The sequence below is a fragment of the Spea bombifrons genome, chromosome 2 (genome assembly GCF_027358695.1).
Source record: "Spea bombifrons isolate aSpeBom1 chromosome 2, aSpeBom1.2.pri, whole genome shotgun sequence".
Classification (NCBI taxonomy): domain Eukaryota; kingdom Metazoa; phylum Chordata; class Amphibia; order Anura; family Pelobatidae; genus Spea; species Spea bombifrons.
Genome location: NC_071088.1, coordinates 26,811,002 through 26,932,897, shown reverse-complemented (window position 1 = coordinate 26,932,897; position 121,896 = coordinate 26,811,002). Strand labels below are relative to the sequence as shown.

Genomic DNA, 121,896 nt, shown 5'->3' with positions numbered 1-121,896 from the left:
AAATATTAAAATATTAAAAATCAATTCTTTAATATTGGGGAAACCCAGTCCTTCTCCATAGGGCTGCATGTGCCATGTGCCTATCGTCTGCCTGCCTGCCCGAGCCCAGCGCCCTACTACTGCTGCTGCTTCTCTCACAGTCCTTACTTTGGGGGAACTTTTTTAAAATTTCTATAATGAAAGGTGTCAGGGACCTCCTACTCCTTTGGGAACACCCCCGAATGTCATTTCCGAATCAATAAAGGCCCCCAATTTCCATCCGAGCCGAACGGCTGGGAAAACGAACATGCCAAAAATTAAACGCCAAAGTGACTTTTACACATAATTTATATCCAAAAACAAATTTTTCTCTGGAAAATAGGTAGATAGGCATGGTGATTGGTTAAACATGTTTTATAACCATTCCAATTCTCTACTTAACGTTGGATCTTCCTCTTTCAGTGCACATTTAAATAGTTCTGAAGCCTTGTTTCCTTTTTTTATGATCATGTCGACTAGACACCTAGCTTTGTCCGATGTCACCAAATTCTGTAGGGTTACCAGTTCTTTCTCTGCATCATTGATCACCTGCTCACTCAGCAGTCTGTCCAGGAGGCAGTTTATCACCGCTACATTCAGGCGATCAATGAGCTGTTTTCTCATTCGCTTTAGATCATCTAGGATAACAGAAATTAGATTATTTAGAGGAGTTTTCTATCCAGGGCAGGGCTGGCACATTCTGGCCTGAGGGGCAAGTAAAGCTAAGTGGCGCCATCAGCCCCTTGCCCCTGGTCTCTAACATCTGCACTGGCATATCTAATAACACTCCTACCTACACACGTCAACACACACATACTTACAGATACACTAACACACACACATGCTAAAACACACTCCCTCTCACATACATGCTCACACATATTCCTTCTAACACGCACACTCTAACATGCATACGCTTCTCCCGTCCTTCCCTCCCTCACACCCTTTATCTTTCTAGCTGCTGCACACACTGTATGGAGGTCAGCCCGCTTGCCCCTGTTTATGTCTATACGCAACAAAAAGTGAAATATTTACCTGCCATTTTCTATAGCTGTTTTGTATTGCTATTGGAAAGATCTGAAAAGAAAAAAAAAAAACATTGTAAACACTGTATTCCAAGGTGTTATTAATATTGAACCGGGACCACGTATCACACTATTGAGAACATAAATCTTTTAAACCTAAAGTATTACTCTGGAGAATATATGAATATGTTTGAAAAAATATCAAAAGTCATTTTTCCCCAGATGTATATTAATGGGGGATGGTATAGAAAATGGTTGTGGCACTACAATTGAAAGTTTGTAGAAAGTAGGAACACTTTTTTACTCCATTGTGTTTTGTATTGTGGATTAGCGATGAGGTTTTTTATAGTGTTGTTTTCATTTTTCTGATTATTGGTAAGAATATTCCTGCAGTGGAAACACGTTGATTTCAGTACAATGCTCCTTTCCAATCACAAATATTGAGGGTGTAAAGTAGGTGGCAAACAGCACAGCGTAGCCTATGAATTTACAAACAAACAAAGTCACATTTGTGATCCATTGTCCCTCCATAATTCCTCCTAATAAATGGGCTCTGGCGGAGAACTGGGGAATCAGTGCTGGCTGGTGGAGTTGCGCACCCCTGATCCGTTTCTGGGGTCCTTTACCCCAGTTTCCCCAGGGATGTTGCATCAAGAACTGACATAGAAACATATAATACATATAATTCTTGATCTTATCTTAGATTCATGAAAGCGTTATGCCTGTCCCATTCTTGTTTAAATTCTGTATTGGTTTCTACCACTCCTGATGGGAAGCTGATCTACCACCCTATCAGTAAGTAAAAGTCCCTTGCATTCACCATTTTGGTAGCTCTCCTCTGAACTCTCTCCAAGAAGTCAATATACTTATGGAGACTGGGTCTCCAGAACGAAATGCTGTAGCTGAAGTCTGACCGTGTGCTCTTTGAAGTTCTATTTACTCAAACCACAGAAGATAAGTGCAATCTAACAATGTATTTATGTATCCCATTCAAGTATTATAAACCATCCCATCATTAAATACATGTTACAGTCACATCCTCACATAAGTTTGATAATTAAAACATACAGATCTATTTTACTTTCCTTCCTGTACGGTCTTACCTTCACCGTTTCCTCGAAAAAATGAACATTTCCGGGTGAGAGCATTTTATGTTCCTTGTGTTTTTCTTCACAAATGGTAATGGTCATCCATCGCCATCTACTGCAAAATATGTCTCACTGCACGTATACAGAGTATTGCAGATAAAATAAAATGTACGGAGTGGTTTGTACATCTGCCAATTCCTGAGGACCATTAGGTATTGTTATGGATTATTGGAGCATAGTAATATGGTGGCTGGAGAAAACCACTCCAGTTAGGGCAATACATCTGTCACTGTTTTTGCAGCACGGTCCAGTCTTTAGGTACTTGGTTGAGGTGACCGTTTTCTTACATTGAAGTAAGGTAAACACAACCTTCTTAGATAGTCCCTTTTGAACTAGAAGGTCACCTTCAGAAACCTTGCTGTCAGTTTTAAACTCTGAGTATCTGTATGTGATACTGGACCTTACGTTATAAGATCTGGGCAAATGAGGAAAAGGTTACACCTGAGACTCCTGATCAGTTCTGAGTACCAGATTCCCCTTGTCCAGCCTGGGGCAATCACAATAACTGAAGCCCTATCCCTTGGTATCTTCTGAACCACCCAATCAGAGGGGGAAATATAGAGTGTGATTCCAGGTCTGCAAAGAGGCCTCTAACGCAACTGGATTCTCTGGTGCTCAGGATCCCAGCATATAGACAGCTGTCAGAACTGACTTTCAGCTTTGTACAACTATTTCTGCCCACCGACGCAAAGGTTTAATTAGGCTGCAACTCCTCTAGCCTCTTTGGATGTTTAGGTATGCCATGCCTGTCCTGTTGTCCGAGCAAATTCTGATTACTTTCCCTCTGATTGTCTTCTGCCAAAACTTTAGGGCTCTACATACATCTTGAAGCACTCTGTAATTGGACAAACACGCCTGCTCTTCCTTGAACCAGTTTCCATGGGTCACTTCTCCCTCTACATGAGCTCTCAAACCTGTCGAGCTGGCATCTGTTGTAATGGTGTAGTCTACTAGGGGACTCCATGAAAGTTCTTTCCCTAGCTTCTCGATTCTGAGCCACCATCTTAAGGAAAGAATAACTCTTCTGGGGAGCGGGATGGATTTGTCCACAACATGTGGATTTCTTTGTTAGCAAAAAGTGTTGAAGAGGTCAGCATGGGCTAGAGCCCAAGTAAACACATATCTTGCGGAGATCATTTTCCCTAGGGTTCTTATGATCTGCCATAATGAAACTCTTCCCCGTTTGCAGAGCAAGAGGACACTCTCTTGACTTCTGTCTCCCTTTTCCACAGAAGATTCTAAAACATGGCCCAGAAACTCCTGTCTCTGACACAGCCGTAGGGCAGACGTCTGAGGGTTGCGTCTGAGTATGTGCCACCTTCTAAGAAGGTTGACTGAAGATATGATCAGCAACCAATCTTCTAGATGTGGTACTATTGAAATACAGAGCCTTCTTAAGTAGTTGACCACCACTATGAGTACTGTGGTGTAGACACAAGGAGCCAATGCAAGACCAAATGGTAGGGCCTGGAGTTGCTCTAAGGAGTAGGTATAGCTGCTCTGAGAAACTGTTGGTTGCATCGGATAAATAGATATATGAGGGTATGCATCTAAAAAGTCTAATGTAGCCATGTAAACCCCACAAAGCAACATAAATAGAGTTGATTTCACAGTCTTTATCTTGAAGTGGATGTAGGACATGTAGCAATTCAGAAACCTTAAATCTATGATGAGCCTCAGTTTCCCCAACATTCCCCAAAAATACAATCCCTTGCCTTGACCTTTGGGTGGTACAGGAATGATCACATTCTTGTTCAAGAATGATTGCACCATTGAAGTTAGAGCTAACTGTCGGGCTCTGGAGCTTGGATAGATAGAGATTATAAAATGAGGAGGGGGGCTTTGCCTGAATTTCCATACTGTAACCTTGAGTGATGATGTGTAAGACCCAGGTGTCTGAAGTAATCTTCTTCCAGTCCTCCAAGAAGAAAGTGAGAGGGACCCCTACTTGGAAGAACTAACATCAGAACTTACAAAAGATGTTCCCGTCACCACCTCTCCCCACTTCCATGAGCTTCAAGTCCCCTTGATGCATAGGGCTTACCTCTGGAAGATCTTGAGCAGGGCAGATCTTCTTGAACCCAGAAGCCACAAAAGGAGAGACTCTTTTTAGGAAACTTTTTTTCTGGGGCAGCCACAAGCCCCTATGAGCCAGAATGGTTAGAGCATGGGGCCTGGCTGTCATGCTTAGATTTTCAATAGCAGCATCACAGAGAAAATCGAATGCAGAGGCAACGATCAAGACATTTCTGGAAAGGTCTCTTTCTAAAGCTTTAGCTGTTAAGTCTTCTTGGGTCTTCGAGGCAGTACAAGGTTGGATGTTGGAAGAAATATCCACAAAAGCCTTCCAAAGGCCACCTTCTGCTTTCTTGTCCATGTGGTCAGAAAAATGGGCAGCATCCTCCACTGGAAGTACAGTTCTTTTGGAGACATTAGCTACCGCTGGGTCCACCTTAGGAAGGACCCACAGGGTGGAGTGATCCCTGAAAGGGGAAGAGCTTCTTCACTCTTTTTATATATGCTCAACTTCCATTTCCATAGAATTTTTCCATTCTTCCTTAATGATGTTAGCCAGGGTCTCGTGTAAAGGAAATAACTTAGATTTCCTGGAGTAACCCTGGAAAAGGTCTACACCCTTAGTTTCAAGCTTAGGTCCAGTCAAGTTTAACATTATCTTGACTGCAGACCCTAACTTGACCAAAATGGGATCCATAGGTAAGAAGTAAGATTGGTCTCTTTCTTCAGATGAGAGATTCTCTTAGGACAGCAACTCCTGCTCCGAGCTTGATGAGGGTTCCCCTTCATAGGCATAGAGGGTGAGTGCTTCTTCTCCTTAACTGGAGGTTGAAGATTGGGCAAGCTTTTCAGCTGAAGGAGCGCAGCCTGCATTTCAAAGCTCATCCAGTTCATAAAGTTTTTCATTTCATTTGCCAACTCCTTGGCCCACACACGAGGAACCGAGGATCTTGTAAGGTCTCCTTACAAACAGAACAAGCCATATGCTTAGTCTTGGCAGAGGCTTTTTAGAAATGTGCGCTGGCAAGCAAGACATTTTACAGGCTCAGAGGGGTTAAGAGGAACCTGCTACAACAATATCCCCCAAAGAAATAAAACTATTAACTCACTCATGTAGCTGCCCGCTTCTCTGCTCAGTACAGATACACCTCATCTCATGACTAACAAGCTGTCTCTACGGTTACCTGTTAATCAGCCAGCCCCTTCTATGCAGTGCTCTGGCTATTTTGCTGCTAAGGTTCAGCATCTATCTGCCCTTGCATGGTCTCTGACTGCTTTGTGCCTTCTCCATTAGACTGTGATTTCTCTGTGTATGATCCTGGCCTAGCCGACTTCCTTTCTCTTGATCCTGATCCTGATTTGTCCGACTACCCGTTCCGGATGTTTTTTTAATAAAGGGGACTTAACGACACGCATCCCCTCATTCTGGTTTGTGGTACCTGACAAGCAGCAGTGAAAAAAAAGTAGGCAAAGTATCCAACTCTAGTAAGCAGTATAAAAAGCTTACAATGGTCAAAGCAACAGCCAACAACTGCAAAGAGCCTTACCAGCATTCTGAAATTTAAATTTGGTAACAAAATCTCTGAACTACTGTGTCTTGTATTGCCCTGGATGTTGCCGAAGAGGAAGAAACACCAGTGATCTGTTGCTCCTTGTTTAGCCAGGAAAATCTGCTGCCTTACTATGCTCATCTAGTGGGCTAGTAGTACGGAGCAGGTTCTCTTTCCCCATGGGAGGAGGCTTCTCTAAGTAATTGCTGCCAGGTATGGCAAGGGAAAAGGCCTTCCCCACACTGGTTCCAAGTTCAGAGCACACAAGTGACCAAAATGTCTTTGTATGCTGTAGAATTAACATTACTCTTCACTGGAACGAAGAGGCCCTGAAATACAGCCCCAGGCCATTATACCGCCTCTACCAAACTTTACAGAAGGAACTATGCATTCCCGCCAAACCCAGATTCACCCATCAGACTCCCAGAATGTGATTCATCACTGCGGAGTACAGTGTGCTTTACACCGCTTTAGCCGACGCTTGTCATTATGCATAGTGATCTTGCATAATGCGTTTGGAACTCTGTATTGAGTGATGCTACAGAGAACAGGGAATTTTTAAATGCTACATCCTTCAGCACTCGGCTTTATGGCTCAACTGTTACTACTAGGCGCTTCCATTTCACAATCTGACAAACTGACTTGTGGCATCCCATGACAGTGTCATGTTTAAAGTCACTTTGCTCTTCAGTACGACCTTACTACTGCCAGTGTCCATCTATGGAGATGTTAGCAATTGGTGTGGCTGATATTTATCCCTATAGCTGGTGGAGGGTTGTAATCTTGTCAACATGTCATTTGTTATATTTATTTACATACAGAATGTTCATTGTCAGTTTGTCTTTGAACCATATATGTTAACAATTTCAGTTAGCATTAATAAACAGTCACCGACAATAACACAGAGGGGGTCTTGCAGTGCCCACTCTTGACCCCATAGCAGCTATGGAAGGAAGATTCACAGCCCACATGCATGTTCCGAAGGCAGGAAGCGTCTTGCAACCTACACCTCACAAGACCAGTAACACCCACAGTAGCCACATAGAACCATAGCGTGTATTTGTATTAGAACGGGACTACAGAGTTTCACAATACGGATTATGGCTGGATCCAGTCAAGCAACCGACGTCCTTCAATATTTAATGAAAAAGACTCATTATAGCAAAACATTAACACGGGAACAATATAGTGATCAGCGCCCAGGAGTTCACCACCTCATTTCCCATGATGACATCATGTTAAAGTGACTACGCTGTTCACTTCTCTTCCTTCCAAGTCATATACATGAATAACCATACAATACCAAGTGTAAACAATAAATTGAGACACTCTTAGTTTAAGTATTTATTTGAAGTGTTACACCTTTACAGCACATTTCATGTTGTACACAATATAATTTCACAGAGATGTATCCTGTTTTGATTTTGCATTTGATTGATCAAACCGTATTTTATCCAAGGTACAAACCAGGTGTAGTCCTGCCTTTCCCAAACGCCCTGCTCCAGGGGACAGCGATAAACATACACATAATGCATTTTTCCACAGGACAGATTATTCTGGAATATTTTTCCATGAACATTTCCACAACACAATAAGATGTCCATCTGGGAAGGGATCTTGAACGGTGCTATGGTAGAGGCAGCTGTAACATGAATTTAGGAGTTTTCTGGTGGTGCTACAATAACCCTCTTCAAATTAGACATACGAATGCTTTGAACAAAGCCCTCTGAATGCCAGCAGATGGTCATGGCATTCACGGTCACTCAAATCTAGAATTCATTCCAGACCTAGCCCTCGGTAAATGAGAATGAATTCCTTAAAGTGAAAATATATCCTATAAATCAATTTGGTCAAAAGGCTATTTTTGGCACATACAATATTAATGGTAATCCTTAATTAAAGGGAATAATCAGAGTTCTTTTTTGAATATACGGAGGTCTCAAGTCAGAATAGGCTAGATTATCACTGGAACTGGAGGCATAGCACCTCGCTATAAACATGCGTTTCCCATGATAATGCAAGTAGCCACTCCTTGTTTACTTATTCAAACCTGTTACAGAACTGGATGACATCCAAACGTTAGACCATCTTGGAATAAAGTATTACAGCGTCTCTTATCAGTTAACCTCAAATCCTGCTACCTCCATTAATGATTATGCATGGACACCCGACAGTCTGTCACAAGCTGGTTTAAACAAAAATTACAGACCTCCCCACCAGCACTTTGAGGCCTTTTTACTATAGCGGTGTTACAACTTCTTGACTTCATTATACATTATGAAGGGCCAACCTGGGAGCTTCTGCTGCAGGACGAGTTTGGCTGGGCCCGGATAATGTAGTTTATTATACATGTATTTGCTCCCCAACATCTGAAGATTTAATGGTTTTATCACCTGCTGTGTGGAGTTATTGTAATGTAATAAACACATTAAATTATACAGGGCCAGGTCAGCACTTCTTCCTGGAGAACCTGCCAGTGCTGGCCCTTCATGATGAATAGTGAATTGATGGAGCTGAAACTACAACTCTACTTGTGCCGAAATTGAACATGTAATGATTAATCTTATAATGTGTTATTACAAGGTATATATTTTCCCTTTACTCATGCTTTAATAAAGAAATCTCAATTCATTGATGTTCTGGAATCCAATCTCATGGGTCTCAAGGTTAGCATACCTCTAAATGGATAGCATCAACAAGATTAAAACTACTCCCAGGAAGCAGCCATGCAATTCATTTGAGGACATACTGCCTAATAAATGTTCTACTACACTGAAGAGTAATGTACCAAGAATAGAAAGCAGACTGGTAGATTAGGGACTGCATAGAAATAATTATGAGTAGCTTCTGGAAGGACTTGCAACAAGTGATCATGACGAACAATCCATTGCTCGTACAAAAGGCAGCACAGAGCAGTCGGACCGATGACAAACGAAGATGATCGCCTGTTAAGCGGATGGAGATGCCGCCCGTCTTGCCGCCACATTTATAATTTGGCTTATTCCAAGTAGAAGAAAACAAATACTACCCTTATGTGAGAGTGCCAATCACCTACAATCGGCTTAGCTTCTTAAGACAGGTGATACTACAGAGCTAGCAGTAACCAGCTATTTACATACATGTGCCACAAGGACTTAGGACATGACATGGCTGATCAATGCAAAAAGTGGCACTACACAGAGAGAGTAAAAACAAAAGCAATTTAACCAGCACCACAAAACCCTTTTGGTATCAATGTTCTGTCCCTTGTCTGGGTTACATAGCTTAAGTGCACAAAAATTCAAATAGCAGCATTTAAATGATGCCCACCCAAAGAAAAGGGAAAATACAAAAAAAACAAAAACTATGACTTCAAGTTCCACTTGATACTTTGTCAGTTGGGAATCAAGTTTTATAGATCAGGAGCGAATATGGCCAATGAGATACAAACACAGGTAACAAACAAAAAGAAGGAATATTTACAGACACGCACATGAAAAGTTCTAGGTAGAGGGGAGTGGTATTCTTGAGTGCCAGGGGACAGAATTCAATTTCTCCTGCACCCCCTGGTGTACTAAAAGGAAACATTAAAGCTCCTCCAGACAAATAAATGGGAACGCAAGCAAATGAGAAAGCTCCCATATTCAACACTTTTGCTGCCAAAAGAAGAGTTCAACACATTGCATCAGTTTTTCTGGCAACAAAGGGGTTAATATTCACAGTTTTGGTGCACTCAAATTGGCCTAGTATTTACATGTAAACCCAGCATGTGTGCTTGAATGATCGTTCTAAAATACACATTGTCACATTTGAAGCAAAGCCATATGACAGCGCCATAGCTTGGGACACAGCGGAAACCTTTAAACCACTCTTTCTGCGTACAGGAGACCCAAGACAGCAGGAGATGATCAGCGGAACTGGGCCTTCTCCTCCGATCCAATTCCATTCAACAAATAAACATTAGCCAGCGTCTTAGCTTGCTTTTAGAAGTCTTTTGCTGGACCATCAAACAGTGCAAATTAACCCCACAGGGGCCGCAAGCCCTGCCACCCTAAAGGGTTAAAATACAACTCTGTCTGACCTCGGCCATTAGAACCCACATTAAATTAGTTCTATATTAGTGGTGAGCGATCACTTCCTATTGGTAGGATATAGCAGGGATTAGGGGAATAAGGGTACGCCATGTATCCTACAAATTAGATGACAGGAACAGGTCTGTCCGTGTGCAGCATTACAAAGGAGACACAGGCCACTGTGCTGCTCATTACTGAATTCTCCCAGGCATGTAACGTTACAGCCGTAGGCTCGCCATCCCATCAGAGCCTCGTTTCAGCTGCGAGGAACACAAGGAGGAGCAAAGCCGGGTTCTCATCCGGCGTTCAGCTAGATGCCGCAGCTAAAGGTTTCTTCAGTTGCTGAGACATCAGCTCCCTCGCACGTGTGACTTGGATGTGATCGTAGCAGGTGTTACACACCAAAACTGGGTCATACAGCTGCTGGTCAGGAATAGGGAGCTTCAAATGGCAGCAACCGGCGCAGAACACGTTGCCACAATTTCTGCAAGAAGAAAATTCCAGTCAGACCAGCACTTACTCACAATTATAAAGTTACAGCAACGCAACCAGTTTGAAACTGTGCATCGACATGACCAAAGCAGAGATGGAACCTGCAGCTTCTTTTAGTTGTAATAACATCCATACAGTTACCTGTCCTGCTATTTAATTCCCTTAACATGTCTGCTAAGCTGTGTGTATTTCAGAGGTTTGAGGTCATGAAGCAGGAGAGGCCTATGTAAACACATTCTCATCCAGAAAGCCTAAAATTGTGTTTAGATTTTTTTTTTTGTTCTCCAAATTATTGGCCAAGTTATAATAAAAATACAAGACAGCACAGAAAGAAATATATGAAGGAGATGATTTACCTGCAGTGATGCCTGCGTTTTGCTAACCAGAATTCACAGTCACAGTTAAAGCAATGTGAAGCCATGTGGTCCGGAACCCATCTTGTGACCTAAAAAAGCAAAAAAAAAAACAGTGTTCTCAAGATCGATTTCTAAAATAAAGTATAGGTTAAGAGTGGGGCTTTTCACTTACACTTTGCTACACTTGCCATTTACTAAAAATAAAAAAATAGAAACTACAGGGGGACGTAGGATACAGTTGGTTTTTTGCCTGCTCATCAATCATGGATGAAAAAGCTATCCAGACAACCTTGGTTTTGCAGAATGAGTTTCTTGAAACAAGTCTACATGGTGTCACGGACTATTGGTGATCTCTGTGTAGCTGAAAAGGACCACGGCAAGCCAACCATTAGGAAAATTCTACAAGAGGGCAAATACATGCAAGCAATAGAACTGCATCTTCTGCCTTCTTTGGAGCTTGAGAAGCGGCAGGGAGTTACTGTTCTCAACAATGAGCGGTTACCATTTTTAGTATTATTTCATATTATTACAAATGACCGCATTGCCATAATTACCTCCGTCTCCTTTTTATCGACAGGCTCCCAGCTAGCTTCAGAAAGTCTGTCTTCACTTTTATCAGAGTAGAGATCATCCATATCGCTGCCATCGGACTCTTTCACACATGTCTACCATTGACAGAATAGTTGGATAATTAAGAAAAGTTTTGCATGCAATAATGAACACACACAGTACACTTAGCATATACATTGTTATAGTATTCCTTGTTAGAATGGTATGTGATTTTATTAAACAGCTACGCAGAAACCATTCTGTACAATGAAATCATTTCACAAAAATATATGGCCACGAGTATCTTCACCTGCTAAGGCACCTTATAAACGGCTGAATGTAAATACTACGTTTATACTAACGGAACATACTAATCAAAAGCCTCTCTCATAACATAACATTATATATATCTGAACTACACCACTCCTAATGTGCATCTTTCACACACATTTCTGACTTTGCATTTGATGATGGATGAACAAGTGAGACTTGCCATGAAAAAAGGGCTAAGAAAGAGACATTTTAGCAATTAAGGATATTTGTATTATGTTTGATCATATTTCACGTGTTGGTTTTGCTAGAATAAATGCATATCTTACCCTAACAGCCTAGATCAATACCAGAACTGCTCTTTTTAACCCTGGAAATTATTTTCACGTGAAATCAAAGATCTTAAGGGTATTAAAGTATTGTATTATAGTACATAACAACAGTAACAAGTAGAAAGTTTGCTCATAGAACTTACAAAGTCATCTTCATAGTCGGCCTCTGGTTCAGAGGGTGGAGCACAATATTGCCGAATCTCCAGCTGTAGCTGCAATTCCCACACCTGCCTCCGCAGCCGATCCACCTCTTGTTTGTAGCTCGCCTCCATCTGGCGCAATCGCTGTTGCACAACATCGCTGGGAAGCGGCAGACCATCATCATCCTGATACGTTAGAGGAGCAGGAGATGGGCAGGCCAAAGGAAAGAGCCTTCCAGTGTGAAGCGGTTTTGTGTGACAAGCCATTAGACATTTGCAGCTTCTAATAGATGGTCCTGAACAGTGCATTGAGGCAGGGAAATTGCAAGAAATCTTTGCAGCCTCTCTAGAAATATAAGAACCAGAGGTATGCCTTCCATGCTTGCTGTGGAGGCTTCTGGATGAGCAATCATAAGAGATTTGCCGGCGGAATCCCAGGTCTCCAACCGGAACAGACTTCATCATTCCATGCAAACTGTCCCAATTTGAAGTCAGAAGAGAAAACCCACTTTTTGGGACCTGAGACACCATTTTCTTGTCAGTCCTACAAACCTCAATTGGTAGTTTTACTGGTTTGCCGACATCCACGCAGGATACATGACTGGTGGAGACATCAGTCTCTAAGACTGACTTAGGAGCATGTACCAAAACTGGAATTTGTGGCTCATCAACATTTGTGATGGCTACAACATTACTCTGTACATCGAGATTAGTACTATTTTCCATTACAGAGTTAAAATTGTCACATTTCCAGTCTACGTGTTCTGGTTTGGTAATTGATGTCAGTTCCTGTGGATTTAGTTCATTGTCATTTTGAAGTGCATTTCCAGCATTATCTCCCTCACTGGGTTCCACAATTTGATGGCTTTGATCTTCCTCTTCTTCCTGACCCCCGGTTACCATAGGTGGCTGTGGAAGGTCCAAGCTCTCCGTGTCAGCTCCATCTGCATCACAGCTACGAGAGTCCAAGTTACCTTGATGGTTATTTATGTTCGGATCACTAGACGTGCGCGTTAGGGGTCCTCCACTGTCGCATGCAGTCACTAGGTTGTCCATAGAACGTGTTTTAGGTAATCTGTACAGATAAATTAACACATGAGGAAGAGTAGCCCACTTGCACTTTTTATATTCAGATATTAGCATCTAACAAGGATTAAAACCAATCAAGTGTTTAGAAAGATGACAAGCAAGAGAAATCCTTTATGAGGCAGAAAAAAATGGAGTACCTAATATTCTTTATATAGAAACATAGATCTTGACAGCAGATGAACTATTTGGTCCATCTAGTCATTACTCAATTGCCATGACTCTTCTTATTGTTATAGGTTGCTTTGAGGTATTTAAAAGCACTTGTGATGACACCAAGTAAAATAGTCAGAGCTCCGAGTCCCTGCGATCTTTAAAGCAGATTACGTCAAAAAAAGTAGAATAGGCAAGTAGCAACCTTTAAAATATATATGTGAGCATCGCTTACAGGTAGGTTAGTATAAAAGCGGATATATAACCTTCTCTATACTGTGTTGTGACAAAACGTTAAGAGTACAGATGCTTCTCTGGATTGCTCCCCACTCATTTGTACAGATGAAAGAAAATACAAAAAAAACAGCATTAAATACAGCAGAAAGGGTACAAATTATAACACTGAAGTTACGTGTTTTATTAATAAGTAATGTTGATTTTATCTACAGACCGCAAAGATAGATATTGTGGGTAATCATATTTAGGTGCCACCTCTTTTCCCCAATCATTGGGTCGATTGCTTTATGGCAGATGTTTCTAAAGCCATTAGTCACAAGAACCTGCAATTATGTGAGATCTAATGTATCCTACCATATAAGTCCAACAAAATAAGGTGCTGGAGTTAAAATACAGCAATAAAGCACATTGCATTTAATTCCAACTAGCATAAACAGGAAACTAAACAAAAACATGGAGTTTAAGAAAATATATATATATATTTTTTTTATTGGTTACCTGTCCAGAATTCTAGCATTAAAATCTGGTCCTTGAGATGCAGGGATAAGATAGAGTTTCATGCTATCATCCATTGGTGTGCATGGCGAAGATGCAGGTAGGTATACAGCTGTCCAGAGCTGAAGGGCACGGACGTGGCACACTGGGTGAAGAACCTACAGAATGATAATAATGGGGAATGAAGAATCTGGACCAAATTGCTAACTTTATATATATATTTATATCTTGTGCTGTTCGCCAATAATACGCAAAAAAGATGCATTCGAGTAGATAACATATCCCAAACTAAGTTTATGGAAACAGGAACCAGATAAATGCACGAGCAAAGCTGAAGGTTGAAGGATTCGGAGAGATTCTGTATGGAGGAATGGTCTCAGATCACTTGCTGTTGATTCTCCAACCTCATCAGACATTATAGGAGAAGACAGAGCTGTTATCTTGGCAAATGAAGTAGCACAAGGCATTGACTAAAAGGGGGCAATAATTGTGCCACAATTATACTTAACAATTTTATATTTTTTTGGATAAACCTGTGTCATGTTTGATCTTTTCTAAAACAAAATACACAAGAATACTCTTAAACAATTGCAAAGGGTTAAACAAAGACAATTGTTTACAATATTCTTTGTATATTTACCAAGGCTGTCGATATTAGTGGAGGGCACTGTATTCATACTTTTTGTCTCAAACTCCTTTTTAAATTTTGTAAGCATTTAACTTCATCAAAAATTGGAAAATCGCCTTCTGAGTGATTGCTATATTCTCTGTTTGACCTGACGGACCAAAAATAAGCCATATAACGTAGGTAATGATGGAAGAATCTGCTCACCAGTTCGCTGCTAGGCATGTAAAGCAGGTTGTGGAAGTTCTTGTTGCCTGTGCGCAGCAGAGACCACACCGAACAGGTCTGTTTGTAGATGTTGCGCATTTCCCTTTCACAGGGGTTGTTGGCAAGGAACGTGCCGTACAAACAAGAGTATGTGTGTTGGACTAACTTCACCTGCAATATGAAAACAGATGCCATAGACTCTTCACATTTCTTCTGGTTCATTCAAAAGCATGATCAAAATACAGATTCATTTACACCGTATTATAAAAAGCAATAATGATCTACTAGTTTGAGTAGCCTGTAGTTCTCCAGCTCAATTTATACCCTGCCATGTTAGCTATAGCAGTTAGTAGAAAGATATCCCTCTATATGTAAAGAATATGTTTTGCTTTACCAGGAAGGCGTGATTAAATTCAAAGAGACATGGAAACTGGAGGAGAAGTTGATGGATGCAGTCGAGCCACTGTAAGAAGACTGGGCATTGCTCACTCTGATCCTCCACATTTTCCTGATGACCACAGCGATCGCCAAACTTGTGTCCGTAATCCAGCCAGTCTGTTTCAACCAACACCTGGAACCCCTATGGAAGAAGCAGCGTAAACTAGTCTTGCAAAAGGTTGTGGAGACCAGTCACCGGCAAATCAGCTCATACAGCTTCTCACCTCCAAGGTGCGGTAGTACGGGTCCAACAGAATCTTGGCCAGAGATACAATCTGCGGTGTTCTGTCCCAGCCATCTGAGCAGTGAACCAGCACAGGCCGTCCGTCACGATCCACTGCATTAGCCACGACCGTGGCCGCTTTCAACATTACAGAAAGGTGCTGCAGCCATTTAGTACTTTCCAGTGCTGAAAGCCAGCTACAAAACATATAAAGGATTTCACCGCCTGATTGGTAAGTGGCATCTTGAGAAAGAAAGACCATGATGATGGTATTAGTTGATGGGAATGATGTGTTCAGGCCAAGGATTACAGTGATTTTTTTTTTTTAATGGGGAAATCATGAACGTATTTAAGCTTTGCCTAAGAACTAAACTGCAATTTACGTGTGTTGGTTTGTAGATCTCTTTTCTTTACATGCCACTCTAAAACTATTTCTTAAATCTATACACCATAAGAATGTGTATATGTTGGTTAGTTCTTAGGAAAATGATTCAAGTTAGACTTTTTTTGAGTAAAAGGTAAACTTGATATGTACAGTATTGGCCAAAAAACTGAAGATTCGTTCATTGTTTCCCATTAGGGACTGAATGTTTTAAAAATGAGGTGTTGTGTTTAAAATGTCTGCATGACTATAAATTCCCATCATTGGGTCCATAGTAGTTGCATTAAACTATTCCAATGGTCTCAACAGAGCCTTTCAATCCACAATTCAGCCATATGAGAGAAAAAAACAAACAATGAAACCGGACATTTGTACAAACGAGAAGGGACTTACTTTCCGGGATCAGGCACTTGGTTGCAAACAGCTCGGAGGTACTGAAAACTATTGCGGATGGAGTGAATATTCGCCATTCCCATAAACGCCACTTCACAATTTGGATAATATTCTGCAATAAAAAAAATATCAAAACCTCAATGCATGGTGTAAACTTTTAAATAGCTAAGGTGGAGCTTCACACATTCATTAAAAACAATGAATCCCTGTTATGATTCCCTGTACTTTACATTAATTGCTGAATCCAAACACATACTGGCATCAGCAACCAAGAGCAAGTTCCGAGGCTAAATTCACTTGCAGAACAACTAGCATTAGGTATAATAACAGCAAAGAAATTACAAAAAAATAACTAGCAATTCTAGGAGTCTGAGAGGGTAGTAGATAAGTGGAGCAGCCTTCCAGCAAAAGGAGGTTATTACAATGAATACAATTTTAACATCCGTGGGGATGTATTGAAGTCTATTCTCAATAAGGACCAGAGCAAAAACAGTTCTGCCAAATGGTTATCCATCATGTCTTACACTTGTTTTTAGTATTATCATAGCATAAAAATAAATGTTCAGTTCCACATAGAAACATTTTGCCTCATTTTATTTTCTTTATTTTGCTGGGAAAATAAAATTGTCATGTGATGCGTGTATATATATGCTGGCAGGTTGTAGTTATGGAAACTAAACTGTTAAGCTGTTTCTGTATTGTTTATATTAAGAGGACAGAATACAAACATGGATTCACTGCAGGTTATTTGTTTATCATACTGGAGCGTGCAAGTAATCTTTTCTCTAAGAAATGCCGGTTTCCCTCACCTTCACATTCACAGCCGCCTCCTTTCGCTCGGTTTGCCACGGCAGCCGTGTAAGATCGGGCATCCAGTATTAATAGCTTTTGGGGGGCGCCTCCACTGTCTATCCCCGGACAGGCGGTTAGCGAAGAATCTGCGGCATAACCATGAAACAGATCGTTCAGCGGAAACATCAGGTGCCAAATCACAGTTCTAGCCTATAGGGAATGGTATCCCTGCACAACACATCAACAGAACAGTTCTCTGCTTCCATCTATGCAGGTCTGCAGAATACATAGCCTTACTCCAGGGAATAAAACAGCAGAGCTTTGAATATAATTGCACCGAACACTTAATATAGAACCACATCATAGTTTGTTTCTTAAACAAAGGATGATTCTAGCAAGCAATCCAGTTAGAAAAAGTTACCAAAGTCTGTGTCTCCGTTTTCATTTCCCTCACTGATGCCTTTGTTGGTGAAGTTTCCATTAGCCGCACGTCCTCCGGGGTTAAGCGCACAGGCCTTCGCGATCGAAGTTACCAAATACTCATCATCTGCATTGCGCCAACCCCACCAGCTGATCTCCGGCTGGCTGCAGCGGGTAATCACTGCCCCTGTTCGCGAGTGTCTAACAATGAGATGGAAAAATGTAAAAGAACCACTTCCACAAAAAGTTTTTTGTAAAAAGATACACAGTAACAAACAAAAAAAAAAAAAAAAAAAAAACACACATGAAAGGAAAGCGGTCATCACACTTTATTTTGCGCTGAGACCACTTTCCCTTTCATGCTGTAAAATGTATCATTTTAGTATACCCTAATCATTCAGGGATTTGTGGGAACTTTACATTTGTCTCTATAAAGAGTTAATAAAAAATATATATACACACACACACACATATATATTATATTTATATATACAAGGTCTGTAATAAAAAAAATGCACTGCAATTCTTTTAAATCCATGCTACTTCTACTGTGGGCAAAAGCTGTAGTCTGGAAGTAACAGGCTCTCTACATAACACGGGGAAATAGCAACAGTATCTATATATCTACATTATTGTCCATCACTAAATTATAAGCAAAAACAAACAAACAACAAAAAAATATTACTACCTGTAAACCACAACTGGAATCCTTTTCCATGATCTGAACGAAGCAACATTCTCGAGTTCTTTGTCAGTGATCCATACAGGAACCAGAAGCTTCTGAGGGTAACTTGGACAGAGCCTGTGTAAGACAAGAAGGATAAAGTACTATGCCGCGCAAAACAGCAATATAAATTCAGTATGGAAATATAAAACACATTCTTAACTTAACAACATCAAGAAAAAAACTCCAGATTGTACAACCCAATGAATAATAAATCATACGTAGATGAAATAGATGCTAGATTTCATAAAACGATCAGCCAAACTTGCATGGTATTCTGCGGTTTGCATCTCAACCAACCAGGTAACACAAGCATGGCTCTCATACAGATAAGTCACCGCAACTCCCAGCACTCTCAGCCAGAGGCGTATCTAGGGTATGGCAGCTATGGCTCGTGCCATAGGCGCCATTTGAAAGGGGAGCCAGTGAGCGGCTTGTAAACGCCGTCTTTTTTTTTTTTTTGGATGCGGAGGAGAGAGAGGGGCGCCTAGCAACGGCTCGGCGCCCATTCTCCTCCATGAGCCCTCTACCTCCGTCCCGGTGCCGGCATTTCATGCTGAGCGCTGTAATATGACGTTATATTTCGGCGCTCAGCAGCGGGCACCAGCGAGCGGCTTTTAAAACAGTCTTTTTTTTTTTGATGCGGAGGAGAGAGAGGGACGCCTAGCAATGGCTCGGCACCCCTCGTTCTCCCCCGCATCCAAAAAAAAAAAAAAAAAAGGAAAGCGTTTAAACGCCGCTCGCTGGTGCCCGCTGCTTCACTGCTGAGCGCCAAAATATGACGTCATATTACGGCGCTCAGCAGTGGGCGCCGCAGCAGTGCAGGAAGACAGAAGACTCCCGTCGCTGGACCTCAAGGTGAGAGACCTACAAAGGGGGAGAGGAAGAGGGTAGTAGGGAAAGGGGAGGGAAAGGGGTTAAGAAAGTGACAAGGGAGGGAGAGGGGGTAGTAAAGAGTGTGAATTAATGTGTGGAAGTTAGGACAGGGGCGCAATTTCAGTGCTTGCCATAGGCGCTATTTTCACTAGATAGGCATCTGCTCTCAGCAAAGACAGGCCAGTTAGCAATGATAGGATCCCGGCTGTAAACTCCAGACCTAAATGTTCTTCTTTATTGCGTAAAATATAGGATTGTGACAGGGCTTGCCCGTATCTGGCACCGAAGCTGCATGACAATTCAGGAGACGTATTACGCAACAGAAAGTTTGTTCTCACTTGTAGTTGTTGTTGATCTCAGACACCCTCCAGGCATTCTGCAAGTCAAAACCCATTCGAACCAATTCCATTTGAAAGCGGAATTTCACATGGTCACCTGAAACAAAGGCATTTCCGATGCAGCATATTAGCGGTTTATATCATAACATAGAAAAGACACTCCCCAAAAAACAAACCGCTAAAAACATGTGATGTAGGGAACAACTGTTCATAAATGGAACAGCTATGTGAGCGATCCTTGACATGGCTTTTTAATTTCTAGATGTAGGCCCAACAATTAAGTATTCATTTAAGACTCAAAACCAGAAGTGCTAAAGGAGGCTAAATAGAGACTGGATCTTGATTACTTTGGGTCAAAGCCTACCTGGACGGCAAAGGTGGACATGGTGCTCCTCCTCATCGGTGCAGACTCCCTGGCACCACGCGTGATAGGCAAACGCAAACAGATCTTCTTGTTTGGTCGGACGTACAATGGCCCTACTTAATCTTGTCAACCATTCCTGGCATTGCTTAAATGTGGAGAAGTGGCACCTGCAAAAGAATCGCAGTAAACATCCAACACTGAAATATTACGAGAACTTACAGTCTTGTGGCCCATGTCAGAAAACACTTAAGAATGACTTAAACGGTACGGACTCCTCATTAAATAAACTCAACAGCGCAAGCTGACATAAACCTTTGGTTTGGTGCGATCGTGACTTGATACATCTAGCGCTTAACCAAGGATACAATTTCTTCTATTATATGTAACATTTTCACAGTATGAACTAAACATTGCGAAATGCAGCGCTGGGTGTGTTCATTATTCTCTTACACAAAAAATCCTGTATTTTCTCTGTAGTGGGGCGTCTGGGCCTGCCCTAGTCAATATCAGCTTACATTTTCTTATTTAAAAAAAAAAAGGTAAAAGCATAATAAACGCTCCACATGTGCTGCCTTTCACCCGGTACAGATCTATTACTGCACCGGTTTCCCTGATGGCACAACAGGCGGACATGTCATTCTCGCCAGACTGAAATTGTCTGAACAAAAGAACGCGCAGCTTTCATGGACAAGGCCTCTGAAAACAAATGAGAGGCGCCGGATACTACAGAGAGGGGAAGACATTCTAGCGAACCGTTTTCACTTTGGAAGGGTTGCTTTAACCACTTATATATCAGCAATATAAATGTAGAAAACAGGACACCGTAATAGAGTTTAACTCATTGCAAAGCAGCAGCCATTACCTTACTACTTTGGAGTCTTTGCAGATTATCTGCAACTGGAACATGTCTCGACTCTCCGCGGTCTCGATCATCCTTAAAGGCACCTGCAACAAGTCAACAAGTTTAATCATATTCACACTACGGAGTCTTCATCGTCGAATCACTGCCGGCGGCACAGGTAATCCGACTGATCAAGAAGGTGCAGCGGCTTCATCAGCCTTGTTAACCCCCCCCAAGCATACGGTTCTTGCACTCACATTGATGACAGAATCCTTAAACTTGATGTGCAGTCTGTAGTTGGAAATCGCTATGAGCGCATCATTCGCACTCCCTAAATACTCCACGCTTTCACCCGGCAGCACCTGGAACGGTACCTAAGGATGGACGAAGACAATCATACGGACAATTACCACATCATACAGAGAGTTCATTCATATTTATGAATTCATTTACATCACACTTATTTATCACTACCTGACCTTTACAAACACATCTTTCCCCAATGATCCAAAGCCTTTTCACGCCGTTACAGTAGATTTCTGGTTCCACCCCACAGAAGGACACATTCAGTATAAGAGACTGATAACCTGTCTACAGATGGCCTGATAAACGCCGTTATAAATACAGGAACCCCGAACACTGCAAACGCATGTTTCTAACTTCTCTATACTATGCTTTGAAGGATCGGACAAGTCAAATGTTGCACTTATTTCTACACCCGTCAACAATAAGCAACTTATGAACGGGGGGGGGCGACTTAATGGCATGGAATAATCATGGGGTTCCTGGGAACATGAAGTCAGCATGGCGGCTTCCATGGAATACACATAACGAGTTTCAAACAAAGATACTGCATTTTTTTTTTAATCCGTAGATTGGTTTCTTAGTGTATTTAACCAATTGAAGTTTTTGGAAAAAGTAATGGATCTGCTTTAACAAAACGCTCATACAGAAATAGGACTCCAAGTAAGAGAGTTTTCCTGTTAAACATCTTGGGTGTTCCAGTAAGCCGAGGATCCGTAAGACTTCTGTAGAGGATAGTCCCATCCACCGGTCCCTTCGTGTATCTGAAACTTGCATGAAGATATGCTTGGCAAACGTATTGAAGAAGCGCCATATTAAATAAAAGATTATGATAATAAAGTGCTGACTTCGGATCAGATAATTAAATATGTTGTCCAAAACAGAATGAAAACGGTGCCGCTAATATTTCCACGGCACCGACGTTGCCATCGGGAGGGTAATGAACTAAATTCACTCAGCAGATTTTTCCCACTGATATTTGGAAATATTAATAGATTTGTATTTTGCATGCTTGGTGTCTATATTTATTATATTTATTCAGCCGCTGAACAGTTTTAATGCCCAACAAGGAATTTTTAACATGTTAGTGCATCGTAATAATTAGGGGCTGCAGATACACCAGGTTTCAGGAACTAGCACAGTATAGTCGATGCTTATCAAGAGATCTTAAATCTCTGGCAGGTAAACAGGCCATGGCATCTGGACTATAAGAAGAGTGCTAGTACGCGCACGCATGTTCCGATACTCAACAGTGCAAATTAAATTAGTCACATGAATGAGTTTGGTACCCAAGGAGTCAGGGAATAATAGAAGTCTATCTTCACTAAATGGAGAATTGTGAAGAGTGTGCTAGATGATTTCGTTTATTATGAATATCCAACTGAGCTTCTGATGCAGCAAGCGCTTGGCTGGCCCTGTATAATGTATAGCTAAATCAGCAAGATTTTCTTACATGCTTAATTATGATCCTGAGATTAAATGGATTCAGGAATACCCAGAAGAAGCCCAAGCAAGCAAAATTACAACCACCATCTTGACATAAAATTTAGGACATGTCCTCCATGTGCACCCAGACTCTCTCTCCTGGAACCTCATGTAGTTCATGCCGAGCCTCGTGTCGAGTCTAGCGCTTTCCAAAGACTGAAAGCTCTTCCTACAAAAACGAATGCAACATAATGACCGGTATTCAACACCTCAGCGTCTTAAAGAGGTTCCTCCAAAAAACTACTGGAAACCTCCTACTACATTCTTTGTCCAGAAGCCGGCCCTTTGAGCTGTACTCAATATAATGCACTTTGCAGGGACACCTCAGTCCTTCTTGCCGGGGGAAACTTGCCAGCGTCGGTCCTTCTTTATGAATATCGAACCGAGGGAACTCACCTGCAAACTCCTCCATTGGTGAGCGAGCCAAAAGAGTGCAGTTTGCATTTGAAAAAGGAACAGCGAAGCAAATAGTAGATGTTTGTTTTCCTTCGCTGATCCCAGGGAAATACTGCACATCCCCCTTTACGCAATCCGAAAAACCTGAAACTATGTAGATTCCAGAAAAATGTGCTTGTACTGTCTAACACATAGGAAGTCCTTCAAGCAGAGATCCCGTTAGCATTATTAGCGATATAATATCAGATTCTGCATGTTAAACGACCGACTTCTCCATGGTGGCCATGTCACCGCAGCTGGAGGCTGGAGCACGGAGGGCCCATTTGTATCCCTGTTTAGCCTATTTCTTGATGTAGTTGCCATTTGACATCACATGCGAATGATCCATTCAGCCCAAACGTCCTGAACGCACGGCTGTCGTTTCCACATATGCTTTGGTACATGTTCATGTGTATGTTATCCATTATACTCGGCCAAATGTTATATTACAGATGCGTAATGCTGACTAAGACAGATAAACAACCGAGAGCATCCCGTGTCCTCCCGGCTGTCCGCCGACTGGAATATTAATGTATTTTGCAGGGAGAGTCAGTAATCGGAGCAGCTCTTATGATCTTACAGTTAAAAACTGTGTTTGTGTGTCCGGCTCTCACCATTCACACTAATCAGGGGTGGGGAGGGAGGAACAAATTAGAAACAGATATGGGTGATGTTCCTTTATATTCAATTTACCAAGGCCGCAGGGAATGGATAAGTCAAATGTTTTATCACATCTGAAACTCTTACAATGAGGATAAACTTTTCTTTAAAGTTCTGAATTAGGCGGTTTTCATTTTATTCACGTTTAGTCCATGCTTGTCCAAGTGATTTAAAAAAAATTAAGAAGAAATGTTTTCCTCCAATAAAACAAAAAGTGAGCTTTAAAGATCAGAAAATACATTTCAGACAGTCTCAGCTCCGTATAGAAATTGGTTTAAATAATATAAAGCAATTGGCGGCGGTGAAAATAACAAGCTTGATAAAATTCCGTGGCGGTTAGTCAGAGGACCCGAAACACAAAAGAATCGTATATTCCTTTGAGCAAAAGATCAGGCCGCACGGCAGGGAGGCCGCCCCGCGAGACGGTCTGCATGAAGCTGTACGCGGAGATTCTGTATACAGAAGCCTTCCGCAGATCATTAGGCGGCAGGTACGCCGTAACACCATGTAACCCGTTACTAGAGAAACATCACCATCAAAGCAGCCCAGCTGAATGAGAAAACTATAACGGAGGGCCGAGTGGCTGCTACATGAAATGGCATTTAAAACATACATGTAGCGGCTCCAGTCACAGATACCATGTGCACAAAGGATCATGGGGGTGCATGACGGCTCATGTGTTTGCCTAGGAAATTAACAGTTATCTTATACAGTTAAATACTCGTATTCCCAACTTGTGTCTAGTGAATTCATTCGGAATCAGGACTTGTTATGTCCAGGTAGGCTGTGAAGGGCAAACATAGACATTCATGTTAAAGGGACAGATCACAGCCTCAGAAAAGAAGAATATTAAGCGTATTCTCAGATTCAGAGAAAAAAAAAAAGGGAAGTATTCTTTAGGTAGAGGCTCTGGAGCTGCCGCCTCCTCCGTGGTCCAACGATTCTTGCTACAGATTTGCGACGGTTTGTTAAAAGCACTCTCATTGAAATGATTTCGGCATGCGCATAGGCGACCCCAGCAATGTCTGCGGAGCGAGCACTGGAATCGGACAGGTGTTCAGCATCTCATATAAAATAGATAATGGCATATAGGAGGATTCTGCATACGGTGGCTGGAACATACATTTCATAGAGGTAGACGAGAAGCCGTTTTGGGGCAAAGCATCTATTTGTTTCCGTAATGACCCCAAATATACCCCAAGACCCTACGGTCTTCTAACTAGTTTAATATAGTCACTTCATGCGCTGCTGTTCCCGCTTACACGTCCCGACCTTTCCAATCGGCAGCAGCTAATTATAGCTGAAAATCAGATGCTGTTAAATACTTCTTATGAGGCAACTGTAGACCCCTGTCAGCATCATGTAGGTTGTGCAAAAACATATTGTGACACACACACACACACACACACATACATATATATATATATATATATATATATATATATATATATATATATATATATATATATATATATATATATATATATATATATATATATATATATAAGAAATGACCCAATATTTCATAAATACTGCTGGAAAGAGGGGGGAAAAAAACACAAATCGTCTATTATTTTGATAAGTTACTGCACGGGGATTTTTCCCACGCTACCTCTTGTAGTATCTGTGCCACAGGGCGGGGGCACAATGAAAGGTCAAAGCCGTGTCACAAGGTCTTCTCATGCTCAAAGTCCATCACACAGCTCTATCTACACCACACACACACACACACGAACCAGTTGACATGCAAAAAGCTCCCGTGTTCAGGAACATGTGTATAAAATACTTTTATTTTATTTTTTATTTTTTTTCTTCTCCGGATGCCTCCGTTCATCTACCTCTTTTGCCTTTTGTATTTTCCCAGCACTGATTGGCAGCTTTAGAGATGCAAAAACTCAACCTAGGCAGCTTAATTTTTTCCTTCAGCACAGGTTGAAGACTGCAGATCCAAACACTAGCAAAGTTCTTTAACACGCATTCTGTACTTTGACACTTTTTCCGGAATGATTTTACGTTGTACACATTGCACTGATGGATTTGAACACTTGGCATATGACATATATTATAATCTCTGAACCTTACCTGCAGCTTCTCCTCCTCCTTCACCAGCTCCCTGGGTGGAAAGAGATCCTTGGCTTGGATGTATTCCAGACTGGGAGGCTCTTCACCCTATTGCACAACACGATAAATAAATCAACACGGAAACACTGTGGATCTAATGTACTAAACTCGTGACTCACGACGGTTTGTTAAAAGCACATTTACATGAAAAATAAACTCATAATAAAAGTCCAGCAGTCATCATTACCTTTATATAGCAGGGCAGTGTCACCTATATCACTACTACTACTAAAGGGTTTTTATATCAATATAAAGCGGGGTTAAATACCGTAACAGCAGTAGGTGGCAGGCAGTACGCCGATTCTAGTTTAGTCAAATACTTTGAGTGTATAGACTGTAGGAACTGCTGCGTACATTGTTGCCGGATAATAAGACAATAAAATAATAATAATAAAATATATTCACTGTGCTGGGGGCAGTTTTCCTGCTGAACAGATTGTAAACAAAAAACAAACAGTAGTGACCCCCCCCAAAAAAAAAATAAATACACTAAAGGATCCAATTTTAAAAGAAAAGTTCAGAGCCTGTGCATCATTAGTTGCAGTTTCTGGTAGTGCCCAATTATTATTATAATTTTTTTTTTTAAATATAAAATGACCAGTTGTAGCGGTCTTTTGGCTGTAATGCAACTTTGGGTGCGACTGCAGAGCCAAGCAAAATATTAGAACGGCCAGATACGCGAACGCTGATATTTCCATATCCTGGAACGTCAGGTACCGGAGCAGATGCCAGAACGTGAACGAGGCTGTCCGCTTCCAGTACAGCAACTTCTGTCCTGAGAATAATCGAACAGAACATCGCGCAAGCCAAGAGCAACGCTGCACTTGGAAGAATTACAGGAACGTCCGGTCACCGGGTCTGGGTGGGTAAGGAGGCTGCGTCGCCTAAATCACACTCCATCCCGCAGCTCATCCGCGCACGGAAATAGCAGAAAACATTCATTAATGTGTTCAGCCAGTGCGACGGTATATCACGTGAGACTGCTGGGGCTTCTGTACATAAAGAGTTAAACAGGCTACTTGTCATGGAATCCGGCCTCAGTGCTAGATTGTAAGCTCACAGGAGCAGGGCCCCGTCTCCTTTTGTACCACTTTGTTCATTGTGATCCTCATTTATTTTACCGACTCTGCTACAGAATCTGCCGGCGCTATATAAATGTAACGCAAGTAATAAAGAGGATGATAAAGGACTTCTGTGCTAATCTTGCAGTAAGAGACAAGTGACCCCTCAAGGACTGATGGACCGTCCATATGCGGATATAAACAAACAGCTAAAAGGGGGGTGGATTTTAATCTGTGTGCGATTAGCGGGGCGTCCTCGCAGCCCACCGCACTTCATCATAACCCAGCCCAGGCCATGGGGGAACCCCACAAATGGGATCATCCGGAGTGCCTGCAACATGCGCAGCAGCCAAAACAGCACATCTCCAGGCAGGATTCCTGAAGTGGGCTACAAGGATTGGCCAGCACTTTCTGAACAAAGCCCGAATGTGCTCATGGTGTATAACTAGAAATCTATTATATTACACAGTCATTTCATATCACACACTACACATATATACAGTCATTTTATAATTATATACACATATAATATATACAGTCATGCACACGCCCCCCCCCATCCAATGCACCCCTTCACAGAGCGATACAGTTACCCGAACCCACCCCACCCACATATAGTACCCGTATTATGGAGCAGAGATGCCCGCCAGCCCCGGTGCATTTGGCATAGCTCTCCATCACCCTGGCAATGCCCCGGCATACACCCTGCCCGGTACCATTGCCCCCCCCCCGTACTCACGAAGCAGCTGAGCACCGAGCAGTGGGGGCGCGGCGGGGGCACGGTCATGCTGACAAGGGCCGCCGGGACCGGCCGCAGCTCTCGCACAAGGGCCGGGCCGGTGTCACCATCACGGCTCCCGCAGCCAGAACCAGCTCACTGCAGCCGCTCCATCCCTCGGCAAAGGAGGGAGGAGGCGGAGGAGGAGCAGCTGGCCCAGCGGCCTGTGTGATGCCTCCTCCCCTGGCTGGGATTCGCACGCCCCCCGCCCATCTGCCGGATGAGCAGCCCGCTCGATGCCAGCAGCACCGGGCACCTTACCTGCCCCCAGTGCTCCGGGCCACCCGTATGATGCAGGCCTGACAGACACGCACTGAGCAGCCGACACACCGATACCCAGGGCAGGGGTTACAAACCATTTCTCTGCGGCATGTAGCGTGGCTTCATACTGTATCTACTGTATCGGGCGCAAACACCCTGCGAGTCCAATACACAAGAAGAGGGGGCTGAAGGTCACGGAAATGACCGACTCCCAGAACATAACACTATAAATTAACATACACACTCGTGCTAATGCCACACTGTAACAAACAGCACACGCTTATAAACATGCACACACAGGCCAACGCTATACATATATAAAAATACACACTAACACTATGCACACACTGACTCCGGTACTACACACACACACACACTGACTCCGGCACTACACACACACACACACACACACACACACACTGACTCCGGCACTACACATACACACACCGACTCCGGCACTACACATACACACACACACTGACTCCGGCACTACACATACACATACACACACACTGACTCCGGCACTACACATACACACAGACTCCGGCACTATACACACACACTGACTCCGGCACTATACATACACACACACACTGACTCTGGTACTACGCAAACACACACACTGACTCCGGCACTATACATACACACACACACACACACTGACTCTGGTACTACGCAAACACACACACTGACTCCGGCACTATACATACACACACACTGACTCTGGTACTACGCAAACACACACACTGACTCCGGTACTACACACACTGCTCTATACACACACACTACAGTATAAAGACGTTCTCAATGCTATATATTTGCCACTGGACTAGCCTACAAAGTACAGAAAACCTCCTGTCTCTATAAGATTCTGTAGCATCTCAAACAAACAGTAAGCGGTACTGATCCAGATGGCCACCTCCAGCAATCTGGAAGTTTCTGAGACCGTTTCAAGGGAATCCTTGAAGAACAAAGCGTCTGAAAAAGTATTTTTGAACAGATGTCACAGTCGAGTCCGACATCATGCAGCAGTTACAAGAATGTGAATTATTAATAAATCCGGAAGATGGGAAACATCATTCAGTCTTAAGTTAATCAGGAAATTCTCCAGGCAGAAAAAAGGACTGTTTTTCCTTTTATCTTTTTTTGGTAGAACATTATCTCTTTTAGAAAATCTCTAGTCATGTTGAATGGATACATACACATATATGTATATACACACACTCCTGACTGGTCTGTGCAGTCCCATCCGCAACAAACTGCGATGCACTGTGTGATCCAACATCTTTCTATCAGAACCAGCATTAACGCCTTAACAGTTTTGGAGATGCTCTGACCCAGTCGTCTCGCCATCACAATATGGCCCTTGTCAAAGTTGCTAAGATCCTTACCCTTGCCCATTTTTCCTGCTTCTAACACATCAACTTTGAGGAGGAAGTGTTCGCTTGCTGCATAATATATCCCACCTACTGACAGGTGCCATGATAACAAGAATAGCAGTGTTATTTACTTCACCTGTCAGGGGTCATAATGTTACGGCTGATCGGTGTATATTCTCACACACACTAGAGGACTGCATTGGGAGGTGGGTCGCTGGGGTTGCGGGTGGTCAGGCACTGTACTTGCGGGTCTCGGTAATCCCGCAAGGCTGCCTTCTCGCTGCTCCCTTACAGCGTCTCCTCTCTTGCTCCGCCCAGGAACAAAACAGAGTCACGTGATGCAACATCACTTCCCGTGACTCCGCCTGGTTCCTGGGCGAAGCAAGAGAAGAGATGCTGTGAGGAAGCAACTCGAGGGCAGCCTTGCCCGCCCGCTCCTGCCACATTTGTGGCCAATAAAGCTCACCTCCTTACCTAAACTACAGATTTCCCGCAAGGCTGCCCTCGAGTTGCTCCCTCACAGCATATCTTCTCCTGCTCCGCCCAGGAACAAGGCGGAGTCACGGGAAGTGACATCACATCACGTGACTCAGTTTTGTTCCTGGGCGGAGCAAGAGAGGAGACACTGTAAGGGAGCAGCGGTACGTCTTGACTTTAATGCAGTGGCAGGGACACCTCCCTAAACAGTCCCCGCAATGCATTTCAGGGCCTTGAGAGGTCATTGTGATGACAATGGCATACACAACGCTATCCGTATTGACTAATAGTGCAAGAAATAGGTAAAACTTACTTCCCACTGACCTAGTGCTACATGTAAAAAGAGCAACACCCATGCTCACTCCCCCTATCCATACTACACTATAGGGTACTATATAAGGGATGGTTGATATACTAATATATTATGTCATACCCCTTGAATATATGTTTTTAAGAAGCACTGCTCAACTTCCTGGCACTATAGAAATAAAAGCTAAAAATTAAAATAATGAGGATGATGATGATGGCTGGAGGGTCCCTTAAACAAATTAGTGCACCGCATCATGGAAAGGAGGGAGGGTTTACAGAGTGTTTCACATAGAAACGGGGAGGAAAAAAACAAAAAAACACACACACACAACACAACATGAAACTGCTGCTGTCCCAAAAACTACAAAAAAAGACTTAGCTATGTTCCACTTGGCAATGCAGCAATATTTTTAGACAGGTGAACATTAAAAGTAATAATCGTCACATTTTGTCTTCAGTGAAAGGGCATTTCTCTGGGTATAAATAGCTATAACTTTTCACTCTGAAAATACACTTGGCTTTCACACCGACTCTCCCGAGATTCTCAGCTACCATTAGAAACACAGCTTCGTGGCGAGCAAGTGTCACCGCGTGTTAATTAAATGTAAAGAAAACCCAATCATATCAAAATAGCATGTCGCGACATACAGTGAATGTAACTCTATGTTCACGGTTGGCAGCGGAAAAATGCCAAAGCTTCTGTTTATACGCACCAGATACATAAAACCTAGTAAGGAATACCATGTGTGTATAGAATACCTATGCTGTTCAAACCATTTTCCCCACCACTTTTGTTGAGTTCAAGGGTTAAGGCAGGTGAATTCTAGAGCCAATCTGTAAGTATGCCCTAAAAGCACAGAATCAGATGCACACAGACGCCGACAGTAAGCAGACATGCCAGTGTTCTTCTGTAAAGAGAAAAATCTTATATTTCAGAAGACATTAACGTCTATCATTCTGTTATTTAAACAATTTTATGACTACTATGAGGGATCCAAGAAATGTCCAGCATTATTCATGAGCCGGCTCTTCCTTCTTAGAGGACAGGCGCTTTTAGGTTCCTGTTGAGCATCTGCTTGCGCTACATGCCCAGCATCAAGCTTTGCTGAGCCAACACAAGAGAACACAATACGGAGAACACATTAAAGGAACAGCTTAGTGCACCTTCACCAACAAATAATGCATACTGCACTATTTAATGTGGAAAACAGAAATAAAGTACTTGCCTTAGGAAGAAGCTGCAGCTCTAGAGCTGCAGCACACATGCCCCCTTCTGATTTCTTGTTCAAGCTGCAGTAAATCTCTCCCATTGAAATGGAGCCCTAGCCTATGCCCACAGGAGGTCCCAATAAACTCTTGTATGAGCTTCTGCTGGTGGGACGTATACTGCTGGGGTGCAGCAGGAAAGGTATCTCCTGCTCACCAAGGAGTTGGGGGGGTAGAAAGAGGCAAATATGTGTGTGCGCGTGGGGTGGGGGATTCCACAGTATCCCTGTATGCATTTGCAATCTATATTTACTCAGCCAATAAAAGGCATCATTCAAACTCCACTTGTCTTTTGTAAATGGGGAAATGCTTACCTATGGGGACTACCCAGCCATCATATACAATAGAGCGCATGTTAGCAAATTCTTCTGTTTGGGAATACAGTAAAGTAAATAAAGAAAGAGTTATTCTGGCCAAAGGTAAGAATTGCAAAATCAAGACAGACCAGGTTACAGTTAAACATGAATGCATTATTACATTACAAAAACGGATCGCAAGATAAACCCAGCATCACATTTCTGTATAAGTACATTGCCATTTATCCTTGACATGCATTTTGCAGTGTAATAAAATGATTAGTATGATATTACTACAAGATCTCCATACAAGAAGTAACGGAAAGGCACAAGACTGTAAGCTCGTTTGAGCAGGGCCCTCCTCACCTGTTGTCTCTGTTAGTCAATTTGTTATGTTACATACTACTTGTTATGTCCTGTCTACCCATTGTACAGCGCTACCGAATTTGATGGCGCTATATAAAACAATAAATAATAATTTAAAAAAACACCCAGCGTGTTCCCAGATAATTGTGTTGCACATGTTGCGATTGTGGTGCACATTAGAAAACAATCAATGGAAAATCAGTAAAGGTCACCTTAATTCCTTTTTCTGTGTGCTAAAAATGCCAATAATTGGCCTGAATGGAAATCACCTTTGCTGTTTAGTTGGTAACTTCTTCTTTTCTTTTTTAAACTGCGGTGCTTTCCAAAACCTAGAAGATTACTAAAGTTCGATGTTAAAGCTACCATTATAAACATAGGTTTTGAATGTTGACCGTTGAGTGCCTGAAGTTATATCACTTAACCTGACATCATGCCACCAGACGCGATGAAGCCACTCTGCAGGACAAAGTTAGTTACATGTGTCTAGTCTAATGCAGTTACCGCAGAAATAAATGTAATCTAACCTCTGTGTATAGGGGTCAGTTCCAGATAATTATCCAACTTGCACAGTAACACTTTAAAGTATTTTTTATACAATCTATGTAAATACAGCGATCACTTAACGTATCTGTCAGATAAAGAGAATATTGAAGCGGAACGGAGGGCGGCGGGTAATGATTGACATATGAAGGCTTCCGCACGATTAATATTTTACAGTAGTCGTCTCCTGTAGACGATTAGCCTTTTTAATTCCAAGTCTCGTGTGTTTTCTATTATCTCCTGTCCTTGACAATCTGTGGGCTTTGACTGGGTATTCGTTACAAAGTGTCTGCCAAAACATTCCACCAAATCGGCAGAACAGCCCAAACCACCTCCGACACAGTTCCTGATTAATACAACCCAGCGATTCTACTGCTGCTGACCTAGAATAACCTGTTACAATATTCCATTGTGTTGCAGAATATGATGGGACTGTATAAAATCAATAAATATACGACTCTCGCCAGTCCTATGATTGCGCCGATTTAATAGGTACATGCCGGAAATTGGAAAGTACCAGCCATTCAGTGAAAGGGGAACTGGCCCGTCGGAGATAAACCTGTAAGTGAAACAGGTACTGAAAGCCAACTACAATGTGGGATTGTTATTATATTTTTCCATGCTTACATTTCTTGGCTTTTTACTTTACTGATCGGAAACAGAATCCGACTCCCTCTGCTCATGGATCATCTGTGAAGTTATTCTCTTGACTACATGACGGGCGAAAGGATTCTAAAACATGAGATATAGCAGCTCTTAAAGATATTTAAGTGAAAAATTGTTAAATATGAGAATTAGGACTATGGACATCTGAAAACTGGAATAGTAATATTATTATTAATAATATTAAGTACTCAACAGCAAAACAGACTCTTGGCTACCAGAATGGGATTTAGCCCGTCTAGCTTCCATGAAAAGTAAAGAGGCCTCTTGCATTAAAACACGCGTGGAAGCTGCAGCACTGGGGTTTTGTACTTTCTGAAGCTTATGATTAAGTTCAATGATAATCATGAAATGCATCAGGAGGAATCCCAATACCTTCTTTACATACGGCTATCTTTTTTTGGAACGTGCAGGGATCAATCTCTGTAGAACATTCACTGTTAAAACCAGTGTCCAATGTTGTTTAACCAAAAGAAAAATCTGAAAGCAAGTTTGCATGTACACAAAAACCAGTGAGGCTAAATTATACATGATTAAAGAACCATTTCTAAGAAGGGCACTGGTGCAGTTCAATCTTTTTTGATTTACCCGGAGCTGAATACATATACTGCTTGCGATAGACAAGCTCCCTGCACCTGAGCGGATGCGGCACTTTCAGAGTTGCCCAAACTCATTTCGACGTACTACTGCAAGAAAGTGTTCAAGGCCCCACACTAAATACTCAGAGATTAGAATTATTGGTCTTTGCAATCGGGTTAATTTCTCGCCACCTTGGCCCAAACCTCAAACATTGTACTTTGCCAGCTCTGTTGGAACTTGCTGTTATGTTTAAGGTAAGCGTGTGTGTGTGCGTGTTTGGGGGGGGTAGAGCATTAGGTCTCCTTTTTATTCAGAAATATCCTACATAATCTACTAGGGACAGCAGAGTTTCAAGGTCTTGAACAATAAATGGGCGAATTCCTTCATATGTTGAAACCTGATAAGGTAAAATTGAGACTGTTGGGCTCCGAAGAGTTGGTCCAAGCAAGGTTTGTTTCTCATGGTAGCCATTAAACTCTCTGGAGTGTGTCATAAAAGGTTTGCTATCTCTTTAATGAGTGGTGCTTTGTGCAAGCCCTGTAATTATCCACTCACTTGACCTTGATAAATCAAGAGTAATAATCATGCAAATCGTGTAAGATGGATGTTGTCCACAAGGGGAGGATTTAAACTAATAAAAGACCCATAGCATGCATTCTTTTAATGAGCCATTAAGGGTGATGTTACACTTAGATAAACATGAATTGTGATCTCTAGCATCTTAGTAAATAAACCCTAGCGATCGGTCCTTTTTAGTTTCCTCTGAAGGTTTACTATTTATCAGGGCCGGTTTCTTTGTCACGCGGCAAAATATATTAATGAGACAAAAGTTCACTTGATTAAAAGGGACAGTTGATGGCCCCCAACAGTCCCAGTGAAGAATGCATATTAAAAGTACCTTAATATGCATTCTTCCAAAAAAAGGAGAAGGGGGGGCAAAACCCCCCAAACTTACCCAATGTAGAAGCTGCAGCACTGCAGCTATCTTCCTCTGTGGTCCATCACTTCTTGCCACTGCATGGAAGATAGATGGGGCAGGCAATGGTCACTGCATATGGGAGGATTCTGCAGAATCCCCCCCCCCCGTGCATTTGCAAAGGGGCACCATGAGAATTTAAATGGACCATGCAGCTGCCATGTGTTTTTACGTGCATACGAATGCAGAATGGCAGAAAGCTGGAGTACCAAGAATACTTTAATAGTATAAACATAAAGGCATGCTTAACAATAACCCCAAACATATGTTCATACGACAAAAAAAAACAAAAAACAACAAACAAACTACAATTTCAGACCCCAAGAGCGCAAATAGAACTCCCTCGCCCTGTCCTGCATCAATGCTTTTCCAAACAGTCCTTTAAGAATACCCCCGGTACAAACAACAGCTTAATTACCCTAAATAATCATTTTGCTTTTTGGAGGAAACTGGACCCATCTTCTGTGATAACGTGGGGGTGCTGCCCATCTGCGCTACCCCCACAACCCGACAGCCACACATTTACACAGGGGGATTATCGCTGAATTACAATTACATTAAGACAAAACAGACACAACGATTATTGCATTTCAGATCCAGATAAATATAAGCTTTACCATAAGCGGCTGAATAACCCAAAGGGCAGGAACACTCAACCGCTTTCTTACTTTTGACAAACAAACCTTAAAGGGGACAAAATCCGTTCTGTAGAGTTCAGCCACCGAAGAATCACAAAGCACAGACTCTCCCGAAGGCTCGCTTTACAAACGTCACAAGCAATAGACGCACAAATATTACAGGCTTCGTAAATACTCACCATACTTGGCTCCTTTTTCATCGAAGTCGAATCTAGCGTTGAAAAGAAGAAAAAAAGAAATTACAAAAACAATACACAGATCTGTATACGTACAGAGCATGTGACTAAACAAACATTTACTCTCCGGGCACCAATAGAAGAGAGTCACAGCCCATCCCGCACTAAAGTTTTACCTGATTATGAGAAATACGTTAAAAGAGCATTCTAATACCAAGCGGCGCCAGCCACAAAACTCTCTGTGAGATGCAGGCATCGTACGCACGTAATGGTTGCCATGTCAGCGGCAAACAGAGCAAAGCAGTAGCGTCAGCTCCATATACACCTGGGAGACAAGACATGCCAAAAAGAACCTTGTATACACAGGGGGGGACGCAGTAGCAGTTTTATAGATACACAGACAGCATCAATCTTACAAATATACGAGGGGGGGGCATGACTTGCTACGCCCGCGGGTTATAACCTGCACCCGATAGCTTCGTACATAGAGTATAAAAGTGCAGGCCGGTGTGCCAGAATAAGACACAGGCGAGACCATATGATGCGAGTATATCGATTTTTTTGCTATATATTGTGCCAGGAGACATGCAAATGCATAGGTAATCAACACATAATTCTCGCCGGACAATATGGAAGAGTAACAAACGGGTGACAGAGAGAATAAAAAAAATACATTGAGAACTTGTTTAAGTACTTGTCTCACTAATACAATATAATTCAAGGAACAGGTCATCATTCATAGCGTAATCTGCATTAGCACCGTTACATAAAATGTAAAATCTACAAAGGTTAAAGTAAATAAATTAAAAAAAAAGATCTTGGTTTAGAATACAAAGGAAATCCAACTCGTTTGCACTGAATTTTCCCACTAATGCACAATTTCACTTCTGGCAAACGTATTTAACACGAATGCATTAAAAGCACTTCTGACCTGCATGCTTCCCCCAATGACCATCTGCTCACCCAAACCAACAAAGAACACAGCATGCCAAGTGCACAATGCTACGGCCAGGCTATAAGGGCACATCCATAAGAACAGGAACACAAAAGGTATATATTATATATAATAACACATTATAGAATACATATATCATCCTTTGGCTTTACACGACACATTCAATATCACCGACAGCACACATATCATAAGCTTTCAAGCTACTATGAGAGCAGAAGCCAAGGGTGGTTTACACCAAAGCAGAAGTTGATCGCTTCCAGAAAGTCCCATCATCTGCAGCCAAGAGCTCGCAAGTGTCTTCTTGTCTCCAACATATTAGAACACATAAACGGCTTTTTTTTGCTCACGTTAAGCACAAACTAAACATAAAAAGTTGAACTCCTAAAACCTTGGATTCACATGACTATAGCGATGCTATTGACACAAGGGTTAGCTGTCCCAAGACAAACGTTACGCTCTTAGGCTGCTCTACTACTCTTTCAGTCTCTGGGTCATGCAGATATGTCGGTGCAATCGGTAAATAAAAACGAGGTAAATGTTTGCTTAGGGTGTTTGTTCTTCATGCTGGGACCATTCCAAAGCATGTTCTCCCTAAAACTGCAATAATGGAACATTAACATATTTAGGAACATGTGCTGCACAGTCTAATTGGACTGGCATATATACATTTAGCATTGTGTGTCCAATGTGTAGCCATTTCCTATTTTAGCACAATGTAGTTAACAAGAGTGTCCTCCAGAGCTAAAGTTGTAAGATAAATATATATATATATATATATATATATATATATATATATATATATATATATATATATATTATAAATAGACATAATTTATTTTAAACAAGCAATAAAATAATCAACCCTTTCCATACCAAGGTTTTTTTTTTAGCACCCTACATGCTGTACGTTTTTACCAGATGTTGGTTTAATCAAGATTTTTCGTGATTGATGTGCTTACACAAAATTATACATCCCTTTTTTCTCCAACGAAATAAATAATAATTGTGAGGGCAAGGATGTAAAAAAAAAAAAAAAAAAAAAACTATACTTAAAGATTACATTATCTTTGCAGTTATTCTTATAATTACTTGATGAATTCACTGACAAACAACGATCCGATTTATGTTCAGCAACATCCCCTGCATGTGTGTTTTTTTTTTTTGATGTTCTAGAGGGCCACATCCATGCGGTTGATATTTAATTAAAATAAATAAAATAAAAATAACACACGCCGGAGTCTCTACTCCCTCCCGGGGAGCTTGGGGTGCATAGCAGTGTTTTTGGGCAACCCTTATGTACCAGCGTCCCTGCTGCTGCAGAAACCGCATGTTACACCGCATGACACACGGGTACGGCCACACATAGCAAACCTCTGCACAACGTCCTACACACCAAGCTATAAATCCATGGTGCGTTCAGCAGTTATGGACCACGGCAAGACAACGCTGCTCCTAGAAGCCCCTTCCATATACGACCGGATATTTCAGATGTTTCTATAATGTATTTTACTTTAAAGAGGTTGTCTTGTTGCCTAATAGACCAGATAACCGTATATCAATATAATTACTTTGAAACAAGGATGCCATTTTTATTCAAGAAGCTGCCTATTGTATTTAATATCATTTTACCAAATACAACAAAGACAATATGTGATCTATTCATAAAAATTTAGCTGAAATACGCTTATTTCATATTTTTACGCCCACTCATAGTTAACACGATTTAGAAACATAGAATTTGACGGCAGATAAGAACTATTTGGCCCATGTAGTCTGCCCATTTTTCCTGATGCAGCACCCTAATCAGTCCTTTGTATTATTGTAGATTCAGGATAGTTTCAAGTCTCGGCCATTCATTAAATTGCCTCAGTGTATTGACCTCTACCACTTCTAGAGGGAGGCTATTCCATTGATCCACCACCCTCTCAGTAAAGTAAACCTTCCTTATGTTATATCTTAGTCCCTGGCCCTCTAGTGTTCGATTATTAATGCAATTATAGTAATGCGTTGTGATTATGTCCAGGTACCGATACCACAGGAGAAGCTGGACAAATAAAATCTATTTTTAATGTACATATAGATTTAACAATCATATGTGTTGTAACCCTCCCGGAACCCCAGAGCCTGACAACGCCAGACACGATATCTGTAACCTCGCATGTATTATTATTATTACCATTCAGTGCCATAATAATACTATAATTAAAGACGCTCACGTACCGTAATCCAGCGGAAGGTCCCGGGCGTTTTGTGTTATTATTTCCCCTATTTGTATCTGTGATGGTTCAGCATACTTGTCTATCTGCCACTAGCCACTTCCTGGTCCTGCGTCGCTCTGTAGTGACGTCAGTCTTGTCACAGCTGCCAAACCCCGTGCCCTTTTCGTGACACCGAGCACGTAGCCGCCTGCTTCCAATAAGCTGCCTGGAAGCTATCGCAGTGGTTGCTTATTTGCATGTCCCTACCCACAACCCCCCGCGACAGCGGGAACGCCTTGTATTCTTAACTGTTGCGAGGTTTGAGCCGTAATAATATTGCATGGTCTATTTGCGGTCCAAAATATTGATGCGCACCCCTTCCCTGTGCTTTCTATAGTATAACCCACACTCTTAGTTCTTTTTGGCGCCCTAACCTGCTTGGCGGCATTACATATTAATAAAGAGGCATGCATCTGAGAGGATTTGCTATATGTGTAGAGACTATGGGAAAAATGTGCTTGTGTCAGTGCTGCGTATCACACGGTTCTTATTCTTCTTACCCTAAATGCCCCACTCAAATAAATGGCATAGGTAAAGGTGGGGCCACACACTAACATAAAGTGTCCAATGGCACTGGGTGTTGGCTTTTGAGCCTTGGTTTTGCATCTTATTTATAAATATACGATATATATATATTTTTTTTTTTATATATATATGTTATATATTATATGTATAAACTGTAAAAATATACCAAAAAAGTCATTGTCGTCCCCCCAGCTACATCCCTAGCTGCACCTCATAAAACATAATTATCTTTCTTTTGTCAGAGGGTTTTCAATGCTGTTCCCTAGTAAAGCGTGGGTAGGCATGACATTAAACTATTTGCTATGTAATAAATAAGTGTTATCAAAATATAAAGCTTAATTATACCACTTTATATGGTTTACGTATTTCAAAGTCCAATGCCTGTTTGATAGTTTAATATCAGAGTGCATTTAAAAGAAGAACAGCATAGTTAATAATCAGTGAGAATAACATGCAGCTCATTGATGAACGTGACTATAATAGGGTTCACAATGGCTGGGAAGCTGGATGAAGGGAATGGCTAACCAAAACAGGAGGTGCCATCTGCTCTGGGTATAAATATACATAATACATTAAATAACAAAATCCACAGGCACAGGGTTTATGGGAAAAAAAGCGTAATAGAACATCGTGCTTAACTGTTCCCCCATCTTTAATCCAATTAAACAAGATTTAAAAGAAAATCTATATTGCCTTACATACGGTATATAGATTGTAAGCTCGCAAGCAGGACTCTCTCCACCTAATGTATCGGTTTGTCTTAGTCTGTCAATTCTTATCTTTTCATATCCCTTGAATTTATGTAATGTATTAAGTGCTGCGTAAACTGTTGGCACTATATAAATAAAAGATAATACTAATAATATCTTAGACATGCATCCAGTGCTACAGATCTGATTTCTGCATATCTATGTGCATCTGACCTAAATGGGAAAAACCCTATGATAAAAAAAAAATCTCCTTGAGCATAGAATCTTGTACTGTATACAGGTTGGCATTACCCCCCCAAAATCTGGTTTTAACTAATTTTGTTCTGATATAGTTCTATTATCTGCAGACCTGGAGGCGGCCATTGTTGTCAGTCATGTTGTATTTTGGGAGACTTTTCCAGAACTACCCGCTGACGTCAGGTCCTGTGACGTTGGTGGGAGGTCACCCTGACGTCGGTGGGAGTTCCTACTGACGTCAGCGGGAAACACCCCCATTTAAGGGAAATTAGGCGGGGAGAGGGACGTGTCAAGACCCCGCTCCCGTGACCCGGAGAAGCAGTGTTTCACCCGGCAACAAGGTATGAACACCACACTGAGCTGATTCTTTATGGCAATGCTAAAGAGTAAGGAGTAGCCAACTGGGTGAATAAAACTGATTTTGAGTTAATATTATTTACCACAGGCCTTAAGGCAAAATATTTTTTCACATGGCTTCGATCCGTAGGGGTTCTTCAAAGTGACAGGGAATGTGGATTGTTAGTTGACTTTCCAGTGAAATACACTGAAGACGTGGTTGTAGTGCACGCCCTAAAGACAGTTTAGTAACAGTGTAATCATTTAGCTACCCCACTTTCGCACATTTTCTAAAACTTCCTCGTGAAACATAGATATAACCTTTGGCTATGCTGTTGCTGTGGGCTACCGATTCTATGAGGCCCAATCCCTTGCTGAGGTTCACGGGAATAGTATTCCTCAGTGTTTGTGGTTCAGAGATTAGCCACGAATGCGCCATGGATTATTTCTGCCTTGATAATGTTAACTTTAAGCAAGTTGATTGATTTGTTACATGACATTTTGTAAAATTACACAGCAAATTCAATTTCACAAATTTTAGTTATAATGTCATTTTTATTAAGTACTGGATTGTCAGTTTCTAGGTTAGCAGATATCTTTTTACTTATTTTGTTTCTTGTGCAGAATATCACCCCTTCATAGGGGTCAGATCTTTATTTACAGTAATTTACTGGAAAAAAAAAATCAATAAAGTGATCTTTGAGAAAGTCACTATAGATATGTGGTTACATTTTGTATGTATTTTTTTAAACAACAGGAACATGCTTTAGTGCAACACACGACAGGACCATTCAATGTGGCTGCCTCAGCTCACTACCCAGATGTCCAAGTGATTCTCCCACTCCCAAAAGATTAAGCCACAACTCTCTAAGTAAGCAACGGGCCACCTTTGGACTCAGTTTTCATTCTCATGGGGAGCTCAGGGCTGTCTTTACAATAAAGCAAAAGTGGCAGCTACCCAGGGCCCAGACATGCTCTGATGCCCCCTCCAAAGTCTTTCCCCACTGACTGTATGTCAATGCCCATGTTGGACATTGATAAGAGGCAGAGAAGATACATGGAAAGTTTGGTAAAACTGAGAAAAATTCCCAGTGTGCATGTACAGGATACTCACTGCCTGCCAGCTCCAGTGCTGTTACAGGGGTCTAATAAAATCCGTGGTGCAAATATGCAGAAAGTCTTGCCGCTGATTTAAACAACATCACTTTCTTTCTAGTGATTGGCTGCTTCTAGTAGATAAAACTGCACAAGACTTTTGAAAAGATCACTTTAATCTAGTAATAAAAAATGATAAAGCAAACCTGTAGAACTAAACTGTTGGCCAGAGCCCCGGTCACAACCACTTAAAAGAATGTCTTGGAGATGGCTCAGCAAAAGGTGGCAACCCGACTCACAAAGGCCCATATGTGTATTAATATGTGTATGGTTTTCATATGGAGAAGAACTCTGCTTTGGATGTCAGAGCTCGACTACTTGGTCTGATACACCAATAGGACTTTTCCCCAGAATGAAAGACCGCCCAAGGTGAAGACACTTCTGAGCAGAGACATGCTGTAGGATAAACTAGTCTCAGACTTACTTTGCTCTAGGTGCTCTTCCAAGAGTAAAGATTAAGAAGGGAACCTCACTATGTCTTGAAAAACACATAGAAAAACACATGTTACTGTTGATTTGCAAAGTTGATGTCTGAAATATACTTCTGAGGTCATTAGTTCTCTCCCAGTTAGGAAAATTGCCTTACATTACAGGTCTCCACCGTTGCCCATTCTTTTTACACTCAGAACCATTTACATGATTTTGAGGACTTGTAGGTCTCTTCATGAAAAGTAAAAAGGGCATCCAGATGTGGATACTCGCTGTGCTTATTGGGTAAATTTGACTTTGGTAATAAATTAGGCTAATCAAAACATACTTTCATGTTACCAGGTTCGCAAAGCTTCAGCTTCTTGATGAGGAAGGCATGTGTTGTCCTTTTGGCCGCCAACTAGCGAACAGAAGACCTGGGCCTCCTGGCTGAAGAATGGAGGAAATGGGCCGATCAGCCTTCTTGCATGAAGCTTCACATTGAAGATGAAGACTATGAATTTAGTGGCCACTATAGGTTTTGCCAGCTGCACTTAACCCTGCACTTAAGCACTTAACTGCTCCTGTATATTAGAACATGCACCTTGGGTTTCAAAAAAACATACAATCAGAATTGGAGATGACTTGCTCCCTCCACATGAAATATAACAGTAATATTAAAATGGAAAAAAAAAATTATGTTACATTTCCTTCTGTAATGGCACAAGTAAACAAAAAAACCAAGAGACTTTCAAGTAGACTTTTCTAACCCAATATACATTGGAAGTCTTTGGACTAATTATTTGCCAATTCAATGACTCTGAAGTAAACCCACCATAAATGTAAAAAAACACATTAAATCATAATAAGGATACAAGTGAAAACACAAATCAGCTATAACATCAATAGTACTAACATTATTTAAGAATACAATTTAACATGTTGACTGAGTTATCCCATTGCTCAATGTGTAAATCAGTAGCCTGGCAGCAAGTAAACTTTTTTCAACAGTGTCTTCCTCTCCTGTGTAGGCATTTGAATGTCGTCCTTAAAATGCAACTGAACCTGAGACAAGAAAGGTTTTACACATATTAAATACAATTTTTATACTATGTTTTCCTGTTAAATATCACAGGAATTGTACTCAGAAATGTAATGTCTATACAGTACAAACTAAAATTATAATATGAATTTTATGGTGAGAGTGAAATAATACATGCTTATTTCACAAGGATATAGGGTATAAAGATTACTATGCACTAGGCCATAGGCTGTGGTGTGTGGGTATTTTACAGGGATATATATATATATACATTTGTAAGAAAATTTGTAAGTTATAATAACAAATGTGTTTTCATGCTGAATTTTGCCATTTCCTTCAAAATTCAAATGTAATATTGGACTAAAAAAAACGAACGTGTTCATTGAACTATGCATTGCATGGGCCCCACTCATCTCTTAGACAGAGAATAAGAAACCACAACCTACAGTGAATAACCTTAGTGAATAAACCTCATTGTCTGTATGCCTGTGCTGGGCAATTGATTTGATTTACTGGCAACCCTATATATATATTCCTTTGCCCTTGTAGTGGCTAATGGGTCTTTCATCATCCAAAAAGTGGTAGGCAAGAAAGGCTTCCGAATTGTCAATTTACCCCATGACACTGTAAATATATAAAGATTTCAACTAGGGCTGCAACTAATGATTATTTTCATTAATCGGATAAAAAAATAAACGTAAATTTTTAGTTTATTTAAAATAATTAAATAAACAAACAGGATTTTAAAAACAAACAGCAGAATCAAAAAACTTTGAGAAAAATGCATTCCTTGTTTTTATTTCCCAACCTGCCCCCCCCCCCCGTTATGCACATCAGAGCCCAGGCTTGCTACACTGCCTCCCAGATATGCCTTATACCCCCTGTATGCCACTCCGCCCTCCCCAGATATGCCTTATACCCACCTGTTATGCCACTGGGCCCCCCGATATGCCACCCCCATATGCCATAGTGCCCGTCTGATATGCCTTATACCCAGTAGCGTACCTAGCGGGGGGCGCGGGGGGCGGTCCGCACCGGGTGCCGCTCATCAGGGGGGTGCCAACTTGCCGGCACCCGGCACCCCTCCAGAGACGGACAGTAATGTCCGCCGCTGGAGGAGCAGGCTCGCAAGAGAGCGGTATCGGAGGTCTTTAACAGACCTCCGGCTCCCTTGAGTGATTTTAAGCCGGTTCCCTTGAACCGGCTTAAAATCACTCAAGGGAGCCGGAGGTCTGTTAAAGACCTCCGATACTGCTCCCTTGCGATCCGCGCGGCAACTGCTGCTGTGCAGAGGGCACTGTGGGCGCGGCTTCAGTGCCGCCGGGATCTGACAACAAACCCCGGCGGCACTGAAGCCGCGCCCACAGTGCCCTCTGACCCGGAAGAAGACAGAAGAAGAGGAGCGAAGAGCAAGACTGCTGCAAGAAGAAAAGAGGTAGAAAAGAAGGTAGGAAATCATTCATTGAGACTGAGTGACAGTGAGAGTGGATTGGTATGTGTGGAATCTGTGGAATGTGTGGATTAGTATGTGTGGATTAGTATGTGTGGATTAGTATGTGTGGTATGTGTGGATTAGTATGTGTGGTATGTGTGGATTAGTATGTGTGGTATGTGTGGATTAGTATGTGTGGAATGTGTGGATTGGTATATGTGTGGATTGGTATATGTGTGGATTGGTATGTGTGGATTGGTATGTGTGGAATCTGTGGATTGGTATGTGTGGAATCTGTGGATTGGTATGTGTGGATTGGTATGTGTGGAATCTGTGGATTGGTATGTGTGGAATCTGTGGATTGGTATGTGTGGTATGTGTGGAATCTGTGGATTGGTATGTGTGGAATCTGTGGATTGGTAAGTGTTGATTGGTAAATGTGTGAGAGTGATGGGTGTTATGCTGTACCATTTCCAATGTCTTTTTCATTATAATTATGCTCTAAAGTTGTGTTTGTTGTTTTTTTTGGGGGGTTATTAAAGAAAGCACTATTATATGTTCAGTAAATGTTATTTAAACATATTTATTTTACTTATAAGTTATTAATTTATTTTTTCAGATTTCTTGTTGTTTACAGTTGACATACAGTTTACAAATTGGTGCAATAAATATTCTTGCCAACATAATTTTGTAGATGTCTTTACATTTGGGGGGGGGGGGGTGCCACTTACAGGATCCGCCCCGGGTGCCAAATACTCTAGGTACGCCCCTGCTTATACCCCTTACATGCCACTGTGCCCCCCAGATATGACTTATACCACCAAATATGCCACTGTGCCCCCCAGATATGACTTATACAAACAAATATGCCACTGTGCCCCCCGAATATGCCTTATACCCCTATAAAACTCTTAAAAACCTCATCTTATATTCGATAAAATCGATTCAACTTATCGATTAGTTGTCTCAGCCCTAATTCCAACTTTTTAACGTTGGTTAGAACATATGGGATGCTAACATCTCCTGAATGAAAAGTGAGCACATAAATAAAACTTAAAAACAAAAAAAAAACATTGAAGTAAAACAACTGACATTGATCCAATGGGAAAAAGTAAAATATGCGAAAAGGTTACTTACATCACGGAAGATGTCCTCCAGTGAAGAGCAGTGAGCTTCGCTTTTGATGATTTCAATCAGTTTAGTGATGAACAGTGAACCAGTCTTTTTGTTTCTCCAAGATACTGTGTCTGCAGGAAGAAGACAGATTTTGCATTATCATATACTGACAGATTTTTTAAAAACATTTTTTACTTTTTTGAATTCCATCAAATATGTATAAAGACAGTTTCTGCATATACAAACTCGATGTCTGCATGTACACAAAATATGACCATTTCTGCCCAGAACAGAGTGTCAAAAATCTTCATCATACATTTGCACATACATTTATATAAATCTATTACCTTATTAAGAACCTTGGGACAGTACCTAGGATCAATGATCAATGATCTTACCGGGGGTGGGGGGTGTATAGGAGGTATGGAACTGCCAAAAAATGTCAATGTAGAATAGTAAGATTATGCATTTACTGATATGTATTTATGAATGTGTTTGTGTATGTTAATTATATGTGAAACAATTGCAGTCGACTGGTTTGAGAAAAACATTTTCAGGTAATTAAAGTTTGATGAAGCTTCAAAGCAATAGCGGGGTTGTTCAGGACATAACCCTGGTGAGAAGAGAATTGATAGGAGACAAAAGGACTGGAGGCAACGGGTAAAATAATGTCCTTGAAATTATGTTGTGAAAATGAGCAAGGCCTCAACATAAGGTTATTCAGAATAGACTGAGCTGAACATCAGCAACTGAGAAAACATGTTCCTCAGTTAAGCTGCTTATCCGGCGTTATGCTCAGGGGTGATGCAAGGATTTTTGCCACCTTAAGCAAAACCTCATTTTGCTGCGACCTGGGCTCTGTCTACTGTATCCCGCTCCTTGGAGGCGGAGTTATGTGAGCTCATCATATAAATGACCCGTCCCCTCTGCATTAACTGCGCCTAAATCTCCAGTCCACCTCTGTTACCAAATAGAGGAGCTGGATTATATTCTATTGTATATATACAGTGAAGGAAAACAAATATTTGCTGCTTTTGTACGTTTGCCCACTGTCAAAGTCTATGATCAGTCTATAATTTTAATGATAGGTTTATTTGAACAGTGAGAGACAGAATAACAACAAAAGATACAGAATAAGTTATAAATTGATTTGCATTTTACTCAGCAAGATGTCTGGCTCCCAGGTGTCTTTTATACAGGTAACGAGCTGAGATTAGAAGCACTCTCTTAAAGGGAGTGCTCCTAATCTCATCTTTTTTTTTACCTGTATAAAAGACACCTGTCCACAGAGGCAATCAATCAGATTCCAAACTCTCCACCATGGCCAAGACCAAAGAGCTGTCCAAGGATGTCAGGGACAAGATTGTAGACCTACGCAAGTCTGGAATGGGCTACAAGACCATTGCCAAGCAGCTTGGTGAGAAGGTGACAACAGGTGACATTATTCGCAAATGGAAGAAACTAAATAACTGTCAATCTCCCTCGGTCTGGGACTCCATGCAAGATCTCACCTTGTGGAGTTTCAATAATCATGAGAACGGTGAGAAATCAGTCAAGAACTACACAGAAGGATCTTGTCAATGATATCAAGGCAGCTGGGACCATAGTCACCAAGAAAACAATTGGTAACACACTACGGCGTGAAGGACTGAAATCCTGCAGTGCTCGCAAGGTCCCCTGCTCAAGAAAGCACATGTACAGCCGGGCTGAAGTTTGCCAATGAACCTCTGAATGATTCTGAACTGGGTGAAAGTGTTGTGGTCAGATGAGACCACAATCGAGCTATTTGGCATCAACTCGCCGCGTTTGGAGGAGGAGGAATGCTGCCTATCATCCCCACCGTCAAACATAGAGGTGGAAACATTACACTTTGGGAGTGTTTTTCTGCTAAGGGGACAGGACAGCCAGCCCTGGCACCCATATTGCACATATAGGACTTGCCCCAGCGCCCATATTGCACACATAGGACTGCCCGTCCATTCTGCAGCAGCAGAGGTGCCCCCATGTAGATTTGCACCCTTGCCCTGTGCCTAACTTGCCTGCAGGTAGTGTTGGCCTTGGTTATGCTGTCTATTAGACTAGCGACATCTAAGATTCTGAAGAAGACATATGATTGTTATTATCTACTCAAAATCTATTCCAGAAATAATGTCATATGTGCAATATTCTTTTTCTTTCGTGTATTTTTGGACAGATCAGACAGAAAGTTGTGTAAATACCCCATGCCTTTGGTGAAATAGGTAGAAGCTTGGGTAACTCAGATTGGTTAACCCCGCAAGACAAGGTAGTGACCTAAACAACGCCAACAAATATTAAATATAGTTTCTAACATAGTTTATTTGCCAAGTATTGGATTTCTACATGTACCTGGGGTTGAAGAGCAGAAGCAGATAAAGTCAGATTCTTTCTGTACCATTACATCACTCTCAAACTCGCCACTGGGGTGATTTAGAGTAGAGTCACTGGCCAATACGGAACCTTTCTCCACTGTAAGAAACAATATGACCATGATCCTGCATTATCATCAACAACTGCCCCCATACATGTATGCCATTACATAACTTGCCATAGAAACATATAATTGCAAGCAGGGCCCTCTTTACCTAATGTATCGGTTTGTGTTAATGAGTCAGTTCTAGTCATAGCCTTCAAATGTGTCTATTGTAAGTAGCTCTGCGTACATTCTTAGCGCTATATAAATCAAAGATAATAAAATTTTTACGTCAGATAACCATTCGGCGAGACCTTCGTCTTTTCTTAGATTCAGGATAGCTTTATGTCTATTACATGCATGTTTAACTTCCCTTACTGTATTAGCCTCTACCACTTCTCATGGGAGGCTGTTCCATTTATCTAGCACCCTCTCTGTAACATAAGTACCTTATATTATTGTCATAGCTTTCGGTGAAACAAAAACATGTTTTCTGATTAGGCCTCTTCATAACATATCAATTTACTTTTTCAAATAACTTCACTGAAAACCTTTTTGTTTTCTTAAAAAAAAGTGAATTTCCTGCCACTTACCTCCACGACAAGCTTGGATAATGATGACCTTGGGTTTTCCCCGTAGTTTCGGGCAGTTCACATTGTTGAAAATCGTAAAAATATCATCGGTCTTAAGAAGGTCAGTTATCTGTCCATTTTGTTGTTTGTGATCACTGTTAACTCCACAAACACCATCTCTCACTCCATGAGACATGAGAACTATAAAGGTACTATCTGAATATTTATGTTCCTCCAGATCTGCAAATCTCTGCATGGCCTTCAGCATTTCCTGGCAGGTACATCAAAGGCAAAATCAGGTAACAAAAAATGAGTACACAAGAGGACATAGTATATTACGACAGCTGCCTTACAATAAAGCAATCCTTTATATATTCCTTTAAACAGTTTTGTTGCTCACTGAGATCACTATTGCATTACATTTATTTATGTAGCTCCAGCAGATTCTTCATTGGTGGGACTGCCTAGGGCACTGGGGTGTCCCTTTAAAGTTCTTCTTTCATGTATAATATGTTTAGTAATTACTTTAATTATTGTTTTCAGCTGAAACACATCCACGTGGAGAAAAGGGGCATAATTATCGATTGTTAGAAAAAGCTATGTTACAAAAAATGCTTTTAGTGATAACACAGTTAACAGTTTACTAGCGCACTCCATTACCTCTGATGTGAGATTTACCAAAGACGTAACTTGGTACCCAAAGACCTCTAGCAGCTTGGTCATCCCGGTCAAATCATGCTCAGCTCCTGTGCGTTCTGACACAGCTTTGAATTTTATATTGCAGATTATCAAAGCCTGACGCTTTCGTTGTCCACGAGGTAGCATGTGATACATCTAAGAAGACAAGTATGTGACTCAACTCTAAATGAAATGTTAAGAAATCAACCCAGTGATAGAAATTCATGAGACATGTGTTTGGGTTACCACTATGAAAACTGATGGTCTCTTTGTAAGTGGATGGAAAGGAATTACAATGTAGTAGTGTGAATAGTGTTAATAAGTTAACTAAGCCAAGTGGAACACAAGGACCAATTATGCTTTAGAACACCACCAAGTGCATTTGATTCCAGTTGGAGACGTAGCATCCTATTAATAGGGGACCTAGAGTTACAGTACCTATAGTCATGGTTTATGGTACTACAAGATTAATAGCTAAAGTACGGTATTTTCCATTTTCCCTGATCAATGCAATGGGTACCTGTACTTCGGAATGAGAGGCGCATGTTTTGTTATTACTCCGATTAAACAATGTATTCTGTTTGCCATATTTCTGTGTGGAGGATACAATGATCTATTGTATGATGTGAGTCCACAAGGGCCAACATTGAAAGTCTGCCCAACATTTCTAATGGTATTAGTCAATGTATTAACAGAGATGTGTATATTTAGGATTTTTTATGCATGTGTGAAAAACCTAAGCCTTTCGGAATAATATCTCTAGCAGTTCTAGGAGGCTATCTCGGGCACCCTTGGGTTACAAAGAAATCAATGTAAGTCATCGACAAACGCTGTGCTTATAATCCATTAAGACGTTGCTTTTTCAGTTATTCTAATAAGAGATTGTGTTCTGCTAAACCAAGGCCTAGGGTGACTAGGGCAACAGGTACAGGGACAGGAGCCAATGGAGAGCACATCAATGGGCCACTTGAGAAGATCTCTGCTTGTGGTGTTCTGTTCGGTGTTGGGGCCTTTGTGAATGGCGAGCAGGTCACCTCAGATTGCTTGTGGGTTATGTAAACTGGCCAGGGTCTGGCTCGGCCTTTTATAGTATGGCCATATTTCCCACCTCTACAATAAAGGAAAGTACCTTAGAACCTTCTAAATTTAAAATTCTCTGTATTTCTTCCTCTGAGCATAAGGTAACTGTAGTGATTTCTAGGGAGAAAAGACACATCGTTAGCTTTTTACTTCTTACTCAATTTGATTGAGCTTCTTCTGGAAGAAGAAACATTGCTATTATAGTGAGATTGAGCAACATACTATACAGGACCACGTCGCCCCTTTGAACAACAGAAAATCGCCCGGGTTGACTCTTTCTAATGCATAGTGATGTTGACATTATGTCAGCTGCAAACCCACCTGCTGACTCCCCCCTTTAGGAAATATGTGTCTTTATTTCTACATTCACTATAACTTGTTAAGGAGTATCCACAGGCAGTAATTTAATGTTCCACCTAAAAACCTATTACATGATTTTAGTAATTGAAAGTAATCGCCCAAATCTTTTCTTAAAAGATAAGGTTTAAAAGTAAAACTAACAATACTTAAAACACTTTAACCTGGTAGAATTAAGAGGTTTTGGTTTTGCTTTATTTTTTCCCGTGATTGTCCTAGAAGAATCTACTTAAATGATACTATTATAACAGGCAATACTAGTATTTCTCTGGTATATTACAATGCAGTTATATGCAGATCTTCGAAGATTTTGTATGTCATTTCGCCCGAGAGCGAGTTAAAATATTGAATTTGGCATGATAAATTTTTCTTTGTGAAATATTTACTCTGCCTTATTTATGTGTTCTTACAGGAATAATTGTTTGGAGTGTATCACACTAATTAAGAACAATCCTGAATGGATGTGCATGCATTGTAAAGTGTTATTTCAATTCTGAAATTTCAATGTTTATTTTTCGTTCTAAAAGATCCATTAAAAGTGCTAGCAAAAGCTTCCCTCTGACCATCTGAAATAATTCGAGTACCTGAATTGTTGGGTGGTTCTGTTGTCTTTTTGTCCGCACGACCTGAAACTATGAAATATATTTGATGTGTTATTGGGAGCATTCTTTTTTTTATAGAAATATTACCTAAGAAATAAACCAATAGTCGAATAAATGAAAAGACAGGACCATCACAATAACCAGACACCTACACAAAATTATAAAGATTTATAATGAAATTAATGTCTCTGCAACCCCCAGCACAGACCTCTCCACTAACACTTCCTTGCAGTCTGCACATCACTTGCTAATTGCTAATGCACAGGTCCACGGCAGTGTTGACCCAGGCCCCATCAGCTTTAAAGATGACCCTGGCTAGGACCTTGATGCCTCCCCTCTTGCTAACACAGCAGAAACCAGCTGTTCCCACCATCTTGGGTTCCTGGACAAGTGCCTAGTTCACCAATATCGTATAGTCAGCCCGGTATGAAAGAGAAAACTGACGTAGCACAAACCCTGAAAGCAAGAAGACGTTACAAGGTTCAGTGGCGGTATAGACAGAATAGATCTCAGGAAAGGGTAGGTGGAGGAGTCCTGAAATTGAGTTGTTTATATGATATTGTGTTTACCTGTTATGTTCAGGTGATCACTGAGGTATGCATCCCTCTCTGACAATTTTTGGAGCAGGAAGTTGCAACAAAGGTCTCCCTTATTTTTCACCATGTCAACCATGGAACGGCATCTGTCCCCGCACACTGCATGTTGCTCCCGGATGTATTCCACCTCTGAGGACTTGAAAAACTCAGCGTCCAGTAGGTCATCAAGTAGGCCATCTATCAATGTTTTGTTGCAACTTTTCACCAGCTGGCCTCTGACTCTTAGAAGTTCCTCTGTAAAAGATTACTAAACATTGGCTGTATGTGGCAAAAGGATTATTTACTTTTTACCAAGAGCCCAGCACACCTGGGCCACCTAAATGTGAGAAAGTTGAAAGGGTAGTGTACACCTAAAATAGTTTACAAGCTGGAGTAGAAAGGGATAATACTAGGGTGACCACGTTATAATGCAGGACATTCACACGTAATCCGGGATGTTTCACCAAGTATAAGCGACTGCCTTTTGTGAGTTGAAGGATAGCACAACCATATACTGGCTAGCATAATATGAAACATATATGCATCCAGGAAAAATGGTTTATGTTGTCATAATATTAGGTAATATAGTTATGGTATAACGCAATCTTACACACAATACAATAGCAAAGAGCAAGTAAGCTTTTAAGTTTTACAATAGGTAGAATAAGGTCAGATTGGAAGGGTTCCACTTATCTACTACCCTCTCAGTAAAGTAATTACAGTGAAACCTCTGACCCTATACTATAGCCTCTTTTAGATTATCACCTCTTGCTCTAACATTTCTCCGCATTTGAAATAAACTTCCTTCCTGTACTTTGTTAAAGGTTTATACAGATCAGAAAAATACGTTGTTAAGTTGACATGTACAATGTCCTGAGACAAAAGTTTATATTTTTCAAGGCCAGTTAACTAAATCCCGGCGTGTCAAACGAATGTGGAACTTATTACGCTAGGTAATTTAAAGACTGCGCTTCCAAAAAAGCAAGATTAATAAGTAATTTATAAGTGTTTTGTTACTTACTTGACATGTTTTAGATTCCAGACAGAGAAACGCGCTCAGGAATCCACAGAGCAGCTCAGGCTCAGGAATAGTGAAAGCCGAGGAAGGTTATCTACAGGAAGTAAAAACCCTCTAAAAAGAAAAAAAAAAAGTCTTTTCCGTGTTTGGCTGTTAAATATCTAGAACAACTTCCGTCACTGTTTATAAATGACAACTTCTATATGCCGATGTGTTGGTTGGGCATGAAGAAAGTTGTAGTTGTAAACTGTTTATGCCACAAACAAGCATAGGTATTGTAGCTTAGGTATTGTCTTCCAATATTCATAGATACATACATGGACATAATTATGCTGGATAATAATGCCCGTAGCTCTATTAACCCCTTCGTGACAATAGCTGATTTTATTTTTTGTACCCTTTGTGACAATGGCTGTTTTAACATTTCTGCGGTGCTCGTGTTTAGCTGTAATTTTCTTCTTTCCCATTTACTGAACCCACAGAAGTTATATATTGTTGTTTTCAGGACAAGAAGGGCTTTCTTTAGATGTATCATATACCGTATTTGCTCGATTATAAGACGAGGTTTTTTTCAGAGCAAATGCTCTGAAAAATATCCCTCGTCTTATAATCGAGGTCGTCTTCTAATCAGACCTCAAAATGTCTGCTGGCCATGCTACTTACCGGGCTTTGGTCGCGAGCAGCAGGAGAACAAGAAGCTAGCAGCGTGTCACATTACTCTGCCTCCCCCCTCCTTCCTCTGGGGGCGGGGCCAGAGAAGTTGCACGCACAGCCGGGCCCCTGCAGAAGTCTTCAAGTGGGAGATCTGCAGTTCAGGTAAGGGGGTGGAGAGGAGAGTTTTTGTGATTAATGTGTGAAGTATGTGTGATTAATGGAATGAATGAGTATTTAAATGTTTGTGAATGAGTGTGTGTTACTATGGATGTGTAAGGGTGGTGGTGGTGGTAGCATGGCATAGGGAGTACTCATACTCCTATCATCCTCAGGTTCCAGCATGTACTGGCTGCCTTGGCTTGATAGGAGTGTGATTGCTGTTAGCAGATTATATATATATATATATATATATATATATATATATATATACATACCTCCAGAAATGCCTTTTAACCCCCTATATGCCACTCTGCCCCATGATATGCCTTTTAACCCCCTATATGCCACTCTGGCATATAGGGGATTAAAAGACATATCATGGGGCAGAGTGGCATATAGGAGGGTATAAGACATTTCTGGAGGCAGAGTGGCATATAGAGGGTTAAAAGGCACATCATGGGGCAGAGTGGCAAATAGGGGGTATAAGGCATTTCTGGGGGCAGAGTGGCAACCCTGGGGGCAGATGTGCATAACTGGGGGGGCAGGTTGGCAAATAAAAGGAAATAAAAAAATATATATTTTTCTCAATCATAGCTTTTATTAAATATGAAAATATTGTTTACATGAATTAATATTTACTAGTAAAACTTTTTTTCATATATAAGGTAGTCTTATATTCAGGCTTTTTGTTTTTTTCCTAAATTAATATTTAGATTTTGGGGGGTCGTCTTATAATCATGGTCGTCTTATAATCGAGCAAATACGGTAATTTACTATATAACAATTGAGAACAAAAAGGACTTCTGACTTTTACTTGAAAAATCTCTTACTCATCTATAAAAACTAATGAAAAAACCTATATGTCTTGAGTTTAGAAATCCCCAATGTTTGTATGTTTTTTTTTTCTCTGCATGCTATGGGGCAATAAGTACAGGTAGCGTTTTTGTTAATAGTCTGGCTGCTGCGTTCTGAGCCAACTGCAGTTTGTGAAGATCTTTTTCTGGGAGGCCTACATACAGAGCATTGCAATAATCCAGACGAGATGTCACAAATGCATGGATTAGGGTGGCAGTATCCTCTGGTGGGATTAGGTGCTTTATCCTGGCTATATTCCTCAAATGGAAGAAGGCAGATTTTGTTGCAGCAGCGATTTGACGTTTAAGTGACAAACCATTGTCAAGGAGTACTCCGAGATTTCGCACTTCACTTGACCTGGGTAGCTCTGAACCCCCGAATTCTATACCAGTTGTGTTAGTATTTCCTAGGATCGGCCGAGTTATCTTTTGTCCTCTGATCAACAGGACTGCTGTTTTATCAGGATTTACCTTTAACCAGCTAGCTTGCATCCATTCTAAGAGATCTGCTAAGCATCTGTTGAAAAGAGATGTTGGATCCTTAGTTCTTGGTGCAAAGGAAAGGTAGAGCTGCGTGTCATCTGCATAGCAGTGGTATCTTAATCCATGTTGCCTGATGATGTCCCCTAGTGGGAGCATGTATATGGCAAATAGAGTGGGAGATAGAATGGATCCTTGTGGTACTCCACATGTTAGTGGTGTGGGAGCTGAGGAACACATTCCTGATGAAACCCTCAGTGACCTGTTTGTGAGGAATGATTTAAACCATGTTAGAACTGTGCCTCCCAGCCCGCATAGGTCTTGCAGCAGTGATGGGGCATGCGCATTTTCCAATGTTAGACTTTGATATTTGGTGATCCACTGCCATGCCCTATTTGCATACCTGGGAACCAGGCCCGGACTGGCCATCGGGCACACCGGGCATTTGCCCGGTGGGCCGGGCCACGGCAGGGCCGCATTGACTTTAGGGGCTGACGGAGCTGCAGCTCCAGGCCCCTAACCTACCTACGGCCGCAGTAACGCAGGGCATAAGGGGCACCTGCCCCTTAAGCCCGCCGCAACTGCGACCGGGTCCGCCACTCTAAGGGGCCGGGAAGTCCCCACCAAGGCCGGCCTTACGGGTCTGCGGCCGCACAGGGTTTAAATTAAAACATCGGGTTTTTTTTTTAACTTTATTTAACATCCTCCATGTTAAATAAAGTTTTTTTTAACTTTATTTAACATGGAGGATGTTAAATAAAGTTGAAAAAAAAAACCCCGATGTTTTAATTTAAACCCTGTGCGGCCGCAGACCCCTAAGGCCGGCCCTGGTGGGGGCTTCCCGGCCTCTTAGAGCAGGGCGCCACACTCCAGGGGGCGCGACGGGGGGCGGTCCGCACCGGGTGCCGCTCATCAGGGGCTGCCAACTTGCGGCACCCGGCACCCCTCCAGAGACGGACAGTAATGTCCGCCGCTGGAGGAGCAGGCTCGCAAGGGAGCGGTATCGGAGGTCTTTAACAGACCTCCGGTTCCCTTGAGTGATTTTAAGCCGGGTTCAACCCGGCTTAAAATCACTCAAGGGAGCCGGAGGTCTGTTAAAGACCTCCGATACCGCTCCCTTGTGATCTGCGCGACAACAGCTGTTGTGCGCCGGGGTTTGCTGTCAGATCCCGGCGCACAACACTGAAGCCGCGCCCACCGACCCGGTGACCCGGAAGAAGACAGAGAAGACAGAAGAACTGAAGAAGAGGAGCGAAGAGGAGGAAAAGGAGCTGTAAGGAGAAAAGAGGAAAGGTAGGAAAACATTCAGTGAGAGTGGATTGGTGTATATATGTGTGGATTGGTGTATATATGTGTGGATTGGTATATATGTGTGGTTTGGTATATATGTGTGGATTAGTATATATGTGTTGATTAGTATATATGTGTGGATTAGTGTATATATGTGTGGATTGGTATATATGTGTGGATTGGTATATGTGTGTGGATTGGTATATGTGTGTGGATTGGTATATGTGTGTGGATTGGTATATGTGTGTGGATTGGTATATGTGTGTGGATTGGTATATGTGTGGATTGGTATGTGTGTGGATTGGTATACGTGTGGATTGGTATATATGTGTGGATTGGTATACGTGTGGATTGGTATATGTGTGTGGATTGGTATATGTGTGTGGATTGGTATATGTGTGTGGATTGGTATACGTGTGGATTGGTATATATGTGTGGATTGGTATAGGTGTGGATTGGTATACGTGTGGATTGGTATATATGTGTGGATTGGTGTATGTGTGTGGATTGGTAAGTGTGTGAGAGTGATGGGTGTTATGCTGTACCATTTCCAATGTCTTTTTCATGATCTAATTATGTTCTAAAAGTACATCATAACTCCCATCACTCTATACTGTTCCATACAGTGGCAGAGCTGGGAGGCAGAGGCCTTGCACCCCAACCACAGGACTCCTGAAAGGTAAGTGAACTTTAAAGAGGGAGAGGGTAGATAGTTAGGAGGGGGTAGTTGCGGCAGGCTTAAGGGGCTCTGCGTTAATGCGGCCATATAGGACCAGTCAGTCCAGTCCTGACTGGACCTATTTTAAGGTGGGGGCCTGGAGCTGCAGCTCCATCAGCCCCTAAGTCAATCCTGCCCTGGCACAGGCGCGGTCGCTGTTGCTGCTTGCTCCGGCAACAAGGTAAGTAGGGTGAGGGAGGGGGGTGCAGTGAGAAGGGGCAGAGGGGGGTTAGATAGTGAGAAAGGGGGAGAGGGGATAGATAGAGGCGGTACATATTGAGAAGTGGGGAAGGAGGTTACATAGTGAAAAGGGGGAACATAGTGAGAAGGGGCAGATAAGATGAAGAGAGGGGCTAGTGTGAATGCGTATGAGAATGAATGAATAAATGTGTGGATGAATTGTGTGAATGCGTATGACAATGAATTCATGTGAGGATGAATTGCTTGAATGATTTGTGAGACTGCATTAATGAATGTGTTAATGATTTGTGTGAATGATTTAATGCAAAGATGGTACGGGTGGGCTTTAACAATAAATAAATAAATAAATATGGGCTGCTCAGGCTTAAATGCCCGGGCCTATTTTTTGTCCCAGTCCGGGCCTGCTGGGAACTCTCCGGGTCAAGACCCGAATCCTCCAGGTCGTGGGAGCGGGGTATTAACATGCCCCGCTCCCCGCCTATTTTCCCTTTAAATGGGGGTATTTCCTCCCACTAACGTCAACGGGAACGCCGGGAAGAACATTTTTCAGCCTGGCCAATGTGCCCTATAAAGCCATACATTTTTGAAAACTAGACACCCCAGGGTATTTTAAATGCTGGTATTTTAACTCTTTGCATGCACACATTTTACCACCAGCCTTTGTCAAAGTTTGCAGTAGTTTTTTTTTTGTGTATTTTCCCACACGTTGTACTTTAGGTATGAATTTACAGCTCCTGGTATATGTCACTGTCACACAACACCCCGATATATGTTCATCAACATCTCCTGAGTACCCATGCATGGGTTTGTCAAGTTGGGAGCTAAAAGGCCACATTTGGGACTTGTGCATTGGAAATTTGACATGTGGTCACCCTTCCGCCTGTGTTAATTGGGACATTGTTGAACCCGGCCAATTCAATTTACCCAATCAAATCATTCATTTTTTTAAATTAGACACCACATCCCAGTATTTTAACATTTTCCATGCGAAAATTGTTTGAACATATAGCGCTAATTTTAGGATATATATATAGTTTGTTTTTTTTTACATTTTGTTGAACTGGGATTTTTTATTATTACTATTGGGCGGAACAAGAGAGTGCGAGCAATGCAGAGGGAAGTCTGCGGAAGTCTGCGAGGGGCAACGAGAGATCGAGTTCAGGTAAGGGGTGGATGTATGAACGAGTATGCATGATTGAGGGAATGAATGAGTATCTGTGAATGACGGAATAAATAAGCATCTGTGAATGGGTGAGTATCTGAATGAGTGAATTAATGTTTGTGAATGAGTAAATTAATGATTGTGTGTGTGACAGCATTTATGTTTAAATGGGGGAAAGCATGGCACAGGGAGGCTGTTTGAGGCTAGGATGCCACAAGCAGGCTGTTTGAGGGCAAAGGTGGGAAGTACTATGCTTCCAATCTGGGTGTAACCGGTTCACCAAGAGAGCTGTAGTAACTCCCAGAGATCACCCACATGTATCCTCCTGTTGTCCACGGAATCACTTCCAGCACCAGCCAGCATGTGCACCTTGGAGCCCTGCTATGTGTACCCAATAAGTAGACACACAACTACCTTGAACTGAGTATAGCAGGAATGAACAGTTTATTGTTGTCCATAATCTGCGGGTAGCAGGCTTGTTTTCAGTCCTCTCCAGGGGCCCCAGTGATGGACAGTTGCGTCACACACTCCATCACATATCTCCTTTTTCTGGGGGAGACTGACGTCTGATAAGACCCCACATGGCTTGACTCCAAAGTCAGTCTGTATATCCGGACCACCACTGCCAGCCACAAATTGGTACTCCCCAAAACAAAGGACCAGAACTCACCCAGCCGCACTCTGCTTCTCCCAAATAATGTAACTGCTGCTGGGGAGAAGGGCCAAATGTGCCTTCTCCCTGGAGTCCTCTCAGCCGCTGGAGAAAACAGAGCGGCAGGGGTCCCTTCCATATGGGGTTCTGGGCTGACTGCTTGGCACCTCTGGGGACTGCAGGTGGCGACCGTAGTCCAATCCACCTGCATGGTACAAATGTTATATGATCCTCGGCGAGGGGAGGAAAGCCACATGCATCCCCTCCTGTATACTCCATCTGCTGGGGAGAGATGTCGATTTGCCTCTCTCCCATTGCCAACACTTCTGCTGGGGATACAGGATCCATAGAAATCACTGCCTCTGGGCAACATTGGGGGGGTAAAGCCAATGGAGCTGGGGTCACAGAGGCTAGCGGCACTCTGCCCCGAGGGCAGCGCTTCAGCTGCATTTGAAAAATCCAGTGGCACCACCAACTCTGTGGCTGCCTGACCGGACCCTCCTTGGTTACTGCGGCCAGGCTTGGGAACAAGTGGAAGGGGTGGGCAGAGGCCAGCAGCGCTCTGCCTCGAAGCCAGCAGTTCAGCTGGGGGATCTGGCTGGGACATGTAGGGGAGGTCTCGGTCAGTTTCTGGGCCATATTGCAGGGAATAGGGCAAAGTGTCTGGGGTGAGGGAAGGGAGTGGGCAGAGGCCAGTTGCGCTCTGCTCGGATGTTTGTGCTTCTGGTGGGGGCACAATACTCACAGGATCCACTGGGGCACACTGCTGAGCACGGTCAAAGAGTTCTCGGTATGCCTGCTCCAGGAACCATTCTTGGTAAACCAAATAATCGAAATCAGCCCACAAGTCGGGCAGGTAACAGGGCACATCTGCGAGAATCCCTTCCCTGAACTCCCGGATCTCCTTGCACCGATATTTCGATGGGCTCCCAAATTCTCGGTCCTCTTGTAGGCTTTCCATTATCAATCCCGGGCCGCCAAAGTCATCGCCCTCTGGCATGTAGTCATCCTTCAGCTCTGGACACCACTGCACAGCCTGCCAATACAGGGCCCGGTATCCACAATCCACAGTCATTTCAAGCGGAAGCAACTTCTCCAACTCAGCCACCAAGTCTTCTTGAGGCTGCTCTCCCAGGTACTGCATTCGACAATCTAGTTGTAGCACGTACCATTCCTTGGAGGATGGGAGGACTATTCCCCGGACACCCTGGTCCACTCTGAGAGCCTCCATCCAGGCATTTATGTAACTTGCAACTCTGCTGTGCACCAACACGTCCTGTAGTACTGGAACCATCTTTGGCTTGCTGCTGGTATACCCGCTGGTACTCTGCTGGGACGTTTGCAAGGAGGATCCAGCTGCTGCCACCAATGTAACGGGTTCACCAAGAGAGCTGTAGTAACTCCCAGAGATCACCCACATGTATCCTCCTGTTGTCCACGGAATCACTTCCAGCACCAGCCAGCATGTGCACCTTGGAGCCCTGCTATGTGTACCCAATAAGTAGACACAACTACCTTGAACTGAGTACAGCAGGAATGAACAGTTTATTGTTGTAAAACATAGACTGATATAGCCACAGAACATTAACATAAATTAACATTGATAAACAGGTAGACAACCCAACCTTTAATCCCCTTTAGCTACTGAATATCCCCCTGGTAGCCATCCTGTTAATATGATTAGTTTAACAATGGAGTTCCAGCCTGTTTGGCAGCCAGGCTGGAGCCATCTCTGAGTACCTTGGGCCCCTGTATGACAGCTCATTCTGTCACACTGGGCGTTGGGCAGCTACTGTGGATACAATCAGAGTGACAGGGCTGACATGATACTAAGGGGGGGGGCATTAATTCACAAGGGGGTGCTGGCTGGGGGCAGTACATAAATCAATACTAAAGGGGGTCTGGCTGGAGGAATAAATATACAATGTGGGGCTAACTGGGGGCAATACACAAGGATATGGGAGCATTAGGGTGACCACATCGGCCATGTTTTCCAGGACACATATAACTTTTACATATTGCTCAGATAAAATGCCGCCCTGCAGTATGGTGTGTGTGTGGGGGGGGGGTGTATAGACTTGTGGAAGAAACCAGCTTGTCAGATATACACTTGCAGCATTTTATCTGTGCTGGCAGCATCAATTCACAAGGGAGGCAACTGGTGCCATTACATAAATACAATTCTAAAGGGATGGCCAGGCTGAGGGCATAAATACACATAGTGCTGGCGGGGGGGGGGGGAGAGATACACAAGTAGGCAAAAACACAAAGTGAGGGTTCAACGACAAAGCAATATGGAAAATACTTTTTATTGTTGTAGCTTAGCCCATCCGGATGTGGGTGTCAGAGCCTGTCCTGGTGTGTGTGTGTTTGGTCATCTGTTTTCTGGCACTTTATTTACTGTAGGAAAAATGTAACTATTTAATTTTACTTATCCATAGATAAAACGCCCTCCTGAATTTGTAGTCCCTTCAGATGACTTCTAGGCTCAGAAATCAGTAAAGGTTTTGTGTTATATACTCTATTTCAATCTGCATAGCTTATTAAAAAGGATTAGTGGCTTCAGGCATCCTGTTTATGATGGCTTTTTTTTAGTGTACTGATGTACTCCCAATCTCATCACATTACATCAATATGCGTTAGAAAATCAGGAAAATATAGGCATGGATATTGGGCTGATACCGTAGCACAATGGGCCATTTTACTAGACTTGCTCCCCAGGCCTTAGGCTGCCAGCCCTCCCTTGGACTGGAGGCATCTGCCTGCCCCAGCCCAGTGACCTGCTGCTGCTGCTCCTCTGTCTCCTTCCTTACTCTGGAGGATTCTTTATTTTTCCCGGATATTGTGGATATTCAGAACTCCATAAAAAGAAGCTGCAGGAGGAAGCTTCTGTCTGGGGCTGGGTGTGTCTACCCGCCACTGTTTTTTCAGTGCCCTACTACCACTACTGCTGCTGCTGCTGGCATTGGTGTATCACCTTCCTTCAAGGGATCAATTAATAAAAAATGGTACAATGTTTGGAGAAATTCAGTCCCATAGCGTGCTGCCATTGCTGGTGATCGAGTCTGGATCTCTTCCTAAACCTTGAGATGGTGCTCCTGTAGGTGAAAGGTGAGTCCAGAAGGTGTCAGGGACCTCCCGTTTTGGGAACACCATTGGATGTATTTTCCGAATCAAAAAAGGCATCCGAATTTCATCAGACCCAAACGAAATTTGTTGCCCAAATGCAGAAAACCAAACGAAAATTTCATCTGAATCAATTTTGCTTGCTGTGCAAAAGTCTGAAGCAGGTATAGAGGAAGGTATATGTATGTGTGTGAGTCCGTATGTATAACAGCGTGAGGCTGCATTAGTGTGAGTCTATTAGTGTTTATCAAAATGGAACAGCCTCCCATCAAAAGGGGTATTGGCTAATATAGTGACAAAATCAATAATAACTGATTAAGGTCTTTACATCAGGAAAAAATGGGCAGACTAAATGGGTCGAATGGTTTTTATCTGCAGTAAAATATGTTTCTGTTGCGTCTGCCCACACCAGAGGCACTTGCTGTGGATATTGTTCTGCCCAGAATACGACTATTAAGGGAGAAGCCCTCGGTGGGAGTAAACCAGGGCTAAGAAGATCCCAACAGCAAGGAGTCCTCAGTGCAAGCAGGTAACTATCAGTACTGAGTAGATACAGCAAGGTTCGGGTGCCATTTCAGGACAGGATTTACAACTGGTAACTCAGCAAACCAAGGGTTAAAACGAACAGGATAGTCAAGATAGCCGGATCAGTTCACGTAGTGGGCAGTCAAACAAGTCAAGGGTCTGTACACGAGTCAGGTAGTCAGACAAGCCAAACTGGTACACGTAGAGATCAGGCAGAAGTACAAAACCACCAGGCAATAGAATAGTCAGGCAGGCAAAAGGTCAATAATGCAGAGACCAGGAACACAGGCTACAATACACTGTATAAGGACCCCAACAGGGAGCCAGAGAAGAGCATTTTTGGATTTTTAATTCTGGCCCCAGCTCTAGCCCCACCCCCTTAACCTACCTCACAGCCCCACCCCTAACCACGCCCTCCATGTTACTGCTGCCATAGCCTACAGCGCACCGGAAACGTGTAAGTATATGTTTCCCTGCCTGCCTGTAGTGGGACCCCCAGACAGATCCTTCTTCCCCTCGCATCAGCGGATTGACACCCCACCTCCGGCAACAGGAGCCCGCAGCAAAGCCCCTGGCACCGGCTCGCAGCTGCCTGCCCGTCAGTGACGGGGCTGTGACAGTTTCTATGTGTGTGCATTAACATGAGTGTGTGAGCATGTTATGTATGTGTGTGTTAGTTTGTAAATGTGTATGTGAATTTGTTGTATTCATGGGTCTGGACCTGCATATCCACAAGTTGCAGCACTGATCTACAGTATATGACTATAGAGCTATTATAGACTATTGCGACCCCTAATTATTAATTATTGTACATGCTATAAGCATAAATAAGTTTGCAGGTAATTTGTGGTAACTTGGGTACTGTGAGTGGGAGCTCTGGCTTCCAAAAGGCCTATTGATTTTAATAAGGACTCAAATCAGGAGGCTGTGCTGCCAAATCTGGAAGGTGATCTTATTTTTATGACAGAGGCAATATGTTATCAAGAAAAGCATGGGTTATTATTATTTATTGATTTTCATAGCACAATATCATTTTTGCAGTGCCATACAATGGGTAAACAGGCATAACAATAAGGAGAAATCTGTTATAATTGTTTTGTTTTTAAACTCTGAACAATACATAGGCAATTACCTATATACCGTATATTCCGGCGTATAAGACGACTTTTTAACCCGAGAAAATCTTCTCAAAAGTCGGGGGTCGTCTTATACGCCCATTCGTCTTATACGCCAGAATATACGGTATATATATATATTTAGGGGCTCCCTGAGACACTGCTGCTATTTTTTATAGGGTTTTTTTTTTTCATGTTTCTATGGTTTCAACTGAAACCCCTATTTGTTCTTAAAAAACAGACATGTAATTTGTGTGGGTACAACAAACATTGAAAAGGGGAATCTAAGTTAAACCCACATATGGTAAAAATGGCAAAACAGCTCTGGGACCCCTGGGACTAAAGGGGTTAAAGTACGTGTTTTTTTAAATTTACATTTTTTGCACAGTTCCAAACAACACCTATGTGTGTTAAACATGTTTAATAAATATAGGTACAAATACTAAAAGTATAAGAATATTTAACATCTATTGAAATAACTAACTGGCAAAAAAGGTAAATACATTCATACATTGAGATAATGTATGCCGGTAGAGCAATTCCCCTTATGTCTCTTGTAGTACCATTTTCCCAAAGGCTGTATTTATCTGACTCATACGCTCACTGTTACCTCACTATTACCTCACCGAGTGAGGTGATCCTACAGATCACAATTTGTTCCAAGACAACCGTTTGCCATGGTTGAATTAAGGCATCTGCAGAAAGTTACAAATGGCATTGAGGAACTCCTGTGTCTGCTCGGCATGTACCCAGTGTCCAGCACCTTGAATATATTCAACAGTTGAATAAGGAAATAGTCGTTCTATTTCAGGAAAATTCTCTGAGCTGTGGAAGGGAAAAAATCAAAGAGTAAAAAAAAAAACTTAAATTTTAAACATTATTTTATTATTTTTTGGTTCTAACCAGAATGTGAATGTCTGGGATCATAAAACCACTCTCCCCTCAACAGTTACACAGAACAGGCTCATCTAATGACACATATGCATTCAGTATAAAGCCTGTGCTATACAGCCTCAGTCCTCATGCAAACCCAGGGAAGTATGCATGTTGTGTCATAGGAGTTTCTACTCACCTGATGTATGGAGAATTTGCTCCTCCCAAGAACAGTGCAGGTCCAGGATATGGATCATGGAAGTCTGGGAAGTCGAGAAGGTCCTGTAGGTGACGAGAGATGGCTTCCAGGTTCACTCTCCATCTGAACTGCTCATTCTCTTGAACCAAGTTAGTGAGCAAGAACTGGCGAACTGCTTGTTCCTGTAGGCAAAGACAAACCTATTAGTTTGCGAGGGGACCACCCCGAAACACAAACAAAGAAACACAAACAAAGAATTCAAAAGGGAAAAAAATGGTACCAATGCACTTTTTTTTTAAGTTAAGCAAACAACATTGTGAGTTGCACACAGAACATTACTGATTTAAGTTCAAGCTTCTAGATTAGTCATGGAAGTCTGAGTTGATGAATGTAAAGTTCCAAGACACAGCTAAATACATAACACCTAAATAGAGCAAAAGCCTCCACAATTGCACAGTATATACCTTCACGGTAAGACTAAGCTGCTCCTCTGCTAACCTCCGTGCAGTAGAGCGAGGCATCTTCCCTTCCAGACGCACATTCTGCATGGCTTTAATATATTCCGGGAAACCGGACTGTGGAGTAGTAGGAGAGGGGCTGATGTCCACAGATACCAAGCGGTCAACCAGCTGAGGCTGTGAGATTGAGAAGAATGCGTACAAACATTACGTTTTTAGAAATACCAATAATAATAAGGAAACCATGCACACTCATGCATACATACACTATATAAACAACATGTTTTGGTGACATTGCATTTTAAATACAGACATTACTATGAAGTTGTTCACCCCTTTGCAGCTATAACAGCTTCCAGTCTTCTGGGAAGATTTTCCACAAGATTTTGGAGTGTTTCTGTGGGAAGTTTTGCCCATTCATCCAGTAGAGCGTTTGTTCGCAATCTCCATTCCAGTCCATCCCAAAGATGGGGTTGAGGTCAAGTTCTTCCACACCAAACTCATCCAACCATGTCTTTTTGGATCTTGCTTTGACAATCTGAACTCTACTATGTGTCATTACTGCCTTCCTACTGACCTTTCAAGTGTAACAGTGCCTGTCATAAGCTCTACGCTACAGAGACATACAAGGATCATGCGTTCGGGCATGTGCGATCAGCACAGACAAACCAGGAGGAAGAGAGTGTAAAACAAAGTTCCTTGTCTTGCTAAGAAATAAGGGGGGGGGCACTGCAAAAATTAAATAAATAAAAAATAAAAAACATTTATTGGGAGCCCAGTGATGTCACCATGACATCACTGGGATGAAAAATGTATAAGAGGTCCCCAAAGAGATCTCCAGCATATGACACCAGGAACAGAGCAAAAAAGGAAAAATAAAAAAAAAAATATATATTTTTTTAAAGTGCCCCTTAGCCCAACAACTGTAGGTAAAAAATATATAAAAAACACTATCCCCCAAACCCAATAGTATTAAGCAAATGTGTGAGATAGGGTAATATGTAAAGCATAGATGTGGCCCTCTTGAATGTAGAAAAATATGTATGTGGGGTATGACTGTAATTAGGAGGTGTTTCTGAACTTGAATTGGGCCATTGTTTAGCTGTGGCACCTACAGTATAGAAGACATTTTATGATTTTAAAATAAAAAAATACCTGAACAAATGTATTAATGGTGTATTGTTTTTGTAATTTGTGCAGGTTCATCATTATGGAAAATGGGAATCACGGCTTAACAAACATATGGTGAAAATGACCAAAAAATCTGGTCGTTGGGTTCTGAAAACTCCTGGGACTTTTAGTCCCAAAACTTTTAGTCCAAAGGGTTTAAATACCAGCATTTCAAGTTCTATCCATCATCTATTTTTACTGTGTCCCTGTCTCCTGTGGCAGCACCATCACATCCTAAGGAACCCTTACCTCCTGCAGTGCCACGGTCATTGCGGTTTTTCCACCCATACTGTGTCCAATAAGAACACAACGGGGAATGCAAAGCTGCTGTAGAATTTGCCGCACATCAGCGCTCATCACAAAGTAGGTGATGTTATCCGTATGTGGACTGCTGCCGTGATTACGGGCATCTAGTGTCACCACCTATGTAAGAAAACAGATAAGGGACACCATTACATTTAAAGACCTAAGATGCTCTCCCTAATGGTGCATTTAGCTTTATATAAAGTCTTCTCTGGACACCAATGCATTTTACTGCTTGCAAATTGGTGCATTCATTCTTTTGCCATTAGAGTTGGAAAATTAGACTTCTGTCTCACTTTCCTATTCCCCTTGGCTGTCTTTACTGAAACATACTTAAGTATGTTTTAGTTTACCCAGTACAATGGATTTTCATATGCGTTAAAATCTTCGTAAAGCTGTGTCACCTACCTACGCCTCTGTTCACAGCCGTAAATTGTCTGTCTTTGGAAATGTGAACAGATATGGCCATCATTGTAACTCACCTTTCTCCTTGTCTTGCGTACCAAGGCCCGAGCAATAGACTGAAAGTTTAACTTGCTGCCAAACAGACCATGCAATAAGACCAGAGGAGGCTCAGGTGCTGTTCCTTCAAATATGTCATAGGAAAGAGTCACCACCCTGAAGATAGAACAATCAGTGGAGGTCAACAATCTGGGCAATAAGCGAAACCAAATACATGATGCAATCAAATTATGGGCACAGAGGCCATTCCCCGATATCCATCCATGCAATTATTTTTTATCGCATTAATAAAGCAATGAGATATGATTTTTAATTTTTTTTTTACATAATGTCTAATTGGAATGATATGTCTTTATTGCAGATGCTACAAAGGTCTACAATAGGGTAGACATCCCTGGTGAAACACGACAAATAACAGAAATTTGGGGGCTTCTTTCCAGTTTTACGTTGCAGCATTCTTCAAACTGGAGGTAATAGAAGTTGCCGCAATATTGAGATTAGGACTGAATAAAAGAAAGAAACAGCAGTAGAGTTAAAACACCCACTCTGAGGAACCTGCATTGGGCAAAACGCGTTAGTGGATTACTACCTTAGCTGTACTGGGGACAAGTTAACGAAAACAGATTGCCTCATCTAGTGAAAAAAAAGACATACACGGGCTGACTACCTGTGAAAGGACCGTGCTGACGGTAAAACCGTTACTAAACACAGTGGACAATGTGATTATTTCTTTTGCTTTTTTTCTGCACCGTGACGGAAATGATGATTTGCTTTTTTTCATATCTGAGGATTACCATCTGAAATATCAGGTTATTTTTCAGGCCCCATTCAGGCTGAGGAGCTGCTTATCTCTAGGTTCCCCTGTCTCGCTACAGTTCCCCCTTTGCTGTAACCCATACCTGGATTTCCTTGTGCTCTGACGTTTACTTCTGATACTTTGTTTCAGTCATGCTCTTAGCTTCAGCTTCTGTTTCCTTTATAAGGTGTGCCCCACCATTTGTTATGTTTGTTTCAGTCAGCAGTCTATAGGTATGTCCTTCTCTGTTCTGTGTTTAGATTCAATGTAGGGAGGGTTTAGCGCTAGGACCCACCGAATATTGGAGTACTTTGGCGTAGTGGTAGGCTAAGCATACTATGGCCATAGGATGTGACTGAATCTCCAATTGTTATCGTATAGTCCTAGGCTAGTCCTGTATTTATGTGTGTCTTTTTGTGTACCTTTGCCCTCTTTTCCCTTAATCATCTGAGGATCTAGGTTCCTCTCTCCTCTGCCCATGTCCCAGTTAAGAGATCCTATCCTTGCTTAAAGGAGAAGCGTCTGAGGATCTCGGCTCCTCACTCCATCCCCTATGGTCCTTGCCTGCTTCCATGTCCTCGTGTCATGTACCATGTATTTATGTCTTGTCTGGCTATGTTTCTTGCTCGGTCTCCCTGTTCCTTGCTCTGCCCCCCTTGCTTGCTTCTGTTTCTGCTATTACTATGTTTAGCTTCCCTACTCCCAGCTTGCAGTATCCTGCTCTTTGTAGAGCTATGTCTCCTGCCTGCTCCAGGGTGCCTGCAGGATATCACCAGGTTCTGTTTAGCTCTGGCAAACATCTGCTGCTATGTCAGGGCCCTGGTAAGTGGCTGCACTACCCTAGGTGCTCAACACTCGGGGAGTGTGGTTGCCCTGCCCCAGGCCCTGTCTAACTCCGCTACTGCGTATTACCTCCTGCATGCCATCATTGGGTGCTCTGGGCCATTAGTCGTCTGTATGGACCCAGTCTCTGACATTATTATAAATTAATTTTAGTTTTAAAATTTTTCTACACTAAGCGCATGTGGACAACTGTACCTGTATCCATTTGTATTCTATAAGTGTGTTGTGGGGTTTTGTACACTAGTTCCTATAGCAGCTGGTTTGTTTCACTGGGCGCTGGGTTCTCGCAATGCCTTTTTTACTATATATTGGGGTGTTTGACCGTAACATGTACCAGGAGCTGTAAATTAATACCTAAAGTAAAAAGTACTGCCACAAAGTTTGACAAGGCTGGTAGTAGAATGGAAAGAGTTAAAATATTAGCTTCCGAAATACCCTGGGGTGTCTAGCTTTCAAACATACGGCTTGGTTGGGGGTAAATTGAACTGACTGGCTTCAAAGATGTCCCAAATAGGACATGGGAGCAGAGTTTTCAAAATGTCAAAATTCAAAGTTGAAAAATTGAAATGTGCACATTCCCTGGGGTGTGTAGTTTTCAAACATATATTTGATGGGGTCAATTAAACCAAAAAAGGGTTTTGAAATAGGAATACACTACGTGTACCTATTGCCCTATAACATGAACAAATAAAAACATTAGGTATTTCTCAGGACAAATACTACTCTCTATCTAGCAGTTTTTAATTAGCTTTTCTAGATCAGCAAAATATTTTTCAAATAGAAATCTTAAAGTCCTTTTTTTCCTCAACGAGAAGGGATAGATTCTAAAGATCACAAAGTCTGCATCTGACTACACTGGGATGATCCAACTGCGCTGTATAGACAGCTCCGGCACTGTCAATGACCAGCTTGTCTATAAAAGAGTAAGGCGAGGGCAGACATGACATTAAGCAGGTAGGCTTTTCTTGCCCAAACCTTGCTTTTGATGTAAGGGAAATCTGCATTGCTTAGTGTCACTTTAATATCTTCACATCTGGTTTATTGGCTTTCCTAATGACAAATTAAATCTGACTATTTAGGATACTACCTCCTACTGGGTAATGGTTTTCATAAGGGGTGTTACTTAATATCATTAGCTAGTCACTACAGTATAATATTTGTTGTGAGCTGCTTTATTTACCTAAAACACCTCAGGGTAAAGCTCGTATAAACTACCTAGATTTGCTTTGGTGTCACAGAAGTGTTTTGAGACTTTTATATAACATTACTCTTGCTTCCGTTACAGCAGCAATAGTTCAATACACATAGCCATACCAACTTCCCGCCAAGACCATCTGACGTTATACAAAGGGCGTGGCCAAATACGCCAATTACGGCTGCGCTACGTCACCACGTACTTACCCGTTGTGGTTTTGTCGATGCGTATAGCTGTGCAATCGCGATGTAGTTGTCGGAAAGTATCGCCCCAGTAGGCTCGGTGTCCAGGTACGCCGTGCATAGAGTGAGAGCAGCAGAGGGGGCATTCCACAGTCTAAGTAAACGGACGCGGCACGAAGTCTTTCACCGCGGCTGCAGCCGGCACTTGCCTCTTCGGGGCGGAGCTACGTGGTATACGTGCTTCTGTCAGCCGGTGAAGCTGCACATATTCGCTTGAAATATTTAGTAAGTTTTTATTTCTTAATATGTCCACACACGCAAATTATTGTTTCGCTTTTGACAATGTTACGGCTGCGTATAGTGGCTCCTTCTATTACTGGAATGCCCTCACAAAAGATGGCTTCCTTGTGCGCTAGAGTTCTAAGCATAGAGACAGCACAACGGTACCGGTATGTCCGTATTACGTGCAGCGTTTTTGTGACGCTAAGCTCTATTTAGGACTCTACTTGTGAGCCAACCTTTGTTTTTACGACAAAGTAAAGCGATGACCGAAAATTTTTGTTATTACCGTAATCCCTTAGTGACGAGAGATTTTGATGTTGTGTTTATGCAACTGTAATTTGCTGTTTTATAATTGATTACACAATAAAAACGTTTTACTAATAACATGTGCGCAACTAGGGCAGTTAGAAAAAATTGCCCCAAAATTAACTTAGGATGATATTCATGTACCCAGCATCCTTTGTCTTCACTATTGCAACTTAGTCTAAAATTGTCTTTCCCTCTTAAAATTCATTATGAATACTACTGCCAAGCTTATCTTTCTTTCTTTCCTTCCTCTACTAACATGTCTCCTCTCTGTGATCCACTCCAGGACTTATTTTTAAACTCTGAACTCTTCTTCAGAGTGCATCATAGCGGTTCCTACAGCCGCCCCTCCTCATTTATCTGCAATTACACATTCGCTCGATAACCGCTCAATTTCATCTTTCCTCTACTCTAATCTCTCGCTTTGGAGAAGCATCCTGATCCACACGTCTTCACTGTATGCAAAAAAGGGCTAATAATAAAAGATCCTAGTGTTTGTTTACATGGACGATGCAATGTACATCCAAAAAGCCATAAACAGTGCCATAAACGGATTGTGGATCATTTCCCAGTTTAAACATATACAAACAGGCATGCTGATGTACAAAATTGCACATGACACGATACAGTACTGCATCATCATCAATACCCCACAATCATTGTGTTATACATATATATTTATACATTGATTTGCCATAGCATTATGACTATTGATAGGTGAAGTGAATAACACTGATAATCTTGGTATCGTGGCACCTGTCAGAGGCTGGGATATATTCGGCCGCAAGGGAACATTTCGTCCTCAAAGTTGATGTGTTAGAAGCGACTTTGACAAGGGCAAATTGTGATGGCTAGACGACTGGGTCAGAGCATCTCCAAAACTGCAGCTCCTGTGAGGTGTTCTTGGGCTGCAGTGATCAGTACCTATCAAAAGTGGCCCAAGGAAGGAAAAGCGGTGAACCGGCAACAGGGTGCTCAAATCCAACAGACGGAGGTTTCAATGAGATTTAATTGGTTTCAAAGGGAACACTTAACTCTCACTTATTTAGCTGCTTCAAGCAGCCAATCAGTTGCTAGCAATGCCAGACCGCAGGAGGGCAGCTGCAGATATGCACCTTTGCACCCATATAAGTCAGTTTATTTCAGTTCTAGTTCATATTAAATTGCTCACAAGGAGAACTGCCAAGGACAGTAAATCGTCTATTTGAAGCAACTGTGATGTCATATCTACCAAACAAAAGATACAATCACCATGACTCCTCTGCTTGAGGTAAAATGTCTCATTATAACCACACCTGCTCCGCTTAGGGGAATAGCCCAGTGTAAGTTTATTTCTTTACAGCTCCGCCAGTTGGGGCTTGAGTCACTGAGAGCTGCTGTGAACCAAAATACAGGGATGTTCAAGCCAAGATGACATAATCTGGTTACTTGTTTGTGCTTTATTATTATTATTGGTCTAGTAAACAATGACACAAATTGTATTTTTTATCTATTTTCTGGGTTAGTGACAACACAAACATACATATTGTTTATTTCAGGACCCCACCCTGTTAATACTTCAGAAGCACTGGAGGGTTGGTTCCAAGGGACAGGTAAAGCTACCAGCTCATGCCCCCCTCCCTGAGTAGCATATGCACTAAAGCAAACATGTACTCATACTAAAACATAGTAACTCTACTACACCTTACACATTTCACACCACACCTCACACATTTCACACCACACCTCACACATTTCACACCACTCCTCACACATTTCACACCACTCCTCACATGTATAACGCCTATACATTAGCGTTTCCTTTATAGCTGCTCACACGCTGTGAAGGTGGCCACTCTATTACCATGGGGTCACTTAATTTTGCAATAGATGACCCCACTGAACAACAACTTCCGTGCGTAGGATGGTCAGTTGACCCTCATCAGGAAGTAAAAAGTGTAAAGAATACTGTTTTCTAGCACGGAACTTGCTTAACTAGATATGTTTGAAAGACGCTATTGCGAGTCTAGCTCTTTCAAGATGGTTAAATAATAGCAGCAACCATCTGCTGGCTGTAAGGCTAATACACTACTGAGAAGCAAATTAATAGTTAATTAAAATTCTACACTCAATAAATACAATAGAAAGTCAATTTGTATATTACGGATAGGATGGCCAGCGGCTTTCACATGACATAAGTCTGGCTGCCGGCTGAACATGCAAGGCAACACGTCATGTTTTTATACTCACACAGCGTGTGGCTGGGCATTTCCTACTAGCGGCTGTACACCGCAGTTACTGTTCTGCCGATGGAGTGGGAAATTGGATGAAGCACTGTTGGCCAGTGGCCCACAAGTCATTTGCCCGGTGTGACAGGTGGCCAGTCCAGGATGTCACACACATATAAAAAGATCAATAGACATGTATGCTGTGCTTGCTTAGTACACAAAGATGTGCTCAAACCAGATAAACAGCAAAAACTAAACTGACAAACTGGAGCCAGGCTTTTCTGATAGCCCAGACCAGATGTCATAGGAACAGGATGCTTTGTGTATTTGTCTTTATTAAAGGGAACTGTCACATCTTCCATTAATAATGAAACAACCCATTGCAGAAAACCATAAATCACTTGGGTAAGTATTACTTTTTGCAGTGTCCTGTTTTTTAAGTCGCTCACATTTATATTTTCCAACTCTGACATTACATCTATTTCTCATGATCCCTCATGCATGGAGAATGGATCAGAATGAACTGCCAGCTCTGTATTGTTTTAGAGCGCTGCGCATGGGAATCTGGTACATGGAGTTCCAGCTGAGCGCTCCAGATAGGCTAGTTTGCGGCATTGGCAGCCTTGCTCAGAAATAAATTCTCTGCAGGATAACAAAAACAAAAATCAATTTACCTTGTCCTTCAAAACGGAGATTTTAAAGATATTTACCTTATTTTTAAGACTATTACATATTTCCATTAATGGTACACAGTCCCGCACAGCTAGAGCATTGGGATCATCAGAATGATCATAGCTTGCAGTAGATAAGTACAGAAAAGTAAATCAATGGGGCATTAGAGGAAGCTAGTGTCAGGAAAATCAAGTCTAATCCTAGTTGATTGTTACGGATAATGGGCCAACAAGGTCCAATGAATGTGTTCCTGTGCAATGTTCAGTTGTGGCTCATAGTAAAACAGGGCAATGCCAACAGCCAAAGTTGACCCATTAATAAACACTAGACTTGTACATTCGAATTTGTTTGAATTGCAAATTTACTGAATTTTGGTAAATTCTGCAATTTGTACAAAGCCACAAAAATGAGGCCAGAACCCCCCCCACACACACACGAATCAGATCAAAAGGAAGCAAAAATCACCATCCAAGATGTGTGGCCCACATTCACAAACATTTTCTCACACAATCGAAATGTTTCCCTACCTTCTCTGCCAACCACTTTTGCTATTACCTACCACTTGTGCATCTTCATATTTTACTTTCTCACTTCTCTTCCATCTTCAATCGGCTATCTTCAATGTACTGTCTTCATCCACATCTCCGAGGACATAGCCCGTGAGAACTTCTGCCAAACTGGTGGCGCTTCTGGTGAAATCCTCTTTCTCATCCGCCAATCGGTGGAGAGGATGTCGATAAAAGGGCTGTCATTTTGCTCTAAGTTGAACTCAGCAGATAGAAGAGAAGGGAGAAGATGTGGAAGTGGTCAGCAAAGAAGATACGAAAACATTTAGAGCGAGTGAGAGTGAATGTGGGCACCGGCTGTGTTGCCTAAAAACGAATGGGCCTAAAACAAACCATAAAATGTATCTGAATCTTTTTGGCCCATTTGCACATTTCTAATAAACAATGAAACATTCTCATGTTTTAACGGAAACCTGCTGCCTCCATTACTACATAACTTTCTATAAGGTGAAAAAAAATGATTCTAGCTAAACAATGAAAACATTCAGAGGCCCTTCATTGGCAGAAGTCCACTCTATGGTACGCTTTGTTCGCACAACAAAACATATTTCTCACAGGACTGCCCCACTCGCCCGGTTCTGCAATTTGTGTTCTGCAATTGATGGCTAAAAACTAATCCATTGTAGCAACCTCTACCAGTTATGTTGCTGGCAATATTATATTTAACTAAATCTCGACCGGGTCGGCATGTTGAAAGATTATACTGATGTAGCTTTACCTCTGTTGCGAGGCGAGAGCGGGTATTTTTATTTGTTCTGTAAAACCAATGCTGAAAACAATAACCACTCTGAAACTGAGGCATAATAAACGGCTAAATAAATTATGTTGCGTTATTGAAAACTTTCACTGTAAGATTCAAAGGTAACCCAGATGAGTATTACGTCATTAGATTGGCATAGGGCTTATTTAGATTGCGTTGTAGCAGTATCTCTGCCTTGTGAGATGCCAACCCTGTTGGGTTTCACCTGTGAGAAGGGTTGAGTTGGCACCTCGTTATACATATTTATACAGGTATATTTACATAAATAATGCCGAATCATTATTACAGCTTTCATGATTATTGACTACCAACAATTCTTTTACATTTTTATCATGATAAAGTTGTTAGTTGCAAGATATGTCCACAAGGAGGCACTGTTGGCATTAATATAAAAAGTGTCACTGCTTATGAAGGTCTATTTCTTCCATGTGGCTAAGGAACCCAAAAGTGTTCATAGCATGTTCTGTGTTTTAAGAATGTTTACTCCTAAGCATAGGCATGCAAGATCTATGTATACAGTAGACATCCATAAAACACAGGGCATGCTGTGGACATATCTATCATAGGTGCTAACAGTCATGAAGCCTGACATCTAGCCTTATGTCTCAGCTGTCTGACACGGCACTGCAAATAAATAAAAAAGGAACAGAGGCATGATATCCCATTGGTACAATATGAGTTGGTAGCCGTATATATATATTTAATTATTATATATATTCCGGATGATACTAACCAAATCGCTCTTAGGCATTATCTCACAATTCTTAGGCATTATCTCAGCCCCCACACAGAATCCCAATTATAATATGAATTTCAATATGATATAGAAGAAATAAATGGCTAAAGAGAAAACTAGATGACCCTAATACAGATGTTGGAAGGTTTTGGACTTCCAAATTGAGAGAATTCCTATAATTATAAGCTTTTTTATTTTTAATGAAAACATGCAACTGGGATTTTACTATACAATATTAAATAATCCAATCCAATCTAAAAAAATAAATTAAAAAAATTATTTTTCCCTGGTAATTGGTAAATTGTATGTATTCGCTATGGTGCCTGTTCACTTTCTGTATATTTATTATTCATTTTTTAACACACAGTTGTTAAGTGACAAGAAAAAAAAATAATAATAAAAAAAAAAAATATATATATATATATATATATATATATATATATATAATACATATATACGGTAATTTTTTTATATTTATTAGATTCAAAATCTTCACTATAATTCACAAGATCCCCCTTCTAGCACCCACTGATCTTTTAAGGAACTGCATATTAAAGTATTTTGTGAGTATTTAAACACGCGTTTTTTAAAACAGAAAAGAAAAAATAAAAGACTTATATGAGGTAGAAGCTGCAGCCCTCCAGCTGCCCCCTCCTCCTCCATGGTTTGAGGATTCTTGCTATTAATTGGCAAATGTGTTTGGACAAACTAGGAGATGGGGAAAGGGACAAATGCACATGAGGGGGTTCTGCAGAACAATTACCTTTCCCAGTTGTGAAAATAACTATTTTCTAAATATTATGTCCTTTTCTATAAAATACTTATAAATTACATTATTGTTACAAAAAAAACAGATTTAACAAATTTCACACCAAAATGTATTGTTTCATAAGAGTACATCAATAAAATAAACTTTATGGGGGTTGCAGTCATGTTCGTGGTGGATGTCCACATTTATTTTTTTTAATCTTTTGTGGCATTTTGCAGAATGGGCCAAAAGTATTTGCTCTTTGTTGTGTTGTTCTTGAATCTTTGTATATACCATTTATGGAACAGAAAAGCCAATATGAAAATTGTTAGAAAGTAAAGCTTTAAGAACAATAGACATGGTATTATAGAATTGGCTGGTATCATAAGGGGGGAGAATCAGGATTTAGCTGCTACACTCTATAATCCCAAGTACTAAAGGTAAATGTAAGCTCATAGACCAAAATCAGACACAAAAAAGGTGCAACAGAATGGTTTGGATCACTAGATTCAAAAAGGAGACAGGAAATTCCGTAGATGTTTCATATTCCTGAGTAGGTCCAAATAATAACTTTTTGACGGAGAAAATCTATTGGCAGGTACATATAGATACATACAATTTTTTTCCATTGAAGGTGACGATCTTCAAGATAAAACGTTAAGTGTAAGCAAGGTTCAAAGCCCAAGCAGCAAAGAAAGGGGAGAATTGAATGAAACTATGTGGAAAAGAATTATAAGGCAGAGCCCAAGGTAAATATGGCAAATATGAACCCTTGCTGTATGGCTGGGTACACCCATGGTAATGTTGGGAGTGTAAAGTTGCCCATTCAGGCTTGCTTGTCCAGAAAGAAAATCATGGACTGTTCTTATGGTTTGTCTTAATCTGTCAATTCTCGTCTTGTCATACCCCTTGAATATATGTATTGTATTAAGCGCTGTGTAAATTGTTGGCGCTATATAAATAAAAGAATAATAATAATGGGTCTAATCCAATATTCTTATGGAGATGTTTGTCCAAAATAGTTGCAAATAATTATAAAAATGTTTAAAATGCTGATCCCAGGGTCTATTCTTTACATTATGAGCGCTTTCTGCGCATGGGCTACAGGGTTCTTTTTAGATCTCCTGGAACTGTTGTGTGAGCCAGCACTGTAGCTGGCTGGCAGTGAGTATAGTGCATGAACTTACTGGCAAGCTGAAGATGTGTTCAGCCCAATATATTTGTGGCAAACCGGCTGACGGAGAAAGGGGGGGGGATTCTGAGGCATCCCTCCATGCATTTACAATGTGAAAAAAAATAATTTTAAGGGGATACTCATATATATATATATACTAGAAAAATAATACCCATGATTTCTTAGTTGGAAAGATGTTGAGAAGCTCAATAATGGCTGATTTAATGAAAACATCATGCACAAGTACACAGTGATTCCTTTAACCCCTTAATGACAAAGCCCGTACATGTACGGGCTCAAAATGCATGGTTTTCAATGGGTTTAGGGATCGCCCATTGTCCTTAAGGGGTTAAGTGAGTTTTTTTTCTAACCAGCAGAGGGTTAATATTCAGGTTTCTTCGAAACTAGAGCATTCTTGTTAACATGCGTCATCACAAAACATACAAACATTCTTCCCATCTACTCTATGTATTTTTTCCTACTATAAAGACTCAAAACGTATCTGGTCCTTGGTCTTGACTCGGATCAGCCTAATGCCTATCACATGCATGTTTCAATGTCGCAGTACTCTTATACTCCTAGCGGTAGAAAGGCTGTCCTCATTGTTTGTAACATTAGGAAATCATAACAATCAATAAACCAGTGATGGTGTTGTGTTAGACATGCTCACTCCCCCTCCTATTAAGCAATGGATTGGGGTGACAGATTAAGGTGAAGTAACCATGCCAAATGCATTGTGCCGAATTATACTGCTGAATGTACTGTTTGTTTAAAATTTAAATAGTGTCCTTGTTACATGATCTAACTGCGTGATAATGTGTTTCCTAGAGATTGCCATGACATGAGCTGAAGCACATTCACCATAAAATGAAAGGTTTATGAAAGGCATGCAAAGCAGAATTGTCTAAAACAAAGGACTATCTCAATGAAAGGTCATGAAACGTCAGCACTTTTCCTTGTTGCACAGCCCAGGGTGACTGTCCCACTTCCCTATTGACCCTGCATGGGGTATATAACCAAATTAGGCTGAGATATATTCTCTTTCTATATTCCCTTTCTTTCACCTTCACTCCCCTCCCCTCCGTGTCCATTGTGCTACTCAGACCTTTTGTGTGTCACTCCTTTTCCAGCCTCACACCTTTATTTATTTTCCGGTACATTAATTCTACTTCTCAATCCTCATCATTTTGTAAACTTCCCTAAACAACCCAACTACTTCTGGCTTAAAATGACCCTGGAGTACGGCGCGGCATGTCTGCTATTGGCTAAATTCCATGAAAACCAGTGGGCTGTAGTACCTTCTCTGCCCTTCCTAGGGACACCATGTCCAACGTATTTTGTTTGAAAAAATGTCCTGGATCTGTACTTTACGAATTTTACATCCTTTTACAGTACAAGACTCACCATATGGACAATTAGAGGTTATGGTGTGAGGACAATCATCATTCGTTAACCACTTTGACAATACAGTTAAGTGAGCGTTCTAAGCATATTCAAGTTTTTTTTTCTCCCTCAGATAATTAACAATACAAAATGTGTTTTACGGAACAACATATACCATAGTCAGTTTTGGTTGTGGGTCATAGACACCTTTCTTTGATCTATATTACCGCTATACAATACAACATGGTGGAAACGAGCTGTTATTGCCACACAGACCAAACAGAAACAGAAGCTGCGAAATACACACCTTTCTTTTAATTACTAATTCCCCCAATATTGTGGGTTGCTGATACTGTGTTTCTCTTCCGGTTTCTACCGGTATACATTGCAAAACTCAAATAAACCTTATCATAGAACATACCTAACACATATAAATATATATATATACATTCGAGATCTGCTTTTAGATCTGTCCGCCTAAAGCACATAAGGGATATGATTTATGAAGCTGTTGTACGTCCGATAAACTTTGTTGACCAAAAGAGAAAGAAGAGGTTAACCCTCTCCGTTTTCCCCCTCCCCTCCTGCACCTGCTGAAGTATCGGTCACGTGACATGACAGTTTCACCTGGCTACACAGCGAGGATCATAATCCAGAGGGACTCTTGGCAAGACGGAGGAGATGGGGGAGGGTGGTCACACAGCAACTGCACTTTGCAATTACACAAACAGAACTAGCCGAGACAAAGGGGCATGCTGGGAATTTAGTTGAGAAACTGTAAGGGAACCCAGGAGGCAAATGCCACAGTTAATGATATTTTGGAATATATTTTTGTACAAAAAGTAGTTACTACTTATGTAGATTAAAGTACATTTCTTTCTAAGTGAGTCATTTATTAGTGAAATAAACACTGCTCATGGAGTCGTTCTTTATAATCAGCATTTTTTTCTCTACAGTCGGAAACAGTTTAGAATAGGGTGACTACTGTTTCCTCGTGATCCGTGGCAGTTATTGAAAATATACAATACCACTATATTAAAACCGTCATGGCCCTTCATGTCAGCAGCCTAAAACTGATATACTTGGTTCTGTGGAGGAAGGTGAAAATACGGATTAATAGGCGCCACTGCACAAGGGCCATGACATGTCCAGTAAGCGTTGCTCTTTCTTTTGTGATGCCGTCCCTCACCCCACGCAGAAGATGCAAATAAGCAGGATGTCTACGTAGGTTTATCTGTTAGTATCCTGGAAACCCTGCTAATGCTCCTGTCAAACAAGTCATGGCTCACTGTTCTTATAGTAAATCAGCTTTGGAAAGGAGTCTTACGGGGCTCAATTGAATGGCCATCTAAACCTTAATTGGTCTTAATGGTGGTTGAACATGAATGGTTTATGATTTAACTCGGGGCGTGGATTGTAAGTTCAAAAAAAGCTACATTAAAAGCAATAGAAAACAATGTTTATTAAGCAATTCAATGGGGTGCACAGGATCCATACTAGAATTCACAAGACACATCCTCACAAATGTAATACACAGTTGAAAGCTGAAAGAAGCACACCAGAGTCAAAATGTTTAATTTGCATGAAATCATTGAGTTTTGTTTCTTGCATTGAGTTTAGAAACTTGTACCTACTGATTGGACCATTCCATTAGTTAAGACGACTAAACGCGTTAATGGGACCTTCCTACACATAGAGTGGGTAAAGAGTAATGCGCAGGTTCAGTGGTCTTAACTGCAAAAAGGAACTCCTGTCGAATAGATGGAGTGCATATTAATATAATTTCAGAGATCAGTTAATATATTTCACAGAAACCTTTTTCTTAGCAATTGTGTTAACAGATATGATTTGTAAGACTGGTTCATTTGTGGAAGTCATGATATAGATACCGTATCTATAGATAGAGAAAAGCAAGTTCGCAAAAAGAAAAATCGACCAGAAACGAGGCAGAAAATATTGTGAAAGTCTGTGTGGCTTAGTGGTGAATCAGAAATAAAAAAGGTCACTTTAAGGGCAAAACTAGACCATTATTTCAGCAACTGTAAAGCAAATTATGGTGGTAGGGGATTTTTACCAACCAATAGAAAAATAAATATATATATTTTATGACTGTAACTACATTTTGAACATAAATGCCCATGTTTGTTTCATTGTCCATCTCCCCCTGCTACATGGCCGTACCTGGGAACTTTCTGCCTCCGGCTACCCAGAGCCACCCTTGCGGGATGCAGGTAGGAGGTCTCATGGTTGTCGGTGGGCGGTCCCGCTGACATCAGTGGGCGGTCCCGCTGACATAGCAGGGGGCGTGTTATTTTTAATGGGGAAGTGAGCGGGTGTGGTTCATTCCGCAACGCCACTCCCACAACTAATTTTCTCCTTAGTGACCCAGAGAAGCAGCTCTTCACCTGGAGTCTCTGAGCAAAACCCTGAGAGTTCCCATGTATGTACATGGTCAGCTATTCACTGAGATGCACTGTTTGGTTACTTATCCTGAATTAGCTAGAACCAGATGTCATACCTAATGATCAGTGGTGTCCAATACCCGTAAAAACTATAGGCTGCAGTTCCAGACATCAATCGTGCTTCATAATAAAAAATGATTATCAAGCAAGATGCCAGGCGTATAAACAAAAATAGCAATGTAACAGTCTGGGCTGCGGACCATCAGTTGGAAATATATGGATTCTAACCAAGGAAATTTGTGGACAGGATATAAATGTAGTTACAATATATGTTTTTTACTTAAATATTTTCCTTTGCAGAGTATGCTTATAAGCACACGCTATGCAGAAAGTGTGCTCTGCTGTAAACAATTGACAAAAGTTAATTGCCACTGGTTTTAGTAACTGAACTAACATGTTTCACTGCTAGTAGCACCTCAAGACCTTTGTTCTGCAATAAATAACACAAATTGCAGTTACACCTCTATAACTGCCCCTCCCCGCATTCTGAATTCAAACTTAGCTTTTCTTGACAAGCAAAATAAAAAGTTGTTCAGCAGTCATTTACCGATCCTTTTAACTATGTTCAGTTTACTGTTACAGACGCCATGTAATGCAGTTCCTTAGTCTCGTCTTGACATTGACATTGTTTGCTGAGGGGTGGTGCCTAGGGACAAAAGGCCCTAACAGAAGAAACTTGAGTCCACCTTAGTTCCCAGAGCCAGGGAGCAAATGAGTTGTTGGTTAACCCATAATTGTACTACTCATTCTGTAGCAAGCTTTAATCTAGATTACCCATCTACTTTTCTTGCATAAGGATAGTTGGAAAATAAAAAATACGATTTATTTGGTTATTCTTTTCCATAGTCTTGAAGAAGAAGAAGCAAAGATGTCAAGAATTTGCTCTTGGCAGAATTCATCTGAGTGGGGGAGAAATACGGTGTAAGATTATACACAGTTGTTTTTCCAAGAGCTGGAAAGAGTTGTAGAAAATATTTGTTTTCACATGTTTTTGTGTTTTCATGTTTTAAGATTCATACTCTGCTTTATAAAGCATCACAAAACAATATTTCTGGTACTGTAACGTGTCCACTGCCTTTCCAGAAATAATTCTTTAATTATGCAAAGTTTTCTCATTAATATTTTTTCATGCTCTAATATATTGTTGGAACTGATGTTAGCACTTAATAAATAAAGGTTGCTAAATAATAACATAAATAATAATATAAAAAGTTTCTAAAAAGGTTATGTGTTGCATTAAACAAGATAATAACAAAACAACACAGGTCTACCATGCCCAGACCAGGAACTCCAGGGGAGCAGCAATTCTTCCGATGCATAACTGGGGCAGATCACCTTGGCTTCCTTCTGTGTCGGTGTCGGGACTCCATTGGCTCGTTGAGAAGATCAGAGATCTCTTTTGTAGGCGGTGCACTGCCCTCAGTCCGGCCTGACTTTGCTTAACTTGCTATAGAGCTTAATGTTTTGTCAAAGTGTAATAGCACCCAAATAAAGTGCTTTTATTAATAGTAGACCCAATGCCTTGGACCACTTAAAGTTTACTAATGATTCTCATGGTTCCCCCAATAACAAAGGGTCAATGGGCAGTTTCCCATGGTCTGGTGCTGACTTTTTTGTGTTTTGATTTAACTGAGCATCTCACTTAAATACTCGTTTAATTCAGTAGTACATGACATGGGCCTCTGTCATAATGGTTGGCACAATCAACAAGCCACTAGAATATTTTCTTTGTAATGGGCTGTTAAATAGTTGATACGTGAAACAGCGTCTGGATCAGCTCATATACAAAGTGCTCAGATATGGCAACATTGCCCTTTAAAGCAGAACCTACTGCTTTCCATCAACGTATCCCTTCCATTCCTCATCTTTCACAGCAAACACCTAAGCGATTGTAGGAGGAAATGATAAAGCTAATGGGCTAATGCAAACACATTGCTTTGTACACAAAAGACTCTGCCAACTAGTTAACCTGGAGTGCCTGTCTGTTGGCATTTTGCAGATCCATTCAAGACAAAGAATAAAATAGTAAACCTTGTACGATGTTGTCAAACAGAAGGCTGGTAAAAGAATCACTGTTATGTTCTTTAATTTTCATTGCTGAACAAATATAAAGCGCTTTGAGTAGAATATAATGGCATCCAGTATGTAAATATTTTATTAAAATGCATGATCTTACCTGGGAATTTCCCAGGGTAGGCTACACATTGTGGAAGAATTGCTTTTGTGTAGGGAGATGGCTAGCCAAAGAAGAAACTGACCCTGAGATCCCTGGGAAGCTGGGCTTTGTCTGGAGACTCCAGGTCAAACTTGGAGAGTTCCCAGGTGTGGGCATGATACTTATCCCGTCTAAACTGCAGTTTGTTAAGGCTCACCAATGTGATTTCATGCTGATTCCTCCATGTTAAGCACCCCTGCTCTGCTTTTGTTTTAATAAATAATTGCCATTTGTGTTTTTTATTTTTGTCATACTGACCTACACCAAGGAGCATGGTTAAGTCAAAGTCCATAGGAAAAATTTCCATATTACATTCTGTAATATGTACATTGCAGTTGACAATGAAAGTTTATAGGCTGTTACCTGTTAACCTCATAATAGTAACCATAAAAAACCACTTATGTCTTACAGTAACTCCCTTTTATCTCTTGATTTCTGCCCCATATAGGTTAAAAAGCATGTCATACGTGTTTGAAAGATGCAAACCTATCAGCCATTTCGGTTAATATATTCTGATCAATAGAGACTGTAGTATTTTTACTATACTGCTACTGGGGCAATAGCATACACGAGAAACGTTTAATAGTAATATATCTCAGACAGCAGCAACAGAGATATAGTGGCGTTAGGACTCCTTCTACATAAACTATTAAAACAGTTCCAAGATATTCCACACTGCTAATATGCATCTCATGACCATCGCCTGGGATATATATATATATATATATATATATATATATATACAATTTTAATATCGGCATTTTATGTGTTTTCAATATTTCCAGTCTCCGGGGAAGATGGTATGTACTGTATGGCCATTTAAACATATATTTTCTAATTGGAACGGTAGCAGTAGTGGAGGCAGGGGCAGGCATTATTTCACACAACAGCTGGAGAACGACAGCTTACACTATGTGAGGTAACCCGACTTACCTACGTGTGTGTGGCCAAGTGCGAGCATGCTTATTGTATTGGTGGGGCTCTTGACTGTTAGCTGGCTGCCATTCTTCTTAGGGTACCGTTCAAAATGTAAAATGTGCAGGCCCTATACCAAAGGTATGGTAGTGTATGTATGTGTCTGTGTGTGTCTGTGTGTTCACGTGTATCTATTTGTGTATCTAGTATGCAATACTTGAACTCTGGTCTCTTGATCTCTCCTTCTGGAGATAATATATTGGAAATAACACAACAAACTACTGTTTGCCTAGAAAAAACATTACTGCCTCTGTGATAGACACAACAACATATTCATTTTATAATTATCCTAGGTGACAGTTCTAGTTTTTAACTACTGATTGTTTATTCATCACTGTATCTAATTTACTTTTGCGTGACATTTTAGTCCACATTAGAGTACTGCCACTACTTTTCCTATGTCCATAACAATTATATCTGCGATGAAGTTTTCCATGCGACTAAGTTTGCATTTCTTATCTCTCCTTTAGTCATAAGCATTAAGAGTTTATCTGAAATCACTTTACTTTAGTTAAAAACATAAGTAGGGTGTTTTTCTTCTACGTTAATCTTTTGGAAGTATTGATAATGCCCTTTAAATTAATCCCTGTGAGAAATGATTGCTTTTAGAAGAATAGAGATAGTCTTGCATATATTTGTCCACGTGTAGAACAATTACTACTAAATTAAAGAACCAGTATGTCAGCTCTGGCAAAAAAATACAGCGGAGGACACTATTGTGGCCTAGATTTCCAAAGGGGATTCTAAGCGTATTGCATCTACCTATTTGAAGTTCAAACAAAGGTCTATTATAGTGACTATAGTAATCGAGACGCTGGAGTTGGCATCTTGTCTCAGCTGACTCGCCTGTCACCTGTCAATTAGACAGCTACAGAAAATGTCTTGTATCATAGATGTACCTCGTTTCCCCAAAAGGTCAACCAGCAAATGCCAAATAATGCAGTTATTGTCAAAGTTTAATGGCTCTTTAATATTACAGGATTTAACCCCTTAAGGACAACGGGCGGTCCCTAAACCCATTGAAAACAATGCATTTTGAGCCCGTACATGTACGGGCTTTGTCATTAAGGGGTTAACACAGATAGCAAGCTCTGTATTAGTTCCCTAATACTCTTGATAACAATTTCATCATCACCGTATAAATGATACCAGGCTCGTTTGTACTACCATAAGTTATTCTACTGCATATCTTTGACTTTAATCAATGATAAAGCCCATCATTTCCTGTTTTCCTTTGAGATCAATCGTATTGAAGTTCGATTGGCATAGGTGAGACGTGACAACTTCCTTGTTGATAAACAACATGCACGCTTTTTATATCTGTTCAGTGGAAAAAGTTACGGAGAGTTGCTAAGATTACATATTGTGAGATATAACAGTGTGCTTCCATATCTGGTCTGACCATGAGGGAGATGTACTATTAGCATGAGTTGGGTAAAATGTCTATTTGTGTGTAGGTTTATCTGTTAGTTACTTATTAAACGTCTAACAGCTCAGTAAAAATTCCCACTGATTGTCTAGCAAGCGGTAAATCAGCTCTGTGTAAGTGTTAACCTTTTTGGTTTATGAAAACAGACATCTTTTACCATCTACATGTCTGTGTACCAAAATAAGGTATAATATATAAAACTGTAGACTAGTATTGATCATTAATATTTCTATAAATGTTTATATGACATAGAGTCTTAAGTCTTTTGAACATTAATGTCACATGCTTTTACTTAAGTTTAATGTGTCTTTAAGTGGTCTGGACCTCATTTATCATCAGCATCTCTGTATTTTGTGTACTACATTTTAGTAACAATAGTGACGTCAATACCCCTTCTCCATGTACCAATGGTTTGCGTATTAAAATTATATCCCCCATCCCACCCGTTCCTGCTGGTGGTGAAATGCAGCGATGGTCTGTACACTTGTTCTTTGTGCTCCTCCTGATCCTGGACACCAGGATATGAGGTCGTATTCTAATACTCAGATGGTGTATCACAGGTTGCAGTAATGACATGGGTTTGCAATTTAATTATTGCTCTTGCTTATGTCTTGCACAATGTCACATACAAAAGTCTTGGTAAAGCCCTGGCTCACGCCATGCCTCTAACAACACCTTTCTCTTTGGTCATTACACATGTTCGGGGGTATGTGGATGTTTTATGACAGGGTTCAATCCCAAACCTGTCCATAGGGGAGAATGCAGACCAATGCCAAGGAACATGGTTAAGTCAAAATCCATAGAGAACTTTGCCATTAAAATTTTCCATAATACATTCCATAATATGTACATTGCCATTGGCAAGGAAACCGTTAATAGGCTGTTACCTGTTTTTATCTTATTTTTAATGACAGATTCCAATCCAACCACCACCATTAACCTCATAATGGTAATCATAAAAATTACACTTATCTCTTATCTTAACTCACTTTTATCTCTTGATTTCTGCCCCATATAGGTTAAAAACACGTCACATGTTTGAAAGATGCAAACTTAGCAGCCATTTCAGTTAATATGGTATATTTTGATCAATAGAGACTGTGGTATTTTTACTATACTGCTACTGGGGCAATCGCATACACGAGAAACGTTTAATAGTAATATATCTCAGACAGCAGCAACAGAGATATAGTGGTGTTAGGACTCCTTCTGCATAAACTATTAAAACAGTTCCAAGATATTCCACACTCAGCTGTAAAAAAATAGAATAGACAGGATTTTCCATACAAACGGAAGACTATGTTTGTATATATATGAGGATCTTTATTTGTGGACCGAGGCAGCTGCCGCTGGATGCTTAGGGTTGCTGCTTGTTTATCTGCTCCATTTATTGTTGGTTCCATTGCTTTTTCCAGGTCCAGATGGGTCACTAATGTTTAATATAGTTGGGTCTATTTTTTTCTCCTGGTATTCTGTTTTCCTTTGTTTCTTTATATTCTTTCGGTAATGCGGTATAAAATCCAGGTTTTGTTATTTCTTAAATGATTTCATGCATGCATTAATATTGCCTTCATAACATTTTATCTGAATTCCAATGGAGAATTGCATCTCCTAAATTAAGCATGGCTGTTGGAATATTTAATGTGGGAATAAACATTTGAAATAAATGTGTTGTTTATCTAAATCCTATAGTATTACCAAGGCTAGGTCCAGTTAAGTCTAAATCCAGTTTTACACGTACCCCCGCTTTGATCCCTTTATAGAAACGGACTGGAAACCACTGCTGTAGACTAAAGGCCTGGATATGGCACGAGAGATGGGAAGGTTTGGTGTGCTATTGTTTGATATGCTTAACAATGGAGAGTTGGTAATTTATGGCTCACAGGTCATAACTTGTATATTATACACAATAAATCTGCCTGGGGACAGAAAGTACTAGATAAGTCTTCAATTGGCCTTGACCTTGTAAAGTTAACCCCATGCAATTCCTTTAAAAGGGACAGTGATGTTTTTTTTAATCCTTGTGATCATGATAAATCTTCCACTAGTGTCTGTGCTCAGAATCATGCATGTGCCGCACTACATGCTTAACAGGTTAATGTGTCGTCAAATCTTAGTCTGTCAATTCTAGTCTTGTCATAACCCTTTAATTGTTGTATTGTAAGAAGCGCTGCATAAAGTGTTGGTACTATATAAATCAGGCATGTCCAAAGTCTGGCCCAAGGGCCAATTGCGGCATGCGTTCCGGACTGATAAGGCCCCCCAGATAAGTTGCCCAAATATAGATCGTTTTTTTTTTTTATATTAAAGGCAGAGTGATTTAACACTTGTTTAGATTTGTCATCCTAGTCACAAAATGAAAATTATGCCATTTTCAATAAACTTTGCATAAAATAGTTCATTTGCATTTAATTTTAATGGTTCAAAGAATGTCAGGCAAAATGGTCGGCCCTCGCACATGTTCACTTCATCAAATCTGGCACTCTTCGAAAAAAGTTTGGACATGCCTGATATAAATGAAAGATAATACTATTAAGTCAAAATGTCAGAAGCCAAGTTCTGCAGAGTATTTCACGCAGAAGAGTGAACAGGGACGGTGCGGGACTGCTAGGACTGCTAGGATTTAGTCAAGGAACAGAAATGTCAAGAAGAAATTGACTGTTGCTTTAACAGTAGTTTCGTTCTGGAGTATGAATTGTTAAGGCTACCTTCTTTTCCTGTGTACTGAATTAGTACACATTGAGTTGTCAGGCTCATATATCTTTCATTACCTATTCTCTCCTTTCATGATTACCTTTAAGAAATGTACAACTGGAAAATATCGGTATAACAAGTGTATGGTATAACACGTTTTATTGAAGAGTTTAAGTTAAAGCAAACTGGTTTCACAACATGGTGTACAGAGCAGGTGTTCATGCGATTTTACAGTTGCTTCTTGGTTTGATTAATCAATGAGTTACACACAATTTCAATACTTAAGCATCTATATAAACAAGTACAAAAAATCTCACATAGTGGGCTATATATCATTGCAACCTGTTACACGTTAGGGCATGAGTGGACTATAACTATAGATGCATGCGTAATGTTACAATGCGATGGGGGTGATGGGAGTTTACAAACAGCGCAAGGGTACTAATATCCAATGTTTGCCTTATTTTGGACTTTGCCTTAAGTGGATTGTAAATCAACCTCCAATTGGCCAGGAATAAATTCAATAAACTATGAATGTTAGTGTCAAAATTAATTGGAACATTTTAGTTTTAGAGGATTTGTTAACCCTTTCAGGGTCAATAACATGGAAGCTCAAAGTGTAAAGCAACCAAGTTTAGAGAACATTACTCTTATCAAAATGCAGCAATTTGGTAACAGAACAAAATGTCTGGCTTCAATACGCCGTTGACCAGCCACGGTAATCATGCAATTGAAAATGTATTGCAGCATAATCCAATTCTCCATTCAGAGAGCAATCACATATAGAAAGTACATAATTACATAAAAATCCACAAAGACAAAGTGCAAATATATATATGATGTTACTTTATAAACTATGAAAAGCTGCTCATTTTTACTTTTTCTACTTAATAGTCATACAACATTGAAATATTTTTTTAAAAAAAGTATTATCAATTTTTAGAAGGGTCATGCCAAGCAGTCCAGTTCTTTATCAGGACAACATGGCAAGTGATAAACTTGACATACAACAATATTTTCCCAGCAAGCCAGTTGTTTTTATGTATTCCTGGTATCTTTTCTTTTATAAACTCACCCTTATGTATAACCGTTACCTACACCAGGTTTTTGTATATCTCTACCTTATAACGATTGATTATACGCCACACAATATTATAAAAGAAAATTAAAAAAATTGCATTATACAGGATATCACCTATCCCCTTGCGTTCAAAGTAACACAGCAGAAAATGTACACATCTATTTATATTTCTACTGTGTATTATAGACATATATACAGTTTGTTGACCCCAGTACAAATTACTAAGGTAATTTCTCCATTCAAACAGAAAACGCACGACTCTAGGTCACACATTATAAGGAGCGAGGTTAACTCCGTTAATTAAGAAAGAAAATGCCAAACCAGGCTTCGCTAAGTAGATCCATTCAGACGTGTCATGGACCTTGATTTCTGCAGGTCGTCCAGGCAGTGCACAGGTTAAAATAGTTTAATGTTTTTCCCCAGCTTCAAATGTTTCACATGCCCTTGGGAGTGGAGGGGGGAATTGTGACTGTTACATTTTAACAAAAATACTGCCAACATGCCACATACGGTTTCTAAATAACAAAAACACTAAGATTGAGTTTACAATGAAGCGGAAAAAAACTTTGCGCACATTTTAAATTAAGGGGGAGGAGGTTACTGTGAGAACACAATGTTTCCATGCAATATACTGATAGAAACCGGTAAACAAAAGAGGAATTAAAAAAAAAATGTGAAAAACAAGATGAAATGGGTCAAATTCCAGCCTGGCAAGAGGGTATTAGGAAGAAAGGAAGGAGGAGGGGGAGATGTCAGGAGGACAAAGGACAAAACATGTTGCTGTTCAAAATTTTCAATAATGCACCAAGTTCCACTGTTCAGACGTAAAGTATAAAAAAAATGGATAGAGTTTGTAATTAAGATATATTTTTTGTCCCTTGTGTGCTTAAGAGCAATGCCATTATGCATGGTATTCTACAGGTGCATGGTCTTTGTTGAGAAGTACGGAGAAAGCGTCATTCAGATGTTAAGGATTTGGTCTTAGGGTAGGGTAAGAACAGGGGTGGCAAATCTGTAACACTCCAACTGTTGTCGATTTACCACTCCCATGACGCACAGTCAGTAGAGCCTACTAGTTACTACTAAACCATAGCATTGGACGGATCAAAAGTAATATCAAAAGCGGATCAAAAACAAAAGAGCCTTATAAATACCTGTAAACTGTTTGTCATGTTTTTTATTTCAATGCTTTGCTTAGTTTATAATAGAATTTTACATATTTTTCAGCAGTCTTGCATTTACAGTAGTAAGGTACTATAGATTTTTTTTTTTTTTTTTACTTTGATACTACATTTTTATATGCCATGGATTTGTCCCAGACTAACTGCACGAACGTTCGGCATCATATAGCTAAAGTTTATATACATTTTCACATTTATCTATAAGTCATTACTTTCTCCACCTGATGGTAGCCTTTCATGCGAGGAGCAGGAAGCTAGATGCAAAGAGGAGGGAATTCCCCTAGAGAATCGTGCTGCAGTAGCTCATATTCTTCTATAGATATACAAGGTGTTCCTTTGTTACCTGGGGGAAACATGATGCCTGTCCAGCATAGAAAGGGTTACATTGCTAAAGCCACATCATCTCTGCCAGAATCTGCCCCTCCCAGTTCAAGAATATTCTACCAATGCAAAGACAAATAGAAAGCGTCCATCTCCGTTACATTTATACTCACGTACTCACACACACGGAACAGAAATACATGGTGACTTTAAAAATATATAATATATAACACATACACAATTTCAACATCAAGAAGAACGTTTGTGTTATGCTATAGGACATGATGTCCTATTTAGTTTTAAGCCTCCTCATGTGAGCCAGGGAGTCCTTTTGTGGAGACACACCTTTCTGCTTCAAACATAGTCTTTTCTGTCATAACCAGGGTTTGTAGACCTGGCAGCTGAGTAAGCCACTCGTGATGCAGGGTATTTTTCTTGTTTGGGAGGGCAAGAACAGCAGAGCATGGCACCTCCTAGCATGAGGAGTGCCGAAGCTGCCCACCCAATGTACATGGAAGCTCCAAGCTCCCTCTTTTGAGCATCTACCACCAAAGGGTTGTAGAAATCTCGGATAACGGTGTTGGCTGACCAAGAAACAGGAATGAGAGTCATCAAACCAGAAAGGATAAAAATAACCCCAGACACAATCATGATCTTGGCCTTGGCCGACTCATCCTGGACGCAGTTGGTGCACTTGGCTCCGATGATGGAGATGAGGACTCCCAGAACAGCTATTACTATAGATATGACTATAAGAGCACGAGCTGCCTGCAGGTCCTGAGGAAGAGCCAGGAGAGAATCATATACTTTGCACTGCATCTGCCCAGTGCTCTGCACCACACAGTTCATCCATAGTCCTTCCCAGATGATCTGAGCCACCACAATACTGTTACCAATGAATGCAGTTACTCTCCACATAGGAAGAGCACAGCAGACAACAGCACCCAACCATCCAAGAACCGATAGGGCCATGCCAAGGATCTCAAGTCCCATAGACATGTTGGTGAAGAAATATTTTTCTGAAGGGTGATAAAATCTGGAACGGAAATCAGTTTAGATCTCTGGTGGTATAGGTTGGTCTGGATAAAAATCCTCTCTTTGGAAAGTCCTCTTTGAATGGTCTAAGTAGAGGAAATGTGTTCTTTTCCACAGAAAAGTTTGCTTTGTCTGTAAGATGCCTTGTCTTCTTTTCCCTTTCCAGTGGCTCTCTCAGCGTTGCAATTATTTCTTCTGTACCTCCCCAGTACCTGTTGGTTCTTTGAGTTGAATAGCTCTTTCTGGATGATTGCCTAGATTAGCTTGTATTTAATATCCTTCAGGTAATGAGTAGGCGGACCTAGTTTGCCTGCGAGCTGCTTTATGCGGAGTAGCAGGTGTGTAACGGATCCTGAAACCTGTCCTTTATATCTGAATCAGGTGCAGCTGATGTCACAGCACCCGAGGGGAAGGGAAATTCTTAAAGCAGCAGTGTCAGAATAAAAACATGTACAAAAAAAAAAGACACCTTCCTAGATGCCATAACTACAACACATTAACCCACCTAACCTCCACTTATAAATAATTAACATTTTCCAAGTATATATTTTACCTACACTATCAGAAAATAATAGTAAATGATTAAAAAAAATGTTCACATTACATCATTTGAAATATTTTTAATTCATTAAACCTTTGTAGAAGTGACAATAGTTAAACATGTAGTTATATGGATATTTTGTCCTCTTTCTTTTAAAAAGAAAGTCAAATATGAAGGGCTGGTTTTGCAGTATTATTTCCTGATAACAACATAGGGGGTTATAAATAAAAAGTGATCCTCGTGTGAAAAGTGCTTCTGTCGCCATAGCAACCAATTGTTTGTGCTAGTTTGTTCATTCTGTTAGTTGCTATGGTGATAAGACCACTTTTCAAGCATTTCACTAGAAATACTTCTTATACTTAATGCCCTCCCAGCCCCAAATGTAATTTTCTATGTGTGGTTTTCCAATACACTAAACATTGACAATTCATGCTTTTTTAGGGTGGAAATCTAAATAATGGTTGATTGTAGATGCCTCAGCACAGTTTTTTCACAACAGTTCTCCGACTGAACAGATAAAGGCTGGGTCAGGGCGGTAGGAGTTGTATGTAGGTAACCAACTGCTAAAGTGAAACTTCCCGGCTGCTTCTGTTCTGGAAATGTGTGGTATTTATTTGTCAGCATTGCTATGCAGCTCACCGGCACTCAAAGGGTTACTGTATCTTGTGCTTTCAACTCACTTGGCAGCTTTTGAGGCTGTATGTCACGGTTGAAAACACCACTAGGGAAGGGAGTAAAAATTATAAAGTAAGGCAAATAGAGCCTGGTCCCTTGTACAGCCCTATGGAATATACTGATCAGCCATAACATTATAACCACTGACAGGTGAAGTGAATAACACCGATAATCTTGATATCATGGCACCTGTCAGTGGGTGGAATATATTAGGCAGCAAGTGAACATTTTGTCCTCAAAGTTGATGTTTCACAAGCAGGAAAAATGGGCAAGCATAAGGATCTGAGTGACTTTGACAAGGGCCATATTGTTATGGCCAGACACTGGGTCAGAGCATCTCCAAAACGGCAACTCTTGTAGGGTGTTCCCAGGAAGGAAAAACAGTGAACTGGCAGCAGAGTCATGGGCCAAGGCTCATTGATGCACGTGAGAGGTGAAGGCTGGCCCCTGTGGTGAAACACACAAGCTAATGTAGCGCACATAGCTGAAAAATGAATGCTGGTTCTGATGGCCGCAGACAAGTCTGGATGCCCATGATGATCTCTGTCCACTGCCGAAAGTGCCTACAATGGGCAAGTGAGCATGAATGGGACCACAAAGCAATGGGAGAAGGTGGTCTGGTCTGATGAATCACGTGGATGATGTGGTGCGTGTGTGTCGCTTACCTGGAGAACACATGACACCATAGGTCAAGTGGAGTCCATGCCTCGACAGGTCAGGGCTATTCTGGCGGCAAAAGGGGGACTTACACAATTCTAGCTTAGCATTTCATGTTAAATTGATAGTCTAGTGTCTTTAATATTCATTTTTTAATGTGTGTGTGTGTGTGTGGCAAGAAGCAAACACATTTGGCAAATGCACACAAATACAAATCAAAGGGAATACTTAGTGTACAGATGTCCTATCAGTGCAACACTGCATAAGGCAGGGGTGTCCAATTTTTTTGTGCAGTGGGCCACTTCATCAGAATTGTATACGTGCGAGGGCCGCACTCATTTTTCACTGTGAGAAAATATGGCCTTTAATAAAATATGCAGATTAAAATAAAGTAAACGACACAAAACCTTTACTTTTCCTCTCACTGATTTCTGGGCCTAGAAAGTGTTGTGACTACAAATTCAGGATAATTAAAAATGAAATACTTCTTTTTATTCTAGGGATACACCAAAATGAAAATTCTGGACCAAAACATTCAGTTCACTTAGCCAAAACCAAAAATGACCCCCACCTTTATAAATAATAATAAAAACTCACATTTTTAATAAAAGTAGGTAACACACCACAATTGGACAAAAAAAATAGCAATATGACTTGACATGATAGGAGTGTGATTGCTAACAGCAATCACACTCCTATCATACCCAGGCAACCAGTAAATGCTGGTACCTAGGCATTATGGGACTGTGCTTGCTGTGATTGCTGTTAGCAATCACACTCCTATCATGCCAAGTCAGCCAGTACATGCTGGTACAGGGTGGCTGTAAGTGATGTGCAGACCCCATACTGCTGGCAGCATCAATACACAAGGGGGCAGCTAGCTAGGTTTCAGCATGTACAGGCTGACTTGGCATAGGAGTGTGATTGCTAACAGCAATCAAAGTCCCATCATGCCAAGGTTCCAGCACTTACACATCCATGCTATCACACACACACTCATTCATTCATATACTCATTCATTCACAGATTAATTCCCTCAATCACGCATACTAATTCAAACAATCTCCCCCACCCCCTTACCTGCACTGCAGCTCCTCGATGCCGCTCACAGACTTCGGCAGAGCGCGCGGCCTCCCTCTGCGTTCACTGGTACTGCATAGAGGAAGCGGGACTGGAGCAGAGTCATGTGATGTCATGTGAACTCTGCTAGGTTCCGCTTCCTCTATGCCAGGGGCGACCAACATGCGGCCCGCGGGACCTCGAGGTGCGGCCCGCGTGAGATCGGCAGCCAGGATCCCAAGAGCCCTGCTGCTTGCTTGTGGGAGGGTCTATTGTACTGCACAGAGGAAGCGGGAGGCCACGCCCCCTGCTGAAGTCGATGAGTGGCATCGAGAGCTGTAGTGCAGGTAAGGGGTGGGGGAGGGTGTTTGAATGAGTATGCGTGATTGAGGGAATGAATTTGTGTGTGTGTGATAGCACGGCTGTGTAAGTGCTGGAACCTAGGCATGATGGTTCTGTGATTGCTGTTAGCAATCACACTCCTATCATGCCAAGTCAGCCAGTACATGCTGAAACCTGGCTAGCTGCCCCCTTGTGTATTGATGCTGCCAGCTAACAGCAATCACAGTCCCATCATGCCTAGGTTCCAGCATTTACTGGTTGTCTGGGTATAAAAAGAGTGTGTTTGCTGTTGGGATGATAGGAGTGTGATTGCTAAGTCAGCCAGTACATGCTGAAACCTGGCTAGCTGCCCCCCTTGTGTATTGATGCTGTCAGCAGTATGGGGTCTGCACTTACAGCCACCCTGTACCAGCATGTACTGGCTGACTTGGGATGATAGGAGTGTGATTGCTAACAGCAATCTGCTAACAGCAGTCACAGTCCCATCATGCCTAGGTTCCAGCATTTACTGGTTGCCTGGGTATAAAAAGAGTGTGTTTGCTGTTAGCAATCACACTCCTATCATGCCAAGTCATATTGTTGATTTTTTTCTGTCCAATTGTGGTGTGTTAACAAAAAATACAATAACTATTAATTTATATATGATTGTTGACAGCAATCACACTCCTATCATGCCCAGCCAACCATTACATGCTGGAATCTGGGTATGCCTGAGATTGCTGTTAATCATAATATATAATTTTTTTGTACAATTTTGATATGTAACTTACTTTTATTAGAAGTGTGGGATTTTTTATTATTTTTAAAGGTGAGGGGGGGCTCATTTTTGGTTTCAGGTAAGTGAACCCTGAATTTTCGGTTTTGGTCCAGAATTTTCATTTTAGTGCATACCTAAAATAAATAGAACTATTTCATTTTTACTTATCCAGAATCCTGAATTTGTAGTCACAAAACTTTCTAGGCCCAGAAATCAGTGAGAGGAAAAGTAAAGGTTTTGTGTCATTTACTTTATTTTAATCTGCATATCTTATTAAAGGCCATATTTTCTCACAGTGAAAAATGAGTGTGGCCCTCGCATGTATACAATTCTGATGAAGTGGCCCACTGCAGAAAAAACTTGGACGCCCCTTCTCTATGCAGTACAGAAGACCCTCCCACAGGTAAGTAGCAGGACTTGAGGTGCAGCCCGCATAAGATCGGTTGCCCTGGCTGCCGATCTTACGCGGGCCGCACCTCAAGGTCTCGCGAGCCGGATTTGGCCGCCCCTGGCATAAGGTATGCTGGGTAATGAATATATCCTGGCTGAGAAGTTTGAATGAGAGGTATGAATAAAAAATGGATTCTATACATAGAGCACAGTCTGATTTGTTGACCATGGTGACAAGAAGTAAAAAAAAAAGTACATATTAAAGTAAAAACATGACTGTTTTCGGTGTTATGCTGCAGTTACGTGTGTATCCAGTAAGTATAGGATAGCTTTCTACTTAAGCATCCTTATTTAACCTCATTTTCTCTGTCCTTGTGCTAATTGTGCTGGCAGCAACTTATGGTCTTATGGAATTACTAGTGGAGAGCTGAAATATGAGAGGGGCAGGGAGATTTGATAAGCACCACACAAGGACGTAAGTCTCCTATTTTTTTCACACTCCATACCCTGGAGAGAGTGAGAAAGCCTGCTGTTTATGCAGCGGGAACTCAGCTGAGGTTAAGTTAGATTGTGAGCTTGAGTCATTGAACTGCACATGAGTGGAGAAGAAAGAGTTTCAGCTGACTCCTCTCCAGCTTGCAATTTTTTTTCCTCTCCTTTCGCTGGGCCAGGCCTAGCCAGGGTTTGAGTACGAGCCAACAGAAGGTCGTGAGTGGTGGACACTATTTTATTACAAATATGAATTTAGGGTCAATTAGTAGAAACTCCAGTGCGTATTCATATGACACAGCCAGTCAGACACACAGAACAAACATGAATTCAAGCCATTCTATATGGAGGACGCAGCCAAACTCTAAAAAAAAAAAAAAAAAAAAAAAAAAAAAAATAATAATAATAAAAAAGTCACCTTTAACACATAAACAGCAAAATTGTATTCAGTTGTATATACTTTGTACAAAAAATGCACTCAATCATGATCTTTGAGGTAATAATCTGAAAATCTATCATGTTTTTTGCAATCTGAACTAAATTTTTACACACCTTGATACTGGAGTGTTTATTGAATGGTAATGGACTTTATCAGTAGAGTGGCATACAAAATGTTCTTGTTCACTTTTTTCTTTGCATTGTTTTGTCATCAGGAAGTGATACAAAGACTAATGATGAGGCGCAACTGGGAAACTGGGAGGATGCAGAATCAATATTTACATTCCTTTCGATCTCACCCTCATTGTTGATATTCTAACTATTAGCTAGAAGCCCAACCAGCTGTGAACTATCCTGGTCTAGGTGGGAAAAAGGTTTTAGTCATACTGCCTGTGTATTAAATGATGCAGCTTGGTGTTCCATTGGGTTTGTTTCCAGGGCTGAAACCCCTAGGTACAGTATCCAACTAAGACTTTTAAAGTCAGGTTTATATGACTGCATTTTCAAGTAAACATTGTAAAATGATCAGTATGGTGACCTCTGGTGCTCTATGGTATGGAAGCTAGAAAGATTGGACCTTGAAACAGCACTGAGTGGTTAAATGTACTCAGAATAATTCAGTAGTCAATCTAGAAGTATGGCTTAATACGCCATTTTGTAAAATAAAACAGATCTCATGCCTAGTTCACGACTTGAAAGGCTTGATTGTTAAATGTGAGTAGATAATTAGTTATAATGTAAATCAAGCATGACTATAGTTCAGAAGAGATTCCATTGCGTTTAGCTAAACACATTTTTAAATAGGAATAGTGTGTCATGGTATAAGATCAAAAAAATGGGGAATCATGAAATGATAATGGATTCAAGATGTTTTAAGAGAGTTTATTAAATAGCTTTCAGTTTTCTTTGCAGCCCTGGGTGGGCTTGCACCTTTTGGCCAGGGTGACAAGTAAAGAGGCCCTCACTTGTGGTTATTAACTGTTGCTAGTAGGAAGAGGGTCTTGATGACAAAAAAATTGGTACCAGGTATCCTGAAAACATGATAGGAGCAAAACACAGACAGCCCCATCGCAGTTGCGATGACTTCGACCCCTGTAGTTACGCCACTGCTTAGTAGGCTGAAGATAGAATGAATAATAAATGAGGCTTGGGAATTGAATGGAAATAGGCTGAGAGGTGATTGGAATGTAAGGAAATACTACACAGGAATACCTATTGCCCTTTTCCATTGATTTGCTATTTCTCACCCACTAAAAGTGCAGCAGGACTTTCCAGGACTGTTTATTCCTTTTTTAGCCCCTTGTTTAGTGGAACATTGTGCCATGTGTCATTCTGCTCACCCAATGACTGCTTGGATAACATTGTGATTACCCTTATATAAAATAATAATCTGTGAACAGTTGGGAGAATAGTCAGCAGTTTATTTATCTAGTGATGAAGACTGTTTACGTTAGATTGGAATTGTTTAGTTATGATTACAAGGCCACTTGTTATCCAGCACTGCAAATACTGGTTCTGAGATCCCTGATCTCGTACATGTATTGAAGAATGAAGCCATGACCTCCACACTCCACCATTTACAATTACCAGCTGACTCACACCTACTCTGCTGTAAAAAAAAAAAGTTTTAGCTGCAATAGATACGATAACACTAACCAAAAGCAGAATGTTCTGGCCGTGATGTTTGTTGTATGTTGCAATTCGTGTTTTAGGTGTCTTGACAGAAACAGGAACATAAAAAAGTCACATTCAAGGCCAAAAAATATTTGTTAGTTTAAAAAAGCTGTAAAAGTATTCACCCTATGAAAAGATATATACACTGTATGGACAAAAGTATCGGGACACATTTTAAATTATTGAATTCAAGTGTTTCAATCAAACCCATTGCCACAGGTGTATAAAATCAAGCACCTGGCCATGCAGTCTGTATTTACAAAGATTTATGAATAAAAATGGATTGTCCCAAAGAGCTCAGTGAATTCAAGCCTGGTACTGTGACACGATGCCACCCCTGCAATACATCAGTTCATGAAATGTCATCCCTGCTAGATATTCCACGGTCATCTGTAAATGGTATAATTGGAAGTGGAAGTGTGTATGAACAGCAACAACTCAGGGATGAAGCGGAAGACAACTTAAAGTCACAGAGCGGTGCCGCCAAGTGCTGAGGCGCATGGTGCGTGTTCTGTGGAGTGATGAATCACTGTTTGGCAGTCTGATGGCGAGTCTGGGTTTGGCAGATGCCAGGAGAACGTTACCTGCCTGACTGCATTGCGCCAACTATTTTTCAGGGGTTTCAGCCAGGTCCCTTACATTCAGTAAAGGAGAGCCTTAATGCTTCAGCATACCAAGACATTTTGGACAATGTTATGCTTACAACTTTGTGGGAACAGTTTGAAGACGTCCCTTTTCTATTCCAGCATGACTGTGCCCCAGAGCACAACACAAGGTCCATAAAGACATGGTTGGATGAGTTTGGTGTGGAAGAATTTGACCGGCTGCACAGAGCCCTGACCTCAACCCCATCCAACGCTTTTGAGATGAACTGGAACGGAGATTGTGAGCTAGGTCTTCTCGTTCAACATCAGTGCCTGACCTTACAAATGCTCAATTGGATGAAAGGGCAGAAAATTCCCACAAAAACACTCCAAAATCTTCCCGGAAGAGTGGAAGCTGTTATATCTGCAAGTGCTGCGCCAAGAGCAAATTAATATCTATGGATTTAAAATGCAATGTCATAAAAGTCCCTGTTGGTGTAATAAGAATATATACACTGATCAGCCATGACATTATGACCACCTGCCTAATATTGTGTTGGTCCCACTTTTGCTACCAAAATATCCCTGACCCATCGAGGCATGGACTCCACTAGACCTCTGAAGGCTTGATGTGGTATCTGGCACCAAGACATTACCAGCAGATCCTTTAAGTCCTGAAAGATGTGAGGAGGGGCTTCCATGGATGCATCCTGGAGCCATGTGTGATGTAAAAGAAAGCGTGATTAATCAGACCAGACCACCTTCTTCCATTGCTCCGTGGTCCAGTTCTTATGCTCACATGCCCATTGTAGGAGCTTTTGGAAGTGGACAGGGGTCTGCGGCTACACAACCCCATACGGAACACATTGCGGAGGATTGTGTGCTCTCACATCTTTCTATCAGAACCTGCATTAACTTTTTCAGCAGTTTGAGCTACAGTAGCTCGTCTGTTGGATTTGACCACACGGGCGAGCCTTTACACCCCACGTGCATCAGTGAGCCTGGGCCACCTATGACCCTATGGCCGGTTCACCACTTTTCCTTCTTTTGACCACCAAGTTGCCTAACCATCCCAATTTGGCCCTTGTTAAAGTTGCTCGGATCCTTATGCTTGCTGATTTTTCCTGCTTCTAACACATCAACCTTGAGGACAAGGTTCACTTACTGCCTAATATATTCCACCCACTGACAGGCGCCATGATAACAAGATTATCAGTGTTATTCACTTTACCTGTCAGTGGTCATAATGTTATGATGTATATGGAGTATATCCTGTATAAAAGCAATGCTTGAATCATTACACTATGATTGTCAGTATATTCTAAAATAGTTTTTGTAATGCAAGGACTGACAAAATGTCTCCAGCCTTAAGGTTTTTAAGAAAATATTTACAATATTCTTAATGTCTTTCAGCAGAGCTAATCCATCTTTACCTTACACATCTATGAATCATCAAACTTACTGAAAAACGAAACAGTATCGTTCAAGTAATGTCAACATGTGATTAAGATGGATAGATTATAGGGATATTTATATTCATAGGGAGATTATGTTTCTTTTGATTGGATATCCATTCATTCAATAATGCTGACTATCATTATCCGAAACATATCAAATCCAAAACATAACTCATGTGGGAAAACAAAGGATTAAACACACCAAATTATACAACAGTGTGCACCCTTGAAGAAAACTGTGTTTTGTTATACTTATGTTACCTGCCTGAAGCTCCCGTCATATGTCATCAAGTGATATATTTATGTCAATCTTTGCTAACAATCTACACTATGCTGAGTCCTTTATGGAGGCTCTTGATAGCACATTCATTTTTTCCCCCGTGGCATAAGACCTGGCATATTTATCAAGGAGAGTGAGATAAGATTACAATCTTAAAAAACAAACATATAAAACATATATAAAAAACATATAAAGTAAGAGTGATGATTACAAGCCATCTTCATGTAATAAATTGTTGCAATCTTTGTTGACCCCACACATTTTTGGCTTCCTAAACCGCTAGAGTCGCAGCTGTTCGTGTACCGAGAAACTTTGGTTGGGATAGAAGGGATCCAGAAACTGTGTATGTGAGTTAGAAAAGTCTTAGGGTAGAAAAAGAGTAAGAAAAAAGGCATTTTTAGGGAACGTCGTGAAGAAGACTTTTTGATTGGATGTGTGAGGAATTTCTCTGATATGACATGACTTGTAGAACACTAATACTGTTAAGAATTCTGAAATGAAGAAAACAAATTTTTGAAAATCTATGTTTGACCCTATTTTCTCATTGCTTAAAAATGTTTAAAGAGGTTAATGTTCTTTTTCAAGTCAGTGATAACAAGGTAGAGTGTGGGAGAGTAAACAATGTCCGGAATGCAGGGATCCAGTTTCTGTTAGTCTTTATCTGCAGGTTACTCAAAGAGTCCAGAGGAGGAGGGTGAGCTCGGATCCAGCACTCTTGATGAGAATTTAAAAACATATTTTTTTGTATACTCAAGAGCAGTTGTCATTATTTGACAAACAGAGTGGACAATATGTTTGTGTTAGCCATTGAGCCAGACAGTAGAGCTCAAACATACAGCATAGAAGTGTCGTGTGGGGGTATAGCTCAGTGGTAGAGCATTCGACTGCAGATCGAGAGGTCCCTGGTTCAAATCCGGGTGCCCCCTGCACAAATAATTTTAGTGAAACACATCCCAATCAGTAAGTCATCATTAATGTTAGAGCAAAATGTCACAGTCTAAAGCTAAACAATCATAGACTTAGATATAATGTTAAGACGTTTTACTTTACTAAGGTGGTTGATAAGTAGAGCAGCCTCCCAGCATAAGTGGTAGAGTTTAACTCAATGAAAGATTTTAAACATCCATTGGACCGGCAAATGGTTCTGAGTCTAATACGAGGAGTGATTGAGGTTTGAATCTAAAATACTAGCTGGTGAGAATGTTTCTATATTGCTTGTTCTCCCAGTGCCATTTTGTCAGTCCTTGCATTACATTATTTTAATATGTTAGGGGTGCTCTTATGACTTAACATGAAACTGTGATTTGAGTTGTAATAATAATAATAATAATACGTTTGTAACAATTTTGGAATGGATCATAATTAGGTAGAATAAAAATATGATTGTTTTTTTAATCAGGTATTATTATGTAATAAACTTTAAAGTGTTTTAGGACTTTTCCTATTAAAATATAGGTGAAATAACGACAGGTGAATTGCCTATGTCATAGACTTCAACATACATAAATATAGCTTGGGCTACATGCAGTGTAATTGTTTCGCTTAAAAGTCGAGTTTAAAAGTTCACCTCATTGATTGCGATTAGTGGCAGTCTATTCATTATCTAGGTAATTTCCTGTCTGACATTCTTTTCCTTCTCCTCACCCAATAATAATAATTTGGATCCTAGCAACGAAAGTTAAAAACACCTTTCCCAATATCATACGTACAAGGTGGGATTTCAATACATATAGAATGCTTACAAACATCTACTTGAGTATATTAATGAACAAAACTATAAACTGTAGTATGGGAAAAGTAACAGTTCTGCTTTAATGTTTCAAATTACCGAGAAAGATATATTAGCCTGAAAAGCTTTAGTCAAGATCAGTAGTCAGATGTTACTGGGGTTGATCATAAAGATTAAGGAGAGACTATGTAATAACAGGAAGTTAGTGGAGCCTTTGGGCAGACTATGACCTATATAATTACATTCACGCACTGCTGGCCTAAATATATAGTTAGTTATTATGTACTATGCATCCTTCTGTATTGAGTTCATGATGCAGGAAGCCGCCATGTGAAATGTGCTTATCATGTGTAGATTAAAAACATTACTTGTAATCGTTTATCTGAAGTTCTATGTATTCTTAAACTATATAAGTAAATAAAGGATAGGCACAATTTGAATGAAACACCTATTTATTTGGGTATATGAACTGATAACATTTAATAAACGTGTCACATTTCACAATGTCTTCACCAACACTGCTGTAATAGAGTTTTGTTAGGTTACGCTCTAAAGAATTCATTTTGATAAGAAAACCTGTAATCTGCCCTTACGGGAAAAAAAAATGTCCACAATTCTGTTTCCTCTGAGCCAAATGTATTAAGAAAAAAAAAAACAAAGTACATTTTTGAATGTTCAAGGAAATATTTGAGAAAAAATGTTTGAAGGACCCTTCCTTAAACAGGAATTCACCTTAATTCTTTGTCATTCTATATACTCTATATATAGCATCGTGTGCTTATAGACATCTCCAGTACGTACAATATATCTTATTTGTGTACGTCCTTGGAAACTTTATAACTAAACTCACCTTGGCATATTAATAGGACTCATACACTTTAACACATTAACAAAGGTATCCATTGTGCTTCCAGAACTTAAAACAAATGCATAGATCAAGATACGATTGTAATTTGGGGTATTTTTTGTTGGTATCATTGTCTATCATCATTTGACACAATTTGTAAATTAATTATTCTACATTATAGTTCACTAGCATCTGGTATGTCATCATAATGGAACAAATAGGGATCAATAAAAACAGTTTTATATATATATATATTTGTAGATAGTTAATCAACATTAATTGCTTTACAGTGAAAATGTATGTACGAGCTGGCTTTAGTAACAATTGCTGTATTCAGTGCTGCGAGTGGCTCCGCACGTAATGCTGCATCACTGCCTCCCTGTGGTCAAAATATGCACTTGGTATGCATTAATCAGCGTGCGTGAGATATTTTTTCTGTATTCTGACAATAATTTATACACTTAAACCTACTGTGGAAAATATAGACATATATATACATCATTTTATAATATCAATTATCCAGTACCATGTCTGCCTATGACATCACATTTACCCAGACCAACATCAGCTCCTCCAAAATGTAATCTGGTTACATTACCATTTAACATTTGACATTGTTGGCCTGAATAATTAAAAACACCGTGGGGCAGTTCATTGTCAGCATCTCTCATAATTTATTTTCTTATTTTGTAAAAACCCCTATTTTTTATGTGTAAATGAAAAAAGTAAACAAAGATATCAAAGAGAAACTTTCAGTAGGAAGTGCTTTGCCCATATATGGAGAGGCTAGGGGATACCTTTCGGTGAAACAAGTGAAACTCATTGGGGAGGGGGAGGCATTGTTATGCGGTGACACTGCTGCCATGTGACGAGCAGACTGTCGGGAGAATAGAGGTGTCATACAACATTGCAAAGGGAGGATCAAGTTTCTCATCCACAGGATTCTATGTAGAAATAGTCTCGAAAGAAAAGTGATGAATAAGTCAGCGAAAGAGGAAACAAATGAGTAGTCTCTATGACCTCGAAGGTTGCGTAACAGAACACAAAAAATATAAAAAGTTTCAGTGTTGCTGACATGACATGACATCAGTATGGTCGCTATATCAGGGGACATGTTCAAAGTATGTAATGTATATGTATAATCATGTGAGGTCAGGGGGGGATAACCAGTGGACTCTGTGTGCAACTTTTTGTCAGAGCTAATGTTCCTTCAGCTTTTAAAAAAACAAATACTATAAGAAAATGCATGGTTTTTGTGGGGTGACATAGTATCAATCAACTAATATAGGCCATCCAGAGTCCTACCACAAAGGCACAAGGCTCATGGTTCCCTTGCTCGTGAGAAGAAAGACAATATCTTCTGCGGGATGTGACCTAATTCTGAGAGCTTGACAGCTTCACTTTTTCATACACAAACCTCCTCATTGCTGCCTATTGCTTTTCCTGTGATGGCATCAGATAATGCATGATATGCAGGGAAGGATTTACCTTCTGCGTCTCTGAGCACTGCAACATAGACGTCATTCCTAAGGACGGGCAGCACCTGGTAGGAATGACATCTAGAGGCTGCACTGACATGGCACAGTCCTCCATGGTGTTTGTGTCCAGTTGAGGAGATCAATGATCTTTATAACTAGCCCATTGAGCAGTGGTGCTATATGGAGCCTGATTTCTCAAAATGGGTATTTGGCTCATTCTTATGCAGCAGAAAGGCTGCAGCCTCATTAACCTGGTGCCCTATGCCTAGGGCAGAATACTCCATTGACGATATGGTGTTGCAGTGCTTGTTGTCAGGTATCACACAGAAGAAGAAGGAACATTGAGTTATGTTTGTGCTGGCTTTGATGGAGGATGGAATATTAATGGCACCCAGCCTAGATTAATCTGGTCTCCATAATGGGACTATGACTGGATACCAACATGCCTACAGACCAGGAAGATGTCTAGGGTCCCTATGGAAGATATGGGAGTATAGCTCAGTGGTAGAGCAGATCAAGAGGCCATTGGTTTACATCCAGGTGCCCCCCTACATAACATGTGCTTGTGAACAAGAGGTCATAATCTGAAACTACAGGTCAGAGATTTAGCTGTATTGAAGTTTTACTTTACTGAAAGGGTGGTAGATAGACGGAACAGCCTCCCATCAGAATGCTAACGCAGAATAAATGTAAATATGCTTGATAGCATAAAGCAATCCTAAATCCAAGACGAGACCGAGGAGAGATTATGATCTGTGAGACTAGATGGGCTGAATGGTTATGTTTCTTACCAAAAGACTGGCAAAGGAAAATGTAAAAAAACAGGAAGATATAATGCAGTTATATTATGGGAGTAGCATTTTTAGGTAAGTGAGTCAGTAGATATTTGTATAAAGTATTCAGCTTTTGCACGTCTAGGTGGAAGAGAATTAGTAAAGACAGTGGACTGACTCAAATGATGCTACAGGTTATTAGAGTAGTAAAGGTTAAACATTAAACAACTTTTACAGCTGTGTAGAAAAACACAATATGAACAGTATCCTGCAACACCGTGTGAGTCACTAAAACTGTGTACTATTATACATTTACAACATTATTAAAATGAATGCTCCTGTCAAGTAGGGAAAAGCTTAACCCTCCTTATAGACACATTAACCAAGTACATAACTATTTACACAATTATTTAAAAGTCAAATTTCTTGTTTGAGATTAGCATACTGAGCTGGAAACCCTTTGTGGCATTGTCTACTGAAACGTGGGGGCAAATACAAGGGAAATCCATGTCGGAACATACCGGTATTTTAGTTGGCCTTAGGCACAGAAACTGTAGGAGAGTGCCTTCTTGCCATGCACACTATGATGCTCCCACCCAAGTTTCAGTTGTCTGTTGAGACATTGACACCAGGGGTGGTATAATTGCCCTTATTTAGCACATGCCTTCTAATATTTAGTGGGATACGCAGACTGTACGTAGCCGATTCTGATGTCACAAACATATTCCGTAAAAAAACGCCAAAACCTCAATTGAAAATCAAGATCTGATACCCATGAACCTGGATACATAGCCTGACCTATATTTTTGAAACAGCATTTGACTTTAATTGCACGTTCACCGCTAGACAGTCTACATTACTTGCTGTAGCCAGTAGTAAAGAAGTGGCACTGCATCTTTTGCAGGGCTGGAAGGTTTAAGTCTAGTAATATGATAGGATTTGAAATGGTCTATCTATCTATCGTAGATAAAACTTGCCACTTGACTTGATTCATTTTACTTTGTGCCCAATAACCAGGTATAAAGGTTAAGAATCAGCAAACATTTCCCTTTTATTTATTTTATCTCTGTTGTTGTGTAGCACTAGAATGGTTACTGTTATTGGTAACTCCCTCACCTTTGTTTTTCTGTTAGTGAATAAACAATACACTGCAGGATTTTCGTCGGTTTCGTCAGACCAAACACCCGATTGGTCCGTTTGTACACTTATCAGCACGATCATTGGCTCTTTTTCAAACTTGAATGTCTCCTGTACACCTTCCTAGATTAGCTGTTTGGGTCACAAATTTCTAGTTTAAACAGGTTTTGCTGTAAAGAAAAAAAAAAAAAGAAGCTAACTTTTCTTTACTTTATGTCTCTTTTGCTAACTGCTGGCTATTGAAATTTCTATTTAAAAAAGTGAGCAGTATATTATTACATGTAATTTATAAAAATAAAACCAAAACATCACCGGAATTTTAGTCTAAATGTCAGGGACATAGATACGTAGCAGTCCTGTTGGTCAGTATGCTGCCAAAAGAAGGCAGCTATATATATAATACATATAATACACACAGTATGTGTGTAAGTGTATAGTGTTAAAGTGGGATGTATGCATGTTAGTTATAGGGGGCCCTGAAGAAATACTGCACGCAGACGTCTCTAACTCTAGGCTCGCCTCTGCTCTAGTCATAGGCACTGATGGAGCGGTGACACATCATTGATTTGTTTTGATGAATTTGTCTATTAATGTCACAGGGTTTGCGATATCCAAGCTTGAGTAACCTGTCTTGCTAAAAGAGAATACACTCACTTGATCCACTAAAAAAGACATGCCTGAATTCTGTATTTATGGAATCTATGTCTAAAAGCACAGCCATAATTCTAGATCTTCGCACGTGTGTGACACTTATATATAAAAATATGGCTCCAGAAGCCAAGGCTTCTCATGGAAGAGTTTAACGTTGGACCTGTAACATGGTTCCTGCAGATTTACTGAGCCTCTTCCTGGATCTCATACCAAGATAATACCGGTATATGCTAATAGACAGATTTGTCACGGTCCCTAAATAGTACATTCAATACACTAATAAACCCTTGCAATTGTTTACAGATGGAAAGTATATATATATATATATATATATATATATATATTTATATATATATAAAACCCTCTTTATTTCTGCATAATGGAAGAAGCTTCTACTTGTTTTTGGAATCTGCACAAAAATTCCTTCCACTGAGTTTCTTGCGTTGTCAAGTTGTTACTTGACATCTCACATTTGGTAACGATGATAACTTTAAGCATGGTAGATTGCAAGCTTTGGAGACGATCTTGGTCTCTTCAGGCATATTGTTATGCCTGAATTATATGACGATACCTGGATAGTCTCGAAAGCTTGCAATTTGTTATACTTTCGTGGCAAGAACTCAGATTTGTAAATAAAAATATTATCTGGTACTGATACTAGATTAATTTAGAACACCTCCAGTTGAAACTGGCATTTTCTAGAAACTCTTCATTAAACACCTGTTCCGGGATTTATAGGATTATGCTTTATGCTCAAATGCTGATGTCATATGGTTTTAGCAATGATTTTGATGATGTTTATTGCTGCGTTGTGTGAAACATCATGACACCAACCATTTCGTTGTTGATAAGAAAAATCTATAAAAATGTTAAAACATAAACATAGGTACTTTCCACTCTCCACGTAAAACACGTTAGTATTGTAACAATCTGGCGTCAGTGAATTGAGGAGCGGAGTTTAATATTATGTAGAAAGACATTATTCCCATATTAGTATTGAGAAGATCTTTCAGATCCATTAAAAGTAACAGCTTGGGTGAAAGGTCAGTAGGTAAGAAGTAAAGCTGGTGTCATGGCTGGTTGATGCATCATATAGGGGAAACACAATAGATTTAGGGGTCACAAGAACCCTTCTCTATTGACAGTGAAGCCCAGGTTATGTCCTGGTCCTCAGACTAGCAAATAGCAAGGATCTGACATCATTATTGCAGAATCCCAATCCAGATTGAGTTCAGCTGCAACCCTTTCTAGAGAGCAATGCCATTTTGAACCCATTCCTTTTTCAAGAAAGAACAAGTTAGCCTATTATAATGAAAATAATATATAATGCGCTGATTTAACGATGCATTATGCTGGTCAATCCGAGGCCAATTTTTACGCTACTTTAAGGGTGGTAGATAACTGGGTCAACCTCCCAGCAGAAATTGTAGATGCTAATACAGTAAGAGAATTTAAAGCTGCATGTGATTTACATAACGGTATCCTGAATCAGGATGACAAGATCAAGGACTGATTAAGGTGTGAATCAGGATAAACGAGCAGACTACATGGGATGAATGGTTCCTATCTGCCATCAAACTCCTTGTTTCTATGCGTAGTGAAGGCGAATGCTGCAAATGAAATGCAAACCCACATTTTAAGTAAATAAACCCTTGTTAGGTAAATAATACCCTTGTATTTGATGAATACTCACTGCCCAGCAGGTGGGTCCAATGGTTTCTAGGCATGGCACAAACACTTCAGTAATAACATTTGGAGGGGAGGGCAGTCTGTTTCAAGCAAAGTGTGTTATCTTCAAAAGACACTCAAGCTACGTTTGTATGAGTGTCTGATTTTCGAGTTAGTCTAAACAGTGCTTGAGACAGTTTTGTAGAGACTGGAATAAAGTCAAACAAAAGCAAACACTGTGCTGGCTCATATGCAAATGAATAACCCTGCAGGCCAACGGCTCATTTGGAAATGAAGTTGGGGACAGGTTTATCCAGAGGGGGTGGGTTCACCAAGTCAAACACAACATTTGAATTCCTAATTGTAAGAATGTCCCCATTTACCTAGAGGCTCACAGCCAAGACTGATCTAGCTTCCCTCAACTTTACCAGGATCTTAGTTTCTTAATCTGGATGGATCTTAATAACACATATAATGTATAATGCAAGATCTCAAATGTATAAAGAAAATATATGGATCTCTTGATTACATGATAAATGTTAATGCAACATGCTTTTGTGAACTATTTACACAATCATAGTCACACAAGCTCCAAAAATGTTCAGTGCAACTGACAGGGATTAATAAATAACTAACAAACCACAAACGGACTTCCCTGAGGGTCCTAGTTAGCTGGGGTCAATTAGTACAGATAAGGCACTTTAATAAAAGTCCTGACAGCCAAACTGAATGGCTGGAAAACAAAATAGAATCGTTTTTCATTCATGGATGATCAGCCAACAGTCTGTACATTTAGACAAACGAGCATTATAGAGTTATTTCTGTTTAAACCTTTGATTACTAAATGGGGGGGCAGTGCACTCTTATGGAAACAATAAATGCACTGTGATTAAGTGTAATGCGAATTCGGATTAATATTAAAAGGGTACTGCAATAAATCAGATACTTAATATGTATGTTATTGCTAAACTATAAGATGTGTGAATTAAAATAGCAAATATATTTTTATTGAAGCCCGAAGTGAACACTCCAAGAGCCATGAGAACATGGAGGTGTCTTCTGTGTCAAACTATATAGAAAGAACATCTAGAGCCAGAGTATGCAAACAGGTCTTTTACTTTGTCCTCCCCTCCTTAGGAGGTTTAGCTATATGGCCCCCATTACCTTGAGAGTTCATGTAAGATCACAATTCTTCCATTCCTTGCACTGAATTTTGCTAGATTAGTCAAATAAGTTCCGAGGAACTATGCCTATGTCCCTGCTAGTGCCCAGTAGGGTCAATGGATGGCCAGAAGCATGGTTCCTCAGGAATAATAGTAGTTATGCAATGGCAACGAAGTGGGACCAAGAACATATTCTTCTGTCCTTTTTCATTTATGCTGGGTGTGGGTGCCAGTGTCTCATCCCAATACCCTTTATGGGCAAAGTAGTACCGGTATTTGTGACATTGGAGATATCAATTCATCATTCCACTAAGGCACAAGGGATTTGCTATACTGTATAGAAAACTGCCCTGGTCGATCATTCTTGCAATCTCCTTTTTTTATTCCATTGCTCCTTTCTAACACTCATGTTGTCAATGATTCAGGGCACAAAGCTGTGATTTCATGAACTGGCCCTCTGGGTATCCATGTTAATAAATAAAGGCAGAAAGCTTTCTTCTTAGGTCACCAAGAATTTATGCCCCAAGACACTCGCTCAAAAAAAGAGCGAGTGCATAAATGGTATATAACCAAATGACGCCCTGCGTAAGTATATTCATATGTAGCGATTCACATGTATGGAAAAGTATTCTACGGTGTATGCTTTGGGGAGGTCACACATGATTGTCTGCTCCTCTGTGTGTCTCCTGTTTACATAGCTCTACAAACAGGGAATTGCATTATATAAATAAGTGGCACCTGCAAACAAAGCCTGCTTTGTGTGTAGGACATCCCTATGTGTTCTCTGATGAGAGTTTTCATAACATGCATCTAGTTCTTACATATTGCTAAGCATCACCTATAAAGTTATCTGCCGTATGTTGGATCTATAAATGACTTCATATAATTTATACAGGGAAATGTTTTGTAGGTGCTGGCCAGCAACATGTAAACACACACACACATATTCTATCTTCCTGGTCAAATAAATGAACAAGTAGCTGCTACCATCATTGCAGTAGAAACATGAAACCTGGTGTACAGTCCGTATGTGAAAATTACACACAAAGACAGGGAAGATACGAGCTATTTGAGCCTGTTTTGTCTGCCTGTTTTCTTCTCTACCTGCTGCATGATGATGGCGATACTACTAAATTTACTGACAATGTGTCATTTTATCACTGTACCTTATCAGTTTCGATACATGAGGAAGCGCTGCATCGTATGGCTTAATGCGACAACACAACACCCATTGTTTGAACACAATGTGGGTTATGTATAAAACGCGACAAATGGAACAGTGCAATAAACCAGAACATTCCATTGGTTGTGGTACAACAGGCAAATGCCTGGTGGGCCGCTAGCCAACAGTACCCAATACTCACCCAATCTCACGCCCCATCTGGAGATGGGGTGCTGCAGTGTGTGACCACCGGCTGGATATGCCCTGTGTTAGGGCCACCTAATCATACCTAGTCTGACTGTATAATGTGTCTGACACAGCAGTTTTTTTATATTAAAGAAGAGCTATTGTCACCCCATGTCCACTTTTTTGTTTTATGAGGAGCTCCGCTAACATTAGGACAATATGTATTTCATATGATAGTGGCCAGCAACAAAGTGGTGCACTGCAGTATGTGGGATGAACTAAATAATTGATTCCCTTTTGCCAATTTCTACATCCCACATTCTACCTTTGCATATACTGCTCTATAACATGTGAAATCTACAGGTTTCAACTTCACTCCTAAAAAAAAAATCATTGCTGCTCTGCACGCTACACTTTTATATATACTGCATGTTATACTTTTTGTCCTTATCTAAAGTTAGTAAGGACATTACTTGATTTCAGGATGGTGTATAACGCAGGGTGTGGTAAAACAATAATGTCTTATTACATCACTGCCTTGCAATATGATGTCATCACACTACCGAGAAATCTCACAACTCTTCCAAGAGACCAGAACTGAAAATTGGCAATCATTGTTAATAGAGCTATACTGCCTCACATTTACTATCCTTTACTATCCTACTATCACCACCCACTGGGTGAGTGTTGTACCCTTCCTCAATCTCCTCTTTGCCATGGCAATCTATCACCCATTTTCCTTTATCCTGCACCCCTTCATTGCTTTCTATCACAACCGCTCTACCTTTTCACCGCTCATTTTCATCCACCTCCCAACCATATGCTCTTTTCTCATTCCCCTTCCCTTCCCCCCACTCCACGCCTTGCACACCTTGCATTCTCCCATCCCTAGCTGTTCCATTCTGGTCATTATGAGAAGCCAGTCTAACAAGAACCGGTTTTCTTTTGAACTGTAAATAGCTCATGAGAATCATGATGTCACAGCAGGCAAACACCTACTGCGTACCTTCTCTCTCTAGAGTATCATTCCCCATGCCTCTTTCTCCTTTTAAAGTGAATAAATCATCCTTGCCTCGTTTCACTCAGGTCACTTCTTTAAGTAAGCTTTTGTTTACTACCGGTAATTTACCTAAGACTTTAATGTAGACTTTGCGGACTGTGACCCTTCTGCTTTTGAAATAGTAAATCCTTCTCATTCAACAAGTCCCGACACAGCAATACGAGTGACCGGGGTGTGGGGTAATTGTGTACAATGACCGAGCCTATTTTAATGGTTAACTGAAGGAAGACAACATGGGTGGATTTAAAGGGTCTGTAAAGCCTCATGATAAAGTTCCCATTAAAAGGCTGTGTTGATACATAAATAACTATAAGTTTCCAACATAAGCCAAACACTGGATAAATGTAGCATAACACACAACTTACTCCTTGTTCTTGTCTCCAACATTTAGGATGTTCAGGGTACCAATACTTATTCAGGTTTCTCCTTTTACATCGTATACAGGTAAACGTACAATATATTTAATTGTCTAGCGTATAGGTTATTGTAGAAGTATCCCGGTCCTGGTTGCCTGATCTGCTATTTAAACTTGGTTACCTATAAACCAAGTTGTTCTTCATACTGGTTTGCTGTGATGGTCAAAGACTGGCCTACAGCGTGTAGATTCATTAGTTGCCCAGTTAGATATGATCAACCATAAAACCCTACTCTAAGCACAAGCTAAACTTACTGGGAATTTCCAGTGTTCCCGAAAACGAATTATTAACCATGTCACTGAATAAAAAGCTATTTTTCACCCAGTAAAACTAATTACGCTGGTGTAACCTCCGGTCCCCTTTTAATTAGAAACACGTGCTTCTGTAATGCTATATATCCGTTAAACACCAGTGGAAAAGATATTTGCCGTATTTTGGGTTAAATTTACTAACAGGTGTTTTGTGGCGTCTCATAAAATGAATGGTAACGAAAACAGGGAGGGTGGGGCAGTTATAAGGAACACGCTGTGAGAACAAATTTTATACAGCAGTATTACCAAAATACTCATCATCTGCCAACCGATCCAGAACCACTCCCCGTAAGCAAGCCCTAATTCAGAAGAGTAGAAACATAACAACTAGTATTTATATAGCGCCTTTCTCTCAGTGGGATTCTTTTAGGGCTTGCTCTCGGAATTACCAAAATTTGGGAAATATCCCTCGCTATACTGAAGAAGGTTTTCGTCTCTCGGAAAATACAAATTTTTATCCAATAGGTCTAAACACCAAGAAAAAGTAATTATGCATTAAGTACCTATGTATTTGAAGGGTATTTTACTGTAATAGATATCAGAATAAAGGGATCCGGGAAATAATATGTTTAATTATTTACGTGCAAGAAATTAATATAGAGGAGATACGTTCAGATCATTATTTAGGTAGAGGCATTCGTAATAGGAAAGATTTCTTTTCACACCATTGGCCACACACACAATCATGTTCAATTCACCATGTCTATATCAGCATACAACATCAACAGATGAGTATTAATTAGAGAATCTGAGGAAATGTTAGTATAACAAGATTATTTAATGAATCATCAAAGAGTGAAATGTCTGTAGATTGAAAGGCAGTCTTAAAATATATATAAATATATGTCAACATGTTCTACAGAAAAAAAAAAACCATTTTCCACAGGCTGAAACAAGGGGTTATACTTTGATATAAAAAGAAGGTGGGATGCGTGAGCCAAAAAAGGATTTTCTTTTCTAGATAGGATGATCATTGAATGTATGGAACAGCCTCCCAGCTGAGGTGGTAAAGTTACTGCTACCCCATATATGGTTTGTAAGGGGTAGGTGAAAGTAGGGCATACTATTAGCACGCAGGAGACCTGGATACACTGTACCCTTTCCACAGAAATCAACTTTGGTGGGACAGTGTATATTGGTAACAACGTCAGAATGGTCTGCAATGGGAAACGAATGGCGGGTGGGTCCCTGCGGACATCCATGTAACGGAGAAACACATTATGGTTATACGAGAACATCTTTCCCAAATAAAATAATCCGCCAGAGTGATGTAAGAAGAAGAATTCTTCAATCCATAGACATTATCCAGTAAAAACACAGCATGTCAGATAGAACAAGCTGCTGATGAGCTGTGGTATTGCTGTATTGTTGGCCTTAATAAAACCAATTTAAAAAGTGTGTCGTAAGAGTAGATACCATGTTCACTTTATTGAGCCGCATCATCATTTATTTACAGTCTCCCCACTGCCCACACACATTTCCAGTCATATACACATGTGCTGTTTTTTGAATCAGTTTTGTATGACTGTACATTGTGGAATTTTCCCCCCACCATTTCAGGACAAGCCAATGACTTCTTTAGGTACAGATGGCTAAGAAACCGAAGGGGGAGGGTGGATGAAACCACTTATTGTGGTGACAAAACAGAAAATCCCGCTCTACTGGTTTCATGACTTCTGTTGAGTTTCTACGAGATGATGAACAGGATTAATGCAGATAAACTCCTCCCAGGCACACCAGGCATATATCTGGCTGGTCTAGTTCAGTTTCTCAGTTACTTCTCAGCAGACAGCAGTACACCTGCAGACTAAGAGCCAACTCCAACTCCAACGAGGAACAACAAGAACATGGCTTCTTTGGGGCTTCAGATTTTGGGCATTATCCTATCAATCATCGGCTGGCTGGGCACTTTGGTTACCTGTGCGCTCCCCATGTGGAAAGTGACTGCCTTCATTGGTAACAATATTGTGGTGGCTCAGATCATCTGGGAAGGACTATGGATGAACTGTGTGGTGCAGAGCACTGGGCAGATGCAGTGCAAAGTATATGATTCCCTGCTGGCTCTTCCCCAGGACCTGCAGGCAGCTCGTGCTCTCATTGTCATCGCTATCATCGTGGCCCTTCTGGGGATTATGATATCAATCATCGGAGGCAAGTGCACCAACTGCGTGGAAGATGAATCTTCAAAGGCCAAAATTATGATTGTGAGTGGCATTATCTTCATTGTTGCTGGCATTCTCGCCCTGATCCCTGTCTCCTGGACTGCCAATAACACCATCCGAGACTTCTACAATCCGCTGGTAACAGACGCGCAAAAGAGAGAGTTGGGAGCATCATTGTACATTGGTTGGGCAGCTGCCGCTTTTCTTCTTCTTGGAGGTGCAATGCTCTGCTGCAACTGCCCACCAAGGGAACAGAAAGCCTACTCTGCCAAGTACACAGCGGCACGCTCTGCACCAGCCAGTAACTACGTCTAATGAGTTATAGAAAGGAGAAGGACTGACATGCTGTTTGCTTTCCCCAGTTAAAGAGCCAAGGACAAGATGCCCTTGAACATTATTTGCCACCCTCAACATAACTTTCTGTTAATTATGACATTGGAATGCAGTTTGGAACCACTACTGTGTGTCTGTCTAAACCTGTGATGACCGGAGAGAGACTCTCTGATGGCAAATCTGCCATAAACTTGCTTTGCATCCTTGAGACAGCAGTAGCAGCACATGCCTAGGCAAGAAAAAGTCTACAGCCCCACCCAGCAGAGGACGCTATTCATGCAAAGAGACCGCGAGAACAACCACTGGAAACTAGAAAAAATGCCATTGAAATATTGCACAGGATTGCAAGAACTGCATGAATAGACGTTGAGACCACTTACGGTCAACATGCATCCCGTCAGGAGGCAGGAGGCAGGTCAAACTCAGGGAAAGCAGCGCACGCATTGCAAAGGATGGGGAGGGAGGGGTTGGGAGTCACCGAAATTTACTTTTTTAAATGCGAAAGCCAATTGTATACTATTGTCAGGGGGATGATGGGAGCTTAGAGATATTTTAGTAATGTGTGTTTGAATTATACATATGTTTAAGGAAACGTGCAGGAAATGACCATGTAACGTTTAACCAGATTTTGTTGAGGGGTCCATAGCAATGTGTCATATGCACCGCGCAGGTGCTGTGTAAACCAAGCCACACACAACATATGCATGAGTAAAGCTTTTCATTAACACCTGCAGAATTTCTCAGTTCATTTACTTTTAGTGCTCAGATGACTGCAGAAGGATTCTAACACAATGTGTTGCTTTCACCCTTTGGGTGGCAGTAGGATGCAACACTTTGCTTTTACCTCTCTGGCACCTAAAGGGTTACACAAACCATATCTTCTTGGATCCGGTTTTTGATGTCTGAATGTTAACAAATCGCGATTGCAAACCCTTTTAAAACTAGCCGATAAAATGATCTAATATTCAGCAATATGATTCATCAGAAAAAATCTGTTTGTGTTTATTTTAAATGTTTTTTATAAGCATTATTTTTTGTTAATGAAAATCTGTTAAAATCTGTTACTTTGTACAATAAAAAAAACATGTAACATACAATGCGGAATCTTTTGTTTTTCATTGTCATATTCCAGTTGCGGGAGTGAGGGCAAAGAAAGGTGTGAGGGGCTGTTATGTTGATAATGGAATGGGGATGGTAATTGGTGTGTGTGTTTGAGTATCAGTGGCGTGAATGAAATAGAAACTTTGGATATAGGTAGAAATATACTTACTGAAAATTCAACATAAGTATCTATTTTAATTATCAGACATAAGGTTACTATATAAGTGATTTAAAGAAGGCCACCTATCAGTTCTATGGAATGTAGAAAATGGAGTCAGTAGCGTACAGGGGGGGTCCGTCCCAGGTGCCACTCATTAGGGGGAGTGCCACCAGGCCCAGGATCGGTGTGCAACCAGGGAAGGACTGACCGTGTGTGTGTGTGTGTGTGTGTGTGTGTGTGTGTGTGTGTGTGTGTGTGTGTGTGTGTGTGTGTGGGGTGCCATGTACAGGATCCGGCCCAAGGTCCTAAAATCTTATAAAACTCAACATGTTTTCTATATTGTACCAATAAAATGTGTCATCTTCTATTCATGATTCCATTAACCCTTAAAAACATAGAAAGTGATGGGAGATAAGGACCATTCAGCCCATTCAGTCTGCCCTCTGAATACTTTCCTTAGTCCCTGGCCTTATCTTATATCTAGTTTAGCCTTATGCCTATCCCATGCTTGCTTAAACGCCTTTACTGTATTAATATCTACCACTTCTGCTGGAAGGCTATTCCATGCATCCACTACCCCTTCAGTAAAGTAATATTTCTTGATGCTGCTTTTAAACCTTTGCTCCTCTAGTGTAAGACTATGTCCTCTTGTTGTGGTAGTTGACTCCCTTTGAGTATTTAAATGTTTCTATCATATCCCCCCTCCTTAGTATAGTTTGTCAGCCTCTTACACTCCAGCTAATGTTTCTATTACTCCCATGATGCTCTTGTTTTGGTTGGACACCTCAGCAGCAAAAGTTCACAGAATATGGCTTCCTAACGATTCCCTATCCTTGGAACTCAAGCACTGAAATCCTAAATTTGTATGATCTTTTGAAAATTAACCTGGATGCATGAGACAAAGGTAGTTAGAGAATCAATTTGTAAATGTTTTATTTTCAAGACCTGAAGCCCGAAATTAATCCTTTTTAATAAGATATGCAGATTGAAATAGTAAATAAGACAAAACCTTTACTTTTACTCTCACTGATTTCTGGGCCTAGAAAGTACTACATAGAAAGACTACAAATTCAGGAGCGGATTTTATCTCTGGATAAGTAAAAATTAAAGAGTTCTATTTATTCCTACAGTAAGTAAAGTGCCAGGAAACAGATGACCAAATACACACCAGGACAGGCTCTGCCACACCGACACCCAAATACACATACACCAGGACAGGCTCTGCCACACCGATACCCAAACACACACACACCAGGACAGGCTCTGCCACACCGACACCCAAATACAAACCTCAGGACAGGCTCTGCCACACCAACACCCAAACACACATACACCAGGACAGGCTCTGCCACACCGATACCCAAACACACACACACACCAGGAAAGGCTCTGCCACACCGATACCCAAACACACAAACCAGGACAGGCTCTGCCACACTGACACCCAAACACACACACCAGGACAGACTCTGCTACACAGACACCCAAACACTCACACCAGGACAGGCTCTGCCACACTGACACCCACATCTGGATGGGTTAAGCTACAAAAAAAAAAAAGTATTTTCCACACTGCTTTGTGTTCTCGTCCCCTTGTGAACTGTCCCCAGCCACTGAAGTCAGCTGGAAACACCCCCATTTAAAGGGCAAATGGGCAGGGAGCATGGCGTGTCATGTCCCTGCTGACGTGACCTGGAGGATTTGGGTGTTGACCCGGAGAACCAGTGTTCCAAGGTATGCTGACTGCCATAGCTTGATTGTTTATTTTGCTGCCAAACTCGAGTGGTTGGGTGAATCTTTTTTGCACTGAATGGAAGATGACTATTGTACCATCCAAGAATTATTCTGCTTATTGAACCTTGCATATCGACTGTTATATTCTTTCCGGTGCCTGTCAACGAATGAGGAGATTTTAAAATGAATTTCTGATGAACAACTGGCATCGGCAAGCCACTTTAAACACAATTGTTTTTTAACCATGGTGAGTCAATTAATGGCTCAGTAACTTGAATTAAATTAATTCTAATTATATGGCAGGTTTGACGTATATGGTTTTGACTGACTGGGTTGTTATCAGGAGCGTAACATGCCCCTGCAGCATCTAAGATACAGGGTGCCCCCAGGTACACTAGGTTTGTGCACATAACTGACAATTTGTGTCTACTTGCACCATGTACACATACTTACATGCCCACATGCCTGTTGCGCCAGCTGACCCAAGGCAGGTGTTCCATTCACTCATGGATTCCAGTTCCTCCTGTCAAGGAATTATTAAGGACATCTGCAGCCAGGTCCACTCTGGAGCACAATTCCACTAGGAATTAGCACGAGTGAGTATGTCAACACATAGTGTGTGTATCAGTGTATGGTGTTAGCATGTGTGTACATGAGTGTAGAATGTTAGCGTGTGTCTGTGTTACTGTAAGGTGTTAGTGTTTGTGGGCACAAGATGTTAGCGTGTGTATGGTGTTAGTGTGTAAGTATAATGGTTAAACATACAAGTTTGGGTCTTTATGGTGTAAAATACCCCTTTTAATGGAGGGGTTAACTGCAGTACAGTACAAAGAGTTACAGCACCGAATAAAGGTGTGTTTTATGTCGTATTGCGCAAGTAAACACCCTTTAGCTACAGAAGAAAAAATGTTGGCTCCTAAATTCTTGGGCTGGCTCCTAGATCCTAGTGTTTGTAGCATTCACATTCTATAGCGTGTGTTTTTTCCTTTTTGGTTGGGGAAAACTCTGGATTAGCACAAGAAGGGTAAACATATCAGGGGTTTCCTTAATTTAGAATCATGATACTTGGTACTTAGTTACTGGGAAAGGATTGCCTGTAATTCACTTGATTCAAATGAATATTTCCACTGTCACTCCCAATTCAGATTAGGGAGTAGGTCTATTAAGAAATGATATGTATGTATTAAGTGAATAGTGACTCATAATGGTATATTGTGATTTGGAATTTCATCTCTTTATTTTTGTAGCAAAAATGCCCAAAGGCGCATAACAAAGGTGTTGCAGGAGGAGGTTAGAGGGGACTCTTGCCAGCCCTACCCTAAACTTTTGAATACAGACATTACTGTATTATTATTCCTCATTACTTATGCCATGAACATAAGGCTTCTCTGTTGTTGATCTTCTAGGAGTATTTCATGAGATGCCCAAACATTTGTACAACATAAATCAGCACAATATATGTGGGAAACAGAGTCTAGAATGTGGACTGGATGCTATAGGTCAGCATAAATTACTTCATGTCACTTAAATCTGATGACCAGATTTAGTTTTGGGCCTAGAAAAAAATAATAGGGCACTATTAAAACAATTGATTTACCCCATGATTTTTTATAATTTTTGCTGCATTTGGTCATCCAACAAAACACAGGGTTTAAGCCAGTGATGAACCTACAGGGAGTGCTACAACAACAGGCTAGTGGCCCAAGGGTGTCAAGTCCCCTAATCCAACTAGTGATGGTTTCCCATATTCTAGAGGTTTGACAGGCATGAAGTGTTTCTTGAGTTGGACCTAGTAGGGCAACTGGTCCACTAGTTGTTCTGACATTGTGTGTCGTTGCATGCGAGGAGACAGCCTGCTACCTTCAATTATCATGGGTGTAATCAAGTATAAAGTGGATTTCCTGATTTCTGATGTCATTGGGTGTTGTTACTATGGAGAGAGGGACAGCCTGTCACTGTTTTGGTTGGGTGTCGTTGTGGATGAGCAGTGACACAGTTTTATTAATTTGGGGATCTCCTGCTTAATAGGCTTTTATAATT

At 40.8% G+C, this 121,896-nt stretch overlaps 5 protein-coding genes, 1 long non-coding RNA gene and 1 other non-coding gene across 9 annotated transcripts; 2 read left to right on the top strand and 5 right to left on the bottom strand.

Annotated features, from left to right (window-relative positions):
- Nucleotides 1-326: 326 nt before the first annotated feature.
- On the bottom strand, nt 327-2,182 carry LOC128473826 (uncharacterized). 2 transcript variants are annotated; one of them, XR_008346295.1, is made up of 3 exons: nt 2,147-2,182; nt 1,054-1,095; nt 327-656 (listed from the first exon to the last, which is right to left on the bottom strand). It is a non-coding gene; the product is annotated as an uncharacterized LOC128473826 (long non-coding RNA). The 2 variants fall into 2 exon arrangements; XR_008346296.1 differs by lacking the exon at nt 2,147-2,182 and adding an exon at nt 1,864-1,944.
- Nucleotides 2,183-8,139: 5,957 nt separating this feature from the next.
- MTMR4 (myotubularin related protein 4) lies at nt 8,140-38,729 on the bottom strand. 2 transcript variants are annotated; one of them, XM_053457242.1, is made up of 19 exons: nt 38,487-38,729; nt 35,315-35,346; nt 25,508-25,594; nt 20,800-20,916; nt 20,564-20,646; nt 19,702-19,868; nt 19,338-19,434; nt 18,088-18,201; nt 17,401-17,600; nt 16,997-17,125; nt 16,188-16,299; nt 15,414-15,609; nt 15,146-15,331; nt 14,752-14,922; nt 13,923-14,077; nt 11,952-13,023; nt 11,212-11,322; nt 10,658-10,746; nt 8,140-10,293 (listed from the first exon to the last, which is right to left on the bottom strand). In XM_053457242.1, the coding sequence occupies exons 2-19, from the start codon at nt 35,333-35,335 to the stop codon at nt 10,116-10,118; spliced, it is 3,285 nt and encodes a 1,094-aa protein (XP_053313217.1). In that variant the 5' UTR covers nt 35,336-35,346; nt 38,487-38,729; the 3' UTR covers nt 8,140-10,115. The 2 variants fall into 2 exon arrangements, with proteins under 2 accessions (XP_053313217.1, XP_053313216.1); XM_053457241.1 differs by lacking the exons at nt 35,315-35,346; nt 38,487-38,729 and adding an exon at nt 27,347-27,571.
- A 3,862-nt stretch (nt 38,730-42,591) lies between these two features.
- Nucleotides 42,592-52,906, bottom strand: LOC128474845 (caspase-1-A-like). The gene is made up of 9 exons (XM_053457248.1): nt 52,802-52,906; nt 51,775-52,035; nt 51,188-51,235; nt 50,296-50,363; nt 49,149-49,322; nt 48,510-48,759; nt 47,853-47,972; nt 45,507-45,616; nt 42,592-42,960 (listed from the first exon to the last, which is right to left on the bottom strand). The coding sequence occupies exons 1-9, from the start codon at nt 52,806-52,808 to the stop codon at nt 42,871-42,873; spliced, it is 1,128 nt and encodes a 375-aa protein (XP_053313223.1). The 5' UTR covers nt 52,809-52,906; the 3' UTR covers nt 42,592-42,870.
- Nucleotides 52,907-64,366: 11,460 nt separating this feature from the next.
- ABHD11 (abhydrolase domain containing 11) lies at nt 64,367-70,431 on the bottom strand. The gene is made up of 6 exons (XM_053457250.1): nt 70,240-70,431; nt 67,220-67,355; nt 66,684-66,857; nt 65,271-65,441; nt 64,807-64,988; nt 64,367-64,559 (listed from the first exon to the last, which is right to left on the bottom strand). Exons 1-6 carry the CDS (start codon nt 70,359-70,361, stop codon nt 64,421-64,423), a joined length of 924 nt encoding a protein of 307 aa, XP_053313225.1. The 5' UTR covers nt 70,362-70,431; the 3' UTR covers nt 64,367-64,420.
- Nucleotides 70,432-91,062: 20,631 nt separating this feature from the next.
- On the bottom strand, nt 91,063-92,798 carry LOC128474854 (claudin-3-like). Its single transcript, XM_053457259.1, has one exon. It carries the CDS (start codon nt 92,404-92,406, stop codon nt 91,762-91,764), a length of 645 nt encoding a protein of 214 aa, XP_053313234.1. The 5' UTR covers nt 92,407-92,798; the 3' UTR covers nt 91,063-91,761.
- Nucleotides 92,799-102,639: 9,841 nt separating this feature from the next.
- On the top strand, nt 102,640-102,711 carry TRNAC-GCA (transfer RNA cysteine (anticodon GCA)). Its single transcript has one exon. It is a non-coding gene; the product is annotated as a tRNA-Cys (tRNA).
- Nucleotides 102,712-116,134: 13,423 nt separating this feature from the next.
- CLDN4 (claudin 4) lies at nt 116,135-117,958 on the top strand. The gene has a single exon (XM_053457260.1). The coding sequence runs from the start codon at nt 116,214-116,216 to the stop codon at nt 116,841-116,843; it is 630 nt and encodes a 209-aa protein (XP_053313235.1). The 5' UTR covers nt 116,135-116,213; the 3' UTR covers nt 116,844-117,958.
- The last annotated feature ends 3,938 nt before the right edge of the window (nt 117,959-121,896 follow it).

Bases quoted from the DNA above. Each gene is read 5' to 3' on its own strand.
- MTMR4 (XM_053457241.1), bottom strand. From the start codon at position 27,394: ATGACCGTGCCCCCGCCGCGCCCCCACTGCTCGGTGCTCAGCTGCTTC. The intron at 19,869-20,563 runs GTAATGGCTGCT...ATTCTTTTGCAG, and splicing joins AAAGACTCCAAAGTAGTAAG to GTGCCACTTCTCCACATTTA. The intron at 16,300-16,996 runs GTGAGGGAAACC...TTTTTATTGCAG, and splicing joins AGGCGGCTGTGAATGTGAAG to AATATTATCCAAATTGTGAA.
- LOC128474845 (XM_053457248.1), bottom strand. The intron at 50,364-51,187 runs GTACTCGAATTA...TTTTCTCCCTAG, and splicing joins AGAACCACCCAACAATTCAG to AAATCACTACAGTTACCTTA. The intron at 47,973-48,509 runs GTAAGTGGCAGG...TGTTTCTTACAG, and splicing joins TATCCAAGCTTGTCGTGGAG to TGGAGAAAGGTTCCGTATTG.
- LOC128474854 (XM_053457259.1), bottom strand. From the start codon at position 92,406: ATGTCTATGGGACTTGAGATCCTTGGCATGGCCCTATCGGTTCTTGGA.
- ABHD11 (XM_053457250.1), bottom strand. From the start codon at position 70,361: ATGCCCCCTCTGCTGCTCTCACTCTATGCACGGCGTACCTGGACACCG. The intron at 65,442-66,683 runs GTAAGGGTTCCT...TCAATCTCACAG, and splicing joins TGACCGTGGCACTGCAGGAG to CCTCAGCTGGTTGACCGCTT. The intron at 64,560-64,806 runs GTGAGTAGAAAC...TCCCTTCCACAG, and splicing joins GCAAATTCTCCATACATCAG to CTCAGAGAATTTTCCTGAAA.
- CLDN4 (XM_053457260.1), top strand. From the start codon at position 116,214: ATGGCTTCTTTGGGGCTTCAGATTTTGGGCATTATCCTATCAATCATC.